The following is a 105,933-nucleotide window of genomic DNA, read 5'->3' on the forward strand; positions in this document are numbered from 1 at the left end:
TCGAACAGTACCACGTCTTCCATCAGATAACAATGAATTACAGACAACCCGCATAAAACTTTCTCTCCTCCGATGACACGTACTCTCCTTTGCATGCTCGCCTTCTGCGCTATCCGATTAGTGAGCATGTAATGTACGAAAAAGCTTACAAGATAGAGGTAGGGGGGAGAAAAAGTGGAATTGATAAAATTTATGAGTGAAATATTTAAGAGGGTGGGAGAAGCACTATTGAGAACAGAGCGGTTCAAGGTGATAACGAGACGCAGACCAAAACGGTGAGGACAGTCATCGAGCGCCAACGCAACTATTCCCCACCTCTTACTCCTCCTTCTCTTCTTGTCTCAAATAATTCAACCGGCTCATTCCTCGTCAGTATCGCCACGATGGCCTACTCGGAGAGTCGCTCGGAGAGCGTAAGCTCAAAAGGTTAGTTATTTTTTGTGTTTTGAAGTATTGTATGGTCACATTTAAAGTTCGATAAGAATGTGGTCTAAAAATATTATACCTACGTGTGTATTTACTATTTTGATTAGGTTTAAGTAATATCGTCTTAACAAGATCAATTTCTAAGTTTAATTATGTTTTTAATTTTGAGATTATATTTTTCTAGGTCACAGAAAGCCAATTGTCCTATTCTGTGAGGTTTGAACAATAAAACCTGGCTGTCCAAGATCCTGCATTCATTTTTCTATACCTTCTTATCTAACCTATATGGAATTAGTCAGACTCCAATATAAAACCCATTTTACCCTATTTTGCGTTAATGATAGTGACAATTACAAAATCGTCTTTGAGCTTATCTTTAATCTTTACCCGTGAACAGTATTATCTCTCAAAAAAAACGATGACATTTGGTTTGAGTGTATTTTATAGGGAAAGAGTCAAAAGTATCATACTTGATTTCAATTTCAGGCAAAAAATCATATGGACATGAACTTGAAACTGTACCACTGCCGGAAAAGAAAATCTACACAACATGGCCGGATATGATCAGACATTGGCCCAAGACAACACTTTGTATCGTCTCCAATGAATTCTGCGAACGATTCTCTTATTATGGAATGAGAAGTGAGTGCACATGACATCAGATCGGAAGAAAGAGATATTCTCTATTACCTTGTCCGGTACCTGGAGAATGCTTATAGATAAGGGTGTTATCAACTTTCACACCAAGTACATAGTACTTGCAAAGTGCTCTTTCTAACCAATCATATTGCATTAAAAATCGAAAGTTTTTGGAATGAAATATGAAATAAGAATACTATCAATCATATCAAAGAAAACATAATCCGTTTAAGTATAAGAATATTTCGATGACGTTTGGAGTGCATAAGATCAATTGACACGTGACTGTGTTTTCAGCTGTATTGACATTCTACCTGCTCAATGTGCTTAAATTCACCGACTCTCAATCTACTATTTTTTTCAACGGATTCACAGTTCTTTGTTACACAACCCCACTTCTCGGATCAATTGTTGCTGACGGTTACATCGGAAAATTCTGGTCAGTGCAATTCCTTAGATCCATGAATGATACAAACTAGAACTTCATTTTTAGGACTATCTTCTCTGTGTCTATTTTGTATGCTATCGGACAAGTTGTTCTTGCACTCGCTTCCATCAAAAATTATCAGTCTTCGGTTCACCCGTAAGTGATGCTTGTTCGAGTATTCAGAGCAAAAACTTATCATCAAACTTTGTCTTTCAATACGAATTCCTTTTGGAGGGAAATGGCACTGATAAGACTTTTGATACGGCAACTTTTGGTCGACAGTGCATTTTGAAACATTAAAATGTTAACACCGCAGACAAATGAAAGTATAACAAAAGGGAAACTGTTCAATTTTTTCAGATGGATGGATTTATCTGGATTGCTGATCATCGCATTCGGTACCGGAGGTATCAAGCCATGTGTGTCTGCTTTCGGTGGAGATCAATTTGAGTTGGGACAAGAAAGAATGCTTTCTCTTTTCTTCTCCATGTTCTACTTCTCTATCAACGCCGGATCCATGATCTCTACTTTCATCTCGCCAATTTTCAGATGTAATGTTTTTCCTTTAATTCGAGAGACTTTTATTAACAACAACATTTTTTAGCTCAACCATGCCTCGGTCAAGATTCCTGCTACCCAATGGCTTTCGGTATTCCAGCTATTCTCATGATTGTTGCCACATGTTAGTTGGATATCTCTGATTCATTTGTTCTAAGCCAAATCTAATTTCAGTGGTCTTTATGGGAGGTTCCTTCTGGTACAAAAAGAACCCACCAAAGGATAACGTCTTCGGAGAAGTCTCTCGCCTTATGTTTGTGAGTAGAATACCTGGTAACTTATTTGTTATAACAAAGCATTTTTAGGGAGCTGTTGGAAACAAAATGAAGAAAGGATCCACACCAAAGGAGCACTGGCTGTTGCATTACCTTACCACCCACGACTGTGCCCTCGACGCGAAATGTCTTGAACTCCAAGCCGAAAAGAGAAATAAGAAGCTGTGCCAAAAGAAGAAGTTCATTGATGACGTCCGCTCCCTTCTCCGTGTTCTTGTCATGTTCTTGCCAGTTCCAATGTTCTGGGCTCTTTATGATCAACAAGGATCTGTGTGGCTTCTTCAAGGTAAGCTAATCAAATGAATAATTTTGCATCTCATCACTTCAGCTATTCAAATGGATTGTCGTCTTTCTGACAGTCTTCTCCTCCTTCCCGACCAAATGCAAACTTTAAACGCTGTCCTTATTCTTGCCTTCATCCCACTCTTCCAAGTCATCATCTATCCAGTTGCCGCGAAATGTGTCAGACTTACGTAAGTCAAGTTTTCATAAGGCATCTCTGATTGTTTCGATTTCAGCCCATTGAGAAAAATGGTCACCGGAGGTCTTCTTGCTTCTCTTGCCTTCTTGATCACCGGATTTGTTCAACTCCAAGTAAATGTGAGTGATGAATACTCAATATTTCATACTTATTCTCTTTATTTTTAGACCACTCTGCCAAACCTCCCCGGAAAAGGGCAATGCTCTATCAGTTTCTGGAACCAGTTCAACAATGACTTCAAAACTTGTCAAATCATCGTCACTGATCCAAATGGTGACAAGAGAACCATTAACCAAAGCATGGTGAGTTTCACTAAAAACTTCGAGCTTCTTTCTATCAGTTTGTGACTTTCTGCTCTATCATGCCATAAGAAAACTGATAGCAAAAGCACAAAGAAACTATCCGGAGAAGTTTTCCAATAAATTATAAATTTGATTACCACAAAATAATTATCAATTGATTGCCAAGGTAAAAATTTTAGGCTCTTCACGAGAACAAAGATGACAAAGCGGGAGTTTTTAAACTGTTCCAAACAAAATCGCCAAATCAAAAGAGTACAAGTGACTGGACTCTTACTTTCAAGATTGCGTATGCTGGTAACTGTGGAGACCCAACAGTAAGATAGTCATAAAAAATCAAAACCCCTATTCAAACATTTCAGAAACTCCAAAATACTGCCGTTATCACCGCTAAGAGCAAGAAAGTCATCTATGTAGGTGTGGGGCCATTCGGATATTATCAAAACACCGCTAACACTGACAAGCCAACTGATGGTACTGGAGAATTCTCCATGGGGTAAGCTTGAATGAACTTTTCAATCAATAAAATCTTTTTTAAATATAGAATCGTTGCCAATTTGGATGACCATTATGCTGGAAACTTCGCTATGTGCCGATCTGATGCAAGTGATTATGACCGTGCACACCCATGTAATCCAAGACATCCAGCTGACTTCTACTTCTGGGAAACTGATTACAATGATGGTACCGACGACCGAGAGGGAAACAGCACAGTTGTTGGAAGCGGTTCTCTGGTTACCACATACAAACAGAAGTCCGTGAAACCAGGAAAATGGGAACTATACTACTTGTTGAATACTCCGAAGGATATCAACAGACAAACATACAACAAAACAGCCACATTAGTTCAATACACGAATTTCAATCTGACCCGTTTCGAACAAGGAGGAGTTTTCATTTATGCATTGTCCGGACCTCGTGACTCTCCATATATCACTGAACTCCAAATTGTGCAAAACAACAGAGTTTCTATTCTCTGGCAAATCCCACAAATTGTTGTCATCACTGCTGCTGAGATTCTTTTCTCTATCACTGGATACGAGTTTGCTTATTCACAGGTACCCTAGAACTAAAGAATACTTTTTCAAAACAATTATTCTTTCAGTCCGCTCCATCGATGAAAGCACTTGTGCAAGCCCTCTGGCTTTTGACAACTGCTGCTGGAGATACAATTATTGTCATTATCACAATCCTCAACTTGTTTGAAAATATGGCTGTTGAGTTCTTCGTTTACGCCGCCGCTATGTTTGTTGTCATTGCTATCTTCGCCCTTCTTTCCATATTCTATTACACATATAACTACTATACCACTGATGAGGATGATGACGAGTATGGAGTTGATGATATGGAAGAAGAAGTAGCAGAAATTGAAGATCATAATCCACGGTACTCCATCGATAACAAAGCATTTAATTCCGACGAGGCAGATTGTTTAGATGTTCGTTTTTAAGTAATTCCTAATGTATAAACTTTTCCAATTTTTCTCTATTCTCAACACCTACTACTGTTGCTTTCTTCACATTGTGACATTGTGATCATATTCGTTGTGCTCAACAAATAAAATCTTCCAAAAACTTTGTTTATGTCCACTTGAATCCTCCAACACAACAAAACGAGACACAAACCGCTTCTTGATTTCGCCACTTTTTGTCACCAAAAACATTTTGTATTCTACTGGAAAAGCGCTGAACTCAAAATAAGGGCCAAATTTGAAAGTTGACATGCGACGACCGGATGAGTATATCCGGTCGAAAGCTTTTGTGTGGTGAGAAGAGGACGGACAACATCTTGTAGCCGCCAAGTCTCTCTCATTATCCTCTTCTTTTCTGATATTCTGACGACACACTAAGCAACGAAGGATGACTGACGAATTGACATCACCTTCACTTAAATCTGGAAATGTATTGGCACTTCTTAATACTTTATATACCTCCGGGTTTGCAATGGCGTCTTCCAGTACGCCTCTACTTAAAGGTAACAAAAATTTCATTTCGGAAAAAGACAGCGGTCGTGCGATTTCTCATCCCACTCTTAAAATTAACTTTGTTCTTGTATTATCATCTTTAATTTTATGGGTTTTCAGGAAAAACTTTGCACACTCTATATGCTGTTTCGTTTGTCGTCTACGTCACCAATTCTATTTGCTCGTGGCTTCACACCAGTTTTGTAGTTAAGGTGATAATGAAAAGATCATTGCAAAAACCGAAAATTTCACTTTCCTTGCAGGGTTACGTGACATCTTTCCCACTGAATACATGGCTTGTGGTATCTTTAGTTGTCACAGCGGTCTGTGGGTCGATGTGTACTTGGTTGCTACTGGTGGGCGTTGGCGTTGAAAGAAAACAACATTAATGACAACAATTGTTTAGGTACTTTGTATCGAGAATGCGTTTGCTCATCGACTTGACATCACTCCTTATCGAAGCGGATGTGCATTGTTGTTTGAAGCTTTTATTGAATGGACACAGGTTGAACTTTCGATCACTTTCTCTCAAATTCAAACAGTTAGTTTAGGCATTCAACAACTTCCGAATGTCATTCCTTATCATGGCGCTACACGACGCACCGATCACAATTTTCAACTACTTTTTTATCGCAGCATGCAGATGTCCGAACCCTAAAGTGATTATCAAATTTTTGAGAGACATTGAAACAATGTTTAGTACGCCAAGTGTAAAAGTGAAACGGTTGCAGATACTCTCCTGGCCGCTCGTTCTATCATCAAGTTCGTGTACCGTGTCACTGATATGGAGAATCACCGTATTGTATTTCTCGTACAAGTAAGAACAAAGAAAATTATTGGAAACTTTGAAAAAATCATTCAGGAGAATGGTTTGTGCTAAGAAACCAGTTAAAAAAGTGTCGGGGGTCGCAGTAAACACACCAGCCAAGAAACATTTTCAACAAGCAATTGATACTAGGTAATTGATGTGTCAAAAACATCGCTTCAATATGAAAAGAGTATTTTTCAGTAGCAAAACAAACGGGGGAAGACTGGGAGAATACGATGAAACATGGCCGATCAGATGGGCAAGGATTCATACAATTGGACCACATCACGATGTAAAAACCAAAACTTTTTTAGTACACTCCAAAAATAAATGATTTTCAGCGTCTTTGCGATACATCAGATCCAACAAGCCCAATATCAAATGGAAAACCAAATCACATTGAGACTCCACCTCCGAACGAAAAACCAAAACCAGCTATGAAGGATTTCATTCAAAGAGCTGGAGATTTTCGGGCCAACCTTGATGTGAGTTTGTTTTTTTTTTTTAATTACCAATATGTTTCTGAGTTTCTGATTTCAGTGTCAAAACTCATGTCGATACTTTTGCGGTCACCTATTTTGGTGCATACTCACATTCATTACTTATCTTGTTTGGAGTGCATTGTGTTGGATACCATGTGCTTATCATTACACTTGCCGTCACAACAGTTTTTATCACCGTCATAAATTATGCAGATCATTCATACGGTAATTTCTCATTTATCACTTTGACATGATGTTGTTTGTTTAGATACTTCTCAATCACATTTCACTACTCTATTTTCTACTTATCTCTTCTGGCTTCTGCATTTCTTATTGGTATGAATATCACTCTCCTCACATCAGTACACGGACTTGGATCGAATTCGATGCCACCGGAAATTGATAGGGTATACATTTGTAGTCACTGATGGGAACAACACCAATGTGTTTCCAGATATGTGTCACAGTGTCTCCAGGATCCCATATGATATTTACAAATATACTGAATGCATCACCATTTGAGAGTGCACTACAGTTGCAAAAGAAATTGAACAAGTGAGTTTAATAGAAGCATCTCTAATGCAAAATGATGTATTGCAGATTGAATGCTCCAAAAGATACACGAGCTGTAACTGAATGTAAACCGTTATGGGAAGATGGTGGTCTGGGTATTGGTTTAGCAAGAAGGGAAGCAGGGATATGGGAGATGAGAACTCCAATCAACAATACTATGCTGGTAATCTGAAAACAATATTTTCCAGTCACAATCTTGTTCTATTTAGGCAGTTGCAACATATGTCACTTTCAACAACTCAGAAATTCATAATCCTGCATTGAAACTTGAGTACACTCATACATTATTTATTAGAAGAAACAATGACGTTAATGAAAAATATAGTTGTGTGAGAGAATCTGGATGGTAAGTTATCTAATAACCGATTACTGACTAATGAATATGTTTTTTCAGGACTATTGTTCCATCTGTTGCACAACTGAGCTGGCCGTACTTCTCAGCGTGTGAGCAAAACTGGAAATTCGCTGAAAACCCGAGCTTGATAGAATGTAATCAAATTTTTGGAATTGAGAGCGGAACTGCGTCCAAGAAGCACACGCCCAGACACAACTTTCGCTTTCTAAAAACTTATGCAGCTTTGCGAAGGAGTTGATGATATATACGATCTTGAACTAAACGAGTATTGAGTGCCTTTTTTCATGCAATAAAGATTTTCACAATATGAAAAGTAAAAGTTATACAAAATATAATATGCAATTGCTCAAGATTCTTATCTCAATACAAAATGCATCACGAGTTAAAAATTGTTGAGTAGTGTCTGAAAACAGATGGCATTGTTATCTGGCTCACAGATCTTTCAATTCAGCAAACTCGAAATGCATTCACTCATCAACAGGCTTGCTCAGGAAAACACTTCTTCAGATCACTTGTTTCAGCACACAGGTAGATGTGTCAAAATAATGTAAAAATGTGTTATTATGAACCATCTATTTTCTACAGAACTGGCACTAGAAAACGGTTTGAAGAGGATTTTGTTTTGAAAATCGCTGGACATCACAAAAACACAATTCGTTTGAGAGGAATAGTGTTAAAATCAATTTTACTGATGTCAATCTTCTCGCATCCTAAATCAGTAAAATTGGAATTAGTTTTGAACAGGAAACATTATATTCATTAAAAGTGCACGCAGTTTAGGACCCAGGCAAAATCAACTTCCCTGATGTCAATTAACTCGTTATATTTTCGGATAGTACACATTTTTCAAGTAGAATGCAATTGACATGGAATATACAAATTGAACTGCGATTTCCAGTAAAGCAGAGACAATATAGCAATCAATAGTGAAGACGGTATATTAGAAAGACGAGCCAAGTATTTTCACTATTCAAAAGTCCGAAGTCTTCGTTGAAACACAATTTATAGGTCACTTCAAAATTGTTTTTACTGCTACGAGTCATTCTTCATGTTTGACTGATCCAATCCTATGCATTATTTGTTATCTCTGCCGAAACGAGTCTGTACATAAATTGCTCACAAAAACGAAACTGTATACAAATCATGCATACAAATCATCGAGCATAGTTCCCATCATTAAAATTTAATTCCCACCATTAACTTCAATGCAAATGGGAATTTCTCCTTTTTTCTCATTGCTCTGCTTCGCGTACGGTATGATCTGTGTCTCAAGATCTTTTGTCCTCTTTCTCTCTCGCCACTTGGGCACTGTGCCCCTCCTTCCTCATTTTTTCGAATAGGCACACGTGCATACGTTCCAACTCTAACACTCCCCCCCTTTCCCTCATCTTTTAAATCGATTGACTTTTGTTTCTCATGATAGCGCCGGAAAACGGTTGTGATGGCTGGCTTCCAGAAAAGCAATGATTTCCGGGAAGGCAGATTTAGGCTATATGTTTTCCTCTCGTATAAATCAGCATAATTCTTAGATGAAATCCAAGTTGAATTGAATGAATTCTTGCTGAGCGGATTGTAATCGTAAAACGGTGTTACTGGAAAAATGCCGTTGTGAATTTTAATAACTCACAATCATCTCTTTTTGCGTAGTTTCTATACTAAGATAGTAACCATAAGTATGTATGCCTAAGATCTATCCGTTTTTCAAAGAAAATACCAGTTATCGTTACAAAGCGAGTTTCGCCCTGATCAAGAAAAAAATGCAAGACATGATCAAGACAATCTTTCAAAGCTTCTGTTGCTCCAGAGTCCGGCGCATTCTAAATCTTTCAAATATTACAAATAGCGAAGTCGTGGATGTTTTTTGTTTTACAAATTTACAGAGCACACATACAAATCATCGTGAAAACCATAGAAGTTCCCACCATTGAAATCTTTATATATGGGAATTTTTACCTTTTTCTCATTGCTCTGCCTCGCATACGGTATGATCTGTGTCTCATCTTCTCGGGCCCTCTTTCTCTCTCGCCACTTGGGCACTGTGCCCCTCCTTCCTCATTTTTTTCGAATAGGCACACGCGCATACGTTCCAATTCTAACACTCCCCCTCTCCATTATCTTCGAAATCGATTTACTTTATGTTTTTTATGATAGCGTGTGAAAACGGTTGTGATGACCGGCTTTCAGAAAATCAATGATTTCCGGGAAGGCAGATTTAGGCTGTATGGTTCCTCTCATATAAATCAGCATAATATCTACATGAAATCCAAGTTGAAATGAATGAATTCTTGTTAAACTAAATGTAATCGGATAACGGTGTTTCTGGAAAATTTTGCGTATTATCTTCACCGAGAAACTAACCATAAGTATGTATGTCCCTGATCTGACGTTTTTTTGCAAAAATAGTATGAGTCGATGTATTGAAATTAGTTTTGCTCTAACCAAGAAACGTTGCTTAACACGATCCAGACAATATTTCAAAACGTCAAATATGTAATTATTGGATATCCCTTAATCTCGCAAATTTTCAAAGCATACAAACTGTTCATCGTGAACAGCTCATGAGTTTCCACTATTAAATTTAATGTGAATGGGAATCCTTTTTTTCATTGCTCTACATCACATACGGTATAATCTGTGTTTCGTTTTCTCGCGCCTCTCTTTCACTCTCGCTACTTGGGCACTGTGCCCCTCTTTCCTTATTTTTAGGATAGGCACACACGCATACGTTCCAACGTTAACACTCCCATCTCGCTGGTCGTCCGCTCCCAGTTACCATACTTCACAATAACGATTGTCTTTTGTCATCTTCTTTGTCTCGGCAGCTTTGGAAGATGCACGTGACATACAACTTTTTAAAGATCTTATCTTGATGTAACGTTAGTCATTTGCTCATTCGTTTCAATAAATGAATGATTAAAGAGAAAGGGCTTTGGAATACGCTGTATCTCAGACTGATTTTTCAATTCAATTTTAATTCACAATTAGATACTGGGTACCTGAAACCGAACGGGTTTATGAAGCATTGACAGTTTTCATAACTTTCAGAATTCTAGAAATCCTTCCTACTTAACCATATACGTGCTTCTGCAATCAGTTTTCTGGAATATTCAGTCCGCCCAATCAGATATACAGTTATGACTCACAAACCCTTTTTTCAAATCATGTTTTCACATTTCCTTCCTATAAATTTGAAAATGTACAAAGTCGAACTTGTTATTGAAAAAATGACCTTTCTTCGTTTGTTGCTATTTCTGGTAGTTGTTCAAAGGACGTCTATCCTTTTATCAAGCGCTTTTGACCTCTAATACAGGCCACCCACTCTTTGAAATTCCCGACGTATCTACTTTCAAGCTTAGCCTTGTGTCCTCGCGTTACTTTCAAATTTTTCAAATTTATTGAACATTGAAGCCACTATTCTCAAATTTTCGTAAAGAAGGTTTTTGATAAATGTGAGAAAGACATAATTCTACATGTATAATTTTGTTCTATTTTGTTCAAAATTTAGGAACAAATTTATTCCATATTCAATATATTTTAATTTCGGTATCTTACATTTAAACTATTCCAATAGAATAGTCTTATTTTCAGATGGACATCAAAAAACAGAAGGAGGAAGATTTGCGCCAGATTATGTTATGGAAGGAAGTTGTTTCTCCGTTTAAGCGTGGACTCTTCACGACTACTGATTGGGTAAAAAATAAAATTTCGGGCAAGGTTTCTATCTCTATCATTTCAGAGAATCAACACAAAACGGCCATTGTATTTTCGAGAAATCCCAGGATACCATGCATGGAATCAGTTCTTCTTTGACGTCGCGCCACCAATCTGGCCATTGACAGAAGCTGAACATTTGGGATGGTGTTGTTGGTATCAGGATATGGCTGCAGCCCAGGCCAACGATCCACCTGTTAATCCGCTAAATCCGACACCAGTAAGTGTTCTTGGTAGCCACTGCAAAAAAGTTAATTAGAATACTTTCAGCGTTTTGTGATGAACTGGAAAGCGCGCCAATGTCCAGATCGTTTCGATGTGTTTGCACAAGGAGGGCCACATCTGAATATTGTCCATGAAGATGAGTTCTCCATGAATAGTTATTTTCTGTTCAATCTGGATTATTGCCCGAATTGGAAAGAGGAACAAATGAATGTTCTCGCGTTCTACTGTTTGGTTTTTATGCATCAAGGGGTTTGGGAGCCGATCATACCAATTGAAATGGTAAGCTATCAGTGAATTGTTCTAGACTTTCAAATGGCCGGGATGGGCAAATAATTTTTCCGGAACTTATGTTCTGAACTGAAAAAAAAACGAAATTCAAATCTGGGCCGATTGGTCTGAGGCGGGCCGAAACTTTCTACACAAATTTTTGAATTTTCGAATAATTCTTGTAAGTACTTAATTTCAGACAATCGCAGCCCAAAAGCTTCGCTCACTTTGCCGCGTGCCTCTCATGAAGTTGTTCCACATCGATCGTAACCCACGTTGCAATAACGTGAGATCAGTCCGTTCACTCTATCCCCTTCCTTGGTAAGTATCTGCTGGTAATATGATACATATGAAATCATATGTTTTCAGGCCGCAGTTCGATTTGGAGAGACATGTGCAACTGCTCACGTTGTGGCACAAGATGATGGTGGACTTCGTTATCTATCATTACGTCGTCAAAAAAGCTCAACGATAAACACAGATTCTAGAAATGTTATATTAATATTTCTTTTGCTTGTGTTCCGTTTTTTATTGGTAATCTGATAAGTATTATGTTATCTGAAAGTATCTCTGTACTTGTACCCGACTGAAACGTTATCCAACGAGGGAATTATTCATCTTGATTTTTGTATTTTGTTTTACCAAAGGGTGTAAACCACTGATACGTAAAACATAAAAAAAAGATTGATAAATGGGGAAATTAAAAGATAACTATGATGTGAAGGAAAGTTAGAAATTTATTGGATTAAGCACAAGAATATGATCAAGGTTACATTTTGATATTCTTCTCTTGTAGGCCAGTGTTGACGGTTAAACCGGAAACACCAATGCAGATAACAAATTTTCAAAACGGAAGACTCTATTAGCAAACTAACTGTTTGCACTGGCCAAAAGTTATAAAGTTATCTATTCATGAAAAAAAAACAATCTAAAAGTTGCAGAATCTAGAATCAAATGATTTCAGAACTGAAATCATGAGAAATGGTGTTATTTATATCTTTAAGACGCTCTGTTCAACTCTCAACAGTCAAACAATTTTTTTAAACTGCTCTGCTTTGCTATCTAGTAAGAAATATAAAAATCCGCTGTCGGTACAGTTCTTCTTGCACATGTGAACTTTGTTTCAACTTCATTTTGGAAAAAAAAACAATTGATCAGATCAAACTATTTCATTTTTTCAAAATCTTGGCCAATACAGAATAACGCTTCTTTCTCTTGAAAATTGTTGAACTAGACGCGGAAACACTTGAAGCCCCAGCACCAGAAGAGGATATCTTTTGATAATTGTTCACAGTTTCAAATCCTAAAAACAGTACTGTTGATCTTTATGTTTATCATTTCCAATTACCGTCAATATTGCTGATGACAGACAAGCTTTCAACATGTGTGTTGTTTCCGTCAGCGGCTGCAATTCCGTTAACCGTTCCATCTGAAAACCATTAATTTTAGCAAAACAGAAAAAAGTTGGCAACATACTTCTCTGCACACCATTCTCTTCAACGTTGAGCACTGCTTTTGTATCTGCAGATATTATACCACTTCCAGTTCCAAATGCCTAAAATCAGATTAGCTGACATTCCGTTAGAGATGATGACACCCACCTGCATTGAAGAATTTCCATTCATTGAGTCTCCATTCATTTCAACAAATCCCTGCCCTGTCACATTAGAGTCTTTTCCATTTGCAGATCCAACACCGTTGGCGTATCCACCTGGAATAGATAAGTGGTATCACAGAATTTCGTTAGGTAGCATACTGTAACTAGAATTCCTCCATCCTCCAACCAATCCATTGTCATTAAATGTGAGTGAAGCGTTTTTTCCATCGTGAGACATTGATTGTCCATTACTCCGTGCAATGATTCTAAAAAAAACAGTTAATTCGAACCTTTCTTTCTCAAGGAGATGTCTCACTTCACCACTCCACTTGGATCCACTGCGGTTTCCACTGTCTGTGACGCATTAGAGTTCTGATCACTTCCGATTCCCTTCACATTACCAGAACCCATAAATGCTAAAAACCAAATCCTTAATAGTCAAGAAACCTGAGAACTCTACCTGCATCGTTTTCAGCATTGACAAATTTCAGTCCGTTGCTTGCCACAACATAGTTATCGGTACCGTGACCTTTACCATCAATATGGACCACTCCTAGCCCAGTCTAAACTAATAAAGACAGTAAAAAACTAAAAAAGAAACTAACGTCGTCTAGGATATTGGTGTTAGACATCAAATTCACTGAAGTGTTCCCACTTGAGAACGCATTCGAGTTACCAAATGCTTGGATTTCTAGAAAAAGAAATCGTGAAACATCATTTTGATTACTGATTACCTCCGAGACTTGACGATTGGTTGCTCACAATTGAACTTGCACCAACAAGTGTAGAGTTTCCTTTCCCAGATGCCACACCATACATTGTTCCAACAATTTCCTCACTAGTCCCGTTAATCATACCGTTTCCTTTTACAAGTGAGTTCACAATTCCTTGGTTGGAATTTAATCCAGAGACCAATCCACTTATAGTTATGTCTGAACAACAAAACCATTATATTTTTACGCTTGTCACTTACTCTTGTCTCCTGATCCGGTTCCCATATCAACATTGGATTGAGAACTTCCAACTCCAGATGCAGTTGCAGACGCCATCAATCTGGCTAACAGCTGATCCCAACTCATTGATTGTTGTGTCTGAACATTTGCTTCCGTGTCAATTGATCCAGTTCCTCCAGCGTTTCCATACGAGAACCCATTCTCTAAAATAACATAGTTCTAGCTGAATTCTTAGAAGCAGTCTTACTTTTTTCTCCATTATGATTTTGCATGGAACTTCCTCCGTTGACGTTGGACAGAGTTGCTCCTTGTCCAGCTACTCTCCCCTGAAAATAATTCTGAAATTCGATTTGAAATTAGTTCCCAACTTGTTGTACCACATTTGACGTGAACTTTTCTCCCTCTACAGCAGCAAAGATATCGGAGTAAGAATTGGAGTTGTCTCCAACAGACATCACATTGGCCACATTATCAATATCTGCTGATAAATAATTTCTCGGCTTAGTTAATTCAATGGGTCTTACTACTGTCTCCAACATTTCCTCCTGCAGAAGTTTCAATATTTGATGACCCGATTCCGCTAGAGTTGCCATTTGAAGAAACATTCATACCCACTACACCGTCTGGAGACTGAAACTTTCATGATACAGTTGAAAAGCTTAGAAAATATTTTAGTTCACTTTGAAATGCTGGGTCGATGCGTCAGTGAGAACGGTATCTCCATTTCCATTAGTTTCAGCATTAGATCCAACATCTGGAAGTCATAATTACCAATGTGCTAGATTCGGCTTGACTGAATTCACCTGATTGCCTTTTAATTCTTGGTAGCAACGAATTTTCTACAAAACTGATATGAAAGAAGAGTAATAGGAGGAAGTGGCGCATTTTGAACTGACAAAATGTGGCAAAATTGTTTGTCCATGTTCACCCGGTTGTCGATCGAGTTTGTTCATTTTACGGTGACCAAAAAAAAGAGATGATCCCGTGCGTGAGAGTCTGAAAAGCCGGCGGATTATCAACAGTCCAAATGGTTATGTCGTTTCGCTGTCAAGTTCAAAAAAATTGTGGTAACGAAATGACTGAAGAGTGAAAAAAAGTGAAATACTTGTCATGAAGATCAATTTGAGATCTCTCAAATGTTACGGGATATCAAAAAATTGTTGAGAATATTTGAATCAGCCTGGTGATGGCAAACTAGAAACAGAACGTGACAGAATAACCATCTGATTGTTATCTTTGTTTACATCTTGAGGTCAAACTATCAAGAAATCGAATAAATAGAAAAAGAAAAGGAGAGATAGACGACATGGGAAAGAAAAACAGATAGAACTAGCAATGTGTAATATTTTTTCCATTTTTCATCATTGCATTTAGTTGTTTCCAATTGCACAATACTTGGTAATCTTTTTAAAAACTCGGTTTCGGTCATATCTATAGCTTTAGATTGTTTGAATTCTACTCATTACACCCATTCTCTCCGGATTATACCCAGAATATCATAAAATTTAAGGAATGACTAAACATTACGATGTAGTTGTTGTCGGCGCAGGAATTTTTGGTTCATGCACTGCGTATCACTGTCAACGTCTCGGAATGCGTACTTTACTTCTTGAACAAGTGGGTTCTATTGAATTTTGATGCTCATTTCTATAAACATTATTTTCAGTTCAACCTCGGACACTCAAACGGGAGTTCTCATGGAAAAAGTAGGATCACACGTTATGCGCACACAGATCCAGAATATGTACCACTTGTTGGTGACTCCTATTCACAAATCGAACAACTTGAGAAGATGCGGGGTGAAAAACTTTGGAAGTAAGTAATTAAAAATTGTATAATAACGATGTTATTTTTCAGCAAACTGGGATTGCTATGGGCTGCTACGGGAAATCAAGTTCAATCAATATCTGGTCATTTGCAGGCACACAATATCGAGCATGAAGTTATTCGAGGAAATGAGGTGAATTGAAAAAAGTACACAAACAAAAAATGTTTTTAGATATCAAAACGATATCCGCAATTCAAATTTGACGAAAAATGGACAGGACTCATTGATCCGATGGGTGGAGTCATTTACGCAAATAAGTGGCTTAACGCTTTCCAGGTTTTGAATGTTAATCATGCTTCTAGATTAATTTTTGGTTTATTCAGGAAGAGTTTAAACATCTTGGAGGAACGATTCAAGAAAACGAACCTCTCATTTCTCATGACGAAAGTTATGACTCTCCGCTAGAGCTTACAACCAAGAATAGGAAATACACAAGCAATAAAATCATTTTCACTGTTGGTTGCTGGATAACTAAATTCTTCCCTCATGTCAACTTCAAAATCAAAGTGAGTTTTCTTCTTTCCTCTTTTTTTCATCTGACTTATTTACAGCCAATCAGTCTTGCTGTGTGCTACTGGAAGGCTAAAGAAGAAAACCAACGACATCTTCTCGATGAGAAACATTTTCCAGTAGTAATTGCAAAAAATTTAGAGAAGAAGGAATACTACTTTGCTCTTCCCGACACAGATTATCAAGGAGCTATTAAGGTTAGTTGAGTACTCAATTAAAACTTCAGAAGTATATTTCAGCTAGTATTGGATGACGGTGATGAATTGAATGAAGACTTGAGCCACCCGAAGAAAAACAACAAAGATTTTGTTGATCTTCCTGGAAAGTTTATCACAGAGCACATCCCAGTAGTGGATGGGACAAAACCATATAAGGTCGATCAGTGCAAATATACCGTAAGATTTTACAGAAATACCATTTTTCTAAAACTTTGCTTTAGAACTCCCCGGATCATCATTATCTCATCGGTCCGGTATCATCCGAAACTTCAAATATTCTGGTTGGCGGCTGCGGTTCTGGATCAGGGTTCAAAACAGCGCCTGGTATTGGCAGAGCACTTGCTGAGATGGCTGCGGGAGAGAAAACTACTGTTGATGTATCATTTTTCTCTCCTAGTAGGTTTGGAACATCAGTTTGAGTATTTTACCGAGATTTTGTTGAAATGAAATGTCAGTTTAGCATGTATTGGATTAAAAACGTAATTTATCGTTTTGTTAATAAAAATTGAAATTGTAATTTTTGCATCATTTAATTTTTGATTCCGACTTTAGAACTTGGTTTTACGATAAGAAGTTGAACCGAGAAGTAAAATCAAACCATCAGAATTTTTTTTCTAGTATTAATTCGGTTCTTATCTTCTCTGTGCTTACAGAAAAAAGAATCAAGGAAGTCACGCAAAACTACATAATACTTGAATTTTGTTCTTGATGTTATTGAAGTGATAAAATAGAAAAGAACAACATGATCTTTGTATTAAGTAAGATTTCGTTGACACTTTATTGATTTATCTGACGAAGTAAGACTAGATAGTTCAAAAAACCTGACATGTCAACTTTGTTTCTCTGGTGTATTATATCTACTGCAATAAACGTTATGATCTTGCCCAATGTTATCACTATCTGTGTCAATGTTTGATAAGATTGAGATGGTCATGTTTCGGTCATTTCACGTTTTTGTCGAACCAAGGTCTACTTTCTCTAACATTTGGTTTTCTGTTTGACATGTCTACAGATTATGATGTTGTGGTTGTGGGTGCAGGTATTTTTGGATCGTGTACTGCATACAATTGTCAGAAGCTTGGTTTGAAGACCCTACTCTTAGAACAGGTAGGTGCTTTCATCAGTTCCAATTGTCTCCTAATGTGATTTCAGTTTGAACTTGGTCACATAAACGGAAGTTCTCACGGAAAAAGTCGAATCACTCGTTACGCTCACACTGAAGTTGAATATGTTGACCTTGTTGGAGACGCATATGAACAAATTTTCGAATTGGAGAGAGTTCGTGGGGAAAAGCTGTGGAAGTGAGTACTCCTTCTCATTTATTGTTTTATATTTCTATAAATTCAGAAAAACTGGCCTTCTGTGGGTTTCCACTGGAGACGAGATCGCGAAAATTCACAGCAACTTGAAGTCGAAAAACATCGAACATGAAGTTTTGAAAGGGACTGATGTTGAGAAACATTATCCACAATTCAAACTGAATGACGAGTGGAATGCACTGATTGATCCAATGGGTGGTGTTATCTATGCTGATAAATGGCTCAATGCTTTCAGAGTTAGTTTTACATCTCTTGAACTGTCCAACATGAATAATTTCAGGATGAGTTCAAAAAACTGGGAGGCATCATTCATGACCGTGAAACTGTTTTCTCTCACTCGGAGCAAGGCGATACTCTTTACGTCAACACAAATAAGGCTAGATACACCACCAAGAAAATTATTTTTACCGTGGGGTGCTGGATCACCAAGTTCCTTCCAGATGTGAAATTTGACATTGAGGTACTACATATTAATTGAACAATGTATAATAACTGTTGTATTTTCAGCCGGTCAGTATCTCAGTCTGCTACTGGAAAGCTAAAAATGAGGCGGAATCCCATCTACTCAATGATGATCACTATCCAGTTGTCATTGCCCAAGAAATGGAATTGAAAGTATTCCATTATTCGTTGCCAGACAATGATTATCCGGGAGCTATCAAGGTATAGTACTTCGATGTCCTGGAAAAATGAGTTTTATCTATCTCAATTTCAGTTTTGCTACCACTATGGAGATCGTTTGACAAATGATTTGGCCCATCCTGAAAATCGATCGCAGGTTAGCCGAAAACACTTCTGCTTGAAAATCATTGTTTTTTTAGAACTGCATTGATCTTCCAGCCAAGTTCATCCGTAATTACATGCCAGTGATTGATGGATCAGTTCCAGTGAAAGTTGACAAATGCATTTACACGGTTTATTTCTGTTTTTGTTTTGTTCTGTTCCGAATTTTTCATTTTTCAGAACTCCCCGGACGAACATTATATCATTGGACCAATTCCCACCAAGAATCCAAACATTTTGGTTGGAGGCTGTGGGTCAGGATCCGGATTCAAAGTTGCTCCTGGAATCGGAAAAGCTCTGGCTGAAATGGCTGCTGGAAAAAAGACAACTGTCGATGTCTCATTCTTCTCCGCCGATCGTTTCAAACCATCCAAAATCTAACTTACCTTTGTTTTTTATAAGTATTTCAACGAACTTTACTAAAATCAAATGAATTTTTATGTCCTTTCTATTTTCTCTTTTTCCCCTTTTGGGGACCAATGGGAGCGGGATCACCAGCATTTCATATCCCGACGGGACCGATGAAGCTGAGGTCGAGTGTATATCCCAAATTTTTCACGAGATGTTGTTCCTTCTTCCGCTTCACCTTTCCCCTTATCTGGTATTTTCTCACATCTCCAGATCGATTGCTACTTCCCATCACAAAATCATCCTTTTTACTAATCAGCCCAATCTCGATGTCTCCTCTCATATACCACACACGTCGTTACTATTTCCCAACTGCAAGGGTTGTACTAACTTGTTTGCACGCAGTATCAAAAAAACCCTTCTGATATTAAACATCTGTCCTTCTGCGTCCATTCGCAGAAACAATATATTTGCAAGTGACTTACGCCACTTTTTTGCAGAAATGTCGATAATAAAACGTGTTGGAACCGAACAGTTTTGAAAATTTCAATAATGCTTACCACAAAAATGAAAATTTGAAAGGTACTGAATTCGAGAAACGTTATCCACAATTCAAACTGAATGACGAGTGGAATGCACTGATTGATCCAATGGGTGGTGTTATCTATGCAGATGAATGGCTCAATGCTTTCAGAGTTAGTTTTACATCTCTTGAACTGTCCAACGTGTACAATTTCAGGATGAGTTCGAAAAACTGGGAGACATCATTCATGACCGTGAAACTGTTTTGTCTTACTCGGAGCTTTTTACATCACTTGAACTGTCCAACGTTGACAATTTCAGGATGATTTCCAAATACTCTCCTTCGGGACCGTGAAAGAATTTCCTCTCACTTGGAACAAGAAGAAACGGCTCTATTACAGTTTAGATGTCCTTTAAAAACTCAAACGTCCCTTAAAACACTTAGACGTCCCTTAAAACACTTAAACGTCCTTTCAAACTCTAATTTTTTTTAAACGTCCTTTCAAAAGTTTAGACGTCCCAAAAAACGTTTAAACGTCCCATAAAATGTTTAGACGTCCCTTGAAATCCCAAAATATAGTTCTGAAGATTTAAACGTCCCAAAAAACATTTAGACGTCCCAAAAACATTTAGACGTCCCAAAAAACATTTAGACGTCCTAAAAAACATTTAAACGTCCAAAAAAATGTTTAGACGTCCCTTGAACACTTTCAGTGGCTTTTAATGTTGAAGGGACGTCTAAACATTTTTTGGGACGTTTAAATGTTTTTTGGGACGTCTAAATGTTTTTTGGGACGTCTAAATGTTTTTTGGGACGTCTAATTATTTAAAACCAATTTTTCAGACTTCAAGGGACGTCTTAATATTTAATGGGACGTCTAAACATTTTTTGGGACGTTTAAATGTTTTTTGGGACGTCTAAATGTTTTTTGGGACGTTTAAATGTTTTTTGGGACGTCTAAACATTTTTGGGACGTCTAAATGTTTTTTGGGACGTTTAAACATTTTTGAACATATTTGGGATCCGAAAGGACGTTTAAATGTTTCAAAGGACGTCTAAGTGTTTCAAGGGACGTCTAATAGTTTTTTGGGACGTTCAAGTTTTCAAAGGACATCTTAACTGTAATAGAGCCGAAGAAACTCTCTACGTCAACAGGAATAAGGCTAGATACACGACCAAAAATGGCAAATTCACCTTGGGGTGCTGGATCACCAAGTTCCTTTCAGATGTGAAATTTAACATTGAAGTACTGCATATTAATTGAACAATGGTTGAACAAGTTTTTTAGCCGGTCAGTATTTATGACTGCTACTGGAAAACTAAAAAGTACGCTGATTTCCATCTTATTCATGCCATTGATTGATGGTTCCAGTAAAAGTCGATGAATGCATTCACACGGTTCGTTTCCATTTTTTGTTCAGTTCTGAATTTATTTTCCAGAACTCTCCGGGGAATCACTATATCATTGGATCAATTCCCACCAAGAATCCAAACATATTGGTTGAATGCTGTGGCTCAGGTTCCGGATTTAAAATTGCTCCTAGAATCGGAAAATCTCTTGCTCAGATGGTTGCTGGGAAGAAGACCGCCGTCGATGTCTCATTCTTCTCCGCCGATCGATTCAAACCATTCAAAATCTGATTTCCCTTTTCCATTTACTAGTATTTCAATGAACATTAGTTCATTCGAATGAATTCCCATGTCCTTTCTCTCGCTTTATTCTTTTTCTCCTTTTTTCTTTCGAGAGTTGCAGCGCGCAACACCACCTGCCGGACACCTGCTACTCATTTTTTCAACAGTTATCGAGGATCTCTCATAATCATACAAAAAGTAACAAAACCGAACGACAAAGAAAAAGATCTAGGCTCCGCCTATGCCCGCAATAAAAAAGAAAACCGCTGAGATCGGGATCCGCAGCGCTTTTTATCCTGATGGGACCAAGCTATGGTCAAGTTAATGACCCGGGAACACTTTTTTTTTAATAATCCTGTTCTCAATCTGTCTTTTGACTCTAATCCTTTGAACCTGTCAAAAATGGTCCAACATGTGCCGATACGGCTGCAAATCGGAGTTCAGTACGTTTATTTCTGTATTTGTCATATCCGGGATTCACAATGATCCCAAATCAAGTAGTGCTTCCGGACAGAATGAATAGTATTCATCTATTTTGGCAGATTTTGGAATTTAATCGTGATACGCTGCAAAAAAATGATCCTGATACTATTCGTTGTAGATGGCAATCATTCCAGTTGACACACTCTAAACTCAAGGTTGCTTCTTTTCTCTCAATTCTGATTTCGAAAAGATTTCGAAAATAGTGTTGACCCCTATCGATTGCCTTGGCCCCGTTCAGACAGATTTCTCTAATTCCTCTGTGGGGACGAATATCACTTGCTGCACTCTGTCTCCGTCTCCCTATCTGTCACAGACAGTAACTCTCTGTCCCCTTCCCTCTTCTTCTTTTGCTTTTTGAATTGAAAAAAGAAGGGTGCACAAAACTCGTGTTACACTCCAAATGTCTGTGGGTTGTAAAATCAAACACACCAAACTTTTTGGCACCATTTCATCTTTGTCCTTCTTAATTTTTTTAGGCATCTGTTTTTTCTAAAGTTACTTGTTATTGATTGTTTTCAGAATGATTGACAATTTCTCAGCAGCGATTCTCGTCATCTTTGGGCTCTTGAGACTCTTCGTACGTCAACACACTCGTCCTGCTCTTCCATTCTTGGAAGATGTTCGCTCCTGTATTCTTGCCGACGCACGTCTTCCAACAAGCCTGCTAGCCAAGTTTCTCATTCCGGTCGTTCTCTCCACGTTTCAGTCGTTCCGTGCCGGATGCGCATTGACCGTCCTTCTTGTTGCGATGTGGACAGAGTGAGTAAAATTTATCTACAGCCGAATTTTTTCTGAGGGAAATTACGTTTTTGCGTCACTCCCACAAATCATTCCGACAATTATTGTGTTTCAGTGACTTCCAGTACCCACCGGTCGAACCTCCCCGGGAGCGCAACAGATTGGCTTCGTACTTCATACGTATTGTCTCATATGAGATCATCGTCGGTTCAATCATATGGGCGCTGTTCAATCAAAAAGAGGATGTCTACAACACTCTGACGATATTCCAGATGATCCTCGGCTTCAACTGCTTCTGGTTTGGCTATTATGGGAAAGTTGATTATGATGAGTTCATGCACTTCCCTCACGGACTTCCAAACCGCATCTTTCCCGCTTCTTCCAGTAAGGCATTTTCTAAAAAATTTCGAGTCTATCTATAATTCCTTTTTTAGCATTCGACATGCTCCACCAGATCACCGGCCCGGACTATCAGCACAGAATCATTCAATGGATTGGATTTGGACTCTTGGCTGGAAATGGATTTGTCTACGCTTTCGTCTTTTATGAAGTCTGCAACCTCGCATCAAAGGCTTACACTCGCCACAGGTAGAATAAGTGTCACACATGGTCTTCGAAACTTACCGAACTTTCAGAATCAACCTGGAAGAAGACCCAAACCAAGTCGACGACGGAAGAACTCCGCTTCTTCAAAGATTCTAAGCTGCTGAATGCAAACGGAATATGGACAACATTTCAATATCTACAAATCGTCAAATTTTAATTTTTTCTCTATCTCGCTTTATCTACTATTTTTTCATATAATATTTCCCAAACTTTCCACGAGATTGTTTCTTCTTCCGCTTCACCTTTCCCCTTATCTGGTGTTTTTTCACGTCTCCATTCCAGATCTGTTTCTACTTTCCATCTCAAGGTTCTCCTCTCCACCAATCAACCCAATCTCGATGTCTCCTCATATTTACCCACACGTTGTTACTATTTCCCAATTGCAACTGTTGTGCTAACTTGTTTGCTTGGAGTTTCGAACAAATGTTCTGGTATTAGACATCTGTTCTTCTGCATCCAATTTTAAAAAACAATATTATTGCATGTGACTAACGTCATTTTTTGGAGAAAGTCAATAATAAAACGTTCTGAAACCGAATGTCACTAAGTTTGAAAGTTTCTTGCCACAAAAATGAGTTTTCGACTCTGAATCTGTACTTCTTATTCAAAATTTAATAATTATCAATTTATTAATCATCAAAAATGCATTTATATTACAGGAAAATATTTCTACAAAAGCCCATACGACCAATTCGAGTGTTCAAATACAATTCGGGTAGAAACAGAGCGCAACCCGCTGAAAAGTGGTGTGAAGAGAAAACAAGGAGAAAAAATGAGAGAAATGATTCTAAGCTAAGCAACCTTGTTAAAGTTGCCGCGGAACATTCTCATGAAAGCAGATCGGAATTGTCGGTTGGCAAGAGCGTACGCAAACGGATTGCCACTGCTGTTCAAGTAGCACATGTAGTATGATAAGGTGTATAAAAACGACGGAATGCACTCTCCTTTACAGAAGCCATACACGGTTGCCTAAAAAATAGAATTTTGATAATGGGTGCAAGTTAAAGTTTTCAAACCAACCATAATGTAATATGGTGACCAGAGGATAGCGAAGAAACCAACAATGAAGGTGATAGTTCTGAAATTTGAACGTTGAGGCATGAGACTAAACAGAGAATAATTTCTAACCGGAAAGCTTTGTGCGCCCTTTTCTCCGCTTTCGTTTGTTTCCTTCCTCTGTTAAAGACAGCGATCGGGGCGAAAATTGAAGAAATCACTTTTTCTCTTGTGATGACGGTCGAAATTGTCGAAATTTTTCTGGAGACTCTATAATATATTCAGTCCAAACACAACAACCAACAAAGGTGAAAACAATTCTACTGAAATTATCAAACACATGTGTGCTACAAAAGAAGATTTGCTTTGCACATGCTTATTTTCTCCAATAAAACCTACCCAGAAGCACTTAGGAAAGTATCGGTTTTGTTTGGTGGTGCAAGACGATCACGTTCTGGTTGTGTTGAAGTCTCGCCTCGATCATTGTTGTTATTGACAGTCAATTGAGGGACTTTTAGACTGTTATTCCGGTTTTCCGGCTTCTCTTCGCCTTCAACTTCGGAAGAGGAATCACTGAAAGAAAGGGGACAACGTGATTGGTCATGCTTAAACAGGAAAATAGAAGTTTGTGAATTTCAGTGAGATCTTATAAGATTTCGTGTGTAAAAATTGAAAGTTCATGGTATTGGTCCCAGGAACCGTATATTGTCACAACACCGTTATGAGGCACATAGAACTGACTAGAGTATCTGGTTACTAGATATCATGAAAGAAGTTGACATTGGTGTGTGTTATGATGTATGAGATATGTTGCACGAAATGTTATAAATGAGTACAAAATGAGTAAACAGAGAAAATGAAACGTACTCGCTGTTGCTGCTACTTCCTCGTTCCTGTCTGGTACTCCGCCGACGGACCAGTGCTCTGGCGATTCGTTTTTTCATTGAAACAACCCATCGATCTGTTCGTTTCACTTCAATTGTCTCCATCTGATCGCCCTCCTGGAACAAAGAACACTAAAATTGAGAAAGGTCTAAGACTCCAGTATTTCCAAAAACTGAACTGTTTCATTTTTGTAGCGAAAGAAGAACTCAACTATGAAAAGTGTTTAAAACGCTCTAAACAACTTGTCTAACTTACAGGAACAGGTTCCTCAATCAATTGTACTGCAGTTGCTTCCGCCTGCTTAACTTTCGCTATCTGCCTAGGAGTGGAATGCTCCGAACGCCTACTGGATCGTGGTCGTTTGTTCTGAAAACTCAATCATAGCACGTAAACTCCCCAACGATCCCAGCTACCTTCTTATATTTCCTACTTCGTTGCAATATCACAGACGTGGTATCACTGTCATTATTAGAATCCGTATTTTTGAGTTTTTCTTCTTTAAAATTAAGTACCGATCCGAGTTCGTCGTCGGCGAAAAGTTTTCGTAGGCTATCAGCTTTTTCGATTTCCTTCTCTTCCTCGTGTGTAGTTGTTATACTATCTGATGCACTGTAACGAGACCTGGAAAGAAAATCTTTTTTTTCAGATCTATCAGTTCAAAATTTGATACCTAAGTGAAAGTCTTCCATAAGATTTAGCTGGTCGTGTACTCTGTACTCCATCACTTTCACTTAACAAAGAAACTTTCTCCATTTCACTACATCGTCTAGAATTCGCCGCCGTTGGATGTGGTCCGGGATAGTAGCTTTCGTTGCTTTCTCTGTAATATAAACCAAGTGCATATAGTGTTTGTCGTCTCTTTTTCCTCAATGCTCAGTCAAGTTTTCGCACCCCTCACAGCCTACCTTCGCGAGAGAAATCCACTTCTTTCTTCTTCAATGACTCCGAGGTTTTGATCATTGTCGGTGTTCATCGAGCCCTAAAATCAATTGAATTGAGTTCACAACAGTCATTTTTTCCTGGGAATATGAAAGTACAATCTATATACGAAATTATCCAATGGAAAGTTTTAAACTGAAAATTAGAGAAGTTTAGTAAACAGTATTTCGGGTATCAAATCAACGATCCAACTTAAATAGTTTCTGTTGCATTTGTTAGTTTGCGTCATATATATATATATCAAGCAAATTAGGATGGGTATGAATATTATAAGTCCGCTCGGGCGGTACATATCCAGTTTGAAAACATGCATCTGAATTTCATTTCGTTTTTGTTAATACGATTAAGAAGCCATATCAGTTCCATCAATCGCAACAGATTATGATTCAACATGCGAGTTTACCTCTACATTTAGATTGCTATGTGAGTTTGGATCAACTCGGAATTGGCTGGTTTCTGGCTCAGAAAAGCCAAAACGCCGTTGATTATTGGCATCCTGAATGATTTGTTTTGCGGGGAAAATTGCCTAACATGCGCTAATATTGTGGATAAAAAGCTATGGAAAAAATGATGTCAGAAATTGATGAAAAATTGAATGATCGAAAATGAAAAACCAGGTGGATAGAGAAATTAGCCTTTTGTGATGGATTTTTCACACTTACCCCTGCTTGATTACTTGTGTATCCACTATCTTTCTGTGCTTCTTCAGCTTTCTCTTTTTCCGCTTTTGACTGGAGCATCAAAGACACACCGACCTATAAAATATTTATACTAGCCAAAAGTCCAAGTATCATTTTCACACCTGTGTTCCCAGTCTCTGACTCAGAATCAGCGCAATATGTCTTCTCTCTTTCGCCTTCGCTTTCTTCTCGAGATTTTTGGCAGCTTGATGAATACCCTGAAGCACACATAAGAAATGAGACCAGTTTTCTTTTTTTGAAACCGGAAGAAGAAAAAAAAGGAACCTTATAAAGAATGAGCATTGCTACCAAAGTCGTCCAGTAATATGCGACATACATCCCCATATTCACATATGGATTACTCAAAAATGGCGCAGAGCACTCGGTGCCCGACATACTGAAAACATGGGTATAAGAAGACGGAAGAAACTTTTCAAAGTGTTCTTACCTATTAGATTGTCCTGTCATTGCCTGCCAACCATAAATCATGATACCAAATATAATTGCCGGCAGTAGCCAAGACATGACAATCAAAAGTTGCGTTTTTGTTGGACTCTGCCATTTCAAGTACTTTGCAGTATGGCAAACTGAAAAATGATGGGGGCTTGTGTAAATGATCAAAAGACTGCGTTTGAGTTTTAGAGACCAACCAGAAAGATATCTATCCGCCGTAATCAGCAGAACTGTCAGAATTGAAACTAAGCATAACGTATAATCTAAAAACAGCCATGTCTGACATGCAACCCATCCCAGCGGCCACCGTTCTCCTGAAATCATTTTTTGATTGATTGGTGAACAAGAGAAAATGTTTCATACCGTTTAGTACATATACAGTGAAAAACGGAAATCCTTCTATACCAATGATTAAATCAGAAATAGCCAAAGATACGATATATCGGTTGCTGACCTGAAAAATTATTATGAAGAATCAAGATTTTGTGTGGTATCCAACCTGTTTACTAATGTTTCGCTCAATTCTGTATGCCACAATAACCATAGCGTTTCCAATGATAGTTTCCAAACTTAATACGATGATGATAAGCCATACCACAACCTAGAAGGAAGCAATTTTTGAAAAAATGATGAACAGAAATTCTTTTTTTTTGTTATTCGATTAACAGATTTTGTTCAGATATCTAACACTTCCGAGTTGGAAATTATATGACTTTCAAATACGATTAGCGATAAAAATTGTTTTTGATAAGTGACGTGTGAAATATAACTTACCTGAACTGGAACACTGTAAGGGGAGTTCCAACTGGTGTCCGCTGGATGCGGGAACACCGTGATGTTGGGCATCAGTTAGAGAAATGAAATGATCGTCCTGTTTGGAGAAGAAGCAGACGCTTCAGAAGTCGTTCACACTGAAAGGTTGTGAGTTCAGAATGGAAAAGACAAAGATGGGAAGACATAGATAAAATAACAAGTTAAGTAGACAGCGATTAATCAAAAGCAAAAACGCAGCAAAAAACGACTCGGATTTATTTTTTGATTTTTGAAGAAAGGGAAGAAGAAGAAGATGAAAGAGTAGATGGAATGAGAAAAAGTAAGCTGTGAGAGCGACTCTTTTTCTTTGAGCTTAAAGGTTTTTTGTCGTTTTTTGGGCAAGGTTTCATGGGAACGGAAAAATGTATGGGAGGATCCAAAGAAAGCATCGTTCAAAAACCAGGACCTTCAGAACTGTGCTCTGTTTCAAGGACTAGTAGAAGTCAGAGTCAAATAACACTTTTTCTAGGGGCGGCGCCAGGAGCCCTCTTTCTCTCTCTCTATTTTTTTCTCGCAGATGTGTGTACACGGCGCGAATATATAGATATAAATGAAGAAGTGGAGAAGGAAAAAAAAGGGACACAACACATGATTTGAGGGTTCACATTAGATTGGTTTAGAAGGAGGGGGTCCCTGTCGAGTGTTACTCAACTTTAAAGTTCACTCGACCGTATAGCCGGTGGGAGGAAAAGAAGAAGAAGAAGAAGGGACTTGGTGACCAGAGGAAGTTGAGGTTGAGATGGAGGAAAAGAAGAAAAAACACACGAATCCGGACACAACGACTTCAGAAGGACAACGCCGACATAGGAATGGTGGCCACCGAGACTTTTGAAAATGTTGGGGAAATATGGTAACGAAGCAAACAAAAACAAAAAAAAGAAGGAGAAAGAAGCCTAAAAACACAGAATCTTTTGAACACGACTTACTTTGGAATAGATTTCGGAGGAGGAAAAATAGAATTTGGTTTTTTTTTACTTCAACTTCGGCCTGACTGACTTTTCAGAATGTTCAAAATAATATTAGATTGAGACGTATAGGGGTGGGGTGTCAGAAGAAATATTGGTGTTCTGCCATTTCAGATAGTAGGAATTAACAACACAGAAATTTGGGGAGGAAAGCTCGCTTTTTTTCTTCCAGTTATGGAGATATACGTGTATTTCGTCGCGGGTCGAAGCACCGTGTAAATCCAATATATGCTGATTTTATGTCCGCAATAATGAATTGAATTGCAAAATAAGCTAATGCAAGAAAAAAGAGGGATAGAGACTGAATATTTCCTTTTTTTCCTCTTTTTCAGATCAAGCCGAGTGACTGGCCTTCTGCATACATGCGCCGCTTCTTGCACACTAATAAAGAAAGACATACATCCAATGAATGCGGTTCGTTTTTCATTTCCGCTTGCCCCATTTACTGTTCTGAGAAGAAACAACGGGAGGCTTCAAGTAGAATAAGAAAAACAAGGAAGCTGGCAAAGTAGGTCATAGCAACTGGCATGAATCTATTTTAGATTCTTTGTTTAGCTGAAAAAGTACAGTGATCAATCAAAAGAAGCAATATACGGTGTCTAGTAAGAGCCAAAAAACAAAACTAAAAAACAAGAGAATCAGACTATGATAAAGTTGAAATTTTGGGAGGTTGTGACCTTAGATGAGGAAAATGACACAAAATGAAGCTCCAATTTGCTGTCTGAACTTATAAACTGTCGACAAAAAACAAAAGTTGTACTGGAAAAGTGTAGGGATACATCTGAGGATACATACAAGAATACATACAAATTTCCCGCCATTTTCCTTTTCTATTCTCTTGTCCTGCCCCGTCAATTTTTTCGGGGGCGGCGGCTTCTAACGACAAAAGTAACTTGACATCGAAGCTCAGGCTCAAAACGTCTCGTCCGCTTCTACTTGTTCCTAAATCAGTTTATCGCATGAATCCCATCGAATGCTCTACGTAAGGAGGCAAGACGATCGAGAAGCATGTGCAAGAAATAGTTAGAATTTTATGATGCTCGAGAAAAAAGAAAAGTTGGTTTTGTTCTGAATACGGATTAGAGAAGATAGGTATATTAGCTGGATAATGAGTGGAAGTGGTTGGGATAAAAAGAAGAAAGTGATTCATTGACTAGAATGAGCACTGACCCATTTTCTAATATTAGTTTATCTATCTTCTTTTATCTTGTTTTGTTTTTCATTTTTTGAACGATAATCCATGTTCGCTCGAGAGAAGAGCTTTTTGAGGAAAGCCACCTGATGAGCAGTTAGCTAGGATTTGAAAAAAAAAACTAGAAAAAAACCTATTTCCAGAAATTTCAATCAGTATCAATCACATTAGAAAATAAGGCCCCTATAATTATAAAATTATTAGGTAAAGAATAATTACAAAAAAAGTCAATTACAGTAGCCATGATTTCTGTGAATTTCAGGCACATTCTCATATTCAGAAAACAGAAAGTTCACAAAAAATCAGATTACAACTAATACACGTCATAATTTGGCGTAAATTTGGCAAATGGATGAAAAATCGGCCCCCACGACAACCCCGATAACGATTCGGCCGAGAGCAATAGCGCAGGAAACATTTTTGGACAAAGACTGACTATTATTTATAACTTCTGCTGTAGGGTTTTCTTTTCTTTGCAGTACCAAAACAACAAAAAGTCCCTTTTGGTTTTTTCTGGCGTCTTGAAAGAATCAAGTTCGGGTTAAGCCTGACCATTATTCTTTAGAGCTTTCTTAGGGGATTCGAATTCAGTTTTTCCTCAGTTTTTTCGGGTGTCCGCTCCGTTGTGAACTCACCAAAAAACTAAACCGCGTCAAGAGAACGGAAAGCACTTGAGAATAAGGGGTAAATTGAGTTGCTAGTGCTTTTGTCTCAAAAGTCTTCTGTTCCGAAATGGACAGAAATGGACAGATATGTCAGAACACAGAAGAAAACTTATTGAACTAAACCTACTTTTGGTACATCTCAACCACAGAATTACAATAGTCAATTTTGCACCCAAATATGAAAATATGGTGGAAGAAAACGGAAAACGTTGTCTCCTTATGCTATATGACATCTGATTGGCATCGGATGATGGAAAAGCTAAGTTACAAGCAACAAATTGGTTTAGAGTTAGAAAGCACATGCCCCCCCCCCACAAGTATCATCATCAAGTGGTTAGTTTTCGACGACCAAAACCGCGCCAAAAAATGATGTGACAAGGATCATTCATCAGCACATATGGGCGTCTCGGACTGCCAACTCTTTTCATAAGGATGAAGTGAGGATAAGGATAGGATGAGATGAAAAAAGAGAAGCGACGCAAGATGGATCAAACGTGAATTTCATAAACGGGGGAAAAGAAAAGGGGAAGAAATTTATGATAAGTGATAAGAATTGTGCTCATCTCCCATCGCCTCCATCTCCACATCAACATTCATAGTCATAGTTACGAATGGACACCGGAATAAGAAACGAAGTGAGTGTTAGAAAAGTGCTGAGCACATCTTTTAATCTCTTTTTCAAGGTTTTCCATGTCAGTTTTCATAACTATAGCTTTCGAGACTTAATAACAGTTTCCTAGTGATATGATATTGGTTGTATTGTTACACGCAGGTTGATTTCAAGTATTTCGACGCGGGATGCTCTCAAATCTGCGGAAAAAAAAACAAAGAAAGAGCCTACAAACATTTCAAGGGTGGGAGGGGGGAGTTCGAACATAATTTGTCGAAACAAACACATGTCTGGGGTCTAACAAAAGATGGAATCGAGAACAAAAACTGTGAGTCAAAACACCAGAAATACTAAACGTTCGTTTTCTGAACTAGATTGTGAAGTCAAAAACAATCGAAGCTAAAGATTTGCTCCCTCATAACAGGTTTGAATTTTCTATTGAGTAGTTCTGCCAGAAAATGACTCACACATTGTCATCATAGTTTTTAAAGTTCACATAGCTGACAAAGTTAGCTTATAATCTTACAAAACAAATTTCACCGGGAAAATTGTTACAATATAATAAATTATCTTGAATATAGATATAAACAACTATGATGAAAAAACAAATAAATCATTATATCAAACTCTCTAAATTTTTTTTGCACTAAATCCTACTAACAAAATAAATAACAACTTTCTAGTTGCATTTTTTCGTTCCAAAAAAATGTCTGCAATTTTCGATGAATGAAGGGATGACGAGGTGCCAGGCGAAAGAATGATTATAATAACAAAACATGACAAGTAGTGTATTCAAGGTGGAGGTATAGTTGGGAGGCGTCCGTCAAACTGACGTCGATTCAAACGTCTATTAAAGATGATTAAAGAGAGCGCGCTCGACAAAAAGAGACAAGTTGAATAGAGTAAAGAAAGCACGGAAGAAATGAGGAAAAATGGGTTATGGGTCACTTCATGAATGGCTTTTGATCGGTTGTGCTCATCGTCGTCTATTCCGCATCGATGAATATTCCGGTTAAAAAAAAGAAAAGAAGGTCCTCACTGAATCCGAGTCATAGTCTTCTTTTCATGATTTCCGTCGCTCTTAGGAATTAAGATCGAAAGATTAGAGTTTTGTTTCATTTTATTATGTTCTTTGTTTCAGGTATGAAATATATTCACAGAACAATGTTTTCTCAAACTGGATTTACATTTTTCATGGTTCCAGCTGTGGTGGTATCGTATGAACATGAATTTTTTCCCAAGATGTCGTATTTATAATTTTTGTGATAGTACCTACACAAATAACCTATTCGATAATTTTGATGTAATTCACAAAGTCTAGAATCCGAATTCTCTGATTAACTGTTTTTATTTTTTCAAACAGAGTCGGGACCATTAAAACACATTGCAACTCCAAATAGTTTATCAACTTTCACAATATGACGTAGAAAGTGGGGGTGAAGAGAGAGTATTCAAGTATTCAAAAGAGGTTGCAGTGTAATGAGCCATAAAAAACTACGTGGTCCCTGCATGTTCAAAACTAGACGCGGAAAAAAGCGGAGCTTATAGACGAGTGTAGGACTCGCCATAAGCACCTGAATCAGAAGTGCATCTTTTGTTTTGTTTTGTTGTGTTTCAAACTCAAAAATGATGTCATTTCACTTTAAAAGGTACTCATCACTTCTACAGTAGTCAGCATGTTCCTCTTAATTCCCTTTTTCTCCTTCTACATATTTTTCTTCCTATTTTCCATTTTTAAATTCCGCCTCTTCTAGGCGGAGTAGTCGGAGCTTTAGCGTCTCGGAACTGAATAAGTCGAAATGGAGAGGATAATCAACAAGAATTGAGAATTGACGTCGTTTCAAGGAAAAAAATCCGATGTTCAAAGATTTTATAACCCGAGTAGGCGTGTCCCGAGGGAGGTGATTTTGAAGATTCGAAAAAAGGAAATTCAAACTTGAAGTGGTAAAAATTTGACAGCTCGGCTCATCGAAGCGACCGGAAAACCCGAAGAAAAAGAGAAGGGTGAAAACGAGGGTGGGAACAACACTTAGAAATAGAAAATAGATATAAATGCGACATGAAAAAAAACGAGAGGGAAACGGAGAATATATGGGTACTGAGGATAGATAGAAAAAAATAAAGTTGGTCAGCACAATTAATAATTTCTGAGATTTATCGGTCATTTGATAGTGCAAAGTATTAAAAATTCAACAAGAATCCTCACGTAAATAAGATTGGAACTGGGATCCTAGCATTCCTAAAGCACGTATTTATATAAACTGATACATTGGTTATTTAGTCTGCTACAAAGTATATTATTGGCAAGTTTTCTGTTTCAAAAAGGGACAAAAATGAAAAACAGAGAATATCAAAATTTATGGGGTGTGCAAAATATCATTTATCATAGAAGCTTACATTGAGTAGGAATAATCTTCGTCGGAGCTTCTTCCTTTTCAAGACGCCTTCTATTTCTTGTTATTTTCTTTTTTCCGTGTTTTTAAAAAAAGAAAACAAATATTATGAAAAAAGAACTCAAGGTTTTTTTGTATTTGTGGGTAATAGTAAAATAGAAATTGAGCATGACCACATGAATTTTGAATTTCAGATATTCATCACGTCAGTTTGTGAGGATTGAAAGGAACTCATGTTTCCAAAGTTCAAAATGACTTCTGGAAAATTTAGTAGCTATCTTTAGTGAACAATGATGTAAGATTGTAAACACTCTTTAACGCTAGAGGAATTCTAGAAACAAAACTCACTTAAGAAAAAAATGATTCCTCTTGGAAGTAATTAAATAGAAACTGCGAAATGAGGCATTCCATCAAGTAATTTTTTGCAGAAAGAAGTGAGTTCAGAGAATTAAAAAAGAACACAATACACTGTAGTCGTAATAGCAAAATTGCATTCTTTTGTCTTTACAACCTACACGCCAGAGAAACAATTTTGCAAGCTACTCGAAGACCTCTCAACTTTAAGTGGTTGGATAAAACGCGCTTAATACCGTCGCAATTATTTTTTTTCTCTGTTCTGTTTTTAAAAACAAGAGGAACGGCACTGACTTGAGACACAACAAGGTATCAGGAAAAAAACTGAAGAGCTTTTTTATTTTAAAGCGAAGATTAGAAAAAAAGTGTTTTTCTGAGTTCTGATGGTGAAACAAGACAAGAACTTGAATATATTTAGAAAGCATTGAAACTGACTCTATTTTGCCGTGATCATATATTTGGAACATTATATATATATATAGTTGAAAACAGATTGCAGATAGTTTGAGTTTTCGAAAGAAAAATTGCTAGTTTTCGAAAATTGCAACTTTGAAAAGATAACTTTGAATAATTTATGATGTCGTATGAAAACAACTTACTCAGAACACACGAATTCTGATGCGGCAAGCACATCAGGACAAAATAATAACAATAGGGACACCTGAAGACAAGAAAGGAAAAAACTCAACATCCGGTGTTTTGGATCTTTGATATATTCAAGTGTTGAGGTAGAAAAGGGGGGCAAGTCAAATGCTCATACCGAACAATGAGCATTATGAATCACCAGTTCTTTTCAATTCTTACTACCTCACCACTCCACCTTTTATGGTAGTAGTAGTTGTGGTCTCTCGAAACAATTAATTTGTTTGTTGTTTTCAGAAGATGTCAGGCAGGCAAAAAAAACGAAAAAGAGGCTGAAATTCGATCGCACGAGAAATTCTAGTGCTTCGAAAATAGTTTTCTTCTGCTCCTTTTCCGTTTTTTTCTTGTCCTGTGCTTAAGAACACGACAAGACACATTGAGACAAGAAATGGTGAGTGTTATGTGTCAGCGAGCCGGAAATTTGAATCTCAGTTACCAGTTTCAATGAAAGACCCAACCAGGAAGAACAAGTTTAAGATGTTAGGAAAATGGGGGATATGGATGTAAAGTATCCGAATTACAAAATGTTGCGCAGTGAAAGCCATTTTTTTGGTTTTCTGGGGTGGGCGGTCCATCCGGTTTAAGAAAGTGAAATATTCAAACGGTTCAGCCAGAGAGTGCGACAGGATAGTCTTGTGATTAAAAAAAACACGCTGGAATCAGAAAAACGAAATGGAGAATTAAGAAAGGAATGAGAAAACCGAATGGTGATTGAAAAACGATTGAAAACAACAAAAATCTTATGACATTTTAATTGTTGCATGGTACATAGCAATCTTCCTATATGCTTCAAGCATTGGAAATTCTTAGAAACATATGATCAGGTTGTACCACGTGGGAACGTTATTGAAGATCTTTGAACAAGCATTCAGGAATTTTTATTCGTTTCCGAATGAAAAATTAAAATCTGAATGAATATTAGACAAAAGACTCACAAGCCTTACCAAAAATCGCCGGACACTGCCGCTCCTAACCTTTCTTTCATTTTGTTTTAAGAATTCATGATTGCATATGTACATTCAAATACATCCTCGAAAAAAAAGGAGACAAGTGGGCTGGTAGTAACAAATGTCGAAGATGAAATGATGAAAAAGTTAGGCTTCTCTATAAATTGGTGCAGTGATGCGAATCGGTGGCTTAATGAAACTTGAATTAATGACAGATAAAATTGGTGGTCGGAGTGCTTTTGGCCATGTTTTATGTGGATTTCTTAGGGCGCAACACACACTTTTGCTCCTTTTTCCCTCCCGTGCTTTGTTTCATTCATTGTGAGGGAAAGCACAATCAAGATTGAAAACAGAGATCTCCATGTGGCTGACATCGACTAAAAATCAGAAAAAAAATGAATAGAAAAGTGTTATGGTTGGAGAAAAAGTGACTATGAATATTATATCAGAGATTTTTCCAGAAGCTGTTGTACACTTAATACCACCGGATAAGCGTCTTCTATTATTTTGGCTTGTTAATATTTTTTCAGATGATCCCCTCCTTCCCCATCACTTTTTTGCCCATTTGCTAATCCTGGCCGTCAGGGATTGAGAATTCGCTAGACAAAAGAAGTGTGTTTGGAAACCTTTTTTAAATGATATTGAGTCAGCCAGGGAGGTGTTTTGGTCAGGAAGTTTTAGAAATAATAAACTAAACCAGCTAAAAACATAGAAAGAAAGAACTTCCTCTAAAACTTTTAGGAGATGGGACACGTGTACTTATGAGCAATCAAATAAAAAAGTCTAACACCGGATGCTCGTAAATAATTGAAGACAACATTAAAACCGATACTTGAGGATGATGAATCAAATTTCAAAAAATTCATCAGGTAGTTCCGTAAATCCGAATAAAAAGGAGCAGCGGCAATGAAAGAAATTGTGAAAACATCCCGTATTAGTAACTCTTTCTATGGTCACTACCACTTAGATTTTAACTCAATCTCCTCCTCCTCGCACATTTGTTCTGGATATGAGTTTCCGCTAATCTAATTAGAGATGAGGCAGATGTGTCAGCATTAATAGAGAAGCCAAGACCTATTAGGAGCCTATGTGAAAAGATAAATTGGAGTTGTGAGTTGTTGGCAAAAAGTGCAAAGCAATTATAATTAGGAGGAAGAGCAAAGATAGAACTATTCATTATTTTTATTTGAATAAGTTTTATACATTCCGAAACCAAAAGAATAGATTCGAAGAAAATTTGCTATAGGCAGTTTTATATACAAAAAAATGACGAGATTCTAGAGAGATGATGAAGAGCCGTGATGGGGATTGTTTTCGAATCGTTGTGTTGAATCATAAACAAATGAAACATTTCTACCATGTGAGATTAAATGAAATTCAAGAGATACTAAGAAAACGTGACTAAACTGTTGTTTTAGAACAATTGAAAAACAATACAAGCAGCTATACAGAAAGTGAATGAGACAATCGCAATATGTATGAAAAATTATTTTGTGACCATTTGACGCATTTCGTTTTGCAGTTGCTCTTCATTCAAAGTGACAGACGATTGCCTTTTAACTTTCACACCTTTACTTTCCAACAATTTCTCGAGGAGTTCGTTGTAATTGTCGGGAAACGGATAGCGGTTTGTAACCATCGCCCATATTGTTTCAATAGTCTTGGTAATTCCCTGGAAAGATTTTCAGTTTTTTTTGTGGTTTTTGAAAACAGAGCTTACTGGCATTACGACGCAACGAAAACGTCGATTCCTGTTGTTGTTTTGAAGAAACTCGACAATAGTCTTGTCATGAAGGAACTTGCGGAATGAGAAGGTTTTCTTTGGATCGGGAGATTTGATGGCGTCAATAAATGAATCGTTGAAGCAAACGATAATATGTTTGAACTGAAATAAAGCAGTTGTTTTTGAAGTGTTCCGAAGAAATCAAATACCTGAGGATACAAGTGTTCCAGTAGTTGTAGTAGATTTCCTCCGTCATTTTTTTCCAGTGTAATTATATCAACTACTTTCAAATTTTTGTCAGACTGTTTCTCCAAATGCTGCACCAAGTTGTCGTGAAACCATTTGTAATTTATTCGCTCTTGTTTCTTCTTTTCGTAGTGTAATACCAGAATCGCTGAAAATTACTATTATTTTGAGAATAGTTGTGGACACTCACTATTAGTTGCATCGACTGGTGTGAACGGTACCAGAGGGGGGATGTTGGAAATTGAAACCGCTTGAGAAAAATTCTGTGATGTTTGTGGAACATCTGGAATTCTAATTTAGTTATCAAAATTTTAAAATTCAACACAAACCATCCGCTTCCTGAAGATGAACGTTGTTTCTGATCATTTGCCTCATTTTTACAAGCAGGTCTATCCGTTCAACATTGTACAGTGCATTGACCAGTATTTGAGCATGCAGGTTTTCAAAAGGCTTCCAGATATTTTTATTTGAGGGATCTGCAGGCTCTAGTTGCTGAAAATGTAATGAATAAGCTTTCATATCTCAACATATTAGGTTGGCAAGAAAGTTTTTGTGCATGATTCAAGTTATTTTTACTCAAACAGGAAGCATACCAAATACCAAACATAGTAACCATCTTAGTCCACAACTGTCTCCAATTTACTGGATATGTTCCCGATACCGTCCTGGCAGAGCTCCGGTTGTTTCGAGGCAAAATAGACTTCCACCCATTTTTCGACTTGACTTCAAGTATCGAAGTCCTGTTCAGCGGCAGAGCGCTGAATTACCCCGAACTTATAGTAATTCGTTAGAAGAAGGTCCGAGCTCTAATTTGCTTGATTAAAAACTATTTTCCAATATTAGGTGAGAAAATATTTTGTCGGGTATGCAACTAGCGGATATGCAACATTATGGAGGTGGCAGACTTTTTGACCGTGTGGAACTGAAGACTCACGTATAGTTTTGATTTTTTGCACACAGAAAGAACAGAAGTAGAAGATTATTGTTTCACATTTTCCAATCATATACGTTGTTTTGGGTCCTCCACATTAGGGTCATTATTTTCTTTGAGTATGATTCCCTTTTGATGATGTCTACCAGCGTTTGATCAACGCCAAGTCGGTGGGTTTCCCTGGGGTAGTTTGTGTGCAATACCCACTCTCTATCAGTGATACCCAATTGGTTAGATCGATTGAAGTTTGAAAGAGGAGATAGAATTCGAAGCCGCAGGTCTACCCTTCACTGAACGCGGATCTAGGCCAAAATATGACTTTTCAATGTTTCTTTTTTTATTCTTGCCGACACATTTCAAAAAGTTTCCAATTGTGTTATAAGTAGTAGTGATTATCATTGATAGTTCACAGGAAGATTGAGATGGAAACTCTCCTTCTACAGCTCACAGCATGTACAAATCCTATTCATATGCACTTTTAGTACGTGGTACTTCGACCACAGAAAAATCGCATTTCTCAAAGTTGGAAACTTCATTACTCATAGTGTGCCAAAAGAAGAATTCATCCTTGTAAACTTTTCCTGTTGGTTGCACAAATTTAGAAATTTTGGTATTAGATGGAAAGCGGAAATAAAAATATTGCTGTAAGAGTTGTCGGTCAAGAATAAAGATAGGCATGACTCTTGCAGAAGAGAAGTGTCGGAAGTAATTTCTGACTGCTATCAGAATCACAGAGAGTTTATCTAACAAATGGTATGCGTAGTTGGTTTTAATTCTTGTAATTTATCTGACAGCATTCAAAACAAAACATGCACAAAAACTTTCTTGCCAACCTAATATTTTTTTAAACTTACAAAAGTTCCACTAGCCGTTAGAAAATCCTCTACCATTTGCCATGAGCCCATTGAAATTGCGCTTGGAACATCTAAATGGGTAACAAGGAGATCTCGGAGCTCTTGTGACAAATGTTTGATTCTAAAAATGTGTTTCATTGATTTTTAATCTATGGTTTCAACAAAACTCACTTGACACTTCCAGGAAGTTGAACTTTCACTGAAGTTATCAAAATTGGAGGATCGATTATCACTTCTTCCTCCTCGTCATCATAAGTTCCATCCGATATCTATAATTAAAAACCATGAAACTAGATGAGACTTTAATCTTCTGCTCTTATTTCTGCGTTTAGATCGATATTTTGGCTCAGCGCGTGACTACTCGAAAGATTTCGAAACTGAAATTACACACTTCGAACTAATTTACACATTCAAAACTTACATTCCTGTTTTCTGTACTCTCAGCTTGGTCAGAAGACATATTCGAACAAAATCCGACAAGAATAAAACAAATTTCAATGAAGACAAGGGGAGATTAAGCGTTGCTCGTCGATGGACTAGTACGCATTAAGACGTGTACGAAAAACCCAAGTGGGTATAATAGCCACTCTGGTTTTATTGTTTTTATTATAGGGTTGTCTTCACCGCAATTATTTTATTTTAGGACAACAGGGATTACGGGGAGAGCTTCTCCACATGCATAACGTAGATTTTAACGTGGATGTGGTTTTATGGGATTTGTCATGTTGCTGAGCTGCTCTCCCTGACAACATGCACTGGTTATTTATTGTTTCTTTCCCTTTTTTTCAATTTTTTTCTTTAAGCCTCGCACTTATATATACTAATGAACTAGTTGAACTCTGCAAGTTTGGAGGGTAGGCGATGCTACATTGGTTCATTGTTCTCGATTCTCTTTGTTTTGCTTATCGAACCGCTGGCAAATTTTCCACTGATAAAATTCTTACCACTTCCAAGTCCGCCCAAGTTTGATCGTCGAAATCCAATTCGATCGATACATCCACCCCCGCTCGCACCATGTTTGACTAAAAACGATTCATGCTTAAATTACTTTTAAATAAAAACTATCTGATTGGTATTATGATAGGTTGAAACCATGTTTGTTTTATGCAAAAATTATTAAAAATGTTTTATTGATTTTTTGAATAATGAAAATTCAACGATAAATTGGTTTAAAAAGATTAGGTAGGAATGTAATTGAATGATACGTGTGGTTTGGGACAGAAAGTGAAATAAGGTGAACGAAACAGTTTTGGCGGGTATTGCAAGTGTGGACTCGTATAATTAAAAAAAAGAAGGGGGAATCAGACCAGCAAAAAGAACATGATACGGGTGGAAACTGGTTTTGAAATGAATAGAGAAGGTAAAAATGCTAAATGGACTAATAATATTGGAGAGTCGCGCTGCGAACTTCTATACTACTGGTAGAGATTGGAAGTCAATGAGAAGTGGTGTCAGTTTCATTTTTCATTTCAACAGTTGTGGTGTCTTCGACGCTGGTCCCCTCATTCATTTTCTTCACTAGAACCTTCATTGATTGCATGCAAGTGTCCTGAAATAACTTCATTTTTTCCACTTTTTCCAACTAGAAACTCACTTCGAAGGTTGGCTCAATTGTAGTCGAGTGAACTCCCATGTCGTGGAAATACTTTTTGATTTTGTGAGCGGCTTCCGGGAAAATAGCCGGGTGGCAGATGTTGACATGAGCAGAAGCAATGATTCTCTCGTCACACAACACCCAAACCGACAACTTCTCAACCATTGATACTCCAACAATGCTGCACAAGTCTTTCTTCACTTTGTTGATTTCCAATCCTTCTGGGGTCAATTTGAGAAGTTTCTTGGCAGATGTGCGGACCAGAACAACGGCAGTGATTCCCATGAATGTAGCAAGGCAGATCCTGAAATTATCTTGAATGGGATAGATGTGTGGAATGAGAAACATACGTCAATAAAGGGTCAATGTACTTGGCCATTGCCCATTCTGGGAGCAACCAGACGAATGTAGCCGAGATCATAACAATTATCGATCCCAATGCATCAGACATCAAATGCAACCAGACTCCGTGAATGTTCACATTCATTCTTTCTGAAAGTTTGAATTAGTGTTTGTGATCAAATGGTTATCGCCTGACTGTAGTCTAAAGTCCGGTCCTATATCATATCATTTTCATCACAACTTTTCTTTCGGTTGTCCGGCGTCAGATGTTTTTTTTTTCTCACTCGTTTATCAATCAAACTCACTTTTCGATTTTTTCTTTTTATCACTGCTTTTCAATTCAATTGTTGAATTGAGTACATCACTAGCCATGTGAGTACCGTATGGAGTCATCTGACGATCGACTGTAGCAATGATTGGATGATTGTTGACTCCAGACAACCGGCGTTCCACGATTTCATCACTCACTTCATCTTCCAAAAGACGAGTCAATGCTTCGGATTTAGCATTTTCCGGTGTATTTCGAGTTTTGCCGTTGCTGTGACAATCGTCGTGGTCATCATGGTCATGAGAGTGTCCATGTCCATTATTGTGGCTGTGACCATGACCATCATCAGAATGACTGTGCTCATGGTCATCCTCATGATCTTCATGTTTCTTGTTTCTCTTGCTCTTCTTGTCGTGAGCGTGTCCATGTCCTCCAAATCCGTGACTGTGTCCGTGACCACCTCCACCGTGACTATGACCGTGTCCACTCATATTGAACAGTCCATACACGTTGATCATCAATCCAATAAAACCGATGCCAAGCACGCTAACTGGATTAGTTATGACATGAGCATGGATGAGACGACCAAATGCTTCTTGAAGAACCATCACACAGACAGTGCACATGAAGATGCCATTGAAGTATCCTCCGAGAGTTTCTGCACGGACCCATCCATAACCATGACGAGTTGATGGTCGAGTGGCTATCTGGAACCAATGAGGTATTGTATTTCTTTAATTGGGTGGAATGATGTACTCCACCGAGTGCAAAACTCACCTTGATACACACGAACGCCACAATCAGAGCCATCACATCGGCCGCCATGTGGTAACTGTCAGCAAGCATTGCAATTGATGAGCAGAAAACTCCTGTGAAGAACTCGCAAGCACAGAATATCAGCGTCATACCAATTTGTATGATTAGGCTGCGACTGGCACTTCTGAAAACATGTACGTTTGCGAATAGGATCAGTAAAGGTGACTGCTTACTTCACTTTTTCCGTTTTTTCGATTGGTGCTCCACGAAGTCTCAGACCATTCTCGAGACTATGAGTTCCATGATCGCAGTGATCGATCACCTGAAAATTAACTGTGGTTAGTACACTGTTTCCAGTTTACTCCAATTTGCTACCGTATAGTGGAATTGGTCATATTCATCAGGGCACGGTAGGCAGGTAGAGTGTGAATCTGATTGGCTGGAGTTTGATTTCTCCATGAGTTCTATTGTGCACATTGGTGACCAGTTATTATTATTTTGGAAGGGGCTTATGACCTTAAACTAAGAAAATGTCTGACAAACTGATCAGTAATAAGGAAGAAGAAGCTAAATTAGCGAGAAAATAAATGTTAAATTAAGAAGACCAGAAGAGGCATTAGTTTCAATGCGAAATGAAGGCACGAATCAACCGATAACGAACTTATATACAGGTACACGGTTGCCCAATTCTGATCGCAAAAAGAAAAAAGAATACCGAGCTCCTATAGACAAGGAAAAGTGAAAAACGGACCGAAAAAAGAAGGCTATAGAGTGTGATAACGATTCTCGTCGTTTCCATCTCGTTTTTCCTGATAAGAATTGTCTCTTTATGTGACGGTTGACAAAAGAGACGAGACGGGAAGCCAAATGCTCAATTTGAACACGGATTAACCATTAACCGCCACTTCTTAGTGGTTCTTATAACAAAAATTGATGGTAAGTAGATACGATAGCGTACGAGCGATGGATAACTCAGACGGAGATCAATAATTACATCATTCCGTGAAAGCGAGTGTCCTAGGCAAGAGAAATATGTAACATTGGTCATCCATTGACAACTTTTTTTTCGGTCGGTATGGCGAAAAAATGTGTGATAGAGAGGCAAAAGGAACAGAAAAAGGAAAAGAACCCATTCCTTTGTCACACAGTGTTATCAGTTCCACACACTATTGAGTTTTTATTCTTTGGCGTACGTCATCAACTAAAAAGTTACTAATGTTGAAACACAGAAGTATTCTCCGACTGAAACCAATTCACTCAGCAGTTTTTACTATTTCTTATCTATATGTTACAAGTGAACCGTATAAAAACATGATTGTTAGTTCCTTGCACTTTGAGTAAAGCATCATGAAAGTTCTCTGAACCACTCAGCCAACTGTTCCAATGTTTATTTAGAAAGAAACCCAATCCAATCAATTCACACCACTCGAAACCCAGCCTGATGATATGGTTAACCAACAAATTTTAATGCCACCAATTCCAAGAAACACCTCGAACTCACTTTGGTTTGACGTATTTTGTCCATTGGCTCGGAGTACACGTTATCATTTCTTTTGATGTTATCAGCTTTCGCAGAGCAGTCTTCCAATGCAACTTTTGTCTTTCCGAGAGTAGTAATTGAAGGGGGACTTGAACTGTTTTCTGCTGTCGGCGGTACTTCGAAACTTACTGTCATCTGAAATTGAAATGATTGAGATGGTTTTCAATTGGGAGAAATGACAATCGCAATATTCCGCTGAGAAGTACACCAAGAGTGTCATTTTAACACGCCTCTTGAGCCCCGGAATACGAGAAACGAAGCATTTTACGACCTCGCAGCGCCTTATAAAAAATCACGAAACGTCACGAAAATACATACACAAAAATCTTATAAATATTCAAACCAACCCGATGTTTGATTTGAATCATTGTGATAACAATGAGTGCCAAGTTTTCCAAATCGAGTGAGTCAAGGTGAAAATGAAACCCAATGAGGCTCAAATATATTGGAATTTGGAGACGGGAAATGGGAAATAACAGCCGGTATTTGTGCTTGAGCACGGATATAGGGATATGACATCTCGTTCACCCAGCCTTTTATTTATTTTTGTTTTCGCCGCCAACGACAAGATTCGAATGATGAATAAAGCCGAAAATGCCAGAATTGCAACAAAATATTAGTATTGAAGAAAGAGGAGACGACGGAGAGAAGTCGTTCTATGAATATGAAGATGTGCGAAGAGGGAAGAAATGCAACTGCGCGGTCGGGAGATGCGCAATGAGGCGAGATATGCGCAAGTAACAAAGTTAGCGCGATAGGCGTGCATTCCAAGTTGGCTTACACTATTTTTAATGTCGGACCTTTCAAATCACAAAAATGGGGACGTATCAGACATCTGAAGAGGGAAACTGAATTGGGAGACACAATAAATGAAGGAAAAGAACATAAGTACGGTTGTAAATTGGATCGATAATGATGGTTAGAGAAAGAGAAGAGTGACAATAAAACAGGTTGCGGAGGGGGCAAGAAGAGGAGAAAGGTCCGAGTGGAAAGAGGTCAACAATGCAAATAGGCTTGTTTAATGTAAATAAAAAAGAGTCATTAGAATTATATATTTATAAAGAAAAATTTTAAAAGTCATATTTTAATCGAATTCTCAACCGTTTTTGAGTTAATTGGTTTGGGAATGTTGACCTTAATATAATGATAATGGTTACTACACAAGTAATTATTATGCATACACATTTGACTCAAAACAGTTTTTTGAAAAAAGACGGTATTGAATGAAAATTCATAAAAGTCTAATAAACATAGAATGAAAACTAAAATACACCGCTGTTTCCCAAACTTTGAAAGTCAAATATTGTTTGAGAAGGATTGGTTGAAGTTTAGTGAGAGTAGTAGTCTAGACTGCGCGAACACAAGAGACGCAAAGTAATAGTGACGAGTCACCACAAAGTTCATAGCAATTTCTCAATGATAGAAAAGCATCTCAAATGTTTCAAGCGTTTTCTAGAAGGAACATTCACTTATACAAATGTTGAAAAAGGGCATTCAAATTGAATGGGTATGATTCTGAAAGAAAAAATTTGATGGGAGAGCAAATTACTATTCTTTAAATATATCAACAATTTCCACTTGACTTATGCGAACTAGCCTTGTTTTCAAGTGCTCCAATTTCGAGTCATAACAGCAAGGGGACTATTGAAATATGAGCCAACCAAACTGGAGGTATTCAGAAATTCATCAAGAATTCATGAATATTCAGAGCTTGCCATGCATATTCTTCTATTTATTATATCCATTCATGTTTCACCGACAGATTTACACAAAATGTTGTTCACTCCAGAGTTTGAGAATACAACTGCTGATCCTAATTCTATTAGAACTTTGAATAATATTTTAGAGTCTATCAATGAAAGTAAGTTAATTAATAAAAAGCGTTTACTGATTCAAAACTATTGCAGAAGTTGCTGTACCACCCCAAATTTCATTCGAGTCGGATTATGGAGATGCTTACACCGTAAGTTTTTACAAAAATAGAGAGGAAAGAAATATAAAATTTCATAAGAATAAATCTAATAAAATATATATTGATTTCATAAGAATTAATCTATTTCCTAACTTAATTTTCCCAAAGTGTTTTTAAGACTTCAAAAATTCCAGCAAAGCAATCAAAAGCATTTCTTTCTGGAAAAAATGCGAGACAAGACATTGAAAATGGTGGTCCCTGCAGTCGAGCCGCCATACGTAAACTACGTGAACTTTACTGACGCGGCTGTCACAGAAAAAGGATACGGGCCAGGAGTTGTCATCGAGATACTTAAAGAAATTGGAAAACGACTCAATTTGACCTTCGAGGTTGGAAAACAACGGAAATGAATATAAACTAATTAATCTTGTTCAGATAGTCCCAGCGTCTGGCAGCACTTGGGGTGAATATTTAAATGGATCATGGACCGGTGCATTCGGACAGCTTGTCAGAGGGGTGAGAAAGCGTTTCTCAAAAACAAATGAGACGAAAGCTAGACAGATCGAGATAATTTGTTTTTTCAGGAAGTCGATTTACTTGCAGGAGGCGCTATCATGGAGTATGATCGGAGTGTGATCTCTGATCTCACCTATCCTTTTCAATTCGAGCCGACGGGAATCATGATAAGGTGACTTTTGTTGTGAAACAGCGATTGAATTTGTTTAGTTTTAAAATTATAATATAAACATAATATGAACTATGATTCTCAGATCACCAGAAAAATACGAAGACGATACACTACTCATTGTGACTGAGCCTTTCTCTTGGGAAGTATGGGTTATAACGGCAGCTGTCATTTTAATTTCTGGAGTGATTTTTCTTGGAATGACAAATATTTTGAGAAAGGTGTACAAGGAAATGTCAGTGACGCCATTTGAATCTATTTGGGTGTTTTTCTCGATATTCGTTCAGCAAGGTAAGACAAGAAAAATTTCGACAGAACAAAAAATATTTATCTGAAAAAACAGGTGTATCAAAACAAAACCAAAATTCTATTTGTGTTTCCAGGCCTACCCGAACAACCGCGAAGCTGGAGTTGTCGAGTGCTCGTTGCATTGTGGTGGTTGGCTAGTATTACACTCAGCGCCACGTTCACTGGAAGTCTGGTGGCGCTTTTCGCCGTCGACAAAACTAATCTGCCGTTTCAAAGTGAGCATGATGTAATATGGGAACTTTGAAAAATGACTTGAGATACTTTCAGATATAGAGCAACTGGTGAAGTTAGTCAAGCAAGGGAGATTCGAAATAGTTATGGATGAGAACTCATTTACAAGAACTGAAATGATTGCTGTTAGTAATTAACTGTATCATCACTATCATTCAATTAAATCTCAATTTTAGAGATCAAAACTCCCGGTCTACAGAGATTTATGGCACGAAATGAATGTGAATCACAAAGTGAAATATGTGAATGGAATATCGAGAGGTATTCTTTCTTCTCTCTTTCCTTGACTCCTCGTTGTAATTTATTCATCAGTTTAGGCGTCGCTTTTGTGCGTGCAAATCCAGGATACGCACTATTAGGACCAATGGCTACACTAAACTTCTACGCGTACTCGGATTGTAAAGTGATACTTTTGAATGATGGAATTCTACCTGTTTATCTTTCGATTCCACTCGCAAAACACTCATTGTATTCGTCATATTTTTCAACAAAGTTAGTGGGAAACTGGAAAAGAAGAGAACTACTGAATACCAAGAATGTTTTTACAGAATCCGAGAAATGGTGGAGCGAGGTTTCACGCAGAAATGGATAGCAGACTACAGATCTTACGTCGCTATGCAGAAGATAAATGAGTGTAACTCCACGACCGTCGGACCAAAAAGTTACTTGGATTTGAAGAGGGCACAAGGAGCATTTTGGGTTTTCCTCGGTGGTGTCAGTATTGGTGTGACCCTGTTTGTTGGAGAATTTATTTTCAAATTTTTCCGAGAAAAAGTAATTTTGAGCATTGAAATCGCTAGACTTCATATTGTTTATTTTCCAGATGACTAAACATGACGATGTTGGAAAACCATTTGAGGAAGTGACAACAGTATCTCCAAATTCTATCCAGAATATTCCTAACACAGGAAATCTTGACAGTATCCAGCCATCCGAGCCTCCACTAAATGAAAACAATATAGCAGACAACTGGAGTTTGCGTCGTCGAAATGTTTTGAATTTATCCCTCGATTTGTCAAGAATCGCTAACTAATGAAGCTTTGAACTCTTTATTTATTTATTTATTTATTTAAAATACGTACGTGAGAGTACGTGGCAAGGTCAATAGGGGGGGGGGGGGAAACTTCTCTTGCTTCTCTTGCTGCTCACATTCTCGTTGTCTCTTTCATCTTTTATACATCTGCTAGTGGAACCATGTGTCTGCTCAAACGTTCGTAATGCAATAAATTGAGAGACTCGAGACCAACTGGCGTTTTGTTTTCGGTCAACACAAATCCGTAGGCCCCTCTTCTCCAACTCATTCCATCACCACTTTCCTCAACTTCATCACTTGACCTTGATTATTGATTTGATTCAGTTTTGCTTTTTCCATCTTTTTTTTTATCAATAGCACGCATTAACTCAAAAATAGATGGTGGACTTTGAACATCACACTATCAGCCACTAAATATAGTTTGAGTTGATTTGAAAATGATCAAATGATTTGAAAAAAGTGCACAGCGTTCTGGCAACACTTTGGTTAACTTTCACTAAAGTGTTAACACATCTTAATTTCTATCATGGCGTGTTTCCAGTAAGAAGTACATTTATAAGAAATTCTCACGATTTTAAAACCTTCCAATTTATCCAGCCCCCCTGGACTCACATCTATTTAAATGAGTGTACGTGACGAGAATCAGGTGACAAAATACAAGGAGTGTCACTCACTTTTATTACATTTACATTAGATCAGAAATTATGTTATTTTCTCGGAACTGTCAATATTACGTTATCATGTACTCACAATTTCGTCTTTCCCCATAAACTTTCCTTTTAAATTGATAATCTTTATGACACGCTTTTTTCGTTTTCAAAACTAAATTATTCTACTTTCAGACGATGAGAATCCTAGTTTGTGCATTGTTACTTATTTGTGGAGCAGTTGCTTTCCGCACACAATCTACTGGTGTTAAAGGAAAACTTATGTGTGGAAGTAAGCCTGCAGTCGGAGTGAATTTGAAACTTTTTGATGAAGATAACGGTTAGTTCCTCCACATATTGGGTTTCGCAATACATACAAAGTTGTTTTAGGACCAGACCCAGATGACGTTCTTGACCAAAAGACAACTGATGATGAAGGTAACTTCCTACTCACCGGATCATCGATGGAACTGACTCCAATTGACCCGGAATTGAGAATCTTCCACGATTGTAATGATCATGGAAATGTAAGAGGGAATTTTTCAATCTATAAATGATATCGATATTATTTTCAGCCATGTCAACGTGAATGGGTTATCAGGATACCAGCTAAATACATCACTAACGGACCAGAAGTAAAGGACATCATGGATTTGGGAACTATGAATTTGGAGGTATGCTACAGTTTTTTAAAATTATTGTTCCAAATTTTGATTCAGATTGAACTGGACAACGAGAGTAGAAGCTGTGCACACTAAAAAGTTCAACTTTTTGTATAAATAAAGTTTTTGAGTTAACACCCACAAATTATTTCTGATATACCTCGTTGGTTTGAAACCATGTTAATTTCTTTTGCAATTTAATGTTTTCAAAACTAACCCCCACTACTTTAGACATGATTTCGAACACCTCAATTATTGGCGCTTGTCTTTTGACAATCGTGTTAGCAGCATCTGTCCCCGAGCAGCATACGGGACGTCAAAATTATAGAGTGAGTTGTTTTCAAAACTGTTATTATGTATTCTCGGAAATGTTACAATTATAGGTAAAAGGAGTGTTCCGATGTGGAAGTGAGCCGGCGAAGAATGTTCAAGTGAAGCTTATTGATGATGACTTCGGTGAGATATTTTCATAGGTATTACCAAACATGAAAAAGATCAAAATTGCTACAGGATCCGACCCAGATGACGATTTAGGGAATGTTTACACCGACGTCGATGGAGCTTTCGAATTGAACGGATCAACTACTGAGCTGACAACTATTGACCCACATCTCAAGATTTACCACGATTGCGATGACGGAATCAATGTGAGTGATTCATAATTTGTTTTCATTCCTTTTTATTTGAATAATGTGATAAAACATTTCCAGCCATGCCAAAGACGCTGGAAGTTTGAGTTGCCAAACAGTTATATCTTCTCTAATTCTGAAAACGCAAAGACTCTTGACATCGGAATTTGGAACTTGGAAGGCGTTTTGCCAGGAGAAAGCCGTGACTGCAATCATTAAAGCCTTCTGTTTTTATTTCTATCTTTTTTGAGCATAAATAAATCATTTTGAAATGAAATCCCTCTTGAGAAGATGTACTTTTACATACCATCAAGAATATGAATGAGAAACCGTAAGACCACTTCGAAAGTGTTTCTCATCTTCTTCCTCATTATTCTATTTTCACTCTCGATATTCTTTTTCTTTTGAGAATCTTCCAGACAATTTTGAGGCCATCTACTCGGCGATGCTATCTTTCCGCAGTCGTGGGTGTTGCGCACGTTGATGACGTTTTGAAGTACCCATACGATCGGTCACTAGCTGACTTTCCTTTTCATAACAAAAAACTAATTTCTCAATTTTCTCTCTTTTTCTCACTTCACCTCTACTGACCGTCTTCGGCGGCCGGCGCTTTTTTTCTGACACCAAGTGCCACCGGTGCGGAGCGACGTTGTCTCGCCGACGATATATTTGTTGTAGTAGAAGAGGCGAAATTTCGGAGGCGAAAGTGAAACATGCTTTTTTATTGGTGACCACGACCCAGAACAGTAAGAGGTGAAGAGATTTGAAATCCGAAGGCGTTTCATCCGACCTATATTATTGGGTCTCATCTATTCACGAGATTGTGCAAACAAAACACTTTGTTCAACTCAAGAAAAGTTTCACCGAACGCACTTTTATAGGGTCGTTCATGGATGCTGACAGTTTTTCAAAAAACGATTTATGCAGTTTCATGATGTTTTCTATCCGCTGCGGCTTCAATATTTCCAAGTTTTAAAAGTTGGAAACACCGCTTGTCAATAGTTCAATTCTTTACATCGGAAGCAGTTTTTTCCTTTTTTACCCTTTCGGCATTGTTGAAGGTGTCGACATCATTGATAGCGGTATCTCTTATCATCTAAACCTCCCATAGAGTGATATAATAACTAACTGATGTCTCCTCTCCCCTTTAGCTAGAGAGATATGCAACAATGACGATGAAGGATCGGTTGCGTACGAACAAATGATAACAAATCTGACCCGACACCCTAATATCCTTTCTTTTTCTTTAGTATTTTGATGGTATCAGCGATTGTCGTCGTCGTGTCATTTCTTTTAAATTCATGATTGCACTTTATCGGTTTTGTAGGTGCTTCAGTCTCGAAAAGTATCTGTTGTCCGATTTCTCTTCTCTTTCCTAATACGTTTTCCCGATTGGGTATGTATGAGAATAAATTCATAACTTTTTCACTTCTACCATCTACTTTTTTCTCCTGAATTTCTTTATACTTCAAACAAACCCTAGAATTACCACACAACGAGAACCCACCCACAAACCAAACATGTGATGTTCCTTTCTTTTCTTTTCAAAAGATGAATATTCGTTTTTTTCGGTTTGCCTCTAACCCCTTAAGCTTCTTCACAATATCCATTCTCACCGCTCGTTCTGATCATCCTCTTAAGCTGGACCTTTCGTTTTCATCAAGACTCGTCAAAAAGTGAAATGACAGTAAGTGTGGCGATGTACACGTTTCTTTTCATACAGTAATAGTGTATACATCATTTTTGCTTCTTCTTCTTATTCTTCCATCCAATGTGTTTTTTTCTCGCAAGTGTCCGGGAAAGTGAACGAAAGTAAACTAGTCGGTAAAGAAAATTGTCGTTCATCCCACAGTCGGCCCTCTCTCTTTCTCTCGGTTACTGTCTTGACAACGACACTCCGCCAGAATCTCGTATGAGGTAAAAATGAGATCAAGAGAAGCGCACGGGTCGAACGAGAAGACAGAGAGAAACAGATCGTACACGGCTTCTTCGGGACGGAGAGACAGCAGCGAAGGCCACCCCATGACCTGGATCCTCGCTCTTCACTCATTTCACTTTTCTCGTGACGCACCGCGCCAGCACTTTCACCTGAAATCGGCCCCTCATCTCTTTCGATCCCTCGTTAGGGGTAAAATAGGGGGCTAGGTGGAGGGAATGAGTGAAGGAGGGCCACTTTTCGGACAACATCAATAAGATTGACCTCTGACAAGAACATGATTCCTTTCATTTTCATTCTCTCTTTCATATTCCTTTCTGGAAGCTTCTCTCATTAATTTTTTTGAAATTTTGTTTTCTGACTATTATCATGACCCACTGTTTCTTTAACAATCAGATCAGTTTCACTCCATTTGATGTATCCTTTCCACCAGACATTCCCCATTTGTAAGACATAAGAATCGCGGTAGTATTCGTTTTTTCTCGTACTTTCCGAACTATCGCTTCCTCTCAGATAATACTTTTATAATAAAACATTTTTCTTCCGCTCGTCTTTCTAACCATTTTGTATAATCGTACTTATCAATTTCATCTGTTATTGGAATGTGAAAAACCAAGTGAATGACGCCCAAATATTATGATACCTCCGCTTCTAAGTTGAAATATGTGATGTAATATTATTTCATGACTAATTTATGAATGACGATTAAGAACAATGATTTTTTGATTGACGTGATCAAATTTGAAAGGTACTGTAACAGTTTTTGTAGTTTTTTCGTGAATTCCATACAGTATCATTTTTCCCCATCAGCCGGTCTTTCAATAATCTCTCTGTAAAAAAAAGCGTTTCGAAATGGGTTCACCCCTACCAGCCATCGTTTTTTTTCTGTCCACATGCATGTCAACCTGGAGCGGAAAAAACTGGCTCCGTCGGTATTGAGAGCCACGAGAGTGCATTCAGGTGGAGGAGAGTTTGCGCGGTAGCCGCGCGGAGGGCACCGCCTCCGGGTCTGTCCACAATTAATTTTTTTGCTTCTTGTGGCTGCCGCCGCAGCCGGTTACGGAGGGCTCCATGAGTCTTGGACGACACTGAGCAACAGGCATACGATGTCAACACTCTCGAAATACATTTTCACTCTTTTCTCGACTGATGATGATGCCAATGATTCTCACTTTCTATTTAGATAGTCCTTATGATATTGTGTATGGTTGATATTGCATCAATGTTCTATTCTGAATCGTTTCTGGAAAATGTTGAACTTTCTGATTCGGAAAACGTCATGTAACGTCATAATCTTCCAAATCTTTGTGATCAACTTGTTTCTTGCTGCTAATGAGTCACGTTTTGGAACACTCTTGAACTTTTTGTGCCTGGACTTTTATGCTTCTGAGACTATCATAATTTTGTCTACTCTGCTCAAAATCATTCCTGATTTTTTTCCATCAAAATATTCTACTTTCAGTTTTAATCCACGGTTTTGCACTAAGTTTGGAATTTTACCTGTGGTACCGTAAGTGTAGCTAGGGTTTCATACAGCAGGAAAAACAAACTCGAATCACATTCTGAATGTATCAAATCCTCATTCTTAATAATATTTTGTTACTGAAATCAACAGTTCCAACTGCTCCTCATTCACCCTGTTTTTTTTCTATCAGCTTCGCTATCCCCTCATTCAAGTTTTTTGAAAACGATAGTTTCCCCCTTTCTACCGTAATGTTTGTTTTTTTCTCATCTGATTCAAAATTGCCAATCGAGCCCCCCCCCCCCCCCCTTCTCACAAATTGCAAAGAATCGGCGCCACTGTCATCAAATGGACAGTGGCTCGTTGTTGAAGTATCGTCCACCGGTCAAACAGTGTGAAAATATATCGGAGAGAAGGGGGGCGATGCTCCTGGAGCAAGGTGAGAGCGCTCCGCAAGAGCTGTTGCCCGGTCAGCCATTCTTGTTTTGTTTGTTGCTCTCTCTGACTGGCAGACCAAGTCGTTGCGGGGCGCCGTACGGTAGCCGGTCATTTGGATGTTTGCAAAACGACTTCAGGTGGACCTCTCTGTCCTTTCTCTCACTCACTTCATCGCATTGCCGCTGCCTCATTTTTGACGAAAAGCACAAAACACTAAATCAAATAATTCCGCGAGAGGCAGTGTATTTTTGTCATTGTGTTATGCAATACATGCCAAAAAGACAACAGACTACAAAAATGAGTCAGTTCGCTTTGAAAAAAAATAACTAGACGGATTTAAAACTTTTTCAGAACTTGAGAATCCTCATGCCATTTTTTGTTGTTTACCATTTCATATTGTTTGAACTCACAAATGTTGTGTTTCAAAAAAGCGCTGATCGCATTCAATTTTATCAGTAAAATGAGTTCTGAAGCTTTTGATTTTTGCCTTTGGCGCGCACAGGTTACGTGATTTATGGTGCAAAATCATCTGATAATTTTTCTTCGTGCTTCGTAATCAATCACGAGTTATCGTAGGCTTAAGAAAAAAAAAAATGCAAGAAAAGAGAAAGCAATCGAAAGTTTGGAAACAGTGTAGTTGGGGAATCAAGATGGATTATTGAATACGTAATTTTAACAATTTCCCCAGATAGGGAACTATACTGCGTCATAGAAACATTAAAAACTGCACAATCATCAAAAAAATGTGTGTTTGTCTCCAGAGAAAAATAATGGGATTTGGAAAAGTGTTGCCCACGCAAATCATGATCCGCATCTGCAATCAGTTTTAGCCTTTCATTGCAACGTGCTGAAACATGCTCCGTTCATCCAGAGTTTGTTGGAACACGTTTCTATTCCTTGTTGATTTAATGATGTGCTCCCGAACCACAATGTCAATGACAAAAAAACCTGTTTTTGCGTTGGAGGCTCAAAAAATCAAACGAACCGAAAGAATAAAATGAAAAAGCACATCACATTGTAATTTATTTCTTTTTCTATTCACACACCACCGTTTCTTACTTTACTCGTACCTATCTACCTTTATGCAGTATGAATAAGAAAGATTTGTTCATTTGCATTGAAAGTTTCAATTGAGGGCGGCGAGGTTTGTACCATTGTTGAGAGGTCCCTTGGTGTCAGACACCACCATCCTGACTCATCTTTTTCGGACACCTCCATCTCATACGGTTTTCATTGTTCGAACTCAATATGAGTTCTGATTGAATTAAAATCGGTACGTCTCTAAAGAAAACTGTTTTTTTCTCTTCCTGTCTCATTTGTGAAATCATTTCCATAAAATCGTATTTCTACCTTTCTCCTTAGTTTTTGTCATTGTTAGAACATAACTTTCTCCTAATGACGTTTCACTTCTTTTCGGCAATTAGATCAGTTTTCAATTCAACATTGAATCGTTGTGCAATATGATTCACTGATAAAAAAATCTTCTTGCCCCTATTTGACGCAATCGAAACTTATTCTTTCGGCCGCCAACTGGCACATAAACACTGTCAGGTAATAGATCATAGAGTTGCAGTATACTTTCTCTTTTTCTCTTCCATCGGCGCCATCCATCTCGAAACTTTCAATTCGTTACTTATCATCGAGACGGCTTATTTCTGGAAAAGCTCTCATTTCATGTGACACTGACCGCGTCGGTGATTAAGAGTGTCAAACACTGTCAACCTTGGACGCGCCAAAAATCGCTCGACACTGCTGATAACTGTTCTGAGCCGCAAAAGGGGTTGGAAAAAGAGTGAATTGCCGATAAAATAAAGGTTGACTGATTAGCAGTGCCACTTTATTCGTTATTGCTCGAGTGCATAAACAGGTCGACACCTCTCTTCGGTCTCGCCTGTATTCTTCTACAGTACTAACTCTCAACTCTCATTCTCTTACTAACTCAACATGGCTGCTGCTTATTGTATGTATCTTCTTAGTTTTAATATTTCAATAATACTATTTCGTAATTTCCAGGCGAGACCCAATTTCATGGTTTGAACCAATTCGGATTCCCGTTCAACAACTTGGATTACAAGTACGGAAGTTGTGAGTGTTCTTTATATCCCAACAGTTGGACGTCATTCATTTATAGACTCTTCACCAATGAACGGCACTGGCTCAGTTGGTCACCGATGGAATTCTCTGAGCCCGGAGCCACATTCGGGAACGGAGTCGACTGCAAGCACTCCGTTTGTCAAAAGTGAATTCCCGTTTGATGATGATCTTTTCGGAATCGATCAGGTTTGTTTTTTTTCGGTTTTTTTTTTCAATTTGGGTGTGGTTACGTTAATTATTTTATGGCTACTCTGGAAACTGATTGAATTTGAGTTTGAAAAAATCAAATTAGGAAATTATATATTTTAAGAACAAGTTGAAGAAGACTCATATTAGTTATCAATCGTCATTACTTCCTCCGCTGATTCATTGTTTTTGTTAGTACGAATGGTCATTTTGCTCTCAATTCTGCAATATTGTTTTTGTATGACGATAGTATTTTAAATACTTCAAAACTTGCCTTTCCATTTCTACATTTCAATTTTTCACTCTCATTTTCTTTTCTTTTTTTACAGTAAAGCACGTGTGCGCTATTTACGTCATAGAGGTAATAATTGATAAGGACCGATTAATACCGAAAGACTTTTTGAATGACTTTTTTGCAACATCATCAAAAAAAAGAGACACAAGAACACAATGTACAACAACTTGGATTTTTAGGTAAACAACGTCAAGCAACATCCAATGGATATGCATTGCAATCTTCCAATGCCAACTCTGGAGTACAATCGGAGATTCTCGAAGGTATATATACACTTGCAGGGGAGTACTGTAACAAATTATCTTTTTCCAGGACGCCGATGACAGCGTATTCGTGAAAAACGAAATTGAAGGTTGGTGTTGGATACTGTAGTCTGGGATTAGACACACATTCATAAACATTCGCGACCACTTTTCATCGGTGTCAATCATAATCTCGGTTTCTATTAACACTCCCACTCCCTTTCTTTATCCGACTTTCTCCCATGTGTTCCTCATTGGAAAACATCTCATTTCGTCGGCGAGATACTTTCAGAAAACACGTTTTCGGGTTCGATTAGGGTAGTTAGGCACAGGTCAGCTTTTTCTTGGTCTGACGGCACGCCTGGATTGACGAGTGAAAGTTTTGTGTATGCGAACAAGCGGCTACCGAATTAGTTCTGATCGGGGTCAACATTTTTTTCTAGCGATCGCCGCAGAGAAGGATCAGAGAATAACACTTGGTAAAAAAACCAAAAAAGACAACAAAAGTAAGAGATAGAGGAATAGAAAAATAAGACACTAGATATAAATGGAAATGTGTCAGGGTTACTCAAGTGTAGGTCATTAGCGGAAGACCATTGACATGCATCATCGCTTTTTGTTTTATAAGTACACCAAGCAACAGAAAAAAGTTTCAGAAAACATCCTCAATTTCAATGTCAATCCGGAGATTGCGCAAGACAACGGTCTTGACACCCAGCAAATGGATATCTATAGGGATTTGATTCTCCGTCATTTGATCCAGGACATCAGTACCACTTGTGCCAAATTAGGACTTCCAACTGGTAAGATCTAAGTAGGGAAAACTTGTTATTAATGATCATTCTTTCAGATTTCTATGTTTGGACCTCTGAACATGGAGCTCGTTGGATCAACGAGATGTGCCAACAATTCTCTCTTCAACCTCCCCGAAACTGCTTTGTCACCGGTCGTGTTCTGCTCGGAATGAGTCAGAAAGACTTTGAAATGTTTTTGCCGGAGGGAGGAGACACGTTGCACGCCCAACTCCAAGTGTGGAAGACCGGTACGTCAGATTACGTGTGGTATGATGTGATTAGGAGAGCAAGGACATAAATCACGCCCTTTTTCCGAATCATCGTCTTATTGTTATCATCAAACTGCTTAGCGTCAATCTATTACAATTTCAGCATTCGAATCTTATCATCCACCAGTGACTGTGCAAAGCTCCGGATTGACCGCTGCTAACAACACCATGGAATCAAAAACTAATTGGGTATGTTAATTTTGATTATGTCATCCTCAACTGTGCGGCAAAAAGTCTTTTCCCATGTGTGCCCCTATTTGCTCAACGCGTTTTTCATAAAGCCTTTTCGTATTTTTAGATGGCCAACACCAACAATCAAACAAACAACATGGCAGCTACTGAGAACCCGAATCACCCATTTTTCAATGGAAACGGTTAGTGCTAACCGGAAGCCAGTCGAATTGAATAAGTAAATTTTATTTTTAGGAGGGTATCCAAACATGTCGATGGGCAGCTTCTTCCAACAAGGAACTGTTCTGCCGTCACCAAGCAATAGTGACACGAGCAGCAATGGAAGCAGCCAAGACAGTTAGTAAAGAAGAGAAAATGATTTTGTTATCATGTTTCATTTTCAGTGAATGATGATGACCTCGATCTTCAAATGAACACTCCAAACTGCAACCTTTCCAACTTTTTCCATCATCCTGGTTACATGAACTCTCCAATTGAATCCATGTGCAATGGAAGCGAAGGAGACGACGATGACCGTGCCTACACTCGCCACCAAGGAACCGTCCATCTCTGGCAGTTCATTCGCGAGCTTCTCGACCAACCGAAGCAATACGGAACCTGTGTTCGATGGGTTGAAAGAGACGAGGGAACTTTCAAAATCGAGTCTTCTCTGCTGCTCGCGAGATACTGGGGACAAAGAAAGAACCGTTCACAGATGAACTACGATAAGCTGTCAAGAAGTCTCCGTCAATACTACAAGAAAGGTAATGGGAGTTCATCTGATTTATTTATAAATCAATTTAACTTCAGGAATAATCCAAAAGCCAGAGAAGAAGCAACGACTGGTCTACAAATTCCTGCCTCCTTACAACTTGTAGTCATCTAACAGGCAGACAACGACGTGTTATCTGTGTATGTGTTTTGTGTGCATGAATGTAATTTCATGCGTCATCTCTCTATTCCAGTCAATACCCTGTGTACATTTTTCATTGTCCTGTCGGTCCAGTGTGGTCCCATTTCCCGATATCTGTGATACAAGATATACTTCCATGTACTGTTCGTTGTAGAACACATTTTTTTGTCTCCCCGTTTTGATTCCCACTTTTCATTTAGTCTGACTATTTTGTCAATATCTATTGATTGATTCTTTGGGAATTTTTAAAGTATTACTATTCATCTAATCCCCCGTTGTGCGAGTGTGTAGTTCAGATGTCTGAATATTGTATCACTCTTCTTATTTATTGTACCCAATTTGCAATGTATACCGGTTGAAAACCGTGCAATTTTCTACTTTACCTTTGTCCCCGTCAAAAACCCCTCTCTCCCGAATACTTTACCAAATAACGGCTCATTTATTCACCAGTGACATCAAAAGAAAGCGTTTTATTGAATTGAATTCGATTGTAATTATTTTTTCGAGATTTCTAATTTTCTTTTCTTTTCGAATTGTTTAATTCTACATTCCACTTATCTTCACTCCATCATCCACTCTAACATACTTTAATGCCGAATCATCAGTAAATGTCTATTTCATAGCCTAGATACCCCCAAAGAGTTTGTATTAAAACAATGTGTAGTCCCAGTGTTTTTTTCTCCTTGAACTTGATTGTGCTATTATTTTATTCCGAATGTATTATATTTTACACATAAATATTTCTTGAAAATAACAAAAATTGGCTTTCAGCAAACATTAAAAAAAGAGTAAATTTCAGAGTTTAGATTATTCTCCCGAAACACAAATAAAAACAATTAGTATATCAAAGTCGTTAATTATCCCAAATAGTTCATAGCGGTAAACTGCTGCTGTTGTTGCTGTTGCTGCTCCACATCCTGCTGTTGCTGTACAAGTCCAAAGGTCTCGAAGTCAGTCGTGTAAAACTGCTGGAATAGAGAACGACGGGTCATTACGTCAATGCTTTTGAGAGCTACCTGTCCATTTCCATTATCAGTCAATGGCAACTGTCCTCCGACTGGAAAATAGTTAGGTTGTTGAAGAAACCCTGGAAAATCGGAGTTATAACACAAATTGGAAAGTCGTAAACTGTGTTTGTGGTTAGAAATAAGCACAAAATGTTTCACTGTAAACAAGTTGAGAAAAAAGGGACTTTGGAATCTAGATGATAAAAGAAAACGTGAAAATGTGTAACAAGAGTTAGTAAAACAAATGAGGGAATGAAACTATACCTGTTAGGAAAATCTCACCATTTGTGTTATTGATAACAGTTGGTTGGACAGCGGGTATAACCATAGCCTGCATGGCAGGATTGACCAAAGGAAGATTGAGAAGACTCGAGTTGACCAGATTCTGAGAAGCAACTACAGTAGCATCAGCAAGTGCATTCTGCATAGCTTGCGCCTCGTCAGCAGCAAGTTGTGCAAGACGTCTTCTTTCCTCTTCCTCCATTCTCAGAGCTTGCTGTTTTGAACGAATTCTTTGATTTCCAAACCAATTGTTTACCTTGAAAACAACATATAAACATTAATAGTTGTTCATTCTACTACGTTTCTCTTAATCTGTTGCTCGTCAACTCACAAAATACAACACATCACACTAATCTTTGAAATCTGCTACTTTGCACAGTGTTAAGACGTTTCATTCATTATGGCCGGCTATATTCGGATTCGATGCAAGATAAGACTTGCCACACTTTGTCAACTATTGTTATTTACAAATCCGCGCCGACTCCGACGCAGTGATTTTTGGCAAAAGGAAGATTTGATGACTTTGTTGATAGATCAAGGTGTTGATTGTTTTATTTATATGAATGAATCCTTGTTTTATTCTGTGATATTTCAAAATCGGATTTCCAAGTCTAGTTCATTCTCAAAATAATGGAAATTCGTAATACAAGAATCATACAACTTAGTTAAAGGTCTATGATGACAAGTAGTTCCTCTGTTCCATCTTTTTATGCATGGAAATAAATATGACTGTGCACAAACCACAAGTCTAGCCAACATCACTAAATGAAAAGCGTCTAACAAGATTTTCATACTTTCCCGTAGTCCTAATCGGTTCAAGATAGTATTTCACACTCATCCTCTCGGCATCCAGCTCTTAGACTTCTACGTCAGGTAAGTTTTTAAAAGTGGTTCACATATTCCCATGATTCATATATTGTTTTGGGTGTACAATAATTATGAACATCACACACCTCTCTAATCATACATCTGATCTCACCTGAGAAATTTTGATATTACACTGTTTTGCTAATTCTGCTTTCTCCTGGTCGGAAGGATACGGATTTTGACGGTGATCGTGGAACCAGTTTTGTAGAGTGTCCGTTGTATTCTTGTCAAAGTTACGACGTTTCCGACTGAAAGCAAATTTTTATCTGAGTTTTGTAAGATCTGTGAGATTTAACTCTGAAGATTTTATTTAAAGTTTGAAAAGACTTTGTTTAATCTGACAAAGACAATCTGATTTGACTGGCTGTCTAAGTGATTCTGAACTAGAGTGTCCGTGAAATCATCCAATGTATTGGTTAGTATCGTTTCAACAACTATTTGCCATATATCCTAATTTCAAATTTGAACGAATTATAATACACGAAATTTAGAAAACTTTTGCTTGTAAATCTTTTGTTACGTCTTTACCCTAGAGACTATTTATGTCATCGTGTTATTTCCCACTGAACTAAGTTAAGAATATACGGTGTCATCGTTTGTCTGGTAGGATATTATGTTGTGGAAGTAATTTGTGAATGCCATGATACGTAACGTCTAGGATAAGAAAAAATAATGGCACGTACTTTTGAAATTTGATTCAGTAAAATTGAAACTATATTTCAGCGGTGTATGATCAAATCTTTTAAAAGTTCAGTTTATACCCCTGTTGCTCAATGTCTCTCCGGAGAACAAGAATTTTGGTTGCAGCTTCTCCACGAAGGTTGATTTTGGCCTGATCAAAGTGCTTATTGATACTTTGCCGGATGTTACAGTAGTCCTGCAAATACTTTGTTTTATGACATGATTTGTTCATGATTTTTCTTGATTTTTTAATTATATCGCAGAAAAAACTCAAACTTGGGTTTTCTTCTAGTTGTAATATTCTTCTTCGGTAAAACCTTATCTGATTTTCTGGTTCCAAAACTTATAAAAAATAAGGTTTATTTTTCAAGTGGCAGACTTTAGAAACGCTGATATTTATTCATGGATCCCCATAGTATTTCGTGTTTTGTGTTTTTTTGTCAGTTTCCAACATTTAATATTGCTTTTAATGCCATGCACGTATGTTTTTAATCCAAACATTTGACTTTCTTAGCTAAAATCTTGATCTCTTTGGATGCGGATGTCATAATGAAAGTGCATGGAAATGTTCGAAACGATCGTTCGTTTGTTTGATGAAAACTCATGTGATATGATTATTTTCTGGATTACAGTAGATTTTTCTCACAATGAATTGAGTTAAGCCTTTCGAAAGGATAAATTTTAGCACAACAAACTGATACTTTTGTTGTCTTTTCTATTCTTCATCTCATGATTGTTCAACTTCCTAGAGTTTTTAAACAGAAAGTAATTCTCGTGGATTAACTGTGCATTTGTCTTTTTTTCAACAGAAATGTTCAAATATCACAATTTTCAAAAGCATTTTTCGAAAGCTAGAACTGACATACCCTTTCATCAATTGGTCTGAAGTCTCGATGGCTTTTGAGAACCTTCTCACTGTGGGTTAATGATGTTTCCAAATCCTGAAAATAGTATCACAACTCAATGACCACAAGAGGAAAAGCTACTTAAGGCTATCTCGGATCAAGCTAAATGTTGTTTAGCCTTTATTAAAACTTTTCTAATTTCTTATTGGTGTCATCGTTTGACAGAGGAACGATCTATATGTCACGCGCTCTTTGGATTCAAAGGATTTCCAACTGTAAATCCAAAATCCGACTTGACATTCATAGTTTCGATATATATGCCAATGATCGTTTAGAAAATGACAGCTTGGATAAGGACACTTCCTCTTACTTTTTCCAAGTGTCCTAGTTTTGTGAGCATTTCCTCTTTGATTTGATTGACCCCATCTTTATATTTTCGTTCCAAAGGTTGCCATTCTTCATCTTTTTCTGTGTTGATCTCTTCCAATGGAAATGTAGGATTTTCGAACTGTGCCTGCAAAAATAGGTTTGTGAGTTTTGAAATATTCTGAGTCAACTTGACTGGATTTTGATTTTGGATCTTGCCTTTGTTTCTTTTATACTATTGTTTTCATTTGAATGTCATATGATGATCTAGTATTTCTGTTTTTTATTGTTGCAAAAAATGAATAAAACAATGCAACTTAATAAAATGTCCCTGATAACTCCACAAATCAGTTTTCACGATTTTCTATCCCAGTTACCAAGCTCAGATTGAAAATCTGTATTAGCTGACCCAATCCTAGCATAGTAAAGAGCTGATTTGTTTTTTTGTAAATATAGTGTAGTTTTTCGTTTTGGTTCCTTTTCTACCACTTACCAAGATCTCCTCTATCTCTGATGATGCATCCTCCGTGTCAAACAACGCCACCAGATTCATCCTCGAGCCTACAACTGAAACGTGTTAATTTTTGATGCACTACGTCCATTTCGTTTTAACTTCGTTCCGTTAAAACTAAAGATTTATCTATTCGTTCACTATTTTATAGCCAGTTGATCGTTAATTCCGTAAAAGACCACCGGAAAGAGTTATGACCTTTTCTAATCTGCAACACTTTATATTTTTTCATCTTTTAATGCTTACGTAGTAGATCCTTCCTCTCAAGCAACACTTCGTGAAGTAGTCTTCGGTACGGATTCATTTCCACACTTTTTCTGCAAAAACATGCTTACTATTATTCATTCCGGAGAATAACAAGCAAAATATTTGTAATCGTGCCTACTAGAATACCTGTGAGGGATGAATTTGTACCCCGGGGAGGTAAACTTATCCCGAATTCTGGGGTTGTGATTCATCTACCACATCATTTAAATTTGAGAATCTTGTAAAGGGGATTGTACCCTTTAACGCCCAGTTGTTTTTTGTCTATGTGATTTGACCTGATTTTCCATTTCAAAATCCCTCCTCCCCATTCCCTAATCTATATAAAGAGGTTTCAGGTAAGTTAGATATTTTCAGTTTGCTCGTCCCTGCCATCTTTTCATTTTATGTTTTTCTGTTTCTGCATGTCCGAGTCATTTCAATGTTTACTCATATTGTTTTGTTTTCCGCTTGGTAATTCTGGAAATCCTACACATTAATGGAAGCGTGTCTCAATCACAAACCACAGGTTTCACATCTACATTCGATCTATCCAGATCAGATCATTCATCATCATCCTTTCTAGTTTTAACATTAGTAATAGCGCACACAAATCTACCCACAAATCTATTTGAAAGAACACATAGAAGAATATCCCCAAAACTTGGCAATCTTATAAGTTTTCTCAATCAAAACCAAAAGGATCAAACTTACGCAATTGCATTACGGTCAATATTTTCAGCAGCCAGAGTTGTTTGAAGTCGTTTCATAAGATCATCCATGTTAAGCTGATAAAATTGAGGCACGCTCAGTCTTGTAGTAATAGCAACACCTTAATGTGTGATGTGTCAGAATTAGTGAAAGAAGAAGTAAAAAAAGTCACGAAAAATAACGCATTTTTGGATTGTACCGGATTGGTCTAGCACAGAAAAGGTAAGAAATCCGGCTACAGTACACAAGTCAGCCGATAATACTTTTGTTTGGTAAAGTGAGATTGTGAGTGCAAATAGAATTCTATTGGATTACTGTCACCTCGCCCACTGTCTCCTGTCGTTAAGTTAATTTGAGATCTCTATTGACTCATTACGTGATACATCAATACAAAAGACCGACACTTCTTAATGATAGCAAACACTTCTGTCAATTAGGCACTAATCTCACAATGAAAGGAAATAGTATTCAAATTGACACTTATTTCGGAATAAGAAATAAAAGAATTGAAAGCTGAAGAAAGTTAAGAAAAAAAATCAAAAAGCCACGTTAAACTGATAATAACACAATAGCACTATTGGTTTTTTCCTTGTTCTGTTCTTTCAGAGCTTGTTACATGCTGATAAGAGTTCTGTAAAACGTTGCGATATTTCAGTTCAGCAACCTGTCAATTTCCCGTGAAACCCGATTGATTAGTTTCCCTTTTCTCTTCTCAAACTTCCACTATCCAAAATGAAAAACACGAAACTAAAAAAGTTCCGAAGTCCGTTTAGAAGTACAACATCAAAAAGTCTCTAAGGAATCTGGAGTAGTAGCAGAACATGGGTTGAGAAGTAAATGTCAAACGATGACTTCCTCTATCGCTAATTACTCAAGTGTAAATATCATGCAAGATTAGTTTTTACTTTTTCATTAGTAGTAAAAAAGTTTTTCAAGCACATTTTAAATACTTTGTATATTGTGTCTGTTATTCGAGTACAACTGATACGATTTTCACATGTTTTGTTTCTGCACCATAATGCACCGAATTCCTGGAGGATCAAAAGATTTGAAAACAGATGTAATGTTACTCATTGTTTTGCCAAATCCAGCTGAACTAAGAATCTGTAAAATGGATTGTATGATATAATACACGACGCCATGTTCACTATCGTTACATCAGTTGAGTGTAAGCTACAACTGTCACTGTACTCAATGAAAACGTTGGTTATCTCTTGTTGTGTTTGTGTTTCTATCCGAGTAGGTCACGTGTGACAGGACCAGCATTTCCCGGCTTGATCGTTTTGACATGATGCAATTTTTCACGTGTTGAAGAAAAACCTTGCACTGAGGCGAGGCACAAATCACCAGAGACTCAGAGGAAGATATCAATTGAGAACGAAATCAAAATAAAAAAGTGTTTTTCATGTGTTCGGAAAAAGAATTTCTTCTGTGTTTCACAGTCACCTGTTATGAGGAGGCTGTCTGGACACTTTTCACGAGGTGATGTTTGTCCTGTCTGACCACTCAGGATACTGTAGACCATCAAAGAGCAACTTTGATACTTTTAAAAATCTTTCGTTCTTTTTATCATATTCTTCGATCTCAAGCTGTAGACATTTCTGCGACCAGCAATTTCTGTCAGATCAAATGTTCTTCAAATTTATTTAATAACCAAAAGAACGAAATTCGTTCTCCGTTCTGAATGATTTCTCGATTTCATGACCAAAACTGTGATTCTGTTCGTATTTCGCCCCGTTCTATTTGTTTTTTTCTGAACAAACTCTAAGAAAGTGTGGTGTTAACTCATCGCAAAGTATTTGAAAGTTCAACTATTGAACTCGGATATAATATTTACTCTCAGCTTTCAACTTCCGTCCCGCTTGATCTGTTTTCTTCGCTATTTTGCTAAAGTCATTAACGGAGTGTTCTGATAATTTGTTTTATTTATTTCATTCTGATAGAGGAACAAAAAAGACCAAAGTTTTAGATTCGTGTTTTCATTCTGAATGTAAACACTTGGAACAGTGATTCCAGATTTTTAGTTTTTTAAAGGTTAAACGCAAGAGTTGTCTTCAATCCTATTTAGTTCGAATCCCGTCCAGCTTAAGTTTTTGAGAAAGGCTGCTAAGATGCAATATATTTATGTATCGTATGCATCATGCATCATTGAACAGTCTGAATGGATAAAGTGACAACATTGTGTTATTTATACCATTTCAATAACTCTAGAAAAAGCGGTTCTTGGTCGAGTTAGACTTTTTCTGAAACGCTATGACATAGATAGGGGTCCTTTTCGGGCATTTATTCAGCTATTAATAGAAATACTTGTTCCTTTTAGTTTCAACAACTCCTTTCTCTTTTATTCGCAATTCTTTCATTCTGATGTCATATTCTGACCCATTGACCTTCTCTCCTCCACTCAATTATTTCGGAAAAGTTCCCTTTGGTTTCCAGTTCCAATCCAAAATTGTGCATATGTTGAAAATGATATTTCAAACATGGTAGAAAATGTCTCCTGTAATTATCACCTTCAAATGCTACCCTTTACTATTATGCTGAAATTCTTCTTTTCGTCGAATGTGGTTCTTAGAGAACCTTTTCCCTATTTTAAGAAAAGCTGCAAACATTGTCACGGGAGTTTGATCTCAGCAGTGTTTTTATGTTTTGATCTCATTGTTTTCAATGTTCTCGATGTTTTTTGAATGAGAATTTATTGACAGAAGTAGTTTTGAGTTACAAGACAAATTCAAGAAATTAAGAGCATCCGCAGCAGGAGTGGACTCCGTTCCAGTAGGCCAAAGTTCCGGCGTTGTGGCATCCGCGTGGTCCTCCGTTGTGGTTACGAGCCATAATCTAAAATAGTCAAAAAGTTAGACTAGACATACTTTGTTCAATCAAAAAACCAAGGACACTCGAATATTGTGGCGGTGAGCACAATTCGGTTTTTTTCGTAAAAAACAACACTACTTATGCCCCGTTACGTAGTATCGTAGCCTTCTGATTTTCGATCCGCTTCTAAATTGCTTTATGCACATATACACAGAAATATAAAAAATATTTGATCGTGACCGATGTAATTGGCCGTCAAAGAGTCAACGGTTTTGTAGTGGCGTCTGTCGTCAGAATCGTCCCAGAGAACTCGATGGACATGAGAATTTGCAAGAGGTTTATAACTCTTATTCCTCGCGGAACACTATCTCACTTGCTAGAATTTCATATTTACGTCAATTCAAAACCAGTCTTGCTGAAGTTAAATTTAACCTACATGAAATTGTTCTCAAATGTCGTGAGGTCATTTTACCTTTGTTAGAGCTTTGCAGTCGTGTGGTCATTCGAGTTCCATAAGTGAGCATGTTCTTTTTTTCTTCGAATAGGACCTTTTCAAAAATGCTAACCAGAATGTTTTAGTGGTATCCCATCAAGTATTTTCTAAAAAAACCGACTGTGCAATTGCGTTCTTAAATAAGTTATCTTCTAAATTATTATAAAATGACTTAATTGAGCAAGATATAATACCAAAACTGTAGTAGCCAGTTCCCCTATCAGACACTGGGAGCATTAGTCATAGACTGTTACTGATCTCTATCCGATCAATGATGTCTAAAACTTTTCTGACCCCTATCCCATCACTTTGTAAGATGTTCTTCCTTACTAGTGGTGAATAATTCAAAAATCAGAATTGGGGCAACCTCCGCTAAACAACTAGACACTCCCGCCCCTAAAACTTCAGATTGTATCCCATTTACACAATTTACTAACATCCACAGCAAAAACAACAATTCGCGTAGGCGAGACTTCTTCCTTACCTGGCAAGCTCCCATTCCGAGTCCGTTGCACTGGCTCTTGTAGCGGTTGTAGTAGTTCTGAAAAACGGTCAGTTAATTTTCCTCTTTTATTTTCCAAGAGCTATTCAGCGCCGTTCTATTCGAATTAATTCTTAGAAATTGTTAAAAGTGCAAGTGCCACTATAGTAGACATCTCTCGGTTAAGCGTATCCCGTCATAATCTTGCTTTGTTACTTTTTCATGAGACGAGGGGCTATTTTTCTGCGTAGGGTGTTGATAACAATAAGTACTTATTGTCTTTCATTTTGTCAACGTCGACCACCACTCTCGCAATAGCAGCCTAGTAATGACGTTTTTGACTCGTTCGCCATGTGTGTGTGTGTGTTTACGTTGGGACAGGTTATTTTTGTGATTTTCGACATTGTCTTTAGAATTATTTTGAGCTAGTTCTATTTGCTAGTAGTTCCGTCGAATCTGACAAAACTTCTCATTAATTCGTGTGACGTGATTGAGCAGACAATTAGCAGACAAGCTTTTTTCAGATGATGCCAGCAAAACGTCGTTTGTCAAAAATTCTCATCCCAGGTGGGCGAGCCACGTAATCTGCGCGCTAAATTGAGAGTGGTACCGGTCAATGACTTTTCTCACAAAAAGTGATCTTCCGGATGACGAGATTCCCCAAGGATCAACGCTGATATTTATATATATAAACGATAGTCTATCCGGAATTTTGCGATTATGGAGAATGCAAGCTGCAACACCCACTCGAATATCCCCAAAAAGCATTTTTCGCCATTTATCCTGCTTCTAATTCAGTACTCACCTCGACGCAAGTGGTGGAGCAGCTGAGATCGTCAGCACATCTCTTCCAGGCAGCCTCAGTAGTTTCTCCGGATTTCTTGGTTGGTTGTCCGCAGTCCTCGTAGTATCCGATCTTGATCTGTAAACTTTCCTTTTTTTCCATTAAAAAGCTTTATTGGTCGTATGCACCCTAGAATCTAAGATCATTTAATTCAAGTTCAACTTCCCCGTCTTCTTCCGTTTCCATACCTGTTCTGGCAAGGGCTGTCTGCATTCCAAAAGTTTGCCCATAAATTCATTGAACACTTTTTCCCTATTTCCTATTCATACGCATTATCACTGTTTTGGTAGTATCTAGCCTAGTTTGTGATCCACAATCCGGAGTTAACATTCTCAACTTCTTTTCTGTCCATCTTATCTTTTTGATCTAGCTCACGCAACATTAAACAAAATTATAAAGTCTTTGCTCTTTATCAATCCAGAAACCGCGTGGTTTTCTCTATTTACACAGTGACATCGAATGTAATTTAATTTTTATATTCTTTTTGCTACACTGATTAAGAACTTTTAATCTGCACACATGAAAAAAAAAGAAAATGTGTAAAATCGGGGGAGTGTGAGGTCCACTCAACCGTTTCCATTTTGTTTAGATTCTAGTCTTTAAGAATGAGATTCTATGAAACGAAACATAATTTCCGTGCAGTTCTTAAAAACTAACTTAGCGGATGGTCAAACTACGAGGCTCTGTTTTCTTCGAAATCAGGAGGACATTGCGACGCAATGTTTTTGTTTCCTCTTTCGAATGGCAAAACGATCAACAGACCACCGAACACCTTCTATGGTTTCCTTCTTGGTGAGCATGTTACGAAAAAAAACGAAATACGCGTTCCACTTTTCAATTTCTCCTATATTATTCTAGTTTCATACTCTCTCAGATTTCTATTATCCCATAGTCTTACTTGATAGTATCCACAGGAGAGGGATCCAACATCCATGTGGCATCCGATTGGTTTGCATTGAGACTCTCTCATGCAAATGCAGTGGAGGCAGTCAGCGGAGACGTACGCGATAGCTGGAATACAGTATTCCTGTTTTCAATTTTTTTTATTTTTCATTTCAATTTTCAAAATTTTCATACCCAATTCTCTAGTCTTCAATTTTCTATTGTTCTGCAACAGAAGTGATATATAATTTTCTCGTCAGATCTACCATTACTAGTTCAAAACAACAGCTGAGCAATTCTCACGTGGCATGATTTGAGAATGATTTGAGCTAATGTGAGCTTTATCGCACTTTTATCCGGTTAGAATTAACGTTTCCTCACAACAACAACAACAAAAACAAAACAGTAAACATATTAAGGCTAGAACGAAAAGTGGATAGATTAATCATTGGTTTCCGGGTCTATCTTTTGATTCTTGAATTTTGTTCAGTTTCTCATTAGTTAACTACTCTGTCCATCCGAAAATGAACAGAACACCCCTTAGGATAACGTGTGTATGTTATGCTTTCCCGAAATTGCATATGCATCAGTGTTCAAATTGATCAAAAAGTCTATAGCTCAAATCACAACTAAAAGTCAAAGAAAAAGTTAACCTAGAATTGAGTTAGCAGCCTCTAAATTTGGTTACATTGTAGGTAGACTAATGTTGATCCACTTATCGTGAGCTGCTGATTTGTTATTTTCCAATCTTTGGAGCGGTTTCTGTACCTAACTGAAATAGTATTCATTCCAACTCACCGACGGAAAGAAGAAGAAGAGACTTGACAAACATAGCGGCAGATGGACAAGCTGTCTTGGTTTGACTGTATTAGAACTCCCTTTTATACCATCTTACACGTGCCTCTGCCCATTTCTTTCTTATCATTATTACCGGTATTTTCTACGTAAGCACTTCTCAATACTGTACTAACGGCCAAAAAAGGCGGAGTCTCAGTTTTATGATTGAAGAGCGAAAGAGCAATTGATTGCCATTTCAGTACAGTCCAGTCATAAACTGTCCCTGGAGAGTTCTAGAACAAATTCCTATCATTTCTTGGAATAAGGAACATACTGCAACATAACAAATCAGAAAGAGTGTGATTATAGTCTCTGGTCGCAACTTTTCGGTGAAAAGGATAAGATCTTTTACTAATCCTTTAATCTAATCTTTGGGTCAAAAAGAACACGGCTTCTGAATATAAACTTGATTGGTGGGTGGTTGGTTTTGGACAAGGAAATACTCTGAAATAGAAACGAGAATATTAATCTCTTTTCATTCATCTTTTGTTCTTTTTTGATGACTCCTTGTATTCACTCAAGCAGGAAAATGTTCTTAATCCCTTTCGATAACGTAGCACAGTAATTTTTTGAACCTGATTTGTTCTCGCTCCCTCAAACATCACGAACGAATGTTTTCCTTCAAAAAACATGTTTTCATTTCAACACAAAAATTCTTCGAACTCATTGTCACCATCAGGTAGTAGTAGTAAAGTTGTGTTACTAATGAGTAAGCATTAGTTTCTGAATGAATAAATTCTTGCAGCAGGTGGTCATGCGAATCTCAAAAAGCTTACTCAACCTTAGTTATCAATCTTAAAAGGACAAGTCGAGTACAGCTTAAAATTCAAACAAAACTAGAACAACAAACAATCAAACATCGAGGCAATGGGATAAAATTTCTGCTGCTTTCAAATTTATTTTCCACCGTCAAGAAGAATTCAAATGCATCTGATTGGAAATCTGGTAAGAAATCTCATAGAAAAGCATACCCTATCTGTAGACAATTGTCTTTCTGTGACGTCGAATGAGGGTGGGCACACATCAAATCGAACCAGTCACCCACTTAAAACATCTACAGAATAAGAATAGGCTCAAATCCGGTACTGAGACGCTGACGCGGATTTACCTAAAAGAAGAGAAAATTTTATACACTACCCCCACTCGTTCCTTATTGTTCTCTTCAGTAGTGCAGTCTGTTTTGTCATATTTCATTCATTATGCTTGTCGACGTCATTTGAGAGCCTGAATTGGAATAGACATGACTAAAACGCAACAAAACCACTTGGTCATCTCTTCCAATTATCCAGTCTATGAACTCAAGCCAATTTCATTTTTACCTATTCATTCTATTTCCACCACCCAAGAATAATCGAGTTGGTTTCTGAATTTGAACGTCAGTTTTTCAATTAAGTGAGAAGTTTTATCGATACTTTATACACTCTGCTTAGGTTTTTAAATTCTCCAATTCAAACTTGGTCAAAATTTCCGTGAGCATACTGACTTCCAACGGCAAAATTTATTTCTTATCGTCTGTTTCGTTATATGATTGTATGTAAGTAGTGTGATCGGCATGGTTTTCACCACTAAGACATTTCGGAAACGAATTAAAAAGTTGCGATACGGAAATTTGTTCCACACCGATTTCGTTTTGTTTCATAGACTCATTTACCAACAAGATGAGGTGTTTTGCGAGAGAATGAATTGACATTCAAGGCCAATGTCCACCGTGCAAGCACTACTGATAAGTATGCAAGCGGCGACGGCAGAAACTCTTCTATAGTCCTCCGGAAATCACAAAACCGGTAGAGGCATGTGACATTCTAGACGGTCTGTAGGAAACTGGAAGCATAGATCGTACGTATCAACCTCCAACCGTTGGAAATGTCGTTTCATTCATTGATATTGTAAATTGAAACAACGTGATACGAAAACAGGATGTTATTGAGTTATTAAACTAAATCTGAAAAAACTCAAGGGAACAGTAACATGTTGACATCATTTTTTGTACACCTAGGCTCCAATTGTTGATAGTTTTCACTTTACTTCCGCTGGGCACACGAGAAACCAATAGTTCAGTATCCAAAAGTAGCAACTATTTTATATTCTGTACACAGCTGGAGAAAGAAACAAGAAGAGAAAAGAACCAGGAACTAGGGATCCTTGACTCTTGAACTGAAGTTGAAGTGGGGGGAGTACTCTTCGTTCACATGGAGAAGAGGATTCTGAAAATTCAATTTGAAAATCTTAATTGAAGCTTTTCCCTCGTCTGATTACTATTTTCACATTTGGAAATCGGGCCCATTTTCTTAAAATCGGGGGTATGTTCTTGAATCTTTGATGCCATTTGGAGAAAACAAGAGAAAACAAGACTATCCTGTTCAAGTTCAGTTTTTATAAGAGCATTTCCACGTAACATTGTACCTGAAATCTTTGTTCCATATTCTTCATTTGAGATTTTTGAATTTCTGATTCTGATTTATAGACAGCATCGTATAGATGATTGACTATAAGCCCTTCCTTAAACCATTATCTGTTAAGCTTGTTTTCAGTTACCTTTTGAACGCATTTCTAGTATTCTCATACGACGGATTTTTGATAGCTTCTTTTTTCACTCTGCTAATGCAAGGAACGAAAGTTCCGTAGATCTGAAACTTTTACCACCTGATCTAAGTCTAAGAAGGCGTGTTGTTATGCGTGAATAGCACGTGTTATTTTTTGTTCATTTTTCTACGTTTTTACTTCCGATGATTAGGAAAAACTAATAGGATGAAAACAAGTTGACCTAAATCTGAATGATAGTAACGACGTAGTTGGAAATCGTCCACGCTGAAACGAATCGTCAGAATCGGGCACCGTAGATGTCAAATAACGTCAGTTATCACTGGTATAGTGCTCGATTGTCAAGCCCCAGTTTGTCAATGAATAAGTACAACATCTGACGCTGCCTAGACTATGTTTCGTTTTCCGTCTCGCGGAACGAACACGTTTTAGACATTGTATCAACTGACGGCTTAGTTGAAATGATTAAATTTTGTTCTAGATTAAGTTTAGTTCATGTCTATGGAGTTTGTTGCAGGAAAAATAATCACAATTTCATTCTGAACCTAAAACAAACACATGTTCAATTGCACCTATTGAGTCACCGATTGGCATCTAGGAAAACATCCGGTATACGGAAGGATGCACTTCATATCCTCCACCTTCTACTTCTTCCATATCCTTCTGAATGTGTAGTCCCTTTTTCTTAATTTTTCCTTCGATTCAACGCACTCTTCCTCAAGTTCTCTTCTTTTCTACCAGCTTTCTAATTGGATTGGAAAGAGATTCTTATCCGATTAGACTTTCAATCTTACTGGTTGCAACCTTTTTCTAAAAAAGCTTGCCTGGTCTCTAATCTTTCTTTTGCTGATTTTGATTTCCGCTTTTGGACGAATTGAGATGGATGGGGATCGAACGAAGGAACATAAAAGAAAACAAAAATGAACATGAAAATCTCAAAATCTTTAAGTAATTAGAAAAATATCAAAATATTCGAGTATAATCAAAACACTCATTCATTTTCTAATGAATCTTCCTCTTTCCATTCTACGATTAGAATATCCGCAACTTTGATCGCCGGCTTTGTGTTATGTGTCCAGTTATATTTTGACTGTCAACACCGTTGTGTATGAATTTGAGCTGAAAAACACAGGATAACCTGATAACAAATCTTCCGTAACGACGACTCTATCCCGTCATTCTCTAATTAGCTGCAAGTCCCGGAAGACATTTTTTGGGAAAAGAGTGACAGCAATCTGGCTACACCTCTCCCACACATTTGCTAGTAACGTAAATCCGGTTCATTTTACTATAATTCAAACAGCAAGGCTGCTAGTTTTTTACGTCTTGTTTATTATTGTACAAGTTCTCGTGGTTTTCATATCATTATTATCATATTTTCAAGTTCCCCTCCGTTCATTTTCATTATCTGCCTTCATTCTTTTGATTATTCACTGATCTAAATTTGACATTTACGTAGTTGTTGAAAACGAATTCCTAGATTCCACTCCTACTCCAAAGTGTACGTAGTAAATATTGAAATGAAAACCATACAGGGATTTCTAATCCTTGTGAGGAAACAATGAAAGTCATTATTATTGCACAAAAAGACGAGGGCTATGATGTTTAAAAATAGGATGAATCCTCGAAATTTAATACTTCTTAGTACCTTGGTGTCATCAAAATGATGAGGTGCGGATTTATTACGTTTCTTTTGATTTGAGTAGAAATATTTCATTCGTTCTCCAAGGAGGGCAAAAGTACGTCACAAATCGCTGACCCACTCAATTCATGTTTTGACGATTAAGCGTTTCGAAGAAAATGAAGAGAGAAGAGTAGAAGAAAGTGATTTACGGATAGAAGGTTGAATTATTGCACGCTCCGAGTAAAAAACACGAAGGTAAACGGAAAAGTTAATGAGATTCAGCTCTCGCTTCTTTTGACTTCCACCCTCATCCACCTACACCACCCAAAAACTCATCCACTATTTTTTACTGCTGATGCAATCCGTGGACCTCTTTGAATATTCAACAACTCTTCAAAAGTGCAACGCTCGAATCAGATTCCGGGTTTGCTCATCGCCACTCTGCAATCTGTAGAAAGTTGACAAACAAAACCATCGAACAGTTTTCATACCTAGACTATAACAGAAGAGAAATGAAATGAATCATTGCGATCAACTGAACCAAAAAGGGACCAAGTGGGTACTTACATGTTCAACATTTAGCTAACAAGAATATCTTAAGCTTCCATTAGCGGTACCCTTTGATTGGATTACTCATGAATTTGGGTTCACTGGCGAGAACGGTGACTTCGAAGGTTTTTTCCCAGAGATCTACTTTTCAAATCAGAAAGCATCCATGAAACAATTTCGGGAAAAGACAAACTTGACGACGTCACCCACTACCATGAAAAGAGTTGATTGAGTTCAACGAAATTAAGTTCAAGTTTTGCGCGATTCAAGGTAAAACTTAAAGGACTCTTCACATTCCACTTCTCTTCCAGACTCTTTTCTTTACGTCTCTTCCTCTTCTAGCATGTTTTCGGTTTCTGTTTCTGTTTCCGTGAGCCCCCCTCGCATATCTTTAGACTCTCATTCATTCACAAAAGGGGCGGGATCTGGGGTTCTAGATTTATAAACATGCCCACCGCTCCCACTCTCGTTTTAAGTTTTTTGTCTGAATGAATCTGAATCTTATTTGAAGACCTATTGTTGTCAATGTTCCTTCCATTTCCTCTAATTCCCGTATTTTTGACCTTTCTTCCTGGTTTTTGACTTTTTTAATCTACCGTAGGACTAGTTGTAAACATGTAAAGCCTTTCTCGTGCCAAAATGTTCCTCAATCCCTCATCTCTCAAGCTGATCTTTTGGCGTTACAATCTTCCCTCTCGTCCAAATTTCAATTTTTACAAATTTTACAATTCTAGTTGCTACTACTATTGAAACCTACTACTATACTATTGAAACCCTTCAATTTTGAAACAAATCGTGAAAACAAGCAAAAGTGGCCAAAAGCGGCACACTGAGCCTGAAGAAACTTTCAAATCCTATTGTACTATGAGAATCACAGCAAACAAAAATCATAGGATTTTACGCGTTGTGTTTGTTGCAAACAGATTAAAATATGCCATTGTACTAATTCGTAAATTCGAATATCTTCATTTTCCAAAGATATGTGCTCTCGTGATCAAACGTCTTGTTTTTTGATGTTTCCGATTCCGGAATACATGTTCCTTCACAGCCCTTTTCCTTATTAATGTTTACAAATTATATGCTAAATCTCATTGTTGCAACTTCCAATCCCCTTCCGGTATACTGTAGTTCGTCAGCATGCAGAGTGCCACGGCTTGAATCGACCAAGGAATACATGAACAATCACAAATAAGGCTCTAAATCCGGTGGATTGTGCTGATCAGTACACCAATTAGGCATATCCAACCCCTCTCTCCTCCTCTGCTTTGCTACAATCTCCTTTCTTTTCAATATTTTTTTGATCTCCTACTCTGATAACTTCAAAGTGAGGTGATTGCTTTTGCAGACACAAACCGATCGTATTTTAGAGGCGTCTAGATGTAACACGGTCTAGATTTTTGTTGGTTGCAGTATGTGATCACAAACTACAGCTCCTAATCCTTGTGACATCAGGAAAAAGTTGTAATTCTTTTTGAAATCGCCCTCCCTCTGGTTTCCCCATTTCAATCTCCTCCCCCACTACCTTGAAGCCCTTTTGCCTCCCAAATCGTTACGTTGAACTACGCGTTCCCGTAATTCTGCAAAATTTTGCTTATCCCTCCTTGAATGACTTTATTAGCAGTTCATCAATCTCCTCCTCTCTTTTCTCCCACCCACTTTTCCAAGTCATTGAAACGCCATGAGCTAGTAATAGTATTCATATCTGCCCACCCGAAACCTACTATCCAATTGGATTAAACTCATAAGAAAAGAAACATTTTGTTCTCCTTCTCCACCCTTTCGCTTACTTTGAAAATCTTGTTCCTCTTATTTGATACTTATGTATTCGTCACTTTTAATGAAACATGCTTGTTTTGTTTACCCTATTTTTACTGATTCTTTTCTTCTACTTGCTACTCTTTATATCCCCGTTATTATATATTTATCATTCCTTGTTTTTGTTTTCAAACTCTCGTTCTAACCTTAATACAGTGTTCGCTTATAAAATTTTCATTATTTCTATATATACATTTATATTTCAGGATGTGTCGTTGGTTCACACTCTTTCTACTTCCCTACATTATTTTTCTTATTTCGGCTCTGGAACATGTTGTAAGTACAAATAACCTCTATTTACTTTCTTGCGCTTCCCAGTATCCCAGTTTTGATTAAATTCCCTTTATATTTTTTTCGTATTCCGACATCACGTTCTTTTTCTTTAGGAAAGGAACTCATTACCACGACCCATCCACCCAAGGCGACACAAAAGAGCTGAACAAGTCCGTCTGCCTCCTGTATCGAGAACTCCCTTTGTGCTTTGGAAAAGTAAGGATTAGAAATTAGAAAAAAACTAGATACTTGGAAATGGAACTGTGAACTAGACTCAAACAAAACATGAACCTTTTTTCAGATGATCCAAAATGCATGATTGACGGACGTGATATGATGTCATGTCCCAAGAAGAATGCGAACGACCCAGATGAGAGACTTATATGCATTGAACCTCAAGAGTTATGTGATGATCATCAGGACTGTCTTGGTGGCGAAGATGAAGCACCACACTTCTGCATGTTCAAAAAATTGGTAAGTAAACTAATTTGACAACAAGCTCGGCTTGCAGCATCATTGGGATTAGCTAATGTACTCATTTTGCCAATTTTTCAGGAAGATGCAGAAGTGAGGCGACTCAAGGCGGAAATCTACGCACTTGCTCAAAACAACAATCGAAAGCAAGAACCAGTGTACAAGGATGTTATTGTGAATAATGATGAGACATCTGACGGCACCAAACAACAGGTCCGGCCTGGTGTATTCAAGGTCAATCACTTGGGACCATTGGGTAAATCCAAGATGTACAAGAATGCGGAGTATGAAGACGATGTGAATAAAAGTGAAGAGGAGAGTGAAGAAGAAGATGAGGATGAAGATGAAGATGACGAACAAGAGCAAGAACAAATTGAAGATGCGGAAACAAAACGAAGAGAACATGCTAAGAGGAGGAGAACTTACCGACATTTATTACAGTTGGAGGGAGTTAGATTATAATTAATATTCAATTGTTTTCTAACGGGATATCTAGCTACTTTTTAATTGTAACAGTGATCTTTCTTCTCTAGGCATTTTTTTAAAAGTTTTCCCTATAAGACTGCCAGACCCTTCCTACCTTTCCAATGTTCAAAGTTTTCTATCGGAGCCATGCTCTCATGGATTGTACCCGCTGCTCGCTTTCCTGTTCTTCACTTCTCCTTCATAATCAGTCAAATTTCCAATCATTTCATTGTCTATCCTGTTACGCGTACTCTTTCCTAATTTATTTGTTTCCGGTTTCACCCCCGCCAATATTTTTCATAGTTTAGGTTTTAGGTATTTCATAGATGTATAAGCATTTTGTATGTATTTATACCGTTAGTAAGATCTCGACTTGTTCCCACGATTTGTCGTCGCCTCGGGTGATCAGATTTCTAAGCAATGATCTCACTTCATATTTGGTTCTTCTGTTTCTACTAATAATTGTACCCCCAGATCTCACTTTCATCCCACACGAAGAATCTCATTTTATGATTTCAAAGATCTCTGTAAGAATCGTTCTGTTTTTCAGCCTGTATTGAATGTGCGCTGCTTTTCTTCATTTACGTGTACATATTGTTTTGTGCAATTATTTGAAAATGTATTCTCAACAAAGAATTCATACAAATCTAAATTCTTCATTTGGACTTAATAAGAAACACAATATCAAAGTAACTTGCACTTTTTTGCGTAGGTTATCAATGTAGTCTGGACAATGACGCTGAAGACAGATCGAGAGTGTCTGGATGTTTGCGGGGGGACTTTTTGGAAATGTGTCAAGAAAGAAGAGCTTATCCATTCAAACACCCGACAGCATGGACCACCTTGTCACAATATTTTAAGAAATTGAAGAAAAAAACGTGACAATTGAAAACAAAGTTCGCCTCTGCTGTACAATTTGCGATCTTTTAAGCGGTTATATCTTTACGGACCACTTTCAGTGATTGTTTGAATTTATTGCTTCCTTGTTTGATGTTTTGTAAGATCGAACAGCAACACAATTCCATGAAAGTGTATGATCTCCGCATTTCGAAAAAATGGGTCACCCTTCTCAGAAACATTTCATATTACATCCAACGTAATCCATCCACCCTCTTCTCGCGATTTCTAGACCGAGCAGCCATAAATAAAACAAGAATTATCGCAACTTTATTCTGATCTGCTTTTTTCGCCTTCTCTGATTCCATTTTATACACTTTTCCACACAGATTAACACGGGAAATTGGAAAAAAAAACTACTAGTGAGAGAAAGATCTAGTTAGTCAGAAAAGGTTAAGCTTTCTTTTTCACGGAACATGTCTCCACTGAAATTTGTAGTGGGGGAGGGGAAAGAAAAAAGAAAGGAAAGTGTACAACGACTACAAGAAACTGGGAAACAATTTCTTCCGCTCTTCTTTTGTGAGGGACAAAATTCAATTTGAGTATGTGAATGATATGTGAAGAACACTAGTATTCCGATGGACATTTGACTGAATTTCATTTAAAAGAGAGAATAACAGAAGGGTATCCGATATGTGCTTGTTTTTGCAGTTTCGAGAATGCGGTCACGCTGTGGAAACATGAGTAATCTGTTTGGATTTAATTCATTTGCAATTGTTGGTCCTCTTGGTCAGATGAAACCGTAGCACGAGCGAATTTTCTTGTTATTCAATTATCCTGTTCGAAGATCTGTTATGATGTGGGGGGTCAACACAAAAACCAACGAAATAATAACGAAGCTTAATCCAGACACCATAACCCATATGTGCTGGATCTTTGCATTTCCGGTTGATCCGACTGTTGTGTAACATATAACGTAAATCAGTCAAATGTCAGGTTTCCTTTATGAGACTTCCTGTATTTCGGTATTTTCCAGCAGCAAAAATTAGTATAATCGTACACGACACGAATGTGAGGCTGCCGCCCTCCACTTTTGGGAAGATTGTGTAGCTCACACAACAGGGAACACCGCCAAGTGTTCGATATCAAAATTCGAATTTTGAATCCGTAAATTCGCATATATCTTACTTTAATTTGTTTTGTGTTTTCATTCGTATATATTCATGAAGGGATTCCGTTTTATTTGATTAATTAGTACGAGGATCAGAACTAGAGTCGATCAGAAGCGGATCAGTCGCCCTATCTCTCTGAAATTTGTAAATACAGAACGGTGGTCAAAGAATTAAGACGTCTGGATAAATGGAGTGTTTACACTGAACAAACCTTAAAGTGCACTCAGAATTTGTACGACGCACGTAAGCATTGGCTGCAGCAGCACCCCAAACGACTTCTGGTTGGGGCACATCGTCACAACGGGGGTAGTTCATGGTCTACAAAGATTGTATTGTCTACGTAACCAAGTGGAATACATCTTGACTTCAAATTAAATGTAGAAAACATGGAATTGCACGTGTTGCATTCCTCAAATAAGAATCACGATGGTTTCCAATAATTTCGTATCGAGACTTTTGATGTTTCAGTTTCTTTCCGGAAGTCAGACATCAAAATGAAGGGATGGGGATGATGAGGGGTTAGCCTGAAATGTATTAGACAGAAAGAAGGATACAGACAAACATAAATTCAAAGTAAATTGTAGTGTGGGTGGGTGCACTATTGTTAAGTCAGAAGTCATGAACAATTGATGTAAGAAAAAGTTACTTTTTTGAAACAAAGGGGCTGAAAGGCGACTAAAACGGAAACATACTACCGATTAATACGACATTCACATACAGTAAGAAAGTTAACATCTTTGCATATATTATTCGCCGATTTGAAATTCCATGTGAAAAATCATAACCAAGTGAAAAGTTTGAGATCTCATATCTCGGCTCGCAGAGTTTTTTTTGCCAATTTTGATGGTAGAAATGGACTTCCCGTAGTCGAAAGTACCTGTAACCACATTTATAGATTGTTTGAAAGTCGCGTCACCAAAGACTTCTATTGTCAGTTATACTAATATTTCATAGCTAAAGTCAGAATTTAATTGCTCTACAGTAAACATGACAATTCTTCAAAATCTATTTTTATTCTGCCATGTATATTCATTTATAAATGGCAATCTTTCACCTGGAAAGTCAGCTGGCAAAGATCGCACATTCTAACATTTCTGTGAAACTATTGGATGTTTCCACTAACTCTGTCTTGATATTCAAATAATTATGTTATAATAAGTTGATTCCATTACTCTTGCAATTCAGTTTTTTGTGACATTCCCATTTTCTTAGAATACGTGATTCTGATTCACGATTCTCCAAAGCACACAAGTTATTCCTAACTTTGACCGAAGTACACTTCCGACCACCGCCGCATGTTTCTTAGAGTTTCCTTCCGGTTTTCCTAAAAGTGCAAGTGTTATTTTCGGATTGAAACTAATCGCGTCGACCGACCAACAACGTGTTGCAATCCCTAATCCTTAGCCTAATCAGCTACGTTGCACAACGTGGCCTCGGATTTGATGGAACGATTACGTAGTCCATTAGCTGGTGCTTCCCCTTTCATTGTATCTAAAAATGGCAACCTACCGCTGAAATCTTAGTGTGATGTTAGCAGATTGCACGGAATGAATAGAAGATGGAAAGAAGGGGAATAAGAAATTTATCAATCGGAACAGCATCTGAATGGGAAAGTTTAAAAAAAAGGTGCCCATTGTGTTGAGTATGAATTCAGAACTTGAGTAAAAGTTCGCAAACTTATGCAATATAGTTTTTACCAATTCTAATTTTTTTTTAGATTTCTGTTCGATTTGATTTTTTGATAAGTTTGTTTATCAGATTCTGAACAATCATGTTTTCAATTTTTCAAATAATATTTGTGCACGGAACTCATTTTCATGACAAAATCCGAACTTGTCCCAATAACACACACATTTCTACATGTTTATCAAAAAACCATACGAAATTCGAGTTGTCTGAATTATTAAGTATGGTTACAAAACTCTCCAATTTTGAAGCATTCCTTGAAAAGGTCGCCTATCATAATAGTTTCTGATTTGTGGTCAAACAAACTTTCAAACAAAGTCCTAAAAGACTTGATGACGCTACGCTTTAATTTGAAAATGTGGAAATTTGATACCACAAACCCACACGACATTGAGAGCGCATATTCTTCCCTTTCACGACGCTTTTTCTATATTTTTTGTAAATAACTGTGAAATGGGTAGCTTGTAACAGTTTTTCTAGTACCTCTGAGAGTTTGAAAATGAATAAAAAACTGAAAAAACGGAAACGACGTTTTTTTCGCTTGAATGAAACATTGAAAGTGGGCAGTCGTATGTATGTGCGGTATTATCGCATTCCATGTTTCAAACTTTCAAACGTTTTTTTCCCCATTCTCCTTCTTGTTACATACTTACACACATTCTCAAAAAACGTTTGCTACGATTGTTTTTCCGCAGAGACCCCCTATTGTAGAGGAGACATTCTTTTCTTCTCCATTTTCCATCAGAAGGCGGAATTGGTATGTGTTTTGTTTCGCAATACCGAATTCAATTTTTTGCAGAGGCGCACTTACTCAATTTAGTGTCAACCAAGCAGTCGTATGAGACTACAGCGGCGAGCATTGCCGACCTTTTTAGAAATTAACTCGTCTTCGCAAACTTTTTTGTTTCACAGTTATTTTAACTCAAATTTATTTGAATGACTGAAAGTCGAAGTCTGACAGTAAATTAGGAAACACACAGGTAACTGAAAATATAAACTTCGATTCATCTGAGTTTAGATTTAAAAAAAAATCTTATCATTCAAAAAATTATTCAATTTTTAATAATTCCATTTTTCCAAAGACCACTCAACCCAAAAATGTTATCCAAATAAAAAATAGGATTAGAATGAATTTGGTCTATGATTTCGCCCTTTCAGTTGTTTATAAACTTGAAGCAAATGACGAGATTTGAAACTATAGCAGACGAGGATCAGCAATAAAACTAGCATCATTTTTTATAATGAATTGAATCAGAAGGACAGAAACTATAATCTGAAAGAAATTGGTCTAGTTAATAGAATTCGGGGATTGAAACACAGAACAGAACAAAATTGGAAAAAATCTAAGAAAATTGAAGGGCTGCTTGTCAAAATATTTGTGAATTAGGTGAACGTTTTCCAACTCAAACTTTCGGCTACTCGAAATAACTCATTGTCTTGCCAAGAGAGTTCATTCTACGACTAAATACTTATAAGTACTCTCGAAAACTCAAGAGCCGTAACCTAACCTCTAGTGCTGATATCATAGGAAGCATTTGGTCAAGAGACTGTTCTTTAGTATTTTGTGTGGAGAATCAAACAGGAAACTGTCTACGTCTCATCTTTTCATTACACTTTTTCCTGATCATTCCATATTTGTCTGCCTGCTATAATATTTTGGATGGCAAACATGAAAGGTTATTCTCCCTCTCTTCCGCTGCAAAAGGAAAATGCCGGCAAATTTTGTATCTGTTTAAAACATTTTTTTCGTTTTAGGGTATTTTCAAAATAATCAGATTTTTTGAGAAAAAAGTAACAATGCAAAAAGTTTTTAATCATTATTGAAAAAGTGAGTATGAAATAAAGTAGATTTGGTTCAAGCTTTTCTCTTGTAAAGGTTTTCCTCGGAAATTTCGAAAATAAAATTATTCACAATTCATATCAAAAATTAAAATTAGTTTTTCAAACTTGCAGTAATTCTGAAATTAAATGTTGTGAAATGAAAGAAAATCCTCCTGAAAATCATTTCGACAGAGGTGAAAATTGTACTCATAGTTAGTGAAATAGAATTGCTTTTCTTTTTTCTAAACATTTTCTTTTACGTCACAGTCTCTTTTTCAACTGGAAGTTCAATAGTCATTTCATTTCCGTTTAAACTCATTTGCGACACATATGGGTGCGTTGGCATACGTATTGCCAAAGCGGTCGGAGAATGGAGAGGTTCAACACCAACCCACCGCACGACATGATTATATGTCTCATGATTCAATCGATAAACGAACACGACATTGCGTCGAAGGCCGGTTGGCCGAAAGATCCATTGTGTGTCTGTGTCTCCGTTGGAATAGCACTTGTTATGTGTACTCTCTCTTTCCAATTCGTCCTCTCCCGAAACCTTCTTCACCCTCGATGTTTTGCTTTCTTTTTTCGTTTTTTTTTCCTCCTCTAGGCTCTCACCAATCTAAACATTTAACCCTGCTCTCACGCACCGTATTGAGCATTGTCTTCAAATAACAGCTTTTTTTATCTATTGTCTTTTTTTGGCCGTGTTTTTATTGGTGTCTTGTCAGGTTTTTCTAGGTTTCTGTCTTTTCTGTAAAAAGGACAGCTCGAACTTTTTTAAATTAAAAAATTGAGACAAGGACCAATAATTGCACATATTTTAATTTTAATTTATGAACAATTTGAACTGTCAGCTAGTTATTTTAGGAATTGTATGATCTTTTGACAGTTCCAGATATGAATACTTGTTTTATTTTGTCGTGTATCAGGAAATATTTGAAGAAAAAAATTGTTCTAACCTACCATTTATTTCGAACACATCAGTTTGACCTTGAAAACTTATAACCATTCTAAGTTGCACACATTCACGTGCAGTGCGGAAAGGTTGAAAGACAATATAATTCGTACTGATATCGATAAAATGACATCATTCAATCAGACTATCTCACAAGTCTTTTTAATTTCCCTATCTTTCTCTCCTCGATTTTCCAACCAGAAGAACAAAACGATTGTTAAAAAAGGCGTCATCGGAAATGGGTCGATCAGTAGTAGTTGGTGAATGTTCCTGTCGTTTTTCCTCTTTTCCTCTCCATGACTCACTTACCGACATTTGTCTCCCCCCATGATTATAATTCTTTCGGTTCTACTATCAACCATCGAGTTTCGTGAACTTAAGCCTCTCTGAATCACTTCTACAAAAAAGTTTTTCTATTAGAAACCCAACAAATAAGAACTGTTTTTTGTTTGGAAATAGTAGAGCAATATGTGTTCCTATGAGTGTGCCGGGTCGAAACTTTTCCTGATAAGCTACACAACCATGTGACCCATAAAACATCGATTTTTATTTGTTTTGATTTTCTCAATAATATGTACAAAATATATGATAAAATAGAAATTGGAAATTTTTAAGGTTGATATATAGATGTTCCTGTTTTGTTTTCTGTAAAAAAACAATACCTTTGGTGCAATTATTATATTTTTTTAGAACCAAAATTAATTGTTTAGAATTGAAAAAAGACAGAACAAAATAGAATGTAGCAAAAGAAAGCAACTGTTCATGCTCTCCTCCTAACACGTATTCAATCTTTGTTTCTAGAGATTTCGAAACGGACACTCACCGAAACAAAACCACCATACGTTGATCTTTTGTGATTTTTTTCAATCGCTTTACATAATTGTTCGATGGTCTGTCTGTCTTTCATCACAGAAAAAGTTGGTAAAGTTGTTTCTCCATGTCCATCCCCTCATCATTGCGAAATGGGTGCCAGAGACTCTTTCTTCTTTTTCTTCCGAGTTTTTTGTATTGAGGAGAGACACATGTCTCCCATCTCATCTTCATTTCGGACCTCTCGCTCCCACTCGTTTTTTATTTCTTTTCCTCGTTTTTTTTCCTATAAGACACGATTCCCGCCAATTATTTGTGCTGATACCGAAATAATTTTTCTGGTTTGTGATAGGGACTGTGATTACTTGGTGTGTATCGTTCTATATAGGAGAGTACTGTTACAAATCACCAACTGATATGAGGTTTTCTATTTTCTGCATTAAAAGAAAAAAGATGAAAGAGCAGAGAAAAAAGGAATTTATGTGAAGAGTCACAAGTGTTTCAATTTTTCAACCCTTCGTTTTCCCGCTTTTTCTTTGTTTCTCTTTTTGTTTCCTTCCACAATACGCTTCTTTTTTTTTCATTCTGAAACAACTGAGAACTAAACTTTCAGGCGTTTAGCAGCATGTCTTGCGGATAATCAAAAATGGAAATCGGCTCGTCGCGAATGTCGGCGAAAGAGCTGACCACTCAAAGTTCCATTTTCCGCTATTTAGTGCTGCTAACCTGCTTCACGTCGTTGATTGACGGACAGCTCAACGCGAAACTCAACAGTAACGGAGTTTATGTGTCACGGGATGAAATTCAAAATAAGAACGTGAGTGAGAACAATGGAAAGTTTCAAATTAAATTTTTTTATATCCCAGGTTCTCGGTGTCACGGAAGGTTTCGGAGTACTCGTAGTGGCCACACATTCCAAATTCCATATCTTTGAGAATGACGAAGAACGTGAGTACTTTCACTTGTTTCCGGTTGAGACATAGCTGTCATTTGCAGGTCGAACAGTTGGTCATGTCTCACTTGATATGCAACCTCGGACCAAATTTTTGGAACTGAAGCTGTTTTCAAAATCAGAGATATTTTATTGTGATGAGACGGAATGCGGATTATGCACTTACTCAGGAATTAAATCAGATTGCTCAAAACTACAACTACACGAGGATGAACCCAAAATCCAAGAAATTTTGAGTGCGTCTGCAGTGAAACTGGAAAATATGGAACAACTCATGCTGGCGATTTCATTCAAAAATGTTGAGTCGAGTTATCGAATGATGTTGCTGAAGTACAGTGGACAAGATAATGGGTAATCCATAATATTCAAACACAGTAGACCATATTATTTCTAATTTCAGACTTGTGTACCCCCAAGCATACCACGCAGATTCAAGTTTCGTTCGCAATAATCATGTACTCAGCAGCTTTGAAAAAGAAGGATTTGTGTATTTTGTGACAACTTCTACGCAACTTTTTGAACCTGACATTTTCCTCCATGACCAATCAAACAACCAAATCACTGTCACCAAAATCGTCAGGCTGTGCTCGGCTGATCAAACTCCTGATTTGGCTTCCAAATTGACAATTCTAGTTGGATGCGACCAAGAAAGTAAGCTTAATCAACGTTCTGCCTATATGGTTTCAACTTTTTTTCAGTGAGAAACATCAGTTCGCGTGGGGAAACAGCCATCTACGATAGTGCCAACGGACAAGTTAATGTGATTATGTTAAACTTGACTTCAGCGGTAAATATTTATCAATTTATGGTTTAAACCAGTCATTTTCAGAACCACGTGATGTGTCGTTTCAAAATGTCCAATCTTGAGAAACGCTTCAGTAACGTCTGGAACACCTGTCAAGAAACCACATTTTCCGAGAATGTTGGCAAAATTAATAAATGCAAGTACCCGTCGATGTTTGACGTGATGAAGAAAAAGAAGGGCTGTTTGATTTACAGTCGCCTCGATGATGAATCATCACCAACACTATGCGCTAGATATGGGGTAAGTCCTCTTCATTCAGATTTACGATATATTTAATTTGTTTCAGCGTGATCAAGCATTAGATAATTGCCAGCTACATACAGCGAAAAGTGATAGTTATCGATATGGATGGTTGGAAGATTACAATGTTCTTCAGGGTGAACTCATGATGAAGTAAGGAACTGCTTTCATTGTATAAAAATAATGAACTTTTTTCAGAATCCCGTATACAGAATTGCAAAACTTTGAAGGTTTGATGATTGATGGTAAAGCATATTTTGCAGCTGTCTCAAAAGAATCAGGAATTGCGGATGTTGTTCGGGTAAGTCATGTTAGTAACTTAATCATCTTAAACCTTTCATTTCCAGTTCTCCCCGTCTGAAAATGCCGAATTCAAACCAAACTGGCGGACAAATATCACAAACTCTGGAAAATTCTCGATTTCAAGAATTCAGGATAACCGATTACTGTACACTACTATCGAGGGGGTGGGTGATTTTAAATGTTGCTTTCTGAAAATATTTTAATATTTCAGTTGCAAAGTGTTGTCATTTCCTGCAAGGAACTGTATCCCGTATGTAATTCATTGAAACTTGGAGGATGGCAAGATCCATTAGACTGTTCTTGGTGTGCTGATGACAATAATGCTCGTACAATATCTGCATCTGAAGTTCCCGTCTGTAAGAAGAATTTAAAGTACGAGTGTCCACCACACTTGCGATGGGTAAGAATATTCTGAAATCGTTTGTTTTATAAAAATATATTTATTTTAGATCCACAAATACAACAATAATTCCGGATTCACCGCTGTTGTCGAGGGATTCCGCGCACTAAAAAACCCAAAACTGAATGCTTGCGGGACAAACTGTATTGTGACAGTTGTTGACCCTAATAGGTAATAGTAAAAAGATCAAATTTCCTTTTGTTAATCTATTTAATTTCCAGTATTCAATGCGATACTACCCCGGGAGACTCCATTGATGATTCATGTCAACAAGTGTTTTTGAGCGGAATGATTGGAGAGAAGAACTATTCGTTCCCATTTGATTATCAACATGCTGATAGAGGAACTCAGACTGATCCGAAGAACAGTCAAGCTGAGGGTCAGAAAGGAAGTAGTCCTGGATGGAAAGTTGCGATTGCGATCATTTCTGTTTTGGCCATCATACTTATTGTGGCATTTATTGTCTATTATATGAGAAACCGTTTCCCAAGAATCAAAACCCATGTCAGACCACCGTTTGGCGAAAGAGTCGAGAATGAATATGGAATGGGACACATGCCGGGAAGCCTTACACAAGTCGTGACGAATGGGGATAGCTATGTCAAAGTGTTCAGGTAAGTCTCACCATAAAAATAGGAAGACTATGAGATTATGAATTAATTTCAGAAGTTTTCCACAAGATCTGAAAGTTGATTTCAAACAACTTCGTGTGGACAAACTCAATCCGATTGGTCAAGGACATTATGGTGTTGTATACAAAGCAGTTTATGCTCCATCCAAAAGTCTCGAAGAGAAAGTTGTTTGTAAACATCTAAAAGACGGAAAGATTTCAGAATTCTATGACGAAGGTATGGATATTGATTGTTTCTCAAATTTGAGTTCTTTTTCTTTTTCAGCAAAAACCATGTCGGAATTCTGTCATCCAAACATTTTGAGACTGATTGGTATTGCGTTGGATGACAGTTCTCGTCTCCCAATCATAGTGACCGAATGGATGGCTAATGGAGACTTGAAGAAATATATCACAAATGAAAACAATACAATCAAAATGAGAGATTTGTTTGAGTTTGCGTTTGATATTGCAAAAGGAATGAACTATCTTCACGGCAAAAAATATATTCATCGAGATCTGGCTTGCAGAAATTGCTTGTTAGTTTTGTCCAACTTATTTACAAGAAAAACTTCGATCTTTCAGACTTGACGATCGTCAACATGTCAAAATCGCTGATTTTGGTCTTTGTCGGAAAGTGGATATTGAAACGGAAATATACGTCCAAGCACACGAAAGAGAATTACCAGTTCGTTGGTTCCCGCCGGAGATTATGGAAAGAGGGGTGAGTGTGAATAGGGTGGTTTAAATACAAACGTGTCTAGTTTGGCGCATTTACATACGAATCATATTTCAAAACCGTCGAAACTTGATATGTAGAAAACAAAGAATTGGATTGTTTATAGAGAGTGTTTTTTTTTCAGTTTGGTATCCCATCAGATATTTGGTCGTTTGGAGTTGTAATCTGGGAATTGTTCACACGTGGAGCAACTCCATATAACAAAATGACAAGTTGGGATTTGATTCGACCGTGGCTGCAGGAGAGTGAAACGAACAGATTGGCGAAACCACCATACTGTCCGGATAAACTGTATGTTTATCGCTATGAGTATTCACTAAAAAATTTTTTTTTCAGATATACCGATATTATGATGGCATGCTGGAGAGCAAATCCAGTGGAGAGACCCCAATTCAGCGAACTTGTCACTCTAATTCCGAATGTGGTAAAGTACATGGAAGGATACGATCGCTCACAGTTACATGCTGGTTATGAGCGAGTAAGTAGTAGGTGCTGCTTGCTTTCTTTTGTTCCCATACATTAGATTGAGTGATTTTTTCATTTTCCAAATGAGTTTTTTTGGTCTGAGTGGAGATTCCTACGATTTGTTAAAATTAACTCATACCGTTCCTATCGCGTATTAACTTATTATCTAACTTATGATTGAAATTGTGATCCGTGGTTTGTGGTTGTTTTGTGTTGGGTTTTATGGAGAACAGTATCAGTTACCCTATGTTCTCAACCCAGAAAATGTATGTTATTTTCAGTAACATTTTTCATTGGTTTTCAGTCTAAATTAAACCACCTACTATGTGTTTCTCGTCAAAACAAATTCTTTATTAGACACCCACCTCAAATATATTATTTTCAGGTTTCTGAGCTTATCACATCACGACCCAGCATTTCCAATATATCAGAATGAAGCGCCACAAGACCAGCTCTTACCTTCTTCCACCTCCATTGAGTACATTCATCTTGCCCAATTCGATCCTGACCGTCCTTCAACTTCAACTGCAATTCCACGTTTTAAGAGTTGTCAATACCAATTATTGAGTGATTGTTGTGAGACAAGTGTCTAAATTATTCAATTCCAGACAGTAGATCTCTCTTAGCTCCTTATTCAGTTGTTTTTTCATTGTAAATTGATTTTTCTTGCATTTTTTTCTTTTTTCGCTTTCTCAAGCTTTCATAGAATATTATGAAACAAAGCAAACGCTCCCAATCCTAAATTTGCAATCAAAAAGATTCTTTTTTGAATTCATTACTGGTAATCTTCTGTGATTTGTAAGTCCTGTTTCCTCGCCCCCCTCACACGCATTTGTCTTCATTTTTATATTGCTCCAGTGGTTCTAGTGACAATTTGATAGCGGGTTAATGCAAACATACCAATTCTTGTTCACTGTCTTCTTATGTAATTATGATTGTGAAATGAAGATTTTCGAATTTTATGAATGAGCATAGTTTAAAAAAGAACTAATATCATGAAACAGGTATGAAAATGAAAAAAACCAATGTAGTAATGACAAAAATAAATAGTTGAATGGCATAAGTTATGGAGATTGTTGGCAATGTTTGTTCACTGTTTTCGTTGTTGAGGTTGAATGCGATTGATCTCTTCCCGAATTCGAGGTATCATTTCAGGAGAGAATTTGTGAATGGTTGGAGCGACAGCGTCTAAATTTATTGAGTGAACACCATACATTAGAAAATAGTTATTCTAAATCAAGATTGAAATCTCAGAGCAGTCTTAAGAATTTCACAGAACATTTCTATTGTAAATATTTCGATCCGAACAAACCTATTAGTGTCCTCCATGGGTCATTGTGTGCCATTTCTTTCTTTGTTTCCGCGAATGCACTCAATGCAGCCGAAAAGTAGTTGTTTGCTTGATTTCCGAGTTCCGTAAAATTTAGAGCGTTGGATTTCAACTGGTTAAGTAATGGGTTCACTGCTTCTAATGGAGATGGTGTTGTCGGTTTTGGGGATGAATGAGAAAACTCAATCTCTGGTGGAATATACGACGGAGTCTTGATGAACCATGGTGAAGCATACTGAAATGATTGGTATTACTGATTAGAATGACAATCACTAGTGTGTCTTACAATTCCTGGAGCTTGTGTGGGCTCTTCTTTCACTGTGTCATCATTCCAGTTAATCTCCACTCTAAATGGTTGTGTGGTGTTTTGCTCTGGTGGCATTTTAAAATTAAAGGAGACTGGAGGTGCAGACAATACATTCTCAGTTGGCTTCACAATTGGAGCTAAAAGACTCGACAAGGTTGATACCTGAAAAATATATAAATGACAAAATTTTTGGAAATCCCTGAATCACCTGAACAGCATCGGACTTGTAATTCCATGGGACATAAGTTTGAGATTGCTTGTCGCCAGCAGGAATGATTGTTCTGGTTGTTCTCACATTGTCATTTTTCAATGCATTCGGATTTTTTGTTGTATAAGGGTTAGGTAAGAACTTGTGAACAACTTTTGGTTTTTGCGTTGTAGGTCTTGGAGTGACGGGAGCACCACGTTCATCTACTATAACTGTTTTGATAACAGGTCCAGATGATTGAGAAACAGTTGGTCTTGGTTTTGACTTTGAATGAGGATCTGTCCGTCTCATAATTGGCAAACTGGTACGAGTAATAACTCCGTCAATGACAGGTGGAAGTTCCGGAGGGTGTACAGTTACATATGTTGTTGAGGAAGTGGTTTGTGCAATTAGAGACTCAATGGGAAGTCCTTTTCTCAATTCCCCTTCCGGTCTGCGATTCAAGTCGTATTGACATTGCATTGGGTATTCTTTGTTAGTTAGCACCTTAAATAAAAACTTTACAATCTTATTATATAAGAGTTTTGCTAACCTGTTGCATTTGGGCAAAAAATTGAGCAGCTTCTGCTGTGCATTTTTTACCAATATTGATATAAGTGCAGGTTGACACCTCTGAGAGTTCAATTTTAGTGAGACAATCTGGTCGAGTACACATTTCTCTGAAAATTCCAGTTTTCCAAAATATTTAACTAACTGTTCATTACTCACTTGCAAGATTGCAGTTTGTCGACAAACACGGTATCATTTCTATTACAATTTGAGTTTTGTGGTTCTGCCAACACTTCCTGGATACATTTACTCCGTCTCAAGAAAATTTTTTGTCGTTGAAGAGAAAACGGAGCACACAAGTAGGTATGCAGTCTCTTTCCGCGTTCGAGTTGACTCTTTTCAGCAGGTGTTCCACACTGAACCATTTTTTGGTCGAAACAGGGCAATATCCTGCTATACGTCCTAAAAAAAGATATTGCGCAAGTTATCAGACATTAAAATGAAGTATTTACCTGCAAGTGTGCATAAGTTTAGCTTCAGTTGTGATGTTGAATACAACTTCGATTGGATTCATATTGAAATCGACCTGACAGAATGAAACTTTTGAAAATCTATGAATAAGCTCACCTTCTGGGCACTCAATTGCATTACACATGGCAAGAAATCTTTCAGCTGACAACATAATGAAACTGTAAAGAGAGAACACTTTTTGAGCATAAATTTGAAAAAATAAATGTTACCTGTACATAATGTTGTAGAAAACAGTAATAGTCTCATCAGTGATGGTTTCTGTGAAAATTTCTTCTTTGACCCGCAAACGAACACGCCTCTTTAAAAAATAAGAGTGAATAAAACAATTAGACAAAAAGAGAACTGAATCAAGTAACACGATGAATGTGATTTGGGTTGGAATGCGGTAGAAACGAATCCGGAAATATTTGAAAAGAATAGAATGACTCAGATTACACACGTGCGTGCAGCCGTACAACCACGGCATACCATCTATTTCCCTCCAACACCCAAATAAAGGAAGCCCTAAGAGGTGTTGAGCGGCTGGTCGCTCACAGAGTCTAGGTGTCAATCTCAACGTCTCGAGGCCGGCTACCTTTCCATCGCGTTCGGTTTCGGCCCTACCTTTTTCTAGTTTCTACCGTAATGTCAATATTGTGTGGCAACGCGGTAAGCAAGAAAATGCAGGAGAAGGGCGGAGAATCGACGGTAAGTGAGACATAGGTGTTGAATTGATTCCGTGAAGTTAGCTACGATACCTCGATTTTTGATCGCGATGTGAAATGGAGATGCGCGCAAAAAACTTCTGCGTGCAAAAACTATGTCGAGGCCTGGCCACTGTGAAATGAAATGTGCAGCGACTTTTAAACGGCATGAGTCGGTTAATACGTTGCTGGGCAAATAAATTCCAGGAAGTGTGAAAATCTGCTTGGCAATCATGGTGTACAAATGAATATTGAGTTTTGATCCAACGTTTTTTTTCTAACTGAAAAAACCTATGATCATGATCAAAATTTCAAATTATGCACATGACACAAAATGATCGAAGTAGACGTTTGAGAGCTTTTAGAAGTTTGAATCTCAGTACTTTTGGATTGTTGACCTACTCTTCTCAGAAAAGATCATTTTTTGTGCAACTCGAAACAATCTGAGATTCGTGATGATGTTCAAGAACGATCGCCCCTTAGATGTAATTTGACTCTTTTTAAGTTGACCGGAAGACACTAGTACATAAACAACATGACCTTCTCCCCGTCTAGAGTAAACAGTCTCCATTCCAGACCGTTCGTCAGTCTCAATAGTGTTGAATGAAGAAAACGCTCAGATTCGCCGGAGTAATGTCCTTTTGTATTTCGTTTTCTACACTCTAAGGGAAAGCACGATTTTGACAAAGTGTAATTGGATAGTAGTCGCCGAGAATGAAACCGAGAGTTCTACCGATTACAAAATCCGTTTATTTCACAGAAAAAAGTTGAGAAGTTTTTGCAGTTCAACAAATTCGAAATGATTAAGTTGACAATGACACATAAAGTTTCCATTTTGAGAGAGGCAATAGTATTGAGATCATCTCTTTTTAAAAATCCCGCATGAAAGAATGTTCCTGAATGCATTTCGGAACCTTTGGTCAAATACTGTATAGATCAATGGATTGAGAGAAGAATTGAGGCTGAAAATGAATCAATATTATAATGAGCACCGACAAAAATAGAAACTTACTATCCCAACCACGTAGCAAGATATAAAGGTAAAAACCCTACACAATCACTGTTAGGGTCTAAGATTAAGCAAATAGAGTTGCTCAGATGTAATATGAAGAACGGTAACCAGCAGAACAGGAACACCGCTGAAAAAGAATACAATTTGATTTTTTTCAAAAAAGTTGCCTACCTAACACAACTGCAAGTGTTACTGTAGCTTTATGTTCTCTCCTCATTTGCTTTGTTGCTTTTTTCACCATATGCCTTGACGGCCTAGGTTTATTCCATCCACTAGTCGCACGACTCAAACTGTAATTTATTAAATGGAAAATGTTTCAAAAATTTGTTTGAATACCTTTTAAATAACCGGTTTTTATATACCCGCATAGAATCGGAAAACGAAAATTCGTCGTTGGCTAATAAATCAGCAAGACTCTTCTTGTGTGAACTCCTATTATTATTGAGTGAATCAGTGTCCATGTACCCGTTTGTTTTTAACAACGTTGTTGATTTGCTTTTCATCAGTATCCCGGGATTCGGCAGCAGCTTTTGTTTATTTGTTCCATTTTGAAGGGCAAATGGGGTTTCCAATGGCTTTTGACCCAGTTTCTTCTCATCTTGTATGCTGGGAACACTTATACTCCTTAACTCTGGCTTTACATCAAGTAGTCTTGTCGTGCTGGTATTTGATCTGAAATTATAAGGGTTTATCAACATATGAGAAGAGTTGATAGTAACCTAGTGGTGTGCAACTGTTCCCTGGAATGTTTCACACTAGTAGATCCATCGATGAACGGGAGGATTTCTTCAAGCTCCTCACCGAAGGATCTGGAAGTTTGAAAGCTAAAGGGAAACGTCAAGTGACCGTTCAAAAATACTTAAGTACCTGGTGATCATAGCTGAAGAATATTTGTCGTCAAGCATTTCAACGGTGTCCCGCAGATCCATTATTGAGAGTTCGATGTCTTTCTCTTCTTCTAGAACGGGGTTCGATGAAATTTACTATAACTGTCATTCTGGTAATACCTGGCTTCTCGATTATTGTTAAATTCGGCATTGATCCACATTCTGGTATTGCCGGTATTGATGTACTTGGATATGTTGTTTTCTTTGGTAGAAAGTTGTTGAACGAGTTGATCATCGGAGAGATCGTTGATCCATCGTCAGACGATTCTGACATAGTTGGGAACGATGACGTCTGCAATACACACGACATTTTTAAATTGTCTCCTTTTCTTTCTTTTTTCTGCACTATGATTCTGATGATTGGATGAATTCAATTCTGGTAAATGTCAAAGTCAGACTGCTCCAGCTATAAATTTCCCAGAAGTGAGCAAGCTCCTGCTAAACAAAATATACAACGAAAATGGGTGCATTTGGCAGGTCTGACCAATTCATGAGCATATACGGAACACATGAATGGAGTGAATAATATTGTGATGATTGGTGATTGATTATTAGATTTTTCTGTTGCTTGTTACTGCGAGACACTCTGACCTGAAAACTGATCTCCAATAAAATTTGATCTGTTCGGTTTTTGAAGTGTTTGCCCATTTGCCTTGCAATCTGAGCACCACCGAGAAGTGCCGAACTGATCTGAAAACATTCAAAATTTAGTATGACGGGGACTTTGGACTTTTGATAACCTTATCAGTTTCACTCCTCTGCGCTTGACGTAAACTCCTCGCTCGTTCCCGCTGTCGTAACCGTCGGAAAATGATAGTATACAAAATAATCATTGCAATACATGGAATGAAGAATGAAAAGATCGATGAGATCATATTGAAGTATGGATTTGCCAGTTCGCACTGCTGAAATTATAATTACTGAGAAAAATGTTAAATTTTTTCAGATTTTTCGGAATTCTCATGATTCGTGCCCCATTTCTTGTATCTGTTTTTCCAATAGCTTTTTATACACGTTGTTTTTCAAGATTATCTTTACATTGGATTACCACACAATCTAGCGCGTTCTAATGTAATCATAAGCCAACATTGGGGCCCTTAGACGGCCTAATTCAGTTTAAGACCATGTCCACATGACTCATAATGATGTCACTATTCTGCCTGTGCATGCGTATTTAGAGGCCCCCGCCAAGATGGGGAAGGAGACAAAAAGAGAATGCGGTTTTCTTCCATTGACAATTCAATTAGTACTTACGACCCCTGTCACTCCTTTCTTCGGACCACCGAACTTGGTTTAATTGAATTTTGACACAAAATGTAGTCATCTTTATTCTGGTGCCACGTGTCTATTTTTTTGGTGAAACTGTAAAAGTGGCTAATGCTCTAATCCAAACTATTTGCACATTCGTTCCAACGACGTCCATATATTCAGAAAAAAAGACGTTTCAAAAAAGAAATCTTGGTTGTTTTTTGTTTTATTTTCTTCTTTCTTTTAAAGAAAAGTAATCTATCATGAAGAGTTTTTACTTCAGTTTGACGTGTGGACTGCGTGCGTCAGACGCGCTTCTCAACTTGGGTTCTTCCGCGGTAGATGCAAGTGTTTTTTTGTTCGTTTTGCAACAACTACGAACTCACATCGTTCTCCATCGGATTCACTCCAAGAAGAAGTGGAAGAGCGACAGCTATACTGACGCCCCATACTATTGTGATGGAAATCATTGCACGACCGCCCCGTGCACCGTATTGAGCATATGATATGGGATGACCTATTGCGATATATCTGGAACAAATAAAGCATTTTTTGATTGTTCTGATCAACGAAATCTCACCTGTCTAAAGAAATAGCGAGTAAATTGAGTATAGAAGCTGTTGAGCAAGCGACATCCAGCGCTTGATACACGTGACAAAAAAATGCACCGAGACCCCATTTAAAACTGTTCCACTCATAATATACACCAAATGACATCACTCCAATTGCAACCTGAAATAAGAAAGGATTTGCGTGAGAAAATGAATGCGGGGAAACATATGTAATTTTCGAAACAATTTCCCACAGTTTGCATAGCTTAATCAGATTTTGGACTCGATCTTCAGTTTCAATGTTGTTGAGTAAGCGATCCCATGATTCAGCATGTTTTGGTGTCAACACTCAAATGAATTCATGTTCCAATCGAAATCCTGGTGTACCCGGACATCCCTCCAGAATTTTTAAACATCTTTCGCATATTTCACAAAAATGACGTCAGGCTACCAATTTTTTCAAATCTTGCTCTTTTTTAAGGAACCAAATCTTCTTCCATCTTCTTGCAGAAGATTTTTGGTGTTCGCATTATCTGAGCCGACGCATTGCATACCGATTCCCCAGGGTGCGATTCGCATGCTTGTATCGTTTGACATCATGGGTTTCTTGAATATGGAGCAAGTCAAAGTGCACTGCCCCCAAAAACAATTGAATGGGGGGGGGGGGGGAGCGACCGGCGGGCACAAGTAGGAAATAGTTGAGGAGACCAGGTACATAATGTTATGCTTGAAAATTTGAAAGGGCCGAAACAAGTCTCCCTTGGGATACTGCAGAACCAAAGTATGGACCTGGCCTATGTCTGGGTGAAAAGAAGACGTGTTATTCTATTTTGTTGATCAGGATTTCAGTGGCTGTCTAGTCATTTGAAATCAGTTAAATTCACTCTAAAGACTATCTCAGAACGAATGTACCAGTTGGATTCATTTTTTTTCTGTCAAAAACTAGAAAGTCGACTCACCATAAAATCTGAAACTGCTAAGCTCACGATGAGCATATTTGTGACGGTTTGTAACGATCGTTCTCGAAACACTGACATAATCACAAGTGCGTTGCCGAAAACTGCCATAGTTGGAATGAGAGGCAGAAATACGCCAGCGGCCACTCGCCATAGCACAACCATCAGAGGTGACTCAATTCCTGGAACGTGGTGTTGTCCGGCCAACATTTTTTTCTTGATTCAAACGGGAGATGAGGGGAGTGGAAGGAGAAGTTCCAGAGATAATAATATGAAGGGATTGGAGTGCGGGAAACGGGCAGCAGGAATAAGAATACGGAAGTATCGAGAAGCACTATGAACAAGTTGTTGCGAAAAATGGGCAGCTGATGTGTTTGGGGTGTCGGCACATGAAAACCAGTGAAAGGGTGCCCCACTTCGCTTTTTATAGACTTATTCGGGAAAAGAAGGAATATAGGAGGGGACAGAAGACGGGACGCTTCGGAAAGTGAGAGAAGACTCGGTTTCTTGTCAAAGTTTTCTGTTGGGACCTTGTCGGTTTTTCGTTACTTTTTTCACTTTCTTTTTTTCTCTTCTTGTCTTGAAATAACAGACAAAAAACCAAACAGAAAAAAGCAAGAAAGTACGAATTTTTCACTCAGACACCAGCCGCCACCACTGTCTTCATATGAAAAATGTCGGCGGATGGGTGAAAGGGGGTCGGCGGAGAGGGAGGAATGGCAAAAACAAACGTTTCTATGGGATATTTGGGAATGCTGCATGGGAATGGCAAAACAAAGTGTTTCACATAAAGAGTCATGTCATTTCCAAAAAAAACCACAATTTCCATCAGAAGGGACCCAGATACCCAAGAAGTCGGGACAGACACTTCTAAAAAGTGGCATCACTTTTTACCATTAAATTTTGCATGGCTCTACAATTTTGTGCATCGTTGAACAATCATCGCTCATCCCATTGTTGGTTTCCGAGTTATGCATCAAAAAGTTGTGCGTTGGCCTTAGTCTGGTCATTTGAAATGTTATGTTTTCCCTGGGTTTCAACCTGGACCAGCTATATAGGAAAAACGTTTTTTTCTAGTAGTTGGTAGATTTGGTGGTTTTAGGAGCTACTGCGATTTTAATGACGATCAAACGTGGGTTGCGAAGGAAACAAAAAAGCGGCTTTTTTTTGTGAAAAAAAAGTTTCAGACAATAGAAAACGGCGGCTCAAAAGTGGTAGAAAGACAAAAGAGCCGGAATAGGAATAGGCGAACTTAATGTTGGTGGTGACACAAAAAAAATAGAAAAATAGACACGTCAATTGAAGGCGACCGGGAGGGAAAGAGCCCGCGCAGCGCACAATCTGAGTAGGTGTGTTGTGAAATTGTCAAAGTATAATGGGAATAGAAAAATGGAAATAAAAAAGCAATAGTAAACGTAGTTTGACATCTACAAGAGAATTCCGACAAAACAAGTCTGAGTGCAAGAAGAACAATATTGTCAGACTGATGTGGGTGTGGTAAGTACAAACGGTGGATTATGGTAAAACCCGAATTTCCTGAGACTCCATTTTTTGTAAGAATTTATTGCCATCTACTTTTTCATTCTTGGAATTGTGTGGAGTGTTGTAGTATCTAGACGGTGCTTATGGAGTAATGCACAAAAAAGGTTGTATGGTAATCCCGGCACAGGATCAACTAAATGGGGCGCTCACACCCGCGCCACACCAGTTCGTCTTTCAAGACAAAAAGTCAAACAAAAGCGAGAAGATTAGAAATTCACAGCCAACAAGACATGACTTTTTTTGACAAGTTAATGCAGAGGACAATGAGGAAGTGTAGCACTTGGCCAGGGTGAGTGGGGGTGGTGTCATTTGGGTCAGGTTTTGGACACGTAGCCATTCGATTCGGTCTCGAGGGAGTGATAATAAGGTTATTCGGGTGCGCTCTCGATGCCCCCACCTCAATCCCCCTCCTCTCCCACGATCACAATTGCACGTGTGAAAGTTTGTGTATCTCGAATTTCAGATAATTCAGTTGTCACTCCGGAAAATTGACTCATTGGTATTTTCTGCAATTTTTTGATAGATGTGTGAATTCATTTTTCTTTTTCCTTTTCTTTTGCATGGGAAACAGAAACAGAAAAATGTGAGTGAGCTGAAACAAACTGAATTCAAACTCATTTGATGATTTTGTCTGTAAGAAAATAAAAAATCATACGAGGAAGTGAGACAGTAAACCACGAAACTCAAAACATAAACAAATTGAGTAAAATCAATTAAAGGTATAAACATGTTCTGAAGGTTTACGTATTCCGACGTCAAATCTAAATCTGGATTACTCAATTGAATAGTCAAACCGGAAATAAAATAAAGTTACCGGACAAAAAAGCGTTGTGCAAGTAGCATAATATAATAAAACAGGAAAACAGTACTAGTGAGACAGGTCAGTAGAAACAAGATCAGGAAAAACTGTATCATATTCTAAGGCATGAAACTTATTGTTGAAAACTGTCAGAAGGCAGATGTCAGAAAACCTATCTGAATCTCAAAAACCAGATTCGGTATTCGGAGCAAAATGTGGTGCTGTATAAAAAATATATCTCTATTTGGTCGTCTGCCAAATTTATCTCATTGATATTCATAACACAATGTGCATGTTATTGAGAATGCAGATATATACCCGGACACTTATGACCAACTGCGAGGGCTTTCTGATCTCGACTGCTAATTTTGTTCTCGTTTTTAGGTTTATGATCGTTAGACGACTTTTGTACTTTTATACAGACATCTAGAAATTGGATTATAGTTTTTGATGGTAGGTGGGAATAAGAACTGAAAACGTGAGGAACGCCATGACAGGGTGATAGAAAAAGGGATTGAGGAAGATTTCATCCGATCATGCCGGCTTAGCTTGCAAAGCGGATAATACCGTAGGATCAAGTAAGGATGAGCAGACTGAGCAAACAGAAGTGGGAAAAAGGAATAAAACGAAGGAAAAGAAGAAAAAACTGAAAAGAAAAGTAATAATTTGGAGAATTAAATGTTGCCAGATCTAGATAAACACAACCAACACATTCACGAAAGAATGAAGAGCCCACTGCTGGAAAGAAGTATGTGAAAGAAAATGAATGTTTTAATATCTCGACTATGTATGTGTGTATGGGGTGTGTGCCTGTCTGTTTTTTTTATGGAAAAGGGAATGGGGATCTTGAGAATTGGGGAAGAAAGGGGAGAGGAAAAGAAACCTCCGCCTTCCATTGGTGTGCTTCTCCTTAAGGCGGCGTACGCTTCATGAAAATGGAGGACAGGGTCGACGGCGGCGACAGAAGAAGGAGATGGCAGGGCGGGCGCCTCCAAATAGGGACGACGATTGAATGTGGAAAAACACTGATTTCGTCGTGTGGAGGAGACGGACTCAACAAAGTAACACGAATCGGTCCTTGCCGACAAGAGGGGAAGACAAGGAAAAGGGCCCCCAAGTAACAATTTAGATTCAACCGGAAGAAGCGAAAGAAATTGAGAGGTTGGGGTGGAGATTGGCGTCAAGGTTTTGGGTTTTAGGTTTGAGGCACTAGGTAGTAGATACTAGGTAGTGGGTTTCGAGCAGGAGCCATTCCTCCAAAACTCTGACTCAAACTGCCTATTTGGGAAGTACTTTCGGGTCTGGTCATCTAATTATTTTTTCTTCGTTTCGAACTGAACTCATTTTTCTACTGTGTTCTGCTGTTTTCTATTTTCCGTGCAGAGAAAAATGTTGCTTTTCAAAATGAGTTCAGAGACTAGGACCTATAGATAAACTGTCCAAAAGGTGTTCCAGTCTTCAACACTGTTATTTTCCCATAAGTTCCAACCAAACTACTAAATCCGAAATAGGATCTACATAATAAAGTGAGCAAAAAAAACTCGATCCGGAATAGATACAACATAGGACCTAAGCTAACCTACTCGGGGTCGATTACACTTCTGCAGGACACATTTATCAAAAATTCCAAATGCAAACACTAATTTGTGGGCCTACGCACCCCCCTCCCTGGCGCCTTTCTTTTCAGGTCAATTTTCCTGTTCTTGTTTCCGGTAGCTTGACCAGATACATAGAAGGTCGTGAAGGGTGATGCTTGTCGACCTCCGATTGGTTTTTATAGACCACAAATCAAGGTGTTGAGACACTCGTGGTAGGGAAGGGTAACACACAATACACATACACAGACACTTATTTCTCTCCCACTCCCGCGTCATTCATCAATGAACGGCTCCCGGGAGCAAGACGGGAGAGAAGGAGAAGCATGGGAAACAAAAGTAACAGAACAAGCAGATCATAGCAATTGGTAAAAAATGAGATGTGTGGAAGAAGTTGAAAAAACAGAGATATAAAACTGGAGAGCGAGAGAAGATAATTTTCGCTCTTTTTTCTTGTCGTGCTCCGCCTATGACATACGAACGGACTGCGTCCGTCTTGTCAGGTTGCTATCAGTCCCGTGGGGAGTCATAAACCACAAGATAAATCTATGAAAGAACACTCCTCAACTGGTAGAGAGGGCTAAATTTAAGAAGATTGATGAAGCCCAGCGTGGCAGCACAAGGCGAAGGGCGCCGCGCGCTCAAAAAGTGATGGAAGCAAAAAAGACTGTACTTTTTTGCATAGCTCATTTATTACGCTCCGCCCTCGTGTTTCGGTTTTATGGGAGTGCAGTACATTAGAAAATTGGTGGAGAGGGAAGTGGGCACAAAAGGTTTATAGGATGTGCTTCGTTTGATTTTGTGGAAGATGACGTGCACCACTGGGATTTCAAGTTTCTGAGAGGCTTTAACAATTAGGGAGCTAGTTCGGTGAAAAAGACATGAAAACTAACGTCAATTAAAAATAAAAGATGAACTGTCTCAAATGAATCATATTTGTACTTTCTCTGTAAAATAATGTCAGGAAGCTCCCACCACTAGAAATATGCTAAGTTTTTGTTCTATCTGATATACTTTTAAGTAGTTGTTCTTAACCACTCGACCCTCCTCTTGAGAAATTACGTCGACGGTTGGAACATTTCATTCATATGACACTTAAAGTAGGAGCATCCTTTAGTTAGAAAGTGTCTCGATTGTTTCGAGAGTTGAAAACATAATGAATGTCATATGCATATGTGGATGCAGTTTGTGGAAAATAGTGATTTGTAGATAAATTGTACAATCCGATTTGAGACGAAAACTCAGGAAATGTATTTTTATGTGTTTTCTTCCACCGATTTTCACTGTCTAAGCTGATCAAGATGGGATTGGATATTAGAAGTCTAGTCATCCAACGTTACACAATTTATTCTAATATGAGAGTTAGTCTTGATAAAATTGTTGAAAAACTGTTATTGCTCAAAACAAAACCTCCAAAAGAAAAAAGAACCATTTTGAATGGAAATGGAAGACGGAAATTATTTATCTGGAGATAGCTATTCAGTGTTATTCAATGAATGGAAAAGGGAACAGTGATAAGCAAAAGATAGAAAAAGAGGAGGTGTCTTGAAGGAAGAAAAGAATTAAAAGAAATGAACAAGCAAATATTGTGACGCTTCGTGTCGAGTAATTTATGTTCCACTAAACATGTGAGAATTGGAGAAATGGGATGGAGGAGGAAGCGGTGAAGAAACTAAAATCAAAAAGTGCGTTCACCAGGTGTCAGTTGTTGGATGATACATTTTAGTGACAATTTATCAAACACTTTGACGCCACAGAAAGACATTTTGAAATTTAGAGGCGGAGGTGGATATGACAGGAGTCGCCGCAGAGTTTTCTTTGACTTGAGCAAAACTTTTTTCTTAGTAGTTGCTTCCTTGTCTTTTTTTCAACTTTACAAAACCAACTGATAAGATGAACGTGATTCTCTTGTCACTTTCTTCGTCTTTCTTTATTATCTTTTTTCTTGTTTTTTGAAGGAAAGAATCTTGAAAAAAGAACTAGCTTTTGTGGGCTTCATGTCAGTTTTCCGAAAAAGGAAACAAGAAAATACATGTGCGTATGTGGTTGTGGTGGCTCCCGGCTGATTTAACCGAATTATAAAAGACACAAAATACAATAGAAACTATGATGCATGTGTCTCGGAAACTGGTGGTTTCTGTTAGATTCGGAAAATATTGGAAAAGGAATGGAATGAAAACGCTGGGAAAAAACAGAAGAAGAAAAAATACGACATTTTTAGGTTGGTGGGCGGGAGTTATTAGTAGACTAACTATTTTAAGATTTCTTCCGGGAAGCATCTATTTTCCTTTTTCTAGAAAAAAAAACTATGATATAAAAAACTTATCCACCCCAGCTTAAACAAATAAAAAAAATGCTGGAACCGATTTGCCTAGCAAGAATTGCTGGAACCTGAATCGGAATGTCTGGAAATATTGAAAAGGCCAATTATGACTCAAGGAATTCAGCTCATGAGTGTCTAAGGCTTCTTCCCAAAAAATCTATGACTTCAATTGAACTAACTAATAACACGCATCATACCTTATTTCTATGAAAGAGACCTGATTGAAAAATAGTACTTCGGAAAAAATAGGCGAGCTGATAAAAGATCAAATTTAGAACGGGTCAGCCACTCGTTTTTTTTCAGTCAAGCAGAAACCACGCAAATGAACAATGAGCTTCAAGAATTGAAACCTTGGTGAAAAAGAGCGAAGCGCGACGAAACACTAAGCAATTAGAAGATACTATCTAGCTTCGAACAAAAAATTTCCGGGAGGGTCACCCGGAGGTTGAAAATGATTAAACTAGACTTTTGAGGTTTCTAAGTTTCATTTATTATTTGAAACAATATGTTTCATTTTTTTCAAAATGATAGTCTTACTAGTACGATCACCTATGCAAACATGTTCAGTGATCTGAAATGGCTACGTTTTTTTGCTTTTCAAAGAAAAGAAGCGATGAATGAATATCTGATGTCAGATAATTTATGAAAACGTGTTCACTGGGCATAGAACATCAAACTTGGGGATCAAGCTTTATCGAGAATACTCAATTCTGACTATCACAATGATCACTCCACAAATAAAATGTGTTTTGATTGTATGAAAAGCTATGAATTTGAAGAATTCGAGTAGTCTGGGTAAAACGATGTTCTAGAAATTTCGTCTGAATGTTGACAAACTTGCCCACTCTTTCAGTAACAAGATTGTAAGGTAAATAAAAGGAGGCTTTTCAGAAATGTATAAGAACCTGGAATACGGAGGGAAAGCAGACCAAATCCGATATAAGCGACTTCACTTTCAATGTGACTCACAAAACCAACTAGGTGGCAAGAGGCGGGCCGAGATTTCAATTTTCGAAAAAAAAGTTCAGTGAGCTCTATTCTTCTCTCGAAAACTGTCAAAATCATAAAGCTGTCCGACGCATTAGTCTGGTTTTCGAAGAACTGAAAGATTCGTAGATGAACCATTCTGATTCCCATTTTCTCCGCCCCATTCAAAGACGTCGTTCGCTTTTTTCCAACAAAATTCTTCATTGAATAGACAGAAGGAGATGTGGGTCGGCATTGGGGGCACCGGCATCCGCATCATGTTCAAACAAAAAAAATCCAATGGAATTTATTTGTGCCTTCTTCGTTCTTTTTTTTTCTGCGCGTCGTCTTCTTCATGTTCTGGTAGTGGTAGTGCTCTGTGGACC

General features: G+C 37.8%; 19 protein-coding genes across 19 annotated transcripts; 11 read left to right on the forward strand and 8 right to left on the reverse strand.

The window, feature by feature from the left end:
• Positions 1–383: 383 nt before the first annotated feature.
• GCK72_024591 (uncharacterized protein) lies at positions 384–7,524 on the forward strand (the record flags this gene model as incomplete). The annotated part of the gene is made up of 27 exons (XM_053735944.1): positions 384–426; positions 913–1,068; positions 1,363–1,504; positions 1,559–1,648; positions 1,853–2,043; positions 2,097–2,174; positions 2,225–2,307; positions 2,356–2,611; positions 2,654–2,798; positions 2,844–2,925; positions 2,974–3,108; positions 3,288–3,422; positions 3,468–3,601; positions 3,650–4,163; positions 4,211–4,543; positions 5,332–5,424; positions 5,475–5,573; positions 5,620–5,885; positions 5,931–6,026; positions 6,078–6,168; positions 6,218–6,361; positions 6,417–6,583; positions 6,627–6,765; positions 6,813–6,913; positions 6,959–7,094; positions 7,141–7,277; positions 7,326–7,524. 27 exons carry the CDS (start codon positions 384–386, stop codon positions 7,522–7,524), a joined length of 4,185 nt encoding a protein of 1,394 aa, XP_053579510.1.
• Positions 7,525–10,874: 3,350 nt separating this feature from the next.
• On the forward strand, positions 10,875–11,964 carry GCK72_024592 (uncharacterized protein; the record flags this gene model as incomplete). Its single annotated transcript, XM_003118434.2, has 5 exons — positions 10,875–10,976; positions 11,023–11,217; positions 11,268–11,501; positions 11,689–11,810; positions 11,859–11,964. 5 exons carry the CDS (start codon positions 10,875–10,877, stop codon positions 11,962–11,964), a joined length of 759 nt encoding a protein of 252 aa, XP_003118482.1.
• Positions 11,965–12,658: 694 nt separating this feature from the next.
• GCK72_024593 (uncharacterized protein) lies at positions 12,659–14,924 on the reverse strand (the record flags this gene model as incomplete). Its single annotated transcript, XM_053735945.1, has 15 exons — positions 12,659–12,792; positions 12,838–12,918; positions 12,966–13,044; positions 13,091–13,200; positions 13,246–13,352; positions 13,403–13,502; positions 13,547–13,649; positions 13,692–13,777; positions 13,821–13,949; positions 14,060–14,242; positions 14,287–14,365; positions 14,408–14,520; positions 14,564–14,669; positions 14,720–14,793; positions 14,843–14,924. The coding sequence occupies 15 exons, from the start codon at positions 14,922–14,924 to the stop codon at positions 12,659–12,661; spliced, it is 1,566 nt and encodes a 521-aa protein (XP_053579511.1).
• Positions 14,925–15,551: 627 nt separating this feature from the next.
• On the forward strand, positions 15,552–19,078 carry GCK72_024594 (uncharacterized protein; the record flags this gene model as incomplete). The annotated part of the gene is made up of 15 exons (XM_053735946.1): positions 15,552–15,656; positions 15,706–15,854; positions 15,897–15,999; positions 16,191–16,373; positions 16,419–16,574; positions 16,617–16,772; positions 16,817–16,991; positions 17,608–17,702; positions 17,748–17,896; positions 17,943–18,150; positions 18,195–18,374; positions 18,422–18,577; positions 18,630–18,692; positions 18,736–18,828; positions 18,878–19,078. 15 exons carry the CDS (start codon positions 15,552–15,554, stop codon positions 19,076–19,078), a joined length of 2,172 nt encoding a protein of 723 aa, XP_053579512.1.
• Positions 19,079–20,930: 1,852 nt separating this feature from the next.
• On the forward strand, positions 20,931–21,209 carry GCK72_024595 (uncharacterized protein; the record flags this gene model as incomplete). Its single annotated transcript, XM_053735947.1, has 2 exons — positions 20,931–20,966; positions 21,009–21,209. The coding sequence occupies 2 exons, from the start codon at positions 20,931–20,933 to the stop codon at positions 21,207–21,209; spliced, it is 237 nt and encodes a 78-aa protein (XP_053579513.1).
• A 994-nt stretch (positions 21,210–22,203) lies between these two features.
• On the forward strand, positions 22,204–23,123 carry GCK72_024596 (uncharacterized protein; the record flags this gene model as incomplete). Its single annotated transcript, XM_003118116.2, has 4 exons — positions 22,204–22,442; positions 22,537–22,805; positions 22,856–23,009; positions 23,057–23,123. 4 exons carry the CDS (start codon positions 22,204–22,206, stop codon positions 23,121–23,123), a joined length of 729 nt encoding a protein of 242 aa, XP_003118164.2.
• A 696-nt stretch (positions 23,124–23,819) lies between these two features.
• On the reverse strand, positions 23,820–27,826 carry GCK72_024597 (uncharacterized protein; the record flags this gene model as incomplete). The annotated part of the gene is made up of 16 exons (XM_053735948.1): positions 23,820–23,996; positions 24,048–24,105; positions 24,423–24,596; positions 24,891–25,024; positions 25,164–25,274; positions 25,322–25,529; positions 25,579–25,728; positions 25,814–25,887; positions 26,510–26,602; positions 26,650–26,745; positions 26,813–26,924; positions 26,976–27,114; positions 27,178–27,294; positions 27,344–27,434; positions 27,480–27,581; positions 27,755–27,826. 16 exons carry the CDS (start codon positions 27,824–27,826, stop codon positions 23,820–23,822), a joined length of 1,908 nt encoding a protein of 635 aa, XP_053579514.1.
• Positions 27,827–37,047: 9,221 nt separating this feature from the next.
• On the reverse strand, positions 37,048–39,775 carry GCK72_024598 (uncharacterized protein; the record flags this gene model as incomplete). Its single annotated transcript, XM_003118319.2, has 8 exons — positions 37,048–37,233; positions 37,282–37,446; positions 37,494–37,678; positions 37,721–37,813; positions 37,860–38,022; positions 39,316–39,436; positions 39,487–39,584; positions 39,737–39,775. 8 exons carry the CDS (start codon positions 39,773–39,775, stop codon positions 37,048–37,050), a joined length of 1,050 nt encoding a protein of 349 aa, XP_003118367.2.
• Positions 39,776–40,750: 975 nt separating this feature from the next.
• GCK72_024599 (uncharacterized protein) lies at positions 40,751–46,843 on the reverse strand (the record flags this gene model as incomplete). The annotated part of the gene is made up of 9 exons (XM_053735949.1): positions 40,751–40,864; positions 40,910–41,213; positions 41,260–41,401; positions 41,557–42,226; positions 42,297–42,459; positions 42,509–42,597; positions 42,651–42,791; positions 43,777–43,950; positions 46,802–46,843. 9 exons carry the CDS (start codon positions 46,841–46,843, stop codon positions 40,751–40,753), a joined length of 1,839 nt encoding a protein of 612 aa, XP_053579515.1.
• Positions 45,589–47,985, forward strand: GCK72_024600 (uncharacterized protein; the record flags this gene model as incomplete). Its single annotated transcript, XM_003118266.2, has 12 exons — positions 45,589–45,676; positions 45,723–45,778; positions 45,922–46,116; positions 46,163–46,243; positions 46,312–46,415; positions 46,498–46,703; positions 46,796–46,936; positions 46,989–47,077; positions 47,129–47,213; positions 47,270–47,444; positions 47,501–47,726; positions 47,776–47,985. 12 exons carry the CDS (start codon positions 45,589–45,591, stop codon positions 47,983–47,985), a joined length of 1,656 nt encoding a protein of 551 aa, XP_003118314.2.
• An 845-nt stretch (positions 47,986–48,830) lies between these two features.
• Positions 48,831–49,390, forward strand: GCK72_024601 (uncharacterized protein; the record flags this gene model as incomplete). The annotated part of the gene is made up of 4 exons (XM_053735950.1): positions 48,831–48,972; positions 49,023–49,159; positions 49,208–49,306; positions 49,352–49,390. 4 exons carry the CDS (start codon positions 48,831–48,833, stop codon positions 49,388–49,390), a joined length of 417 nt encoding a protein of 138 aa, XP_053579516.1.
• A 137-nt stretch (positions 49,391–49,527) lies between these two features.
• Positions 49,528–50,142, forward strand: GCK72_024602 (uncharacterized protein; the record flags this gene model as incomplete). Its single annotated transcript, XM_003117665.2, has 4 exons — positions 49,528–49,623; positions 49,678–49,750; positions 49,805–49,941; positions 50,005–50,142. 4 exons carry the CDS (start codon positions 49,528–49,530, stop codon positions 50,140–50,142), a joined length of 444 nt encoding a protein of 147 aa, XP_003117713.2.
• Positions 50,143–55,703: 5,561 nt separating this feature from the next.
• GCK72_024603 (uncharacterized protein) lies at positions 55,704–58,688 on the forward strand (the record flags this gene model as incomplete). The annotated part of the gene is made up of 12 exons (XM_003117953.2): positions 55,704–55,719; positions 55,773–55,844; positions 55,891–56,039; positions 56,514–56,597; positions 56,647–56,686; positions 57,233–57,379; positions 57,427–57,618; positions 57,743–57,828; positions 57,938–58,013; positions 58,066–58,167; positions 58,215–58,574; positions 58,621–58,688. 12 exons carry the CDS (start codon positions 55,704–55,706, stop codon positions 58,686–58,688), a joined length of 1,392 nt encoding a protein of 463 aa, XP_003118001.1.
• Positions 58,689–59,580: 892 nt separating this feature from the next.
• GCK72_024604 (uncharacterized protein) lies at positions 59,581–63,324 on the reverse strand (the record flags this gene model as incomplete). The annotated part of the gene is made up of 8 exons (XM_053735951.1): positions 59,581–59,691; positions 59,740–59,810; positions 60,013–60,268; positions 60,992–61,127; positions 61,641–61,756; positions 62,427–62,501; positions 62,776–62,919; positions 63,265–63,324. The coding sequence occupies 8 exons, from the start codon at positions 63,322–63,324 to the stop codon at positions 59,581–59,583; spliced, it is 969 nt and encodes a 322-aa protein (XP_053579517.1).
• Positions 63,325–66,972: 3,648 nt separating this feature from the next.
• Positions 66,973–69,835, reverse strand: GCK72_024605 (uncharacterized protein; the record flags this gene model as incomplete). The annotated part of the gene is made up of 4 exons (XM_003117647.2): positions 66,973–67,071; positions 68,025–68,081; positions 68,827–68,943; positions 69,764–69,835. 4 exons carry the CDS (start codon positions 69,833–69,835, stop codon positions 66,973–66,975), a joined length of 345 nt encoding a protein of 114 aa, XP_003117695.2.
• Positions 69,836–77,320: 7,485 nt separating this feature from the next.
• Positions 77,321–78,322, forward strand: GCK72_024606 (uncharacterized protein; the record flags this gene model as incomplete). The annotated part of the gene is made up of 4 exons (XM_003118390.2): positions 77,321–77,389; positions 77,500–77,602; positions 77,688–77,860; positions 77,942–78,322. The coding sequence occupies 4 exons, from the start codon at positions 77,321–77,323 to the stop codon at positions 78,320–78,322; spliced, it is 726 nt and encodes a 241-aa protein (XP_003118438.2).
• A 7,930-nt stretch (positions 78,323–86,252) lies between these two features.
• GCK72_024607 (uncharacterized protein) lies at positions 86,253–90,556 on the forward strand (the record flags this gene model as incomplete). Its single annotated transcript, XM_053735952.1, has 18 exons — positions 86,253–86,423; positions 86,473–86,554; positions 86,603–86,909; positions 86,959–87,209; positions 87,257–87,345; positions 87,388–87,603; positions 87,650–87,756; positions 87,802–87,904; positions 87,951–88,070; positions 88,118–88,306; positions 88,356–88,477; positions 88,528–88,920; positions 88,973–89,154; positions 89,203–89,455; positions 89,502–89,640; positions 89,780–89,946; positions 89,992–90,133; positions 90,506–90,556. 18 exons carry the CDS (start codon positions 86,253–86,255, stop codon positions 90,554–90,556), a joined length of 3,084 nt encoding a protein of 1,027 aa, XP_053579518.1.
• Positions 90,557–91,210: 654 nt separating this feature from the next.
• Positions 91,211–93,903, reverse strand: GCK72_024608 (uncharacterized protein; the record flags this gene model as incomplete). Its single annotated transcript, XM_053735953.1, has 8 exons — positions 91,211–91,308; positions 91,433–91,685; positions 91,737–91,919; positions 91,966–92,451; positions 92,498–92,624; positions 92,674–92,916; positions 92,967–93,040; positions 93,853–93,903. 8 exons carry the CDS (start codon positions 93,901–93,903, stop codon positions 91,211–91,213), a joined length of 1,515 nt encoding a protein of 504 aa, XP_053579519.1.
• A 624-nt stretch (positions 93,904–94,527) lies between these two features.
• GCK72_024609 (uncharacterized protein) lies at positions 94,528–98,532 on the reverse strand (the record flags this gene model as incomplete). Its single annotated transcript, XM_053735954.1, has 12 exons — positions 94,528–94,630; positions 94,681–94,807; positions 94,852–94,970; positions 95,017–95,352; positions 95,400–95,489; positions 95,548–95,638; positions 95,688–95,859; positions 96,159–96,257; positions 96,308–96,472; positions 97,202–97,346; positions 97,396–97,547; positions 98,326–98,532. 12 exons carry the CDS (start codon positions 98,530–98,532, stop codon positions 94,528–94,530), a joined length of 1,806 nt encoding a protein of 601 aa, XP_053579520.1.
• Positions 98,533–105,933: the final 7,401 nt, after the last annotated feature.

The sequence above is a fragment of the Caenorhabditis remanei genome, chromosome X (genome assembly GCF_010183535.1).
Source record: "Caenorhabditis remanei strain PX506 chromosome X, whole genome shotgun sequence".
Classification (NCBI taxonomy): domain Eukaryota; kingdom Metazoa; phylum Nematoda; class Chromadorea; order Rhabditida; family Rhabditidae; genus Caenorhabditis; species Caenorhabditis remanei.